Here is a 115,755-nt window from a genome sequence, read left to right on the forward strand (position 1 = left end):
CGGTTGAGCATCTGACTCCTGATCTTAGCTGAGGTCTTGATCTCAGGGCCGTGAATTCAGGCCCGCGTAAAAACGTGTGTTTGTGTGCGTGTGTGTGAGAGAACCAATGTGGGGAAAAAAGCAAAACCCTGGTCATAGGATTTTTCAAATTATTATTCGGTGAGAGTATGGCAGATTCAGAGCCTCTGGGCCGCTGCTTAGATTACTGGTCCTTTTGGGACCAGGCGTTCCACTGGAAGGGGCTGAGTACCTGCTCCTACAGCGGGGAACTAAGCCACGAGATGCCACGCTTGCCACCTGAAGAATTCTTTCAAGTCTGAATATCTGGGTAACACGGAGCAAGGCTGCACCTTGCTGTCCCATTTCTGACTTTAAGTTAAAAGTTCCGTTCGTAGGGCGCCTGGGTGGCTCATCGGTTAAGCGTCTGCCTTTGGCTCAGGTCAGGATCTGGGGGTCCTAGGAGAGCATGCTTCTCCCCCATCTCTGCTGATCTCCCGCTTGTGTTCTCACTCACTCTCTGACAAATAAAGAAAATCTTTTTTAAAAACTTCTGTTCTGCAAATCTCCATATAGCAACAGATACTGTAGAATTTATATCATGGGATCTTCTGAAAAGGAAGAGGAAAAAAAACAGTTCTTCGTAGAAAGGGGTTCGGTTTGTTCTGTTTTGTGTTTTGGTATCTTAAATGTCAATGATCACAAAAACTTCTGGCTTCTCTTCATTATAGACCTGCATTGCTGAGTAGGTTATTGCCTTGACTTCAGTTCCCTAAAGCAGGGGTTAGAGAAAAAAACAAGAAAGAAAAAGTGAACATCAAAATCAGAATCATTAACTCTAGAGACAACTGGCAGAAAGGCCAAATTTTTCCATTATTCTGAAAACTAAAAACCCACAGGAGACAAGTAGTTACTTGTGTAGCATTCTACACTCATCCGACAACAAAGCAACATGTGCCCAGGGGAAGCGAGCTGGCTGGACAGTGAAAGCTGCAGCTCCAACTTGGCTGTGTTTCCACCGGGCTCCTCGGGCTGTCTGACCTCCCCAGCACCCCGCTTTCAGTTTACCGAATGGCTTGAGTGGAGGAGCCCAAAGCTCTCCCACTGCCTGGCCCAGGGCTCCTCCTCAAGACCTGCTGCTTGCAGTGGCCCGGGCCCTAGGAACACAGACCCTTCTTTCCTCCCCCGCTGCCTACTCACTCTACATTGTGGGGTTCTTGCTCCCCATGTTTGATACATGACAATCCCCCCTCCCCTGCCCCGGTTCAGAACCACATGAGATGTCCTCTTAGTTCCTTCCTGTTCTAGAAAAGAAAATACAAGAATTCGGTGCAGTGCAAAATATATCAGGCAATAGGTGACTGGCATCCGCTGGCTCTGCAGCACAAAGGAAATCTGAAGATTTCACGGACAGATCTGAAAGGCACTGACCTGTGCTCTTCTTCCCTCTGCCATCATTACCTGGTGAGACCATAACCTAAACCCAATTCAACTTTCTGCCTCTGGCAGCACACACCGTGCTCACTGGTATCACCTGAAATCATGTCCACCGTCTACCATCTCTCGAGTCTATACTCACATGAGCTTTGCCTCCTGTTACAATGAACTGTCCGGCCCTGTTCCTATCAGAAGGCTGACCCTTAACCCTGGACGTTCTATCCTCTATCACTTTCCCAACTTAATGTCTTTGCTCTAAACTTACTCTCTCCCTCTCCAGCATGATCAATTTGCCCCAAGTTCCTAGATCACTTCCACGGAGCCTAAACTGGTGTTATAAAACCTCCTTGCTGAAACAAGACGAAACAAAAAAACTTTTCCCTTCCCTACCACATTCCCCTCTGGCTATTACTGTTCTAGCCATATGTTCCCCTTTTCTCAAACTCTGTCTCAATATACGGCCTCCACTTCCCTATCTCTCATTCATTCGCTCTCTGACCCACACATCTTTCCACTGATTTGTAAATCCAATCGTCAAGCCTCAGCCCACTCAGTCTCTGAGCAATCTCAAGGGCATTAGATATCTGGCTTTGGGGCTCCCCTCTTCTTTGGCTCCCTCTTATGAGGCTCTCCTCCTTTCCTTTTTGGCTCCATCTTTTCCAAAGTTAGTGCCCCAGAGCTCAGTCTTCTCTATACTCTCTCTCTTATCTACACCTCCCTCCTTGGTAATCTTATCTAGTCCTATGGCTATAAATATGATGGCTTCCAGACTGAGATTTCCAGATCTACCTATCTCCTGAACAAGTCAGCCTACAGACAAGTGCCTATTATGTGACATCTCCATTTAGATATCTAATATACACCTCAAACACAGTATGTTCAAAAGAAAGTTCCACTGTGTCTTGTGTATTATAATTCACATAGCCCCTCTCTTGGTTTCTCTTCTTTAAGGCTTCTCTCCCAAGGTTCCCTCACCAGGCTTCGTTTCATTATGTTGTGCTTGAAGAAATGGTACTGCAGCTCCTAGAAGCAGCCAGGAGTCCTCAGTCACCCTCATCTAATTTAGGCCTCCTTGGCCTCAACACAGGAGTCAGCAAAGTACAAATCATGGGCTAAATCCAGCCTGATACCTGGTTTCGTACAGCCCCCCACACTAAGAATTTTTTTTTTTTTGAAGTACTTATTATTTGACAGAGAGAGACACAGTGAGAGAGGGAACACAAGCAAGGCAAGGGGGAGAGGGAGAAGCAGGGTTCCTGCTCAGCAGAGAGCCCAATGCGGGGCTCGATCCCAGGACTCTGGGATCGTGACAGGAGCCAAAGGCAGAAGCTTAACAACTGGGCCACCGAGGCACCCCAAGAATGGCTTTTACATTTCTAAATGGCTGGGGGGGAGCCCACAAGAGAATATCTCATGATATTTGAAAATGATATGAAATTCAGATTTCAGCATCCATGACGTTTATTGGACTACAACCGCGGTCGTTCATGTCTGTGTTGTCCGTGACGGCCGCAGTGGTACAACAGGGGAGCTGAATACTGCTCTTCTAGCACTCTTGTTTCACGAAGCTTCAAACATGATTCAGCCCTTTACAGAAAGCACGTATGCGCCTGCTCCTAGTCCTCCGCACACATTGGATTGGGAGAGAGTAAAGCCATACTGGGGGGCAAATACAGAATGTGGAGATGCATGGAAAGTAGAAGGCGAGAACATCCAGTCCCACACCTTCACTAAAGGGAGAGACACCGATGTTTGAAAAGGCAAAGGGACTTTGAAGTCTCACAAAAGTCTGGAACAAATCTGACCCCAGAACTCAAGCACTGACTCCTAATCTACCAAGTCGGATGTGTGAAGTCCCGGTGTTTAGACATAATAGGGTCAGAGACGTCTGAGGAAAACTTACGACTTTACACCAATTTATTTATTAGAACTTACTGAGGTTTACCATCATATACTGACTTTATGGTAAGGAAGTATAAAATGTTTTTAATGGTTGGATTTAAAAACATACCTGAGGGGCACCTGGGTGGCTCAGTGGGTTAAAACCTCTGCCTTCAGCTCAGGTCATGATCCCAGGGTCCTGGGATCAAGCCCCACATCGGGCTCTCTCCTCAGTGGGGAGCCTGCTTCCCCCCACCCCTCTCTGCCTGCCTCTCTGACTACTTGTGATCTCTGTCTGTCAAATAAATAAATAAATGTTTAAAAAATAAATAAATAAATAAATAAAATAAAAACATACCTGAGGGTGCTTGGACAATGAAAATTCTTCTCCCCACCTTGAGAAGGAAAATTAAAACATGATTAAGACTTCTAAGATTTAATATTTATTTATCCTTTACATACTTGAACATAAATCTTATAAATGTGGTTAAGATATGAGAAAGCCATAAGAGCTGGGAGGAGTGGGCGCCTGGGTGGCTCAGTGGGTTAAGCCGCTGCCTTCAGCTCGGGTCATGATCTCAGGGTCCTGGGATCGAGTCCCGCATCGGGCTCTCTGCTCAGCAGGGAGCCTGCTTCTCTCTCTCTCTCTCTCTCTCTGCCTGCCTCTCCATCTACTTGTGATCTCTCTCTGTCAAATAAATAAATAAAATCTTTAAAAAAAAAAAAAAGAGCTGGGAGGAGTAAGGAAGCTACAAATTTCAGTTTGATTGCCAGTAAACAGAGCTGCTGAGGGGGATATGTGCTACAGCTATTTCAACAAGGTTGATGGTTGCCTTAAAAAAAAAAGTGTGGGGGCACCTGGGTGGCTCAGTCATTAAGCATCTGCCTTTGGCTTAGGTCATGATCCAAGGGTCCTGGGATGGAGCCCTGCACTGGGCTCCCTGCTTGTTGGGAAGCCTGCTTCTCCCGCTCCCATTTCCTCTGTTTGTGTTCCCTCTCTCACTGTGCTTCTCTCTATCAAATAAATAAAATCTTTAAAAAAAAAAAGAAGAAAGAAAAGGAGGGGAAATAATAAAGACCTCATTTTACAAAACACATCAAATTCGACATAAATTGGAAAAACAGACTTTATGTAGAAATAACCCAAAAGATATCCTTAAGTGACTGAAGAGATTTGGGAAACACCAAGTCCAATCAAAGAGATCTAATCAAGTGTTTACAATCTCTGGAAGGAAAAGTATAATTTGTTAATAGAAGGAACCACTTTGAACAGAGTCCAGGTGTGAAGATCTACGAGAAGGAAGCATCAGTGCTTCATGTCACCAAGCCAGGCTTCACACACACACAAAAAAAATTTTTTTAAAGATTTTATTTATTTATTTGACAGACAGAGATCACAAACAGGCAGAAGCAGGCAGAGAGAGAGGAGGAAGCAGGCTCCCTGCTGAGCAGAGAGACCGATGCAGGGCTCAACCCAGGACGCTGGGATCATGACCTGAGCTGAAGGCAGAGGCTTTAACCCACTGAGCCACCCAGGCGCCCCCACACAGAAAATTTTTATGCTAAAAATCAATAAATTGGGAATCAGGTTCGAGAACCAGTATCAACTTTGTTCTGTCAAATTTCTGGTCCTCCAAAGTTGAGGACCAAAGCCCTTGCTCCTAGGGCTCACACAGCTTAACCTACAGAGCTCCACTGGGATGAGACTGGACCTCTGATTTTGTATTTGTCTTCCTGCCTACTAGGTTCAGTGAAGAATTTTAACAACCTTCATGACTTGCTACTGAAAAGATCTGCATATATGTGTTGCCAAAGTGAGCACAAAAAGATTTTCAAAACATACCCAATTGACCGTAATTTGAAATTTCTTTGATCGATGTGAAGTACTTTCACTTCCTAAAGAGGAAAAAAAATTAATTTAAAAAAATGTTCATAACAGACCATCTACTAAAACATATCTAATAATTGTCAAAACACTATGCTGTACACCTGAAACTAATATAATATTGTATACCAATTATACTTTATGAAAATATGTCTAGGTTATCCCTTTTCCTAGAAAATAACAGTATATGACGTCTCTGAAGCAAAGAAAACTAAAGTGTTAACTAAAGTAGAACAAATGAAATATATTTCAAGGAAATAAGGGTTTTTTTCTTAAATATTTGAGGGAAATATTCTTGAAAAAATGTACAATCCAAAAACATGAATCAAGAAATTTCTCTGTAAAATAGAATAGGATGATACAGGATTTCAATCATTCTCAGCCCATTTGTAAGTAATACTGTAGGTTCTTGACCTCTGTAGGACAAGTGACCAGTCAGAAGAGGGTACGTAGTGGGGCTGGGAAGGGACAGAATGGAGGGGTGTGGAAGCAGGGAGGGCCCTGTGTGTTAGGTTAACAATGATGTTGGAGAGGGTTCCCTCTTTGAGGTGGATGGCAACAAGCAATCTCCATTTGGCTTTTTCCTTTGTCATGTTACGAAAAGCTGAGAACAATTTTTAAATTTAGGCCAACATGGCACAGCTACTGAATTTCACATGGGACAAAGGAACATACGGATGGACATAAATATAGTTCAAACTTGGGAGACATAAAAAGTGTAGGTGAAGATAGCAGGTCATTCTTATTGCATAATCCTGGTTACTGATAAGTATACGGTAACAAATCTAAAAATTAGAAAATGCATATACATAAGCAAAGTCAGGTTAACCAATAAGTCCCTATTTTCTGCAAATCAATATCATCTTATACATCTGTATGGCTTGGTTTTGCATCACGTGTTCTATTCTCAATCATTTTTCTTTTAAAATCTGAATTAAGAACCCATTTGCTCAGTAAAAAAGAAAAACCCTTGCTTACCCGGGGTATGAAGAATTCGTCAGCACTGAACTTATAAAGCCACTCATCCAAAAAGTGAAATAGTAGGGATTCTAAGTCATCTCCTATAGGATCAAGAAGGATCATGATAGTATGACATTTAATAATTCTAGTCTCTAAAAACTTGCTTGAATTTAGAAGTGCAAGGAATTTCTTAGGCTAGCTGAAAGAGGAAGAACAGGCTCACAATTAATTTTATTGTTCTTATTGTGAAAATGTACTGAAGTTATATAGAACACTGCACATTTGCATGACAATTTCTTCCCTGGAAATAACTGGTTACCTTGGGTTTCTACTTGTACTGTCTGCAGGGGCTCCACAGTCCCAGTATCTGTCATGTAACCGAACATGGCCATTGCACATTGTTCAAATGCTTCCTCCAGAGTATCTCCCCACGCATGTAACCTAAAGAAATACATTCATGCCCTGTGTAATAAAATCTACAGCAAGAGAGAAAACTTGACAGCAAGGTCAAAATAAAATCAGCATGATAAGTACAAATCCAAAGGCCTCAATCAATCTAATGGCACGGAAACTGGGTTCTTTTAAACTATCTTTTTCATGTTGTAAAGGAACCAAAATAGGAAGAGAGAATTAAAACTAGGGACATCAAGATTAAAACGTCAGCCTTCCTATTTAAGAACACGATTTCAAAGGCATAAATTGCAGGTGTACTCACTGGACATCTGCTGTATGATCCAAATCTGAGGGAGAGAGGGAAAAACACATATGTCATTAAACTTGACTTGCAAATCACAAGAAGCTCTAGCTCGTTATTAAGAACATTATCTTTCGGGGCACCTGGGTGACTCAGTTGGTTGGGTGGCTGCTTTCAGCTCAGGTCATAAACCCAGGGTCCTGGGATGGAGCCCCTGTGTTGGGCTCCCCGCTTAGTGGGGAGCCTGCTTCTCCCCCTCCTTTTGCCCCTCCCCCAGCCCCACTCATTTTCTCTCCCTCTCACATAAATAAAATTAAATTACATTTAAAAATTGTCCTTCAAAGGCAAGAAAATGTGGGGCAGGGATGCCTGGGTGGCTCAGTCAGTGAAGCATCTGCCTTCGGCTCAGGTTCCTGGGATTGAGTCCCGCACTGGGCCTCCTTAACCGGAGAGCCTGCTTCTCCCTCTGCCTCCTGCTCCCCCTACCTGTGTTCGCTCTCTCTCTACTAAATAAACAAAATCTTTGAAACAAATCACTTAAAGAAAATGCGGCACAAACCTCACCTTTTGCTATCCATTCACATAGGAAAGTTAATTGCTTTGTTAAAGGCTACTTTTTCAAAAGTCAAGATTTGTATATAAATGACAATTTCTAGAAGGGAGCAGGGCCAGGAGCTTCTAGGTGATCTAAAGTGTCTAATACATTAGTATATCTCAATAATGCCATTTCCTGACATTAGTTACTTTTCCTCAACAAAACAAATCAGTATCTTTTTAAAATATCTGCTCTGTGAAAGATCAAAATTCTAGGAACTACATCATCATCAAAGATATAAAATTCCAGATTTCTCTGTCTCACCTTTTCATGAACAGCTAATCAAATCCTATACAAAATAGGTTTGTCTCTTTGAAATAAGAGCCAAGGGGACACCTGGGTGGCTCAGTCGGCTCAAGTCATGATCCCAGCGTTGTGGGATTGAGTCCCACATCCGGCTCCTTGCTCAGCAGGGAGCCTGCTTCTCTCTCCACCTCTGCCTGCCACTCTACCTGCTTGTGCATATTCTCTCTCTGACAAATAAATAAATAAATGAAATCTTAAAAAAAAAATAAAATAAAGAGCCAAGTTTTTTATTCGTTAGTTTCTTTCATTTAAAGAACTCCTCAATGATACTGCTGGCTAATAAAGCAGTTTCAGAAAGTAAACTCTATGTTTATGAGCTTTTTCCTGATATCCCCACAGGAATACCCAACCGCTCCTATCACAAACTCCCATTGGATCTGCTCTCTCAACATTTGGCAGTCTATTCTTCACTGGTATCATGACTTTAATCAGTTCTTCCCACTTAACGATAATAGAATATTCAGGCTAGAAGGAGAGGTGATAAACAAGTTAAAAAAAAATGACAGGTATTAACCCTATAGAAATGAACGCCTGTGTCCAGAATGCTCCCAGCAACTTATTCCCCCAAAATAAACACCAAAAATCCTCCAAGAGAAGAACAGATAAACGAAGGCACAAGGCAGTACTGCTCAGTGATAAAACAGTGCAAGCTACAGACTCATGCATTAACATGAATCTCTAAAACGTTAAATGAAAACTGCAGGGGCCCCTGGGTGGCTCAGTGGGTTAAGCCTCTGCCTTTGGCTCAGGACATGATCCCAGGGTCCTAGGATCGAGCCCTACATTGCGCTCTCTCCTCAGTGGGGAGCCTGCTTCCTCCTCTCTCTCTGCCTGCCTCTCTGCCAGCTTGTGATCTTTGTCTGTCAAATAAATAAATAAAAATCTTTAAAAAGAAAGAAAAGTGCACAACTCTCAGCACCTAATACCTCTATCCAAAAACCCTGCGCCAAGAGTGGTCAAATTTGAGCACAAGTGGGTTTCTAACAGCATAAGTAAGCCTTGTTCTAGAATCACTCTGGCCAGAGCACGTTAGATGACCTGCTGGAGAAAGCGCTACACAGCCAGAATTTACTGTTTGTTCCAGCCAAAACCTGACAATAGGCTCTTCACCTTCCTTTCTTACAGCATTTACTAAAAAGGGCTTACAACAGTGAATATTTATCTCTACAACTCAGCAGGGTCTTTCTTCAGGACTCCACAGCCATTCTTTTAAAAATGCAATCATCGGGAAGGACTCCCAGTCCCCGTGGGAGGATAGAATTGAACTTTGGTAACTGCTTGCTACCAAATACTGCAGGCCTAACTGAATTTACAGCCTAACGTTTTGGAATTTTTCATTTCTCTGACTCTACTGAGCTCCGGCTCTCCCCCTTCTACATTTGCCCTTTAAAAGATCCCATCACCTCTGTGCAATTCGGAATGGAGCTTAGCTCTTTCTCCTACTGTAGTTACTGAATAAAACCCCATCCACCACTTTAATGTCCAGCTGAGTTTATTTCTGATACTGAGTGAAGCCGCTAGGCATAAAAGAATCCACACCATGGGGATCCACTTGCGTGGAACTCTTAAAACAGGCAAAATTAAGTTCTGGTGATAGAAATCCAAACTGTCTGCTCAAAGTAAGGATGTGGGGGCTTATAGGAAAAAAGTAAAAGGGAATTTTCTAGGGTGATGGAAATGTTCTATAGCCTGACTGGAGTTTGGTTACAATCCAATGTATAACATACTGGAATGTTAAATGCATATACATGTCTATTTGCAAAACTTTTTAAAAACATTTTTAATGAACCTCTAGACCCATTGTGGGGTTTGAACTTACAACTCTGAGATCAAGAGAGGCATGCTCTTTGGACTGAGCCAGCCAAGGGCCTCTGCTTATCAAAACCTACTGGACTTTACGCTTAAGATCCAAGCCCTTTTACTATATTTATGTAAACCTTAATTAAAAAAATATAACAACAACAATTGGGATGCCTGGGTACCTCAGTCAGTTAAGCGCCTGCCTTCCGCTCAGGTCATGATAATACCAGAAATTTTAACTGAAAAACTTTCAAATATTTATTCATTTAAAAATAATGCACCTTGGGGCGCCTGGGTGGCTCAGTGGGTTAAGCCGCTGCCTTCGGCTCAGGTCATGATCCCAGGGTCCTGGGATCGAGCCCCGCATCGGGCTCTCTGCACAGCGGGGAGCCTGCTTCCCTTCCTCTCTCTGCCTGCCTCTCTGCCTACTTGTGATCTCTGCCTGTCAAATAAATAAATAAAATCTTTAAAAAAAAAAAAAATGCACCTGACTGGCTTAGTAAGTAGAACATGCAATTCTTTTTTTTTTTTTTTTTAATTTATTCATTTGACAGACAGAGATCACAGGTAGGCAGAGAGGAAGGCAGAGAGAGAGGAGGAAGCAGGCTCCCCACGGAAGAGAGAGCCTGACACAGGGCTCGATCTCAAGATCCTGGGATCATGACCTGAGCCGAAGGCAGAGGTTTTAACCCACTGAGCCACCCAGGCGCCCCAGTAGAACATGCAATTCTTGTAAGCTTTTATAAGTTTGAACTCCATGCTGGGGATAGAGATTACTTACAAATAAGACTTTTTAAAAATAAAACTATTTTATATTGCATATCATTATGAAAAATAACCATATTTCCCCCAAATTTTACTGAGAAGATTGCCACTGTTTCTGCAAGTATTTTTAATATCTGACTTCAGTGTATTGATTTAGTTGAAGTACATACATAAAATGAACCTAGGGTGATGGAAATGTCCTATAGCCTGACTGGAGTTTGGTTACAATCCAATGTATAACATACTCCAGTGATAAATACATGTACGTATCTATTTGTGTAAAGGCAGGGGTGTCTTAACAGCTCTTCAAAAAAACTAGCTATAGTTTTCCTTGATGTTACACCAAAACTAGAAACATGTTAGTTTTTTATTTCTTTTAATTTTTTCTAAAGATTTATTTATTTGAGAGAGAGAGAGAAAGAGAGCGAGTGCACGGTGGGGAGGGAGAGAGTCTTAAGCAGATGTCATACTGAGTTCACAGCCCCACTCAGCGCTTTATCTCACAACCTTGAGAGCACAACCTGAGCCAAAACCAAGAGTTAGACACTTAACCAACTGTGCCACCCAAGTGCCCTTGAAATATGCTGGTTTTTAAAAGGTTAGTTGCAATGTGGATTTTGAGCTGTGACAATGAACTTTTTGTGTTCTGTAACTTGCTCTGTAACATTAAAATCCATTGCTCTACCTTGTGCCTAGAATGGCTCTAATTTGTGCCTGACTATGTAACATCAAAGCACTGGTCCTCTGAAAAATACCAGTTCAGGGCACCTGGGTGGCTCAGTTGGTTAAGCGGGTAAGCAGCTGCCTTCAGCTCAGGTCATTATCCCAGGGTCCCCAGATGGAGTCCTGCATTGGGCTCCCTGCTCGCCAGGGAGTCCGCTTCTCCCTCTCTCTCTACCCCTCCCCCCAGCTCGTTCTCTCTCTCTCTCTCCCCTCCACGGTCTCTCAAATAAATAAAATCTTTTTTTTTATAAACATATAATATATTTTTATCCCCAGGGGTACAGGTCTGTGAATCGCCAGGTTTACACATTTCACAGCACTCACCATAGCACATACCCTCCCCAATGTCCATAATCTTTTTTTTTTAAGATTTTATTTATTCAGGGACGCCTGGGTGGCTCAGTTGGTTAAGCAGCTGCCTTCGGCTCAGGTCATGATCCCAGCGTCCTGGGATCGAGTCCCACATCGGGCTCCTTGCTCTGCAGGGAGCCTGCTTCTCCCTCTGCCTCTGCCTGCCATTCTGTCTGCCTGTGCTCGCTCTCTCTCTCTCATAAATAAATATAATCTTAAAAAAAAAAAAAAAAAAAAAAAGATTTTATTTATTCATTAGAGAGAGGGAGAGGGAATGCGTACTGTGAGAGGCAGAGGGAGAGGGAAAAGCAGACTCCCCACTGAGATGGGAGCCTGATGTGGGCCTCAATCCCAGGCCTTGGAGATCATTACCTGAGCTGAATACAGATGCTCAACCACCTGAGCCATCCAGGCGCCCCTCAAATAAATAAAATCTTTAAAAAAAAAACAAAAAAACAAGGGCGCCTGGGTGGCTCAGTTGGTTGAGCAGCTGCCTTCAGCTCAGGTCATGATCCTGGACTTCTAGGATCGAGTCCCACATCAGGCTCCCAGCTCCTTGGGGAGTCTGCTTCGCCCTCTGACCTTCTCCTCTCTCATGCTCTCTCTCACTCATTCTCCCTCAAATAAATAAATAAAATCTTAAAAAAAAACAAACAAACAAAAACAAGTTCAGCGCGCCTGTGTGGCTCAGTTGTTAAGCACCTGCCTTCAGCTCAGGTCATGGTCTCAGGGTCCTGGGCACTGGGGTCCTTGCTCAGCGGGAAGCCTGCTTCTCCCTCTCCCACTCCCCCTGCTTGTGTTCCCTCTTTTGCAGTCTCTCTCTCTCTGTCAAATAAATAAATAAAATCTTAAAAAAAAAAACCCAGTTCATTGATTTGTACAGATAATGTTGATATATTTAATTATACAGAATGATATTACATATACATATATATTTGTAAATATAACCACCAATCTCATCAGAAAGATCTTTAATTACTGAGAAACTATCAAGCTCATGACGGTAGATCAAGCTTTCCAAAATCTGAATTTCACTCAAAACCTTGAATTTTGGGTGCCTGGGTAGCTCAGTTGGTTAAGCGACTACCTTCGGCTCAGGTCATGATCCGGGAGTCCTGGGATCAGGTCCCCCATCAGGCTCCCTGCTCCATGGGGAGTCTGCTTCTCCCTCTGACCTTCTCCCCCCTCACGCTCTCTCTCAAATAAATAAATAAAATCTTAAAAAAAAAAACTTGAATTTTATCATTGCCAACAAATATTGTGTTATTTTATGACAGCACTTTATTTAAAGAAATTATCTGCCAAATACCCCTGTCTGAGCAACAATACTGTATCTTTCAGTCATTCATTCTTTGGAGAGAGAAACAACAACAAAAGCAACAGGTGTTTCCTGAAAAACAAAAACGCACACAAAAACCCAGCTCACAACTCAATTATGCAGGTTCTTTTCCTCAAGGTAATCGTCAATATTTGACAACCAGCAGAAATACTTTATGCATAATTTTCATTTTGTTTCACAGAGTATTAAAAAGACATGTACTCAGTGGTCAAGATTTAACAGAATTGACAGTCCTTACTCATTCAAAGACATCTTTAAGTCAAAATGACTTTTTCTTTTAGTTTTAAGTACACGGTGGTAAGGAATAAAGTGTCTTCCAGCACAGTTTAGTGCGGCGGCTTCAGCCTGTGCTCAAGGGACAGTTTTCCCCCTTCCAAGGTTTCTGCACCATCAGCACAAACAGCAACACAGTAAAAGAGCAACTATCTCAGTATTATTATGAAAGCAGTTTTGACATCACAGATTCTCTGAAAGGGTCTTGGAAACCCCGGGGGTGCAAGGACCACACTTGGAGAACTGAAAACTATGGAAGAGAACAGGAAATAAATTTAACTTGGACCGAGAGGTTCAAGGTAAAAATTCCTAAAGGAGAGGCGCCTGGGTGGCTCAGTGGATTAAAGCCTCTGCCTTCAGCTCCAGCCATGATCCCAGGGTCCTGGGATAGAGCCCCACACTGGGCTCTCTCTGCTCAGCAGCGAGCCTGCTTCCCCCCCTCTCACTCTGCCTGCCTCTCTGCCTACTTGTGATCTCTCTCTGTCAAATAAATAAATAAAATCTTAAAAAAAAAAAAAAAAGAATTCCTAAAGGAAATAAGACCTAACAGTGTAAGAGCCAAGAGACTAAGGGTGATCTGAATCTGTTTGCTCATTCTTTTATTCCCCATTTCTGCTCAGTGCCCAATACACAACAGGTGTTCAATCATATTGCTGAATGAATACATGAGATGACAACTATGCTGGGTCTAAAAGGAAAAACAGAGCTACAGGAGAAGCATGTGGGGAGGTCTGGGGGCTGTCTGTGGAAAGAAATGAAACTGGGAGATAACACAGACTAATCTCACATTACATCAGTTCAAAGGCTATACAAAATACTGGCAAGTGGAATCCACTATGACCAAGTGGGATTTATTCCTGGAATGCCAAGATTCAATTATTAGGAAACAGATTAATGGAACTCATATAAATATATGATCCTCTCCATAGATATAATCATGAAACATACCATAAAAATATTAACAGGATTTTTGAGCAAAAGGTTTTTTTGCTGTTCAACAAATGAAAAAGTTTAAACTATCTTTCTTTCTTCTCTCATTCTTTTTTTTTAAGGTTTTATTTATTTATTTATTTGACAGAGAGAGAGATCACAAGCCGGCAGAGAGAGAGAGAGAGAGAGAGAGAGGGAGAAGCTGGCTCCCCGCCAAGCAGAGAGCCTGAAGTGGGACTCGATCCCAGGACCCTGAGATCATGACTGGAGCCAAAGGCAGAGGCTTAACCCACTGAGCCACCCAGGCGCCCCAACTGCTCTCATTTTTAATTGCTGCATTTACTGAATGTTTTTGTGGTATAATAAAAATATATATTTGGTCTTTGTCCCTGGCTTCTGGCAAGCTCCTAAAATCCTTGGCTTTTCCTTAATGATAGGAGTGTCTTGGTATTCATTAATTGTCCCCCTCTGTCCACAGCTGAGTCTACGTTATTGAGGTTACTGAGGCTAGGGCTCCTACATAGCCTTAGCATGGTGCAGTAACGAGGAGGATGAAACACATGATTAAAGAGTGGGAACTTTCAGCCCCACCCCCTCACCACGAATGGCTTGTCTGGCCTGTGGAGGGTGGAATAGGAGTCTGAGCTATAGACTCTTAAAAGAGATTTGGAGAACAGCCATTGGTGAACTCAGCAAGGTGCTAAAAGGATGACATGCCCAGAGGGCATATGGAAGCTCCAAGCCCCTCTCTGCAGACCTTGCCCAGTGCGTGGCCGTGGCCGCCATTTGACTGCCAAGTAAAGCATTTACCTGAGTTCATGAATTGTTGCAGCAAATTACTGAACCTGAGCCCAAAGAGGGGCAGAAGGGACGTGTGGGAACATCAGAAATTGCAACTGGCTAGGCACAGGGTAGGTGTCTGTGGGTGCAGTCCTATGGAACTGAGCCCGTAACCAGTGGGGTCTGTGCTAATTCTGGGAAGTTAGTGTCAGAACTTAACTGAACTGATGGACACCTAGTCGGTGTCAGAGAATTGGAAAACCACCTGATGTGGAAAAACCATTTCATGTCAGAAGTGGTGGGGGTGGAGGGCTCAGTTGGTTAAGTGCCCATCCGATTCTTGATTTCAACTCAGGTCATGATGTCAGGGTTGTGGGACTGAGCCCCGAGTCACGCTCTGTGCTCAGTGCAGAGTCTGCTCCAGATTCCCTCTCCCTTTCCCTCTGCCTATCCCCTAATTAGTAAAAACTTAAAAAAAAAAAAAAAAAGGTGTCAGAGGAAAGAAAACAGTTTTATAATGCATGTATTATGGTAATACAGTACAGCATATAAAATTCAAAGTGTGCAATGAAAAAAATTAGGAGATGATTGCCCAAGGGTATCAACTGAAAATTATACTAACTATAAGGTAATAAAAAGGCAGTATAAAAAATTAACTATACAACTCAATAGCTCTTTCATAATTATAATCAATAACAGGACAGACAGAGATGATATCATGAAGAAAGGATCATTTATATTTACATTAGAAACAAAAAAGATGTGGGGTGCCTGGCTGGCTCTGTTGGTAGAGCATGCAATCTTGATCCCAGGGTCATGAGTTTGAGTCCACATTGGGCATACAGATTACTCAAAAAAAAAAAAAAAAGAAAGAAAGAAAGAAAAAGATGAAATACCTAAAAATAACCTCAGGATACATAAAATAAGATTTGAATACCCTATTTCTGGAAAAAAGCTAATATAAATATTAAAGTTTTAATTCTCCCTAAATTCATAATTAATATGAATGAAAAAAATACCAACAGTAATTTTTAATCTGTGGGTTTTTTTTTTAAGTTTTTATTTAACTAATCTCTACACCCAATGCAGGGCCTAGCATGGAGCCTACTTAAAAAATAATAATAAATAATAGAAAAGGAGGTAAAAGGATGCCATTCTGTCATAAAGATTACTTTGAGCAGAAGAATAATGAGAGAAGATACAAGAAAAACTCTCTGCCTTTCCCACTATATGCCTAAAACATAAATTTGTAAAGGTGCTCCTCATCACCTATCAGCAAGGGAAGAAATTAATCATCAGAGAAAATTCTAGACCCTTATCCACCCAGAGTCAGCACCAGAGGAATCTACATAATAAAGTTTCCTAACTATCCCTCATCTTCCATTAGTTCCCCCATATATTTATATTCCCGCAATTGGCTGCCCCACAATTACAAAGTGCTTTTCCGTTGTCTTGTCATTTCTCTACAAAATTACTGTTCCTGTCAAGGTGCTATGTAAGTTCAAGTTCTTCATTGCTAAAGCTGAGTGATGTATACATGGACGTCATTGTACTATCCCCTTAATTTTGTATATATTTATATATAGCTCGTGTTTTATCTACATACAGAAAAAAAAGCAAGATTGGCAAGTAGGGCAGGGGGCACCTGAGTGGTTCAGTCAGTAAAGGATCCCGTCTTATTTTCGGCTCATGTCATGATCTCAGGGCATGAGATGTGAGATCAAGCCCCATGTTGGGCTCTGTACTGGGTGTGGAGCCTGCTGAAGGTCTTAGATTCTCAGCTTCTGCCCCTCCCCCATGGTGTCTCTCTCAAAAAAAAAAATTAAAAGATGGCAGGAAAGAGGCAAATAGTGAGGGGAGAGTGTCCTACAAGATACTAAAAGATAGAATAAAGCCTCAATAATTAAAAGTACAGTACTGGCACATAAAAAGAAAAACAGAACAAAGGAATAGAACAGTTAGGTCCAGCTACAGACCTAAATATAAGTAGGGGAATTCTGTATATAATAAAGATGACCCATTCCAATCACAGGAGAAAAGACAGACTCTGAAGAAACAAAGTCAGAACATCTGGTAAGTCATCTGGAAAACAATTAAACCAGATACTTAATTTCTACCTTACTCTAATTCTGGTATATTCAAGTTTAAAATGTTAAAAAAATTCCTAGAAACAAGAATAATCTATAACTATCAGCAAAAATATGGTTCTCACAAATATGAGCAAGAAAAAACCAATACAAAGGAAGACATACTGGGCGTGCCTGGCTAACTCAGTCAATAGAGCGTGTGACTCTTGATCTCTGGGCTGTGAGTCTGAGCTCCACGTAGGGTATGTTGAGAGAGAGAGACAGAAAGAAATGCATACTGTATAATTCCATTTATATAATGTACAAAAACAGGCAAAGCTAATCTATGATGTTAAAAGTCAGGCCAATGGGGGCAGGGGCCTCCAGACTGGCTCAGCTGGTGGAGGGTGAAAGTCTTGATCTAGGAGTTGTGAGTTCAAGTCCCACGTTGGGTGTAGAAATTACTTAAAAATAAAATCTTAGGGGCACCTGGGTGACTCAGTGCGTTAATCCTCTGCCTTCGGCTTGGGTCATGATCCCGGGGTCCTGGGATCGAGCACTGTATCGGGCTCTCTGCTCAGAGGGGAGCTGCTTCCCCCTCTCTCTCTGCCTGCCTCTCTGCCTACTTGTGACCTCTCTCTCTCTGTGTCAAATAAATAAATAAAATCTTTAAAAAATTAAAAAAAAAAAACTTAAAAAAAAAAGTCAGGCTAATGGGAATAGGGAGAAGGTGGTGATTGGAAAGGAGCATGAGATGGGCTGCTGGGATGTTACAATTTTTTTTTTAAGATTTTATTTATTTCTTTGACAGAGGGAGACACAGCGAGAGAAAGAACACAAGCAGGGTGAGCGGGAAAGGGAGAAGCAGGCCTCTTGCCAAGCAGAGAGCCCAATGCAGCGTTCTATCCTAGGACCCTGGGATCATGACCTGAACTAAAGGCAGACGCTTAAGGACTGAGCCACCCAGGCGCCCCTGCTATAATAATGTTTATCCATCTGGTCACTAACTATTGTCGTTGAGTTCAAGCCCCACACTGGGTGTAGAGCTTACTTTAAAAAAAAGAAAAAAAAAAAAAGGTTCTCATTTCCAAATGTGCTAGGAGAAAACACAGGAGATTATTTTACATTTTCAGGAGGGGCAAAGCCTTCCTAAGTATGACTTCCCACAAGCCATAAAAAGAGCTAATAAATTTCACTACATAAAAATAAATTTCTACAGTGTTAAAAAACACACACACACACACAACAAAAATAACCCAATAGAAAAAATGGTAAGAATATGAACATATGCATCCCAGAAGGGGACATACAAATACCTCCACACATATAGAAGTATGTTCAACCTCACTTATAATTAAAAACAAACAAACAAACAAACAAAAAGCGCTGCGGCGCCTGGATAGCTCAGTGGGTTGAGCCTCTTGACTTCGGCTGAGGCCATGATCTTAGGGTCCTTGGATGGAGCCCTGCATCAGGCTCTCTGCTCAGTGGGGAGCCTGCTTCCCCCTCTCTCTCTGCCTGCCTCTCTGCCTACTTGTGATCTCTCTCCCTGTCAAATAAATAAATAAAATCTTTTTTAAAAATGCAACTAACATGACAAGATATTTAAATTGGAACAGACCAAAAAGTATGGTTATGCAGTAAATGGGTAGAAGTGTGATGAAAGAGGCATGCTCTTACAATGCCAGTGAGAGTATAAATTGGCATAACCTCACTGGAGATCAATTTAACAAAAACCGTTAAAATTAAAAATGTACATATCCTTTGATAAAGCAGTAACTTCTGGAAGTTTACAGATATACTTGCACATGTGCAAACAACAGATGCACAAGCATATTCCCTGCCTCATTGTTTCTAACAATGAAAGACTAGATAGAAATAACATAAAGGTCTATCAACTGGAAATTAAGTAAATGCTGTAACAGCTTTGCCTGTATACATAAAGAAATTGGTAAGGACTGTTGACATTGACATGTAGAGTTAAGACTAGATGGCTGGGGATCAGGGCTGAAAGAAAGACACACTGCATACCTGTTATACTCTTTGCATCAGATACAAGACTTATTAAAAGTAATTTTTAAATACTGTTTTCAAGGGGCGCCTAGGTGGCTAAGTTGTTTAGTCGCTGCTTTTAGCTCAGGTAATGGGATGGAGCCCCCAGTAGGGCTCCCTACTCAGTGGGAAGTACGCTTCTCCATTTCCCTCTGCCCACCCCCTTCCCGCTCACGCAAGCGCTCGCTCTCTCTCTCTCTAATAAATAAAATCTTTAAAGAAACTATTTTTAAGAGAAAAATGAGCTAGGGAGATATGTGGGTTCAGAACCCAGTATGCCATGGTAACTAAACTCTACAGAGGCACTGGGGTGGCTCAGTCGGTTAAGCCTCTACCTTCGGTTCAAGTCATGATCTCAGGGTCCTATGATCTAGTCCCGCATCAGGCTTCCTGCTCTTTGGAAGCCTGCTTCTCCCTCTCCCTCTCCCTCTCCCACTCCCTGCTTGTGTTCCCTCTATCACCATCTCTGTCAAATAATAAATAGAATCTTTATTAAAATAAAATAGGACAGAAAAATAAAAGTCATATTTGTGCTCCCCAAACCATAGCAACCTTTAGGGAGGATAGCTAAACTTTTATATAGAAGATCAGAATCTGCACTATAGGGGTGCCTGGGTGGCTCACCGGGTTAAGCCTCTGCCTTCGGCTCAGGTCATGGTCTCAGGGTCCTGGAATCGATCCTCACTTCAGGCTCTCTGCTCAGCAGGGAGCCAGCTTCCTCCTCTCTGCCTGCCTTCTGCCTACTTGTGATCTCTCTCTGTGTGTCAGATAAATAAATTAAATCTTAAAAAAAAAGGAATCTGCACTATGCTTTCAAGTTTATTATCTCATTTACTCCTCAGATGAAGGAACTAAGGTGCAAAGAGAGGTTATGTATTTGCCTTAAATTACTAAGCTGTTCATGGCAAAAACAGATCTTTTTGCTAAAAACACAATCCAGGTAAAACACCAAGTTGTAAGTTTCCTACTCAACTTTCTAAGTCCTCCAACGTGAACCACACTCTCATCACCCTACAGCTGGAGATACCTACCGGCGACAACCCGGCAAACGCTTGAAAATACTGTTGTCTTTAGAACGAATACGCTGGTAAAATTCCCGCAAGGTAATGTGACTAGGTAAATGTGGAAAGAGTTCAAGAGACTGTAAATGTGGCAGCCCAGGTTCATCCCCCCGACAAGGACCTACAATACAGGGCGAAACGGCATCAAGCCTAAAGCACCTTATGAGGTAAAACGGATGCCTAGGCCGGAAGACCTGAGCAAGGAGACAGGGGATGACAGAAGTGAGCCACCTACTCACACTCGTACTTCCGAATGACTGGGGGATATTTGGCCTTGATCGCCTTCTGCTCTTCAGTCAAATTGTAATCTCGAATATCTTCCTCTTCCTGCGCCATAATTGCAGCACTGGACACTCTACTTCCGCCCTTCATTAGCCGGACTTCGGCCCTAATTTATAACTTCCGCCCTAGACTACGCCCCCCCCTTGGCACGCCCCCTTAAAGGACCAGGACTCCATTCTCTCAGATGTACTTTATACCCTAAGACTTCTATCCTACGGCCCGCCACTGGGAGCACATCTTTAATAGGCTTAGGCCCTATTTTCTGTGTTTGCTTCATCCGTCCTAAGAACTAAGGAAAAAGAAATTGGAAGACCTGGAAGTATGGAGAGACTTGAACTAGACACCCTGTTTCTGAGTGTTTAGAAGCCTTTTCTTTCCGCCTTACTCCCTGGGTTAACTAGACTCAAAAGCATTCTATATTTCTCATCTGAGTACTTTGACAGTATCTGGAGATGAAAAGCCTTTAAGAAAATGGCTGCCCCCTGGAGAGTGCGGACTAAACCTGTCACGTGACCCGGCGGTCGCACTCCCACCGGCTCCGCGCGCGCGCAATCGAAGGAAGTCGGCTCCCGGCCGTGGGGGGGCAGGGGAGGGGCGCCCGCCTCAGATCCGCAGAAAGCGATTCTGCGTGTCTGGATAGGCTGCGAACGCGGCTTCCCCGCCCACTCTACCATTCGGGACGCTCCGATTGGCCAGTGTTGGCGCGAAGGTGCGCGAGTCAGCCCTCACGCAGGGGCAGCAGGAAACAATAGAGGCCGCGCGCGCAGAGCTAGCGCCCGTAGCCTCCCCGCCCCTCCCGCAACGCTCGACCCCGGGATCCCCCAGGCTTGCCTACCCGCCATGGCCGACAAGGAAGGTGAGGGTGCTGGGGCCGCCCCAGGAGGGCGGGGGGTGCCGGGCTGGCGCCGCGGCCTCGACAGGGCCTAGCAGTGACTACAAGCCCGACTCTTGAGTGCTGTCCCCACCATCGAAGGCGTGAGGAGAAATCGCCCCGCGGGGCGGGCTAACGGCGCGCCAGTTTCTCCGGCGCGGAGGCCGGTCCCCGCGGCGTGGAGCTGGGGCGGGGGGTGGGGGGAGCCCGGGCCCGGCCGATGTTTGGTATCTCTCCGCGCTCCCTGTGGGTCTGCCCGCCTCTCCCGGTTCTGCCTGAGCCGTTCGCTACCCCAGGGGCCGGGGAGGCCCGCGCCGGTTCCGTAGACTCGGCGGGAACGGGAGCGTGCTCATGAGGCCCGGCGCCGTCGCGCGAACGGCTAACGGAGTGACGGGCCTGGCTAACCCGAGAGAGTAGTTGCGGGCCCGCTCGGGTGGAGAGCGGTGTGGGTACCTCCGCCGCGAGGAGAATTCCACATACCTCCTCCATTTCAGAATCTGGACTCGAGCAGTGCCGGTAGCTTTGGAAGTGTTGACTCGGTTTCCCTTTGTGTTCGCTAACTTAATTTGTTTTTAACTTTTAGCAGCCTTTGATGACGCAGTAGAAGAACGTGTGATCAACGAAGAGTACAAAATATGGAAGAAGAACACCCCTTTTCTTTACGATTTGGTGATGACCCATGCCCTGGAGTGGCCTAGCCTAACTGCGCAGTGGCTTCCAGATGTAACCAGGTGATGTGAACCTTTTGAACGTTATCTTGTTGTGTCCTCCTCGGTGTAGATTTCTCACGTTGATTTTCCCTGTTTTCCTCCAGTCACCCAAAGAGAGCACGTGACCAGTTGGTGACCTTTTTTCCTAGCCCAAAAAATAAAACAAAAATGTAAAAATAGTTTTGCAATGTACCTGATAAGAGAAAACTTGTTTTCTTTTCCTGATAACGAATTGAATAGTCTGTTGTAACTACAGTTGACGAAATAATGTAAAATGTGTCAGCTTTCAAGAAAATGCTGTGATGAGTTCAGCTTTTTCAGCAACACATTGGAACCTAGAGGTGGTAGCTGGTTAGTATAAAGATTTATGTGACATGGTACCTGCCTTCAGGGAGCACAGGCATAGTTGAAGAGGCTGATACAAGCTAATAGTTACAGTGACATGTGCCAAGAGCAGTTTTACAGAGATACTTAGGGTGTTTAGAACTAACACTTGAGGGGTGCCTAGGTGGCTCAGTGGTTTGAGCCTCTGCCTTCTGCTCAGGTCATGATCCCAGGGACCTGGGATGGACCCCCCGCCCCCGGCCCGGCATTGCTCAGCCGGGGACCTCTTCCCCCTCTCTCTCTGCCTCTCTGCCTACGTGTGATCTGTCAAATAAATAAATAAAATCTTAAAAAACAACTAACACCTGAAGGTGGGATGGTTTTTACATAAGGGAATTATGCGTAGTGCGAGATTAATCACTTGTAGGATAGGTCTTACACATGAAAAGCTTACCTCTAACAAGATAAAATAGTACTTACTTTACCCCATTTATTTAGGGTTTGCTAGGTACCACATGTCACGGTGTGCAAATTTAGATAGACACCTTCCCTGCCTTGACTTTTTGTGTGTATAGTATGGTACGTACCACCCCCCTTTAGTTTAGGAAATATGGTTGAGGATCCCCAGTGGATGCCTGAATCTGTGGATAGTGCTGAACTCTATATTGTGTTGCTTTTTTCCCATATATACATAGCTGCGATAAAGCCTCACTTATAAATTAGACACATAAGAGGGTAATAGTAAAACAGTGATTATAGTAACATAGCATAATAAAAGCTATCTGATTGTGGTCTCTTGCTGTCAGAATCTCTCACTGTGTACTCAACCTTGTGATGTTGTTGAGAAAAATCCCTGTGTGATGAAATGAAGTGAGGTGAATGACATGGGCTTAGTGATGAAGTATTAGGCGGCTACTGACCTGATGATAAGTCAGAAGGAAAATCATCTACTTCCGGAGGGATTGTGGTTGACCATGGGTAACTGAAACCACGGGTGGGGGGGCTGCTGTATTACAGTAAAAAATAATTATCCTAAGAGTGGCACAGATAAAATGATCAAGTGATCAGGGGAAGGAAAAATCCCCTCAACTTAGGGTATCATGAAAGACTTCCAGGAGGAAGTGACAATGCAGAGATGAAGGTGAATTTAAATAATACGTGATTTTATCAAGACCAGTGTACCTGTTGGGATAATGAGTTTTCTTTTATAAAATTGCCTCACCATTCAGAATAGCATTTTAAAAATGGTATTACAGGGGCACCTGGGTGGCTCAGTGGGTTAAAGCCTCTGCCTTCAGCTCAGGTCATGGTCTCAGGGTCCTAGGATCGACCCCTGCATTGGGCTCTCTGCTCAGCAGGGAGCCTGCTTCTCCCTCTCTCTCTGCCTGCCTCTCTGCCTACTTGTGATCTCTGTCAAATAAAATCTTTTTTAAAAAATGGTATTATAAAAAAAAATGGTATTATATGCTAAATAACCAAATTTCTTCAGAATTCAAGATCTTGCAGAATGTGGCTATGTTTCAGCTCAACAAGTAATAGAAATTTCATGCAAATTTTACTAATAACTCAGAGGTTACTACCTTCACAGTGGCATTAAAAAATGAGGAAGTCTGCCCTAATGATGTTTACAAAACTCCTAATAAATGCCCAGAAGTATAGAGTTGAAAGCTTTGTCATTCATGACCAGGAGTTCCCATGTTCAGCTGATCGATCAGAATCGATCAGGGTGCCTTGGTGGCATGTTGGTTAATCATCCAACTCTTGGTTTCTGCTCAAGGTGTAATCTATAGAGCCCCACCTTGGGCTCTGCATGGAAGTCTCTTTTCTCTTCCCCTCTACCCCTCCCCCCCCAGGCCCATTAAATTCTCAATCCACTCCATACATATATGTGTGTGTGTGTGTATATATATATATATATATATATATATAAAATTTTTTTTTTAAAGAATTACTTGAGTTCAGATTAAGTGGAGTCATTGCTTTAAGAAGTTCTCAGTGATAGTCAAACCATTTAGGAACTGGTGGCAGAGGACTTGTTGAAAAACAGTTGAATGGTGATTCCATAGTCATGAGCTGTATCATGAGCCACCCCAGACCTACTAAATCATCCTGGAGCCATATTTTTAAAAACCTTCCTATATAATGCAGTAATTAGCTCAACTTGGAAAGCAGTGAATGAGACTAAATTCCCCAGGGTTGAAATCTGTGTTATCTTAGTAGTTTCTACTTTAGCAGACGTAGGTAAATAAACCTTTTTGCAATGTTTGACATTGGTCCAAACACCCAGTCTTTATCTTCCTTTTTTTGTATTCTACACATATAACAATGCTGATTTTTTTTTTAAACATTTTATTTATTTATTTGAGAGAGAGAGAGAGACAGTGAGAGAGAGCATGAGCAAGGAGAAGGTCAGAGGGAGAAGCAGACTCCCCGTGGAGCTGGGAGCCTGATGTGGGACTTGATCCCGGGACTCCAGGATCATGACCCGAGCCGAAGGCAGTCGCTTAACCAACTGAGCCACCCAGGCGCCCAACAATGCTGATTTTTTTTTTTAAGATTTTATTTATTTATTTTGAGTGAGAATGGGGGGAGGCAGAATCTTCAAGCAGCCTCCTGCTGAGCACAGAACCCCACGCAGGGCTCAGTCCCACAAGCCATGAGATCATGACCTGAGCTGAAATCACGAGTTGGTCTCTTAACTGACTGAGCCACCCAGGCATCCCAACAGTACTAATTTTCTTTTTAAGATGAGGATTACTTAGAAGCAATTACGTAGTGTCAGCTGTTTGATTTTTTGTGTCTGTTAGCGTCGTCATGGCAGGGGGTGGCAGTGGTGGTAGTTATTCATACCCTTTTTTAAAAAAATAAAATTGTAGTTCCGTAATGCTCTTCTGCCCTCGCTTCCTGTGGTTCCTTTACCCTAAATTCAGGCATTCCCAGTTTTGTGTTGACAGCTCTCTTTCTTCTTCTTCTTTTTTTTTTTTTTTTAAGATTTTCTTTATTCATTTGAGAGGGAAAGACAGAGCACAAGCAGAGGGACAGGCAGAAGGAGAGGGAGAAGCAGGCTCCCAGCTGAGCAGGGAGCCTGCCGTGGGGTTTCATCCAGGACTCTGGGATCATGACCCTAGCAGAAGGCAGACACTCAACCATCTGAACCACCCAGGCACCCCTTTGCTCTGTTTTCTCTATGTAGGATATAGATATATATTGCCTCTGTGCAGAGGAATTCCTATTGGCTATCTCTAGACCCAGCTTCTGAGCTTTTCTTAATTTTCAGCTGCCTGCTGGTGTCTTCTCTGGAGTATCTTTCTGTCTTCCCCAGCATCACATGTTCCAAACTGAGTATATTCTTCCCATAGAGTCCCAGTCCAGCTTTCTTCTCTTTTTCCTATTTCTCTTTATCAGAGTTGACTTTGGTTTGACATTCCTAGATTTTTCTCTTTTTTTTTTACTTGACAGTTCATTTATAAGCCCCAATGGATTCTGTGTGGTAATATCTTTCTTTTCTAGACCAGAGATTCTCAAACTTGAACATGCATCATAATCAGCTAAAGGAATTACAAGATAGATCATTGTACCCAGCATCTCAAGTTCTTAATTTAGTAGGTCTGGAGTGGATCGAGATTTTAATTTGCCTTTCTAGCTGACTTCCTAGATGATGCTGATGTTATTGGTCCTGATGCCACACTTGAAGAACCTCTGCTTTACACTGTTAGATTAATTCCTCTGTGGTAATTCAGATCAGTAAGATCTTTAAAAAAAAAAAAAGTCAGAAATGTAGCTTTTTTTTTTTTTTTTAAAGATTGATTTATTTGACAGAGTGAGCACAAGCAGGGAGAAGGAGAAACAGGGAGCTGGATGCAGGGCTCAATCCCAGGATCCCAGGATCATGACCTGAGCCAAAAGCAGATGCTTAACCAACTGAGCCACACTGGCGCCCCAGAATTGTGGCTCTTAGTTTTTCTTCCCCAAACCTGGTTGTAATAGTGCCTTTTGCGTACGTGTATATCACTGACTTCATTGTTTCTCTTAGTATTACAAATTTGAATAGTGACCATGTATTGCTGTTACAGACCAGAAGGGAAAGACTTCAGCATTCATCGACTTGTCCTGGGAACACACACGTCCGATGAACAGAACCATCTTGTGATAGCCAGTGTGCAGCTCCCTAACGATGATGCTCAGTTTGATGCTTCACACTACGACAGTGAGAAAGGAGGTAGGAATCTTCAGATTGAAAGAAGGAATGATGTATGGGTTATATCTTTTTTTATCTTTGAATTCCCATGGAAAGGGTATAAAGTTTGATTTTAGAAATAAGATAATGAGCTGTGGAAAGCCTGAGTTTGCAATACAGATATTAGATATTAGAAGACATACTTAATGCACACTCGGTTCTGTCTTTTCTAGAAACCTTCCTCTACTAGATTGGGGGGAGTGTTCTAGAATTGAAAGAAGCCAAAATCTGCTATTAATTCTTTTATTTTTTTTTTTAAGTTACATTTCTGTAATCTCTACACTCAGCATGGGGCTCAAACTCAACCCTGAGATCAAGAGTCATAGGCTCTTCTGACTGAGCCAGCCAGTCTTGCCTTTATTGTGTTTTTTTTTAATTATTATTATTTTTAAATCCCAGCTTTACTGAGATATAATTGACGTATAACATTGTATAAGTTTAAGGTGTATAAGGTATTGACTCATATATTGCAAATTATTACCATCATGGGTTTTTTTGTTTAAGATTTTCCTGGGGCTTGAACTCACAACCCCAAGATCAAGAGTCACATTCTCTACCAACTGAGCCAGCCAGATGCCCCCAAAGTCCACCATTTATTGCTATGCATGCATGGATGCATGTGTGCATTCTCAGCATGGGAGGTAATTGCCCCTAAGGTGAAGAAAATTGGTTCTTGGAAAGGGGGATGCATGCAAATAATTTTAATTCTTTAAATGTATAAAGCACAGATATATATGGTATACATAAATATATGGGATATCTGTGGTATTAAAATTTCATCAGGAGTGTCAGAAAAGAATGTCTTTTTTGTTTGTTTGTTTTAAAGATTTCATTTACTTACTTGGCAGAGCGAGATCATAAGCAGGCAGAGAGGCAGGCAGAGAGATGGGGGAAACAGGCTCCCCACCGAGCAGAGAGCCCGATGTGGGGCTCGATCCCAGGACCCTGAGATCATGACCTGAGCCCCCCAGTGCCCCCAGAAAAGATGTCTTACAAGGTTTGGGGGGTGGGGGGTGTTGAGAAACACTGGCTTAAATTACCCTTTCCATTTTGAAGTGGTAGAAATGACTTAACCATGGTACTTGATATATATATAAAAATTAAGTGAGCCATTTAATTATATTTTATATGAGGAGATCGTCTAAGGGTTTAGCTATTCATGAAATACTTAACTCTCTCTCTTTTAATAGAGGTGGAAATGGATGAGTTACGTTTGTTGTTGTTCTTAAACTCAAATTATTACCCAGAGATAAAAGACACACTCTCATTGAGATATGTGATCTAAAAAATTGATGTTTAATGTTTCTTGAAATTCTCTTCATTAGCAGAATCCATTCTTTTATCTAAGTTCTTTGAGCTCCAGTTACTTGCCAGGATTGTTATGTACAGTTGGTCTTTTGATCACTGCATATTTGCCTTAGGGTGTTACAGAATGCAGAGTAATAAGTTTTGTTTTGTTTAAGATTTTATTTATTTATTTATTTGACAGGTAGAGATCACAAGTAAGCAGAGGCAGGCAGAGTGGGGTTGGTGGGGGAAGCAGGCTCCCCACTGAGCAGAGAACCCGATGTGGGACTCGATCCCAGGACCCCGAGATCATGACCTGAGCCGAAGGCAGCGGCCGAACCCACTGAGCCACCCAAGCGCCCCAGAGTAATAAGTTCTTAAGATAAAGGTCCACAGATACGGTTTTGTGTCACTGACCCAGCTGTGCGTGATACAATTACTGGGAAGTTACTCTCTGGGTAGACATTAGTATTGGGGTCGGGGCGGGTGGTGGACACTGAACTTAAAGAGTCTAAGGAGTTGGGCTTAAGGTCCTGTTATGCCACTCACTAGCTCTGTGGTTTTGGATAAATCATTTAGCCTCTCTGAGCATCAACTTCCTTTCTATTAAATGAAGATAAATTGTTTTTAAATAGTATTTTAGGGGGCGCCTGGGTGACTCAGTGGGTTAAGCCTCTGCCTTTGGTTCGGGTCATGATTTCAGGGTCCTGGGATCGAGCCCCGCATAGGGCTCTCTGCTCAGCGGGGAGCCTGCTTCCCTCTCTCTCTGCCTAGCTCTCTGCCTACTTGTGGTCTCTCTCTCTGTGTCAAATAAATAAATAAAATCTTTAGTTAATAAATAAATAAAATTTTTGGTGACAATGCAAATACTTTGGTAATGTAATAATTTTTTTTAAGAAATCAAAGCAAATAGGAAACTGGATCCTGGCCACTGCCATAATCCTATCCTCTACATATAGATCACTGTTAAATTGATTGTTTTCTGAATGATTTATCTGTCCCATTTATTGGCTCAGTCATTCAACATATATGTTGAGTACTTACTATACCTCAGGCTTTTTTCTTGGTTCTAAGAATGCAGCATAGAATATGCTTTTCTGGCCAATGTGTCTTGGACATCTTTTTGTTTAAGATGTATCTCCTTTTGATGGTTGTGTACTATGTCATAGTTAACCATCCCTTACTTGATATTTAAGTGGCTTCCAATTTTCTGGCTTGAAAATCAGTTCTTGTACCATATGTCTTGCATATTTTTGCTATAGAGTTATTTTCTAAGTGGACTGCTGATCAGAGGGCAAGAACATTTTCAGGTAAAATTAATACTGCTAAGTTGCCCTTCGAGAAGGATTCCCAGTCCCACCAATAGCAGATGTATTTATGTATGTTTTGTGTGTTTATCTTTATGCCTTCGCCAGCATTGGATTTACTTGTCCCAACTTTCCTCTGATACCCTTCAGATTTTGTGTCGTTCTTGGAAACACCTTTATTATTCCAAGATTTTAAAGTATTTACCTGTTGTTTTCTGGTGCTTATTTATGTTTTGGCCATTAAAACTGTAATATTTCTAAAATTTGTTTTGACATTGGGTATGGAGTAGGAATCCAAACATTTTTTCTTTTTTTTTTTTTAAGATTTTATTTGTTTATTTGACAGAGATCACAAGTAGGCAGGCAGGCAGAGAGAGAGAGAGAAGAGGAAGCAGGCTCCCTGCTAAGCAGAGATCCCGTTTCGGGGCTCGATTCCAGGACCCTGGGATCATGACTTGAGCCGAAGGCAGAGGCTTTAACCCCCTGAGCTACCCAGGTGCCCCCAAGCATTTTTTCTAAGTGGTTAACAATTTTTTTAAAATACCATTTGCTGGGAGCACCTCGGTAGCTCAGTCGGTTAAGTTTAATTCAGACTCTTGTGTGTTTTTTTAAGATTTTATTTATTTATTTGACAGATCACAAGTGGGCAGAGGGGGAGGCAGCCTCCTTGCCGAGCAGAGAGTCCAATCGAGGCTCGATCCCAGGACTCTGGGATCATGATCTGAGCTGAAGGCGGAGGCTTTAACCCACTGAGCCACCCAGGCGCCCTTAATTCAGACTCTTGATCAACTCAGGTCTTGATGTCAGGGTGGTGAGTTCAAGCCCTGTGATACGCTCCATGCTATACGTGGAGGCTACTTTTTAAAAAGATGCCATTTGCTGGCAAGTAGTTTCTTCACTGGTTGTTGAGGTGGCATTTTTTTTTAACATACGTGCTTTTTCTGGTAACGGTTTTTTGAACAGCATCAAAGCAACTTTTGCTTTATCCCCCTTAATTAATATAGAGGAACAATTAAAAATACTGGTAATGATGGGTGATACATTTGTAAAACTCTATAAATTCCTCTGTTTAATCCTCATAGGGAACTCTGTAGTTGTTTTGTAACTTGCCCTAAGGTTACACAGCTTATCTCCCTCCCTCTCTCTCCTCTTCCTTTTACTCCCCTTCCTTTCCCCCCACGCCCCCATCTTCAGATCACTGGATATGTTTGGTGCTTTAAAGGGGGGGAGGCATACTCTCTTCTGTATGGTCTTAACAATGGTGGAAGCAGATAATACCTAATGTCTGTTGGGTGATTATTAGGTAGATAAGCTTACTAGTAGTCTGTCTTGTTCTCAGATGAAATATCCTGGGCTCTCAAATTGAACTATTGTAATAAGTTACCATCCACTTGACCGCATTTGGTTTTAGGTAATAGATGGCAGACATCTTCAAAAGATCAGTGAACTTTCAAAGTGAAAACTGAAAACTGGCTTCGTCCTGTTTTGACATTTAAAAGAATTTGTGCGGGGTGCCTGGGTGGCTCAGTGGGTTAAAGCCTCTGCCTCTGGCTCAGGTCATGATCCTGGGGTCCTGGGATCTCTCGCATCTCTGCACAGCGGGGAGCCTGCTTCCCCCCTCTCTCTCTGCCTGCCTCTCCGCCTACTTGTGATCTCTATGTGTCAAATAAATAAAATTAATTTAAAAAAGAATTTGTGCGTTTATATTGGGTCATCCTGGCAATAGTCGCATTTTAAGCCCATGTAAAATAGAGTAGATGTAAAATTTTACTTACGACTATTACCAAGATCTTTCAATATCAACAAGTTTATTTTTAGCAGCTTATTTGGAGAATTTTTTTTAAGATCTCTTTTTAGTGTTTTATCTGAATTGTATAAAATAAACATTAAATCATGATGAGGTAATTGAATATTTGTTGTTAGAGTTTACTCTTTTTAGTAAAAAGGTGTTTATGGACTCAGTGGCTTACAGGTAGAAATCAATGCTGGTTACCTCGTTTGTGGGGGAGGGGTAGATACTAGTTGGGAAGGACATGATAGTACTTTCTGGGAAGCTGGAGATCTTGGTGCTGGTTTTCCTGGTATATACATTTGTAAAAATTTGTCAAGCTACGCCCTATAGTTCATAGTGTTTTATATGGAGAGACATAAACAAAATAGGAATACAACTGGACCTTGATGGTCATTTAATTCATTGTACATGGATAGCTCAGTCTTTCTTTCCTACTTGAGATTTGGCCTTTTGTTTATCAGCTTCAGCTTGGGAGCCCCTAATTATATTTTAGATAGATAAATCCTCATCTTTGTAAAAACTCAATTGTGAATCCTCTAAGCTGACTTATTACTGTGTTTTGTTTTGTCTTGTTTTTTTAAGATTTTATGTATTTATTTGACAGATCACAAGTAGGCAGAGAGGCAGGCAGAGAGAGAGGAGAAAGTAGGTTCCCTGTAAGCAGAGAGCCCAATGTGGGGCTCGATCCCAGGACCCTGGGATCATGACCTGAGCCGAAGGCAGAGGTCTTAACCCACTGAGCCACCCAGGCGCCCCTATTACTGTGTTTTAACCACAGTTAAGGAGACCCTCTGTTTAGTATGTATCCAATACCAAAATACCAGGCCCGCTGCCAGCTTTTGCTCTTCCCTTGTTACTGGGATCTCTTTAATGGCAGTTAGGCTTTTTTGTCATAGTCATCTGTAGTTACAGTTTATCTCTGTGTTTGGACTGAAAGTTCCTTGCAGTCACTTATCTTATCATGCCCTCTTTTTTTTTTTTTCTTTTTTTAATTTATTTTAGATTTTATTTACTTATTTGAGAGAGACAGTGAGAGAGAACATGAGAGAGGAGAAGGTCAGAGGGAGAAGCAGACTCCCCGTGGAGCTGGGAGCCTGATGGGGGTCTCGATCCTGGAACTCCAGGATCATGACCTGAGCCATGACCTGCTTAACCAACTGAGCCACCCAGGCGCCTATGCCTTCTTTTTTTACATTGTAGATACTCGTGGTCTAGAGTTCTGGGGTTTTGGGTTTTGTTTTGTTTTTTTAATATATTTTTTAAAGATTTTATTTATTTATTTGACAGAGATCACAAGTAGGCGGAGAGGCAGACAGAGGGGATGGGGGAGGGGGGAGTAGGCCCCCTGCTGAGCAGAGAGCCAGATTTGCGGGGGAGGGGGCAGGACCGTGGGATCATGACCTGAGCTGAAGCAGAGGCTTAACCCACTGAGCCACCCAGGCGCCCCTAATACAGCTTTGCACTGGTTTTCTTTTTTTCTTTTTTTTTTTCTTTTATTTTCTTTTTTTTTTTTTAAAGATTTTATTTATTTGACAGAGATCACAAGCAGGCAGAGAGAGAGAGAGGGAAGCAGGCTGTCTGTGTTTGGACTGAAAGTTCCTTGCAATCATGTATCTTATCATGAGTTCTCTCCTTTTTTTTTCTTTTTGTTTTTTGTTTTTTTTTTTTAGATTTTATTTATTTATTTGAGAGAGGGACAGTGAGAGAGAGCATAAGAGGAGAAGGCAGAGAGCTTTCTGAGCAGAAAGCCTGATGCGGGGCTCCATCCCATGACCCTGAGGTCATGACCTGAGCGGAAGGCAGAGGCTTAACCCACTGAGCCACCCAGGCGCCCTGCTAGAGTTCTGGGGGTTTAATGTGAGCTTTTTTTTCTCCTTCAGAGTCTATTCTCCGCTTTTGTTTTTAGATTTTTTAGTCTGTGTGAAACATTTGCATTTCAACCATTAAAAGTTATTTAGTGGAAATTGAAAGTTATCTAGTCTGCCAGCCATATTATCTGTTTATGTCCTTGCTTTTTTAAAAAAATATTTTATTTATTTATTTATTTGACAGAGATTACAAGTAGGCAGAAAGGCAGGCGGGGCGGGGGTGGGGGGAGCAGACTCCCTGCCGAACAGAGACATGTGGGGCTTCATCCACCCCGGGATCATGACCTGAGCCGAAGACAGAGGCTTAACCCACTGAGCCACCCAGGCGCCCCATGTCCTTGCTTCTTTGGTTTGTTTTGGTTTTGTGGGCTTTTTGTCTTTTTTGTTTGTTTTTGTCCTTGCTTTTTAAAAGATTTTTGTCCTTCAAAGTATAACACTTACATATCGGTGCTATTGACAGTGTTTTCATTTATAAGTTACTGTCACAACTTAGCTTTATGGAGAAGGTGTTTGAGACTCAGAAATTGAAGGCCTTCCCCAAATGACCAAGCTCTGGCAGTCAGTTAGGCCAAGGTCTGACTCTTTCTTAGATATCTTATCATGCTGCCTTCTGTAATTCTTTCGACTAATCATTAACAACCTTTGTTTATATGTTGCTGTGCCAGGATTTACATAATCACAAATTATATTGTTATACATTTTATAATGGCACTTGGGAAAACGAAGTGCATACAGTAGCCAAAGGTGAATAAAAAATATTTTTATCTAGTCCTTGCCTGCCTGGTTTATTTCAGCCAAGGATTGTAGTTGGCATGTATAAGTGGGTGGGGGAGGTGGTAAAGGAAAATGGAACTAGCTAATTGTGGCTCTGTTTTTCCTCACTGGACTAAGAGAAATGGTATAGGGAAAAGATAATGGTGTGATGGTATTTCAGGAAGGTCATTCTAAACTATAGCTTCAAATAAATGGTGTATAAAGGGGACTCTTTAGTACCTGGTATACTGTGTACTTTAATATTTGTTAAAATAGTAACTTAAAGAGCACGTGGGTGGAGTAGACTGTTGAGCATTAAAGGGCCTATGGGTGGAGTAGACTATTGAGCCTCTGAGTCTTGATTTAGGCACAAGTTGTGGTCCTAGGATCTGGCCCCATGTCAGGCTCTGCACTCAGTGCAGAGTCTGCTTAGGATTCTCTCTCTCCTCTCCTCCTGCTCATTCTCACATGCGCATGCTCTCTCACTTTCTCTTTCAAATCTTAAATAGTAACTTGGGTTTTACTTATTCAGCACTTTTTTGGTACTTAGATTTGAAAATTGCTTATTGAGAATCTCCTTTTGAAGTGGAATTGGTAGTGTTCCCTGCTTTTTAGATAGTATTCATATTTTTTAGCTAGGAATCAGGAGAATGAAAATTTTCACTAGGTTCAGTTGTAGTCCTGTCACTAGGAATGGTAATGTAGGTATGCCAGATTTCTATTTTTCTTGGTAAAATTTGGGGGGATACTGTCTTCCCTTCTATGCAGGGTTGTAATAATCAAATGAAATAAGACGTATGAAAGCACTGTATACTGTTAACAAATGTCTAGATTATTTCTAGTATTTACCAGTTTGCTGATAAAAAGCTTGCCTGTGTCATAATTTGAGTGACAGAGTAGCTCTTGCTTTGTCCTCATTTGCAATTTCTTATATATTTACAGAATTTGGAGGTTTTGGCTCAGTTAGTGGAAAAATTGAAATAGAAATCAAGATCAACCATGAAGGAGAAGTAAACCGGGCACGTTATATGCCCCAGAACCCTTGCATCATTGCAACAAAGACTCCATCCAGTGATGTTCTTGTTTTTGACTACACAAAACATCCTTCCAAACCAGGTACCTGCTGCCTTCAGTTCAGATACAGATAATGAGTCACTATGGGAATACACTTTTCCACTCAAACTGAGTGTAATTGCTTGTTAAATGTATATTCTAACATCTTGTGATGAATACTGGTATGTGTTGATATTCTTCTTTTGCGTTCTTACCTAGGTGGAAAAAAAATGCTTTTTTACACAGAACAGAATCATGGTGCATTTTAAGTGTTAACAATTTGATCATAATGTGTCTCTATTGCTGTACATATGAAGAGCTTCATACCTCTTCCATCAAAATTCCATTATGCTTTGTAGACCCAAAGAGGCAGTAGACTCTGGATAGTCTTGATATGTGTGTTAATTTGCAGACCCTTCTGGAGAGTGCAACCCAGACTTGCGTCTCCGTGGACATCAGAAGGAAGGCTATGGACTTTCTTGGAACCCAAATCTCAGTGGGCACTTACTTAGTGCTTCAGACGACCACGTGCGTATCCTCATTTTGAAGCAGATCTGGGCTAGTTATCAGTTGGTTTCTTTTCTGGGGTATGTGGGGAAGTGAGAATCTTCCATTTATATAATAGTTAATTTTACATTTAAGACCATCTGCCTCTGGGACATCAGTGCTGTTCCAAAGGAAGGAAAAGTTGTGGATGCGAAGACCATCTTTACAGGGCATACAGCAGTAGTAGAAGATGTTTCCTGGCATCTGCTCCATGAGTCTCTGTTTGGGTCAGTTGCTGATGATCAAAAACTTATGATGTGAGTAGAATCCATGTTTGAGTTTTTTCCTTGTTGTCTAAGTTTTATGTTACCCATTTTAAGCTTTTTTTCCCGTTTTTTCTTTTTTATTAAAGCTGGGATACTCGTTCAAATAATACTTCCAAACCAAGCCACTCAGTTGATGCTCACACTGCTGAAGTGAACTGCCTATCTTTCAATCCTTACAGTGAGTTCATTCTGGCCACAGGATCAGCCGACAAGGTCAGTTTGGTTCGTTTTAAGAGAAAAAAAAAATTTCTTTTGCTTCCTTTGAGTAAACGAGATCTTTCAGTTGTGGGTTTTCTTTTCATAAAAACTACTGATTGCTCTTGCTTTCCTTTTTGTATATAGACTGTTGCCTTGTGGGATCTGAGAAATCTGAAACTTAAGTTGCATTCCTTTGAATCACATAAGGATGAAATATTCCAGGTAAGAGAAACTAATGCTACATTTGTTTATTTTAAGGAAAACCTGGATGTGTGAGTAGGCACACTTGTGCTTTATCCCATTATTACCAGTAATAGAACTCTATGGATCTATGATCCTCTCTGTAGGAAATGTGATTGTTAATTCTATACTTCCTCAGACTGGTCATTGGTGACTTACACTCTTGAGGTATTAAGAAAATCAGTGCTCAATAATTCATGTTCCTGACATTGTATCTTGCCTTATTTCCAGAACTTGCCATGTCTGTTGATTTTGCAGTTGAAGCCTAAAGTACTAGCTCCATGTTTTCTGCCTCATCAGTTTAAGCTCCTTTCTTAACACGCAAAAAGCTCTCTGACTCAATTCAAGAAATGTGGCACTATGTTCACCACTTATTGCCAACACACTGTGAGGAATAGGTTATATATAGTCTTTGCTATTAAAGAGCTTACAGTTTTATAGCAAGGGTAGGCCCATTTAGATTCACCGTAACAGAAGGTTGGTAAGCATTAGAACTTAAGGGTGGGGCACTGGGTGCTTTAGTCAGTTATGGGTCTGCCTTTGATTCAGGTCATGATTCTGGGGTCCTGGGGTTTAACCCCACATTGTTCTCTTTACTCGGTGAGAAGCCTGCTGCTCCCTCTGCGTCTCCCCACAGCTTGTGCTCACTCTTTCTCAAGTAAATAAATAAAATCTTTAAAATGGGGAGAGCGGGCGTCTGGGTGGCCCAGTGGATTAAGTGGCCTTCAGCTCAGGTCATGATCCTAGGGTCCTGTTGCCAAGTCCCACATTGGACTGCCTACTCAGCAGGGAGCCTGCTTCTCCCTCCGGCTGCTCCTCCCCCTGCTTGTGCACTCTATACTCTCTCTCTCTCTCAAATAAGTAAATAAATCTTTAAAAAAAAAAAAAGTGTGGTCAAAGTTAATTTTGGTGTGTGAAAGTGGCCTCTGATTTAGGCTCTAGGTGAGCCATACTCCTCTGCACTTTGTCTCACTTAACCTTATTTTCTACTCTTGGCTTGCTCCAGTGAGCATTTTTGTCTTTATCCTCTTTGTCCTTGTTTGTAGTGGTGTTCCTGCCTGGAGAGTATCTAAATTCTTCCCTAAGTATTGGTGACTAATGCCCTTTTATCTATACCATGAAGCTAGGACTTTCTTATCAGACAGTGTAACAGTATGTGATTGTTGTATGTGTGGTAGCTAACTTTAATAAAATCATCATCGTAAGGAGTCAGTTTTTTATCAGTTTGGGTTTTTTTTGTTTTGTTTTAGTTTTTAATCAGTTTTATATGTAATACTGAACTCATGATAAGTATTGAGAAAATAGATACTGTATGTATGTGTTCCGTACTTTAGTTCTAAGGTCAGAGTTGGATCACATTTGGCCAGAAGCCAGAATTAGTAAGAGTAGATTAAGATCAGAGCTTCAAAAATATAAAATGAGGGGCACCTGCCTGATTTAGTCAGTAGAACACGTGACTTTTGATCTCAGAGTCATGAGTCCCATCCCCCAGTTGGTGTGGAGTTTATTTATTTAAAAGTTAAAAATCTTAATATGAAATATTTTACTTTAAAAATCTTGGGCACCTGGGTGGCTCAGTTGGTAAGTGTCTGCCTTCCGCTCAGGTCGTGATCTCAGGGTCCTGGGATTGAGCCCAGCATCAGACTCCTTGCTCAACGGGAAGCCTGCTTCTCCCTCTCCCACTCCCATGCTTGTGTTCCCTCTCTTGCTGTCTGGCTTCTCTGTCAAAAAAATGAATAAAATACTTTTAAAATTAAATTAAAGGGGTGCCTGGGTGGCTCAGTTGTTAGCCGTCTGCCTTCTGCTCAGGTCATGATCCCAGAGTCCTGGGATCGGGCCCCACGTAGGGCTCCCTGCTTGGCAGGAGGCATGCTTCTCCCTCTCTCACTCCCCCTGCTTAGGTTCCTCTCTTGCTGTGTCTCTCTCTGTCAAATAAATAAGTCTTGAAATTTTTTTAAATTAAAAATTTTTACCACACACACACACAAATAGAAATAGAACAAAAGGTTTAGTGATAGGTTATCTTCATAAAAGAAACCATCTTCTCTACCTGTCAGGTTTTTTGTTGTTGTTGTTAAGCTTTTATTTCCTTATTTGTCCGAGCACAAGCAGGGGGATCAGCAGGCAGAGGGAGAAGCAGGTCCCTGCTAAGCAAGGAGCTGATGTGGGAATCAATCCCAGGACCCCAGGATCATGACCTGAGCCAAAGGCAGATGCTCAACCAGCTGAGCCACCCAGGCACCCTTTTTGGGTTTTTTTGTTTGTTTTTTTGTTGTTTTTGTGTTTTATTTTTTAAAAAATCTCTACAGCCAAACTGGGGCTTGAACTTTAAAACCCTTGAGATCAAAAGTTGCATGATCCACCAACAGAGCCAGCTAGGCACCCCCTCTAGCTGTCAGTTTTAATTATAATGTCTAAAATACTTTGATTTCTTTTTTATGAAATTTTTAAATTGTTAAGTATAATTTAGGTATTTTCCCCTCAGTTTTCTTTCTTTTTTTTTTTCCTTAGGATTTGATTTATTTATTTGAGAGACAGAGAGCAAGTGATTGAGAGAGAGTGTGTGTGCTGGGGCAAGAGGGAGAAGCAGGCACCCCGCTGAGCAGGGAGCCCGATGTGGGACTTTATCCCAGAACCTTGGCATCATGACCTAAGCCAAAGGCAGATGCTTAACCAACTAAGCCACCCAGACACCCCGACCCTCAGTTTTCTAAGTTACAGTTTTTCTGTTTCCTTCATTTTTACTGTAGGTTCAGTGGTCGCCTCACAATGAGACCATTTTGGCTTCCAGTGGTACTGATCGCAGACTGAATGTTTGGGATTTAAGGTAAGTCTTGTATTGGTTACTCTTAGTGGAGATATTTTCTTTATTTATACTTTTCTAAAGTAGTTACTTGGGACAAATCTGTTTGAACTTCTTTTGTTTTGTTTTAACTTTTTTAAAATCTTTTTGTGCTAGTAAAATTGGAGAGGAACAATCCCCGGAAGATGCAGAAGATGGGCCACCAGAATTGTTGGTATGTTCTGCACATTGAGTAATATTGAGATACTCTGTTACTTACTGCTCTCTGTCTGCTTTTCATATCTTTGTTTTCCTCCCTCTTCAGTTTATTCATGGTGGTCACACTGCCAAGATCTCTGATTTCTCCTGGAATCCCAATGAACCTTGGGTGATTTGTTCTGTATCAGAAGACAATATCATGCAAGTGTGGCAAATGGTAAGTGTTATCATTTATTCGGGGGACATGAGGTCAGTGAGATGGAGTATCACTTCATATTTACAGACTTCATAAATGGCATCTCTGGTTAGTTTACTCCCAAGTATGACTTTAGCACTTGCTGCACATTATCATTTTCACATGCCTGCTCATTACCTTTATCTGCTTATCCCACTGGTGTCTCAAACTCAAGAAGACCAGACTTCTCTCCCCTTCTTCTTTTTCCCATTTTCTCCTATTTTCCTTTTTTATATATGGCTCCAGTGTCATCATCCCCCAGCTCAACCAACTTGAAGACTCAAGAGTTCTTTTTTTTTTTTTTCTTTTTTTTTAATTTATTTGACAGAGATCACAGAGGTAGGCAGAGAGAGGAGGAAGCAGGCTCCCTGCCGAGCAGAGAGCCCGATGCGGGGCTCGATCCCAGTACCCTGGGATCATGACCTGAGCTGAAGGCAGAGGCTTTAACCCACCCAGGCGCCCCTCAGGAGTTCTTGATTATCTATTTACCTCTAGTTCTCATTTACTTTCCAGATTTTGCATTGTCTGTCTGCATTGTTTCTTGTATCTGTACTCATCTTACAGATAAACACTTAGTGCCCAGCTTTCCTGTTTCTACTTCACACCCCGAGTTTTTGGTCAGGTTCTCATTACTACTTGCTAAACTATTGCAATAGCCGCCTTGCTGGCCTCCTCCTTGCTGGCCTCCTCCTTTCCCCACTACTAGCAGTTGAATCTTTGGGAATGGTCATTCCTTTGAAGTGACTTGTGGCTTTGAACATGCCTCGTACAGTTTCTACCACAATGGTACAGCATCAGATACTGCCATTTCTCTGTGAAATATTACTAGATTCTAAAAACTTCCTGTTCTTTATACCCCAAATGGGAAATGATTACCCTTTTTTGAATTTCCAAAGTGCTTGGAATTTAATAAAGATAACTGTAATGTCTAACATAGAGCAATATAGGAAACACTTGCTTTCTGGAGGTGGATGGTGGTTGATAGTTGCACACAGGGTGAATGGACTTAATGCCCTGTACACTTAAAAATGGTTAAGATGGCAATTTGATATGTATTTTTGTACCACAGTTTTTTTTTTTTTAATTGCATAACTTGAATGATGGTAGCCTGATTAATGAAAAGATTTGGGAAAAAGTTTTTGTTGTTTTAGGATAGATCTAGAGGCAGGGATAATCTCCAGAAGAAAGTTTTTGGCTCAACATGAGGAAAAGTATTTTAATAATCAGAACTTCTTTGGGATGCATGGGTGGCTCAGTTGATTGAGCTGTTGCCTTCGACTCAGCGGGGAGCCTGCTTCTTCCTCTCCCTCAGCTGTTCCCTCTGCTTGTATGTGCATGCGTGCTCTCTCTGTCAAATTTTTAAAAATCTTTGAAACAACTTCCTTAAAGAATAGCACTATTAATCAAAGTTAAAGAAATAAAATGAAAAAGAAATGAGTTTTTGTGGCCTATGAGATTAACAAATTATATGGTATATCCAGACTTCTTTATAAGATATTCATGACATAAAGTACAAAAAAAAGCAGAGTATAGAACAGTGGCATGTTATAATTCCTTATATTAAAAATTATTGTAGCTTGGAGTGCCTGGACAGCTCAGTTGGTTAAGCAGCTGCCTTCAGCTCAGCTCATGATCCCAAGGTCCTGGGATCAAGCCCCACATCAGCCTCCCTGCTCCATGGAAAGTCTGCTTCTCCCTCTGCCCCCTTTAACCCTGCTCATCCTCATTTGCTCACACACACACGTGCTCTCCTCCCCACCCCCATCCTCTCAAATAAATAAATAAAATCTTTTTTTAAAAAATTAAATAAAATTATTATAGCTAGTCTTGAATTTAATTATATGTAATGTTTAGAAGCTTGTTTGCAGGGCGCCTGGGTGGCTCACTAGGTTGAGTGACTGCCTTCAGCTCAGGTCATGATTCTGGAGTCCCAGGATCAGGTCCCACATCGGGCTCCCTGCTTGGCAGAGTCAGCTTCTCCCTCTGACCTTCCCCCACCTTGTGCTCTCTCTGATTCTTTCAAATAAATAAATAATTTTTTTTTTTTTTTAAGGGCGTTTAAAAAAAGAAGCAGCTTGTTTGCCTTAATGTGGTTGGTATATTTAGGGAGTTTTTGGATAATCTTCTTTATACCTTTCAATATTATAATTTGTAATAGTAAATGTGTATTACATGTGTAAACAGAAAATCTACCTCATCTTTTTCCTTGTAATATACCCACGTATAATTAATATAAAAAGTTCAGAGTTCTGACAGGAAGGTGAAATGTGCTGCCTTGAGTAGCCTGTCATTTAAAGATATTTTAGTAGTTGCCATGGGAATGTAGTAGATCGAACTACATCATCTTCAGGCCAGGTTGTTCTTTACTCAGTTTTTTTAGAATGGTGGTAAAAGAAAAAATAAAAAAGAACTATAAAACAAGTAACTATTTGGTCTTTGTCCAAGTTCCTAAAACCCTTGGGGTTGTCTGAGTGATAGAAGTCTCTGTTGCTGTTTATAAGGAGCCCCTTTTGGCCACACCTGAGTTTAGGCTAAGGAGGTAACTTAGGGCCCCTGGAAAGCCTCGGGATGGGGCTGGTCTCCTGAAAGACCAAACAGGTGATTGGAGAACTTTACAGTCCCTCCTACCCACAGGCAGAGGGGATTAAGTTGTGTAAAACTCTTGAAAAGGCTCTGTGTAACCTCTGTATGCGATGAGCTTCTGGGCCGTTGGGTATATTGACGGCTACCCAGAGAAGACCTAGAAGCTTTGTATGTTCCCTTCTCACCTCACCCTGTGCTTCACTGCCAAGTTGGCTCTTCCTGAGTTGTAAGGGGTGTAGTAAACTGGTAATAGTAAGTAAAGCATGTTCAGGATTCCATGAGTCATTGCAGCGAATCATCAACCCTAAGGGGGCGAGGAGTGGGGGGTGGGTCGGCGTGTGGGAACACCTGAGTTGATAACCAAGTTGCGCAGAAGTGCATGGGTAGTCTGAGCACTCTGGGCTTGACGCTGGCCTCTGAAGCGAGGATCATAGTCTTGCGGGACTAGCCCCTTAACCTATGGGGTCTAACACTACTTTCACGTGCAGTTAGTGTCAGGATTGAATTGAATTGTTGGACAGCCAATCGGGTCAAAAAGACACTACACATTTGTCATCAGAAAACATCACACAATTGTATACTTTCCTATTCCTGCAGTCAGATCACAGGCTCTTTAAAGATAAGACTATCCCATCCTTTGCAGCACGTAGCCTAGTGATTTGTGCATAGTAGATACTAAGTAAGAACAGTAAACTGCGCAAATGAAAGTGTTTTCTCTATTTAAGATTATGCCTTTGGATGCAAGGTTTTCATCAAGTAATAGAAGTACAGTTTATGCTAGAGCAGTTTTCTTTTAAAAATATTTATAAATTGATTTTGAAACCCATGGTTTGGGGGGCTCTTAATGAAGACTTTCTAATTTTTTTTTTAACCATAATCACAGAATTATACAACCATCATCACAGTAATTCACCCCTCAGAAAAACGCCCTACCCATTAAGCATCATTCCCCATTTTCCTCCAGTGTTCCCAGCATTAGGCAACCCCCAGGCTACTTTATGGATTTGTCTGTTTTGGACACTTAGTATAAATTAAATAATGCAAGCTGTGACTAGCTTTTTTTCATTGCCAGGTAACATTTTTATTTATTCATTGGTCATTTGATGGACATTTGTGTTGTTTTTACGTTCTGACTCTTGTCAGTAATATCCAGTAGAAGGACTCCTGAAGGTTGAGTATCAGGACAAACAGTTACCATACTTCAGTTTTGTGGGAATGTCCTAATCTAGTTGGCCTGTGGGCCAGCTGCCTGTTTTTATTGGAACACAGCCACCCATACCCATTCATTTTCAGATGGTCCCTGGCTGCCTTCATGCAGCAGCTGCAGAGTTGAATAGTTGCTACAGAGACTGGCTCACAGTCTCTCTCCCTGGCCACCTCTGTTTTTGAAACATTAACTTCAAGAAGGATCCTTCATGTTTACTAAATAACCTTTTCTTGTTTTTGGGCAGGCAGAGAACATTTACAATGATGAAGATCCTGAAGGAAGCGTGGATCCAGAAGGACAAGGGTCCTAGATATGTCTGCACTTCTTGTGATTTTAGACTCCCCTTTTTTTCCCCTCTCAACCCTGAGATTGATTTAACACTGGTTTTGAGACACAGACTTTGTTTGGCTATCCCTCTATGATAGGTACCATCAACGATGTTACTAGCCCAAACAGAGGGTGTTTTCTAAATATTAACTGGGGGACTTGATTCAGTAAAGCCACAGACTTATATTTAAATTTTCTTCAGGAATTTTCTAGTAACAAAGGTCTAAAGTAGCCACAGAAAGGGGAATATTGGGTGTGGTTATTTTTCTTCTTAGGCTATATATCCCCAAGTTTTACAGACTCCTTTTAAGTAAAGGCTAAAGTGAGGAAGGATAGAGCCAAGTGAGGTAGGTGTCTGAGCCATGAAGTATAAATACCACAAGATGTCATTTTTATTCAGGAAATGGGGGAGATTCAAGTCATATAAATTCCTATTCTGAAGTTTTCACACCTGACTTTCCAGGATGCACATTTCCCTATGTAGACCAGTCTCCTCTCAGTTTCTTCAGTTAAGTCAAAACTATGTGTTCCTCTTTCCCCATATATTTTTGCTTGTTAGTGTATTTCTTGAGCTGTTTTCATATTTCTTTCCTTTCTGTGAAATGGTTTTTTTAAAAAACTTGGGACCACCAAGTTGTAAAGATGTATGTTTTTACCTGACAGTCATACCACAGGTAGACTGTCCAGTTGAGTTGAGAAGAGTGAATTGATAGCTTGTATTTGTTTTTAAAATTAAATTAATCCTGGATAAGAGTTGCTTTTTTTTTTTTTTTTTTTTTTTTAGGAGTTAGTCCTTGACCACTAGTTTGGTACCATCTCTATTTTGGGTGACCTGTTTCACCAGCAGGCCTGTTACTCTCCATGACTAACTGTGTAAGTGCTTATAATGGAATAAATTGCTTTTCTACGTAACCCCATGCCGATGGGTTTTTTTTTTTGGTATATAACATTCATCAAACACCAGTCTGGCTTCTCGAAGAGTTGTTCAGAGGACTGTTTTACTGTATATGATCTTTGACTATCAAAAGCAGAATTAAATATAACAAACCCAGAGCGATAGAAGAGCTTCACTCCTTCCCAGGGAAAGTGCAAGGCATAAAACACTGAGCCAGAGGTACACGGATTAGTCTTTGACAACATAACATCTTTTTGAAGTCTGTCCCTAGAGAACTACATGGACTTCTAAGACTGTCAAAGGCAATGTGGCAGAGAGCATTTAAGGCAGACTTTAAATTTGAAAAAGGTGTTTGATTGAACCTTTTCCCATAGAGAGGTTGAATCTCCCCAGTATGTTTTTCACTGGGGCCTGTATTTAGAAGTTAGAAATAATAGACTCTTGAAAGCCTTTATCACCAAGTGCCATAACCAGATAAAATGCCTGGCTCTTTGCCAGTCACTCAGTTTAAAAGAATACATCACTGACTGAAAATCATTTTCATGAGCACAGTCTTTGGGAAAATCTCAGTACCCTTAAACCTTTCAGTTCAAATCTAGATTGGTTTCTTTTTTCCAAGTCAATAGTTCTTTTAGAGTGTAGTGAAAATTATCTTGACACAGGAGTAAACTGTATGAGTCCACACGGACTTAAACTTTGTAGAAGAATTCATTTTAAAGTCTAACACTCATGGCACAAAGGAATTCAAATTGTAAACCCATTATCATGAAAATCGGCTGCCTTTTTTGACCCTTCCTCCAAAAAAAGGTTTTTGTTTTGGGTCAACACAAGGCAAGATACATTCTTCACAACACTAAAGTGTGTCTGTCTGTACATCCATCCTTTACTCTGTGCACGTGGGAGTTGCTGCCAGAGGACAGAAGGCTCATTTTTCCATTCCTGCATGCACAGAGATTGGTACCAGCAGCCTATGAACTAGACTCCACTTAAATCCTGACTGATGGCATTCTGCCTCCAGCCAGCCTTCAACTCTTTAAACAGGTCAGCCAGTGTTTGTAACTTTCCCAGGGTGAACTGCTTGCCAAGTCCTTGGCACTCCCTTCTCTGGAAAAAAGTATGTCCAAAGGGTACTTAGTTATCCTTTGCTAAAAAGTTTTTTGCTGTTGTTTCTGGGTTACAGATTCGGCCATACGTTTCTAAACAGCCCCTGTAAAATTGAGAAAAGAAAAAAATAAGTTCATACTTGGGTCAACTTGAAATAATACAGTGTAAAGTTCATGACAATGAACTTCTGAAGTTTAGTTAGTGCTAAGTTGGGGAGAGATTGCTGGAGTGTAATTTACATAGGATTAGGGATGCATTTCTCTGTGCCAAATGCCTATTTGGGTGCCTCTTATTTGCAGAACTGAATGAATGGTAACCTGTGTGGTGGTGATGGGAGGGCCTAGCTAGAGATTTTCTCTGCCCAGGTTAACCTTACATGGGTATTAGAGTAACTGGGATTCTGTAGTTTCGTTTCTTAAGAGGAGTTGTTGCCCTTTCCCTGTTGTACTTTTAATCTGATCCGCACAAAGGTGTTTGACGTATCACTTTCCTCAATTACAAGGTTCTCTAATCTCCCAAACAATAAGCATAATCAGTCATGCCTGGATAAAACACGGTAAAAGAAAATGCTAGTAAGTTAGGAAAAGTATTGGTTAATAATTGTTATTTGTGAGTTTTGTACCCAAGACAAAAGATTAACTGGGAAATTAAGAATAAAATTTATGGGCATCTGTCTAGTCTACAACTTGGCCCAGACCTTTTTTCCTTAGTTTCTTTATCCGAGAGAATCTAGGACTTTATACAGAATATAAGAACATTAGTATTTAAAGAAATTAATGGATAGGTATATTGCTTGTTTCCTATATTAAGCAGTAATCCTGTCCCACAGGCTATGAACAACACCCACTTGAGCCTTTTTTATGACTTCCAGATTAATTTAGCCTTTTGGCCTCCTTTGTCATAGTCTGAATTAGGTAGCATAACTGTCTTCTCGGCTATTCTAAGGAAGCTATTTATGAATAGCAGATGGGGTAGGATAGGCCAAGGAAAGTAAGAATGCATAGAGCCCGGATGTGTCATCGTGTTACCGAATTCCTGGCAATAATTAGAGCATATTTTGAGTCCTGCTAGAAACTGAAACGTTCCAAGTGACCCCTGAATGCTTAAACCAGGCAATGTGGAGGTATGTGTTATTCCTACCTGACTTGTCATTTGACACACTCTAAGTTTTCTTAAGCCATTAGTATTGTTAGGAGCAACAACAGTGCAGACACCACTCTTGGACCCTCAAGGATCACCTTGGGACTGAGTCTCCGTTCCACCTGCCTGAGAAGTGGGAGCGTTAGCCTGTCCCAGGCTCTTGGGTAGCATAGCCCTTTAAAAAAAGAGATCCGTTTTCCATCTGTCATGGGTGAGCACAATTCGAATATTGTCCCAAGCTGTTGTTCTGCTTTTCCCTGTTCAGTGAAATTTCCCCTGAGCAACACCTGCCCTCCCCACCATCCCCTTTGCCAGCGTCAGTTAAGAGCAGGGCGCCAGCAAGAACTGACTTATAGGTGGAGAGCTCTCCGGCGAGGCTGATCCGCAGCTGCTCCAGCTCTTTGTTCTTCTGCTGCTGGAGTTGCAGGCCGCTCCTCAACTGCCTCTGTCGCTCTTCCATTTCCTCCAGCTGTTCCTGCAGCGGGAAGGCCAAGAACGTCTCTAATGAACAGAACAGTAAAACAACGAACACTGTCAGTTACAGTTGATAAAGCACTTTGTTACACATGGTTTAACCTTCACACCAGTGCTGAGGTTGAGAAACAAGTTCAAAGAGGCGTTTGGACAGAGCCATCCTGTTTTTGCCGATGAGGACCTGACAGGAGTCTCGTCTGTACCTGCAGAGGACTGTTTAATAGAATCCTGCAGAGGGTGGGTGGGTGCTCAGAGGATTTTTGTTTGTTTTGCAGTGTTAAGTGTGGGGGAGGATTTTGGTCCTCTCATCGGTGTGCTGAGAGTTTTATGGACCTCTGGCTCTGTGCAGGTTTGTTTCTGTTAGGATAATCCTTTTTTATATCATCCTGCGACTTAAAACAATTTAACTTAAACCAAGTCTTTGGGCCCCCAGCTGGCTCAGTCTGTGGAACATGTGATTCTTGATCTTGGGGTTCTAAGTTCGAGCCCCGTGTTGGGCATGGAGCTTACTTTAAAAAGACAAAAATAAATCAATTCTTTGTAAGCAATTATTAACTAATTCCAGAAGAGTTCAACTACTAGAAGTCCAGTCGTTCACAGGAAAACAGTAAATACAAGTTTCGTATTTGAACCTCCTTCAACTCCAAGATAGCGCTACCTGGTACTTAACTGTAACATCCTATGCAAATAGGGGCTTTATTAGGATGTTGGCTGTCATAATTGTTAATTTCCTATATCCTGTACTCATTACACTAAAAGACTGAATTCATTCCAAAGTGCTAAGTTGGAAGATGAAGAAGCAATGCCCTGGAGGCCCTCAGGAGCCTTAAGATAACTGTTTCCCATTATGCCAAACCCAGACAGGATATGTTCTATAAACTGTCTTTGCCTCGAATTAATGCCTGAGGAGTGAGGTAAGGAAGATGTCAGCAAGTCTGTCTCTGGCATAGTTGCTAGCTGGCGTGGATCCTTGGGAAGCATGAGGGAGACGGGAAGGGAAGGTTGAAGTCAGAACGTCTATTTTAAAGGGGTAATGACTTCACCTCAGATTTTGAAGAATAAGAAGATAGGAATCCAGTTTGGGTACATGCTGTTACTAGAAGGATCTAAATAATTGGTTCTCTGAGCCATCTTTGGTGGGCCTGTAGCACAGCAATCTGTGGCGTTTGATACTCGCTGAATCCCGACTTCCACCACCCTTATCGAAAGGCCTTTTTTTAGTGCCTTAGCCATACTCTGGCACCACACAGAGATGCAGCCGTACAATCTAAGCTGTCCTCTGAAGGGAAGCATCTGCATACCTCTGTGCCCCAATTTCCCAAGCCTCCCTGAGATCACCAGCAAACCTGTATTTTGGCGAGGCGTTAAAGTACACGCTTGGGAAGGCAATCTGTACCATGAGTGATAAATTGACAGGAACGATGTCACAGAAGGAAGTAAATATTGCTATAGTGACTGGCATTAAAGACATCCAGTCTCAATGCTGTGTAACACCAACTAGATTCGCTTTCCAAAAACTGCTTTATCATCTCAGTCTTTCAAAGGCTTTCCACCTCATTAGTCTGGCATTCAGACCCCCTCTGGTTTGACCCCTACCTCTAACTGGAACAAATGTTATTCTTCCATACAAACTCTTTGCTCTATCCTGCACTGTGTTGGTATGGATGCCACTACGGGCCTCATGTGGCTCTCGAGTACTAGAAATAGGGTCTGTCACCTAGACAGCATCTGCTGTGTTGTCACTATCTTTTTTATTCATGTCTAACTCCCAGTCCGATTGTAGGTTTCTGTCTTAACACCCTACCCACAATGCTTGATGTGAAATATGTAGACAGTAGACATTCCATAGTTCAGCATAAGTGACCTCCCAATTTCAGCTAAAAATCTCGACAACATTCTCAGCAAGTTCCTCGTACCACCTACTACACCAGTCACCAAATCCTACCCAAATATTTTACTTCACGTATCTTACATTATCTCTCCCTCATGAGTGGTCTTTCCAGGCTCTTTAATTCATCGCACACACTGTTTTTAAGAGCATGTACGTACGTATGTGCCAGGCACCGTTGCAAGGGCTTCACAAACATTACCTAGCTCATCCACTGCACCAGCCCTGTGCTGTGTATTATTACTAATCCCGGTACACATGTGAGGGACTGCAGTCACAGGTTAAGTAATTTGTCCAAAGTTTCCCAGTTAGAAGTGGTAGAGCCAGGGGTGCCTGGCTGGCTCAGTGGGAAGAGCCGCTCAAGTGGCTCTTGATCTCAGGGTCATGAGTTTGAGCCCCATGTTGGGTATAGAAATTAGTGAAACAAAACTTTAAAAAAGAAGTGGTAGAGCCAGGATTTGCCACTGGCTTAGAGCTCATGCTCTACAGCTCACTTTGCTGCCATCCTATCTAATGGCTCATCAGTGGTCCTCAAACTTCTCCCTGAAATCCCAGGAGGAGGCCATATTGAAGTGCCCTTGCCACAGAAAGTGGCTCCTTGCTTTTACCTTTCCATGTAAGATTATGTTTGGGGAAAAGGGTCTGTGGCTTTGGAGAAAACCTTTTTTTGAAAACCACTGACTGAATACATACAAAACCCTTTACAGTCTGGTCCCAGTCCACCTCTCCAGCCACATCTGTCTACTGCTTACATAAGATTCAACTACACTGAGCTCACTTCCCTTAACAATGTCTTTTTGTCTTTCCACGCTTTTGTGTAAGCTGTTCCTCTGCCTGGAATGCCTTTCCCTTGTCTACCCAATGAATGTATTCAAGGCTCAGCTCAAACACCTTGTGAAGTTGAATGTGAACTTGAGCTAGATTGCACAAGGTCAGAATCCTCCTTCCATCATTTCCTAGCCATATAACCCTAAACAAATGACTTAATTTCTCTGTCTCATCTCTCCTCATTTTTCTGGTGACCAATGACTAATTCATACCTATGTCACAGACAGGTGAGGAGTAAATGAATTAATACATGTAAAGAAATAAAAATACATGCCAGCTATTGTTAATCATGAAATTTCCCCTGTGCTTCCCCCAGGCAGGGGTAATTATATCTACTTCACTGGTACAATGCCTTGTTCCTACAACTATCACAGTGTTATTAGATTGAAGAATATTAATTTCATTGATTCTAAGGCTTTCACATTTTAACATCTCAGGTCAGGGTGCATCTTAAAATCAAGTGTCTTAGGGGCGCCTGGGTGGCCTAGTTGGTAAGTTAAGCATCTGCCTTCAGCTCAGGTCGTGATCTCAGGGTCCTGGGATCAGGTCCCACATGGGGCTCCCTGCTCAGTGGGAAGCCTGCTTCTCTTCCCTTTGCCCCCTGCCCACACTCTTCCTCCTGCTCTCTCTCTCTCTCAAATAAGTAAAATCTTGAAAATCAAGTGTCTTAGATTTTATGAAATGTATTCATTTTATCCAGTATCCTTCCTGGACTATAAATACTGACTATAAACTATATATCCCCGCCCCCATTTCTCATCTCCTCTCTTCTGCCAGTACCTAGCTCACTGCCTGCCACATGGTAAGTAGGCACTAGGAAAGTATTTGTTGAATGAACAGATAATGGCGATGAAAGAGGCAGAGTTTACAACCACAAGAGTGAAGGGTACCCTTGAAAAGTAGTCCAGTGCCGTAAGTGACCTTTGGCAGTCCAGGATGCCATTTCAGAAAGAAGAATTTGCTCACTTAGACCTTGATTCCCACTTTATGGTACAGCAGTAGGAGACATTTCATCAAGAGTGTTTTTCATAAAATGATTTTTGGGAAGCTGCACTGACCATCAGATCTGAAACAAACCCAGTTCAGAGATGAAAATCACCGTAGGAGGGTGGGGGAGGGTGGGAAATTGTACAACCCTCATTTTGTGTCAGAAAACTCCCCCAGAGGGGGCGCCTGGGTGGCTCAGTCGGTTGGGTTGGGTGCCTGATTCTTGGTTTTGGCTCAGGTGATGATCTCAGGGTCGCGAGATCGAACCCCGAGTCTGGCTCTGCACTCAGCACAGAGCCTGTTTGTCCCTCTCCCTCTGCTCCTCTCCCTGCTCATACACTCTCTCCCAAATCTTTAAAAAACAAAAAAGCACCCCCAGAGGATTCCGTGTTGGTGGCACCACTGTCCCAGTTGGCCTTGCCTGAGGTCTCAACACCCCCGGTGACTTCTCACCTCTACCTTCTTTAGTCGGTGGCCACATTTATCCTGCATTTGTTCTTGAATCCCTCCCCTTCCTCGTATTCCCACTACCATTTTTTCCTCTTACCTATCATAGCTTCCTCATTAGTCCCCTAGCTTCTAGGTCTTCGGCCCATTTTTGCACACTGCCACCAGTACTTTTTCTAAAAGCAGAGAGGCAGTCTTGTTACTCCCTTAAATCAAATACCTTTACTGATATAGCCGTCTGCTGAAGGAAATCCACATTCCCTACTCTGGATTTCAGACCACCCAACCTGCCTTTGCAGTTCAAATCACCTTTCAGGTTTTTTGGTTGTTTTTTTTTTTTAAGATTTTATTTATTTATTAGAGAGAGGGGGAGACACACACACACATATATATATATATGTACATGAGTGGGAGGAGGGGCAGAGGGAGAAGCAGACTCCCCACTGAGCAAGGAGCCTGACAGGGAGCTCAATCCCAGGACTGCAGAATCATGACCTGAGCCACTGTGGCACCCCAGCTTTCAGTTTTTCACCTCTCACATGGAGCCAAGTCACTATATATTTTGCATATCTTGTTTTAAATATATCAAAATTACTTTCACCTATTTCTTACTGTTTCAATGTGGCTACTAGAAAGTTTAAAATTCTGTATGTGTCTTGCCTACTTCTTTTGGACAGCACTGGTCTAGATCTTGCCTAAACTTCAATACCCAACTCAAATAACACCTGTTCTTCTATGAAGTGTTCTGTGACTTAACCGATGACTAAAATAATTTCATTATCCTATAACACTCTTATCTTCACCTCTCTTAAATCCCACATGCTACTTTCTCCCCCTGGGTTACAAATATTAATGTCTGTGTGAGTACAAGCTGTTAAGGATAGTATTTATTAAAAAATAAATAAATAAAACTCTTTCACTAGATTGTGAACCAATAAAAAAGCAGTGGGGGAGAGGATTGAGGGTCGTACACCATATATTCACTATTAGGACCAAAAACCCCATTGTTGTCATAATACAAGCTACAGAAAGCGTGACAACATCTTGAATGAAGTGAATGCAGCCATTTTCAACAGAGGATCTGTTCCTTGTAGGATGTATCAGAATCTCTGGAGGGACGTAAGCTTTTTAAGTTTATCAAACAAAGGAATGTGTGTTTCAAAAGATGAAAATACTGCTCTGAGGGGCTTTCAGAGTGGTCAGTGATGCTTACATCAGCATTAAACTGATGTGTCCTCTGAGCTGGAGTGGCAGAAATAAGTAAACCATACTCCCTTCTGAAAGCTCACAGTCTGTGGGAGAGACAGACAAAATTGTGTTTTCAACTTAGTGTTTATATCCCACTCTGTCTATAAAGAGATTGGGGGCGCCTGGGTGGCTCAGTCGGTTAGGCGTCTGCGTTCAGCTCAGGTCATGATCCCAGAGTGCTGGGATGGAGTCCCACATCTGGTCAGTAGAGAGCCTACTTCTCCCTCTGCCTGCAGCTCCCTCTGCTTGTGCGTGCTCTCTCTCTCAGTCTCTCTGACAAGCAAATAAGTAAAATCTTAAAAAAAAAAAAAAAAAACTGATTCAGACTTAATCAGAAGTAACTCAAATGCAAGTGAAATGGTGACAACACCCAAAAAAGAAAATGAGGAATAGAGCTTTACAGATTTCATCCCAGTTGTGTGTGTTTTTAAGAAATCTCTATACCGGGGCACCTGGGTGGCTCAGTGGGTTAAAGCCTCTGCCTTTGGCTCCGGTCATGATTCCAGGGTCCTGGGGTCCTGGGATCCCGCATCGGGCTCTCTGCTCTGTGGGGAGCCTGCTTCCTCCTCTCTCTGCCTAGCTGTGATGTCTGTCTGCAAATAAATAAATAAAATCTTAAAAAAAAAAATCTCTATACCCAGTGTAGGGCTCAAACTCACAACCTTGAGATGGAGAGTCGTGTGCCCTACCAAACAGAGCCCGCCAAGTGTCCCTCATCCCAGTTTTACAAGTGGGAAGCTTCAGGCAGAGTTGGGACAGGTAGGACCCGAGGGGGGAGTACAGAGGGAGGGAGAGAAGGAACATCCCGCCTAGCCTCTGCCCCTCCTGCTCTCTCTACCCAAGCCCGATTCCGTTAGGCGGGAAGTGCACTGGAATATCAGGGTCAGACAGACCAGCGCACTGAGCCTGTCTCATCTTTGAAAGCGCCAATACTTGACTCGGAAAATTAACGAGAGGACTGAGTGTCGGGGTGCTGCACGCACTAGGGGTGCAGACAGCTTCCAGCCCCTAGCCCGGGCCTGCCTCAGCGCAGTGAAGACTGGATGGAGCAGGGAAGGGAGCGGCCACCCGGGGGAGGAAGCCGTACATCCCCCTGCGGGAGAGGCGCCTGCAAGGCCACTGATCGGGTCATCGGTTCCCGCCCCGGGCTAACGAGCTGCACTTCTCGGGGTGCCCGGGGGGCCTACCCGGTATTGCTGCACCTCCTCGTCCCGCTTCTGCCTCACGAGCGTGATCTGGTCCTCCAGGTTCCTGTTCTGCAGCTGCAGCTGCCGGGCCTCTGCCTGCAGGGGTCTCAGGGCCTCCTTCATCTCCTGGATCTCCGCCTGGGTCTTCTGCAGGGCTTTGGCCGCCGCCTCCTTCCTCTCCAGGAGGCGCAGCAGCTGAGGCTCGTACTCCTCCTCCAGGCCCTGGCGGCTCTCCGCCATGAGGTTCTCAAACTGGGCGGAGAGCCGCCGGCTCTCCTGCAGAAAGTGCCCGTCGCTCTGGCTTGGCGGCACTTCCAGCTGTTGCCGCAACTGCTCCTTCTGCTTCTGGTAGGCCTCGCGGAGCCCGGCCAGTTCCTCGGAGAGCTGGGCTGCCCGGGCGGTCAGCGCCTCCCGCAGCTCGGCGAACTGGGCCACGTCCTGCCGGCGGCACTCCAGCTGGTACTGGTAGGCCACACACTCCTTGGTCACCTTGAAGAGCCTCTGCTTGACCAGCCTGATCTCCTCCCTCAGCCCGTCCCTCTCCAGCTCGGCTTGGGCGTGCCGCTTGTAGGCCGCCTGGATGTCCTCATGGACCCGCTGCACCTCCTGCAGGGCCGGTTCCCGGAGCAACACCAGCTCGTGGATGAGCTGGTCCCGCTCCTCTTCCAGCTGGGCCACGGCTTGCACGCACTGCTGGAAACGCTGCTCCAGCAGTTCCAGGTCCTCTATGCTCAGGCTCTCGGTGCTGGGACTCAGCCCGGCGCTGAGGCCCTCCTCAGGGCTGGGTTTCTCCTCACTCGTGACCGTCTCTCCCCCATCACCGGTCTGCTCCGGGCTTGCGCTCTTTTCCGGCTTCTCGAGTTCTTCCACACAGAGGATCTCCTCTGGCTTCACAGGCTCGTCTACATGCGGGGCCTCACCTGGCTGCCTGGTCTCCTCAATGTACAGGGTTTCCTCAGGCTGCTCCGTCTCTTCCACACACAGTATCTCGTCTAGCTCATCCAGGTCACCTGTGTCCCCCAGGTAGAGAATGTCCTCTAAGTTTAAGGTCCCCTTCAAAGACAGAGTCACTTCTGGGTCCAGAGTCCCGGCCTCATGGGGGGATTCCAAGCTCTCCTCTTCAAGAGGAGAAGTGGCTTCTGCGCTTGTCTCCCTGCAAGAGAAATGACTTAAAGTGAGAGGACAGCCACCATCCTAGGATGGTTGGCAACGGCAACCATTAGGGTTATATCCATATCCGGTTCCCACATCTCAGAGAGCACTTGTCTGCTCCCTCCCATCAGTCTGTCCCCCTCCACGCATAGCTCAGGTCCCCCGACAACACCCCTGTGATGTCAGTGTTTAGACCTTCAAGGCCAAGAAACTCACACCTGAGCCACCACTATTTGTTCCACTGTCATAAGAAAATTCTAGTGCTGAAGTAAAACCTTCTCTGCGATTTTTTTTTTAATTTATTTTAGGGGCGCCTGGCTGGTTTAGTCGGTTAAGCATGACCTGCCTTCAGCTCAGGTCATGATCCCAGGGTCCTGGGATTAAGCCCCCTTGTCAGGCTCCCTGCTCCCTCTGCCTGCTGCTCCCCCTGCTTGTACTCTCTGTCAAATAAATGGTCTTTAGGGAAAAAAAAAAAAAGATTTATTTGTTTTAGAGAGATAGTGAGGATGGTGGGAGGGACAGAAGGAGGAGAGAGAAACTCAAGCAGACTCCATGCAGAGCCCAGAGCCCAACTCAGGCTCGATCTCACAACCCTGAAGTCACACCCAAAGCAGAAACCAAGAGTCAAACATTTAACCAACTGCACCACCCAGGAAATGCTTGTCTGCAATTTTTACCTAGGCTTGATTCCTCTTTCTAGAATCAGACAAACCCACCTCCTTTCCCGTGTAAGTTCTTTAGACACCTAAAGAAAACGAACATCTTTTGATTATTCCATGCATGCCAAAATGTCCAGTGCCCTCCTCATTTGGGTCACTTCCTTTTGACTAGGCTCCAAATTGTCGCTGTCCCTTGGGGATGGGTTTTGGAAACAGCACCCGGGTGTGTTCTGAGCAGTAAATCTCTGGACACTATACTCCTATTGCTAAAGGCCAGTATAGAACAGCTCTATCATATCGTTGGCAAATACTGAGTTTGACTAAAAGCCTTAAGAAGTCTTCACACACACACACACACACACACACACACACACACACACACACACAAGATTTTTCCACACCAAGTGCCTTTAAATCACTCTCTTGTTCCTGTAAAACTTCATTCATCTTCTTGGGGCATCAGGGTGGCTCAGTCGGTTAGGCATCTGACTCTTCATTTTGGCTCAAGTCATGATCTCAGGATGGTGGAATTGAGCCCCACCCCCGTCCGGCTCTTCTCTGGGCATGGAGCCTGCTTGAGATTGTCTCTCTCTCTCCCTCTGCCCCTTCTAACCTCCCCTGCACCCCCCCCACTCCCACGCACTCCAAAACAAAACACAACAAAATGAAACAAAATTTCATCTTGTTAGGATTGGCCGCTCCTCTGGTCTGTCAAAGATTCTTTTTTTTTTTTTTTTTTAGATTTTATTTATTTATTTATTTATTTATTTATTTATTTTTAAAGATTTTATTTATTTATTTATTTGACAGAGAGAGATCACAAGCAGGCAGAGAGGCAGGCAGAGAGAGAGGCCGAGAGAGGCAGAGAGAGAGGCAGAGAGAGAGGAGGAAGCAGGCTCCCTGCTGAGCAGAGAGCCCGATGTGGGGCTCGATCCCAGGACTTCGAGATCATGACCTGAGCCGAAGGCAGCGGCTCAACCCACTGAGCCACCCAGGCGCCCCTATTTATTTATTTTACAGACACAGCGAGAGAGGGAACATAAGCACGGGGAGTGGGAGAGGGAGAAGCAGTCTCCCTGACAAGCAGGGAGCCTCATGTGGGGCTCGATCCCAGGACCTTGGGATCATGACCTAGGGTGGAAGGCAGTCGCCCAACAACTGAGCCACCCAGGCGCCCCCGTCAAAGACTCTTGAATTCAGATTCTGTGATTCTGGCTGAGAAGCTCCTTAACCCAGCTGTCGGCTCCCTGCTAGCTTAACCAGTGCCTCTTACGGAAGAGCCTCCTGTTTCTTTGGCCTTCAGATGGCTTTGGTCCTTCCTGTTTCAACTGCATTTTACCTACCTTGGATCTCTAAGCAATTTTTTGAAAATATAAAATACCATGGAAATAACAACAATAAATGACACTTATGAAGGTCTTACATGTGCCAGGCTGTGTTCTGAATGGTTTATGTTTATCAACTCAGTTAATCCTCATAACATTTGTATGAGGTAATTGTATTTATTTTCCCCATTTTACAGATCGGGAAAATGAAGTTTAAAGAGATTAAGTAGTTTGCTCAAGGGAACTCAGATACCCCATGGGCACCAGTTAGAAGACAGTCTAAATCTGAGTATCGTTTTCAAGAAAGCTACCTTAGCTATAATGTATAAATGAAAAGCCCCTGTATCAAATAATTTCTCTGTCTTGGGGCGCCTGGGTGGCTCAGTGGGTTAAAGCCTCTGCCTTCGGCTCAGGTCATGATCCCAGAGTCCTGGGATGGAGCCCTGCATCGGGCTCTCTGCTCAGCAGGGAGCCTACTTCCTCCCTTCTCTCTTTCTGCCTACTTGTGATCTTGTCAAATAAATAAAATCTTTAAAAAAATAATAATAATAATTTCTCTGTCTTGAAAAAGCCTACTTGTGGGGTGTCTAAGTGGCTCAGTCAGTTAAGCATCTGCCTTTGGCTCAGGTCACGATCCTGAGGTCCTGGGATCAAGTCCCAAATTGGGCTCCTTACTCAACAGGGAGCCTGCTTCTCCCTCTGCCTACTGCTCCCCCTGCTTGTGCGTGCTCTCTCTTTCTGACAAATAAATACTAAAATCTTTAAAGATTACTTAAAAATAAAATCTTAAAATAAAAGACAAGCCTACTTATGTCCAGGTTTTAAGCTCTATATCTTAGCTCCAAGTTCCCACTACAGATTATTTTTATTCTAAGAGTTGATCTATTTATTTTGAGAGAGAGAGAGAGCATGGGCAAGTAGGGAGAGGAACAGAGGCAGAGGGAGAGAGAGAGTCTCAAGCAGAATCCACGCTGAGCACAGAGACCGACGCGGGGCTCGATCTCACAACCATGAGATCATGACCTGAGCTGAAATCAAGAGTCAGATGCTTAACCGACTACACCACCCAGGCGCCCCCAGATTTCTTCTAAATCGTTGTGTATTCTGTCCTCCTCTCTAGCACCCCAGGAATCCTTGTCTTCCCATTCTGTGTCTCATGGTGGTCCTTGGGAAACCACCAGTGTGGCTTCACCAGGCCCCCGATGTCACTGGCCTCCCAGAACCCAACACCTGCACTGAAACCTAAAGCTTGGAGACAGCCCCAAGCGTCACCTGGTTTGTCCCAGGGTGTTGTTTAGATCTCTTCACCTGGTGTCATCTGGTATCTCAAGCTACCCAGCTCCCCGGGCTCGCTAACCCCGTGTTCTCCAGCGCAGAGAAGCGCAGCCTCATACAGCAGGTGGGTGAGGCAAAGAATCCTTAAGCAGGGCGCCTGGGTGGCTCAGTGAGTTAATAAGCCTCTGCCTTCGGCTCAGGTCATGATCTCAGGGTTCTGGGATCGAGTCCCGCATCGGGCTCTCTGCTCAGCAGGGAGCCCGCTTCCCCCTCTCTCTCTGCCTGTCTCTCTGCCTGCTTGTGATCTCTCTCTCTCTGTCAAATAAATAAATAGAATCTTAAAAAAAAAAAAAAGAATCCTTAAGCAGCTCTTTCCCTCCCTCACAGAGCCAACTCGCTGAGAACTAACTGATCTCAGAAAGTCTCCAGTCTCTGTCCCCTCCTCATCCCCTTGCCAGGGCCCTACTGCAAGTCATCCCCTCGCATGCCGGCACTCCCATGCCCACCTTCCAACGGGCTTTCTTCCTTCTCACGCCAATCCATTCTCTACAGCGCCACAGCTTGCTCGAACATAGCCTTGCCGCCCCACTTCACGCACACACAACCCACTGCCCAGCATCGATTCAGAGCCCTTGACGATGTGGCCCCCACATACCTTCACAGCCTCAACTCACTCCACTCCCCACGACCCACCCCGTGCTTGACAATCCAGAATATGCTCTAACACTTTCACACCTCCTACTCCCAGCCCACTGTGTCTAACGGATCCAGCTGAGAAAATACAGCGCGTCGTACATCATCTGATTAGCGAACAGTCCTGCGCTACCGGGAAAGGTAGCGCTCCTAGGTGCCCGGAATGCTGCACCTGCTCAGCCAGCCAGCCCCCCTCCGATCCTCAGAAGAGCCCCCACTTTCCTAGCAGACGGCCCCCCGCACGCTCCTGCTGAGTGATCTCCCCTGGAATGATGGGACGGCGCTCAAGGCAGGATTCCAAGTCTTTCACACAAATAGTCATGTATGTGATGCTCATCTTTTACCTCCATTTTGCACATGAGGAAACCGAAGCCCCAAGCAAAGAACTCACTCGAAGTTCCACCACTTGTGAGCGAGTGGCGGAGCCTGGAAAAGATGGCATCCAGCTCCAAGGCTGGACGGAGCTCCCGTTGACCCCTCTGTACCCAGAACAGGCAAGATTCTAAAACAGGCGCAACAGGGGCACCTGGGTGGCTCAGTCCTTAAGCATCTGCTTTGGCTCAGGTCATGATCCCAGGATCCTGGGACTGAGCCACGCATCTGGCTCCCCGCTCAGCAAGAAGCCTACTTCTCCTTCTCCCACTTTCCCTGCTTGTGTTCCCTCTCTCGCTGTGTCTCTCTGTCAAATAAATAAATAAAATATTTAAAACAAAACAAAACAAAACAGGTGCAACAGCTACAGCAGGTCTAATGGAGCTTACCGATCAAAATAGACTTATTTACCTGCTCGTATGTGTCTACTCGTCCTTGGAGCCCTGCTCAAACTGCGTCTCTCCTGCGAAGTATTTCGCAGACAAGCCATTATCCCATTCTCAAGGCTCTCTGTGTGCAGCTCATCTTTGCACCTAATGCTCTGTGTTATAGCAGTGAGTGTGGCGTGTCCCCTGAGAGTCTATTTCCTAAGGACAAGTAGTATTCATTCCCTGTGGACCCCAGGGTGGGGCTCTGTAGAGGGAAGGCAGGCAGAAGCCTGCTGGGATCCAAAGAGGAAACTTGCCCAAGGTCAAGTGGCCTGGCCAGACATGGAACCCCGTCCCCCTGACTCCTAGGCAGCACTGTTACCCCATGCACTGTGGTTGCCTCCCTCACCACCCCCACCCCAGCGCCTGGCCGCTGCTAGACGCTGCCCTCACTCAGCTAGCTGCCTCTCTCTAAGGAGCTGGGGAAAAGGAGAGAGTATGGGCAGAGGCTTAAGGCCTGAGGAGCCCACTCAGCTGGGACCCTTGACCTCAGGCTTCCTTAGACCCCAAGCAGCCTGCCCCTGCCAGCCCCTGCGGGTCCTAGAGAACTCCAAAGGCTCCCAGCTCTGCATCAGTGCCGTGGCCAGGAGTGTCTGTGGCACAGTGCGGGCAGGAGTTGGCGTGTATCTGCCTGTGTGTGAACCTGAATGTGTACACGGCAATACAGGTGATTGTATGGGTAAAACCACACTCCGGTGGGTGCTGTGTGGGACACTGAAGGAGGGCACGGCGTGTGTATTTGGACCTCTACCTTCTCAGGGCTATAGTCGGACCTGGGGCAGAAATCCTCCATATTGGCCCCAAATCCCTGAGCCACAGGCCCTTTCCCCCTGAGCAGTGGTTATGGGGCAGTGTGGATGACTGGGGGAAGGCCTCCCCTCCAGGGCCCCCAGGCCGCTGCCAGGACCCCCCTACTGGTCTGGGAGGGGCGACCCTCCCCACCCCGACCTCACCCCCATCCCAGGCCTCAAACAGGAGAGAGGGAGCCGCCAGAACAGACTCCTAACTCCCAGCTGGCAGCCGCCCAGCCTTGCACCAAGTCCCTTCCACACAGCGAATTCAGCAACCGGAGGCCTCCGTCTCCAGTTGCATTTGGGGTGAGGTATCAAGGAAAGCGGGGAGCGAGCGTCCTCGGCCAGTCTGGCCCAGTGGCATTTGATGGTTGATGCCCACCAGTCCGAAAGGGTTTCTTCTCACCCAGCCCCGGGAGGAGGAGTGGGCACTATAAAAAGCCACGGACAAACGGAGGTGCGGGGACCCCGGGCCTCCCCGGTCTCCCCTCGGCCGGTGGCTCCGCCCGATGCCAGGGCCACACCCCGGCTGGCCCACCACCCCCAGCCAGGACAGAAGGTGCTAGCGGGGGGGTGGGGGGCTCATCCAGCGCCCCCTCCCCACGGGACGGCCACGCGGGCCCTGCACTGTCCTACCTCGCGGCCTGGGCTGCGCCGTCCCCGCCGTGCCGGGGCTCCGGGCTTGCCATGGCTGCGCGACCCCGAGCTGGGCGACCGCGTTATTAATAGCCCGCCCCGCGGGCCGCTTGCTCCGCGCCCGCGCCCGCCGCACTGGCAGCTGCCGCCGACACCGGATCCCGCCCGCCCCGGGCCGGGCGCGCCCACTTGGCCCCAGCTCCCCGCCCGCGGGAGGAGCGTGCAGGCCGTGCGGCCTGGGGCGGGGGCGGGGGCAGGGGTGGGGGGTGGCCGATCGGCGTCTCCCAAACCGGCCGGCCCCGAGATCTTCCCGAACCTTCTTTCTCTCACCCTTTCTTTCCAAGAGTCCAGTTGCGGGGGCGGGGGGTAGGGTGGCTCTGCGGGCCCCGGAGAGCACTTCCCCCGCCCGGCCGGCGGGGGCAGGGCTCGGGACCTGGGGGACTGAGAGGCACCCAGCACTCCAGCGCGCTCAGGTCGGCGCCCTGCGATCCCCACCCGCGCGGGTGGGGGTGTGTATGGGGGGAGAGGCCGGAGCGCCCTGTCCCCCGCAGCTGTCTTAAGGGCTGGGGGGGCGGGGTCACGGCCACACCCCGTGCGTTTGGGGACAGTCGGAAGCCTGTTGCCGGAGTTAGGGAAGGGCTATGGGTTTAAGCCTATAAGGTCGAGTCCAGATTTAACACCGAGGGCCACCCCCATGCTGCGAGATTTCCTGGAGTCTCTCCTCCTGCGCCACCTGTCACCCCGACCCAGCCCCGCTTTTGTCCCCTCCAAGGCATGCCCCCTCCCCCAAGGCCTTAGCCCATTAGAGTCAGGGTCAAATTTCAACACTGATGTCTTTCTCCCTAAGCCAGAAGCTGCCGGCCCCATCCCAGACCTGGGCCTCGGGCATTCTCCTTCTGATGCCTTTTTCCACTTAACCCCTCTGTCTGGGGAGGTCTTTGACTCAATCACAGAAGAATGCTCTCTCTCCGCACTGTAGAGAGCGAGGGGCTGGATGTGTGTTTAATCAGAGAGGCCTTGAGTACCGGAGGGGGGTAGGGGAGAGGTGGAGGGGAGGGAGTGGGGTGATGGGAGGCAGTGGTGCCGCTGTGTTGAGCTTATGTGGGTTGTGTGTTGCGATCAGTGTGCCCACTGGAGGCTGTGTGAACACTACATGGGGGTGTGTGTGTGTGTGTGTGTGTGTAGGGGGAGAATGTGAGACTGCATGCCTGTGTGTAACTCTGGGACAACGGGGGTGGGGGTACTGTCTGTGTGTGGTTGTGTGCTTGTATAATCTGGGGGCTAGAGAGTGGTTATTATGTGTGGTGATGGGTGGTTGTGGACTATGTATGGGCCTGCGCGCGCATAACCGTGTGCCTGTGAGGGACCAGGGCTCCCGCCTGTGATACGGTAGTGGGTGCTCACAAGCCCACACCTGGAGTGTCCTCTGTGACTGGGGTCTGCACACGGCAGCATCAGTCAGTGTGTCTGAGTATGCCGCCTGGGGCTGTGTATTTATATCTCTCTGTTTAATGCTGGGGCTGGGAGATTAACACCCAGTGTAGCCAAGTACACCCTTGTAAGGCATGCAGGAGAAAAAGCTGGGTTTTAAGGAGGCGGCTGGTCATTTTCTGACTTACCCCTAAAATATTCCAGGGGAGGAGGTTGGCAAAGCCTCAGCTGCTGGTCATTTGACAGCTGCTGCCAGTCAGAGAGCTGCTAAGGGAGAAAGGGCAAGCCTGCCAGCAGCACTGTTTGCTGTGGATGCTAGGCAACAGGAGGCAAGGGTGGCATTGAGAAGGGCTATCCCTTCCCCTTCCACCCCCCAGCCCAGGAGCTGGCCACTGGGCCGTCCCCAAAACCAATCTCTCACCCTCTTTGACCTCCCCTGAGGCCTCCTTTAAGCTGCAACTCGGAATCTCCCAGGGTCCCAAAAGCGCTTGTGCCTCCACACCTTAGTTTTCGCTCTTCCCTCTGCCTGGAATACCCTTTCCAGCATTTCGCATCCCAGTTGCTACCCTTTCTGGGTCTCAGCTGACATGGCATCTCCTCAGAAAACCTTTCCCTCATGTCCCCTACCCCGGGCATTAATGTCCATCCATGTACTGTTTATTTTCGGGACAGCACTTATCACGGTCTGCGGTCACACGGTTGGTCTTCCATTCCCTCCTAGTCTGCTGTCCCCACTAGAATGAGGCCCTGTGAGAGCAGGGACTTGGTGTGTCTTGTTCACTGCTGTGTCCCCAGCACCCTGCACAGGGCCTGGCACATAATTGGATCTCAGATAGATAAATAAATAACTAAATAAGTAAGTAAGTAAGTAAATAAAGGTTATTGAATGAATGAGAGAAAGAAGAACGGTCCTAACTAGACCAATCGTCACAACATCTGAGGCCCACTTTGCGCCAAGCCTGCCCTGCTTGCCACCACCACCACAGAGCCCCCGTGTACTTGGGGAAATAGGTATTCACATGTGCTCAGATCGTGTCTACCGAGGCAGAGCGAGGTGGGTGAGGACACGACTCTGTTCCCTTGGCAAACAGTGGCCCTCGGCCTATGAGAGGCCCACGTTGGGTGATTAGCCCTATTTGGCCCAGGCTGCTGTTTGCAAAGAGCTCGCAGTGTAGAGGAGGCAAGAACTGTTGTCGGGGAGACAATTGCTTGCAGAGAATAATGCTCAGTCAGGAGCTGAGCGATGTAGACAGTGCGAACTGGGGAAGCCAGGGATGGGAGAGATGAACTCCAGGATAGGGACACCCTCACAGACAAGGGAACCTGGACCCGGAAGGAGGCGGAAGGGTGAGGTGTTCGTCCTAAGGCCAGCATAGCCACTCTGTCTCTCGGGCGCCTCCACAAAGCCACGTCCAGAAGAGCAGAGCAGGCCCTGGGCTGGCTGTTCTTTGCCGGACCTCCACTCTCCATGCTTCTCTACTCTGCTGCCCGAGCTGAGGCTAACCCCCGCCGAGAGTCTCATCTGGGCCCCTTGCCTTATAGTTTCCGATAGGGTCTGGCCAATAGAAGACCCTGACAGGAGATCAGCGTGAAGGAGCAGAGTTAGACTGAGTTATTTCTACCACCCGCCTCCCCCTGTGATGCTGGCAGTTACTAGGTTCCTCCACGGAAAGCCATAGCCCTTGTAGGACGCCTGCACCCATGGGTCCAACTCCCTCCAGGTTCATTAACAAGGTTCCCTACCTACCCTGGCCGTTCAGGTCCCTGGGGCCATGATTCCATTCCACTGTTGTGAGCCCCAGGGTGCTTCACTGCTCCTGCCACACCTCTGTGAATAGTTCCTTCATTAAACTGTCTCCTGGATCATGCTTTGTGTTCCCTCTTTCCTGCTGAGATCCCTAAGGTTAAGAACTAAACCAAGGGGTGGGGGTGCCTGGGTGGCTCAGTCATTAAGCGTCTGCCTTCGGCTCAGGTCATGATCCCAGAGACCAGGCTCCCTACTCAGCGGGGAGCTTGCTTCTCCCTCTCCCACTGCCCCTGCTTGTGTTCCAGCTCTCACTGTCTCTGTGAAATAAATAAATAGAATCTTAAAAAAAAAAAAAAAAAAAAAGAACTAAACCATGGGAAAATGAGCCCTTGGCAGAGAATTCAGGAAGAACTTTTTTCTAAATTGACACCAAAATCAAAATTGGAAAAGTTGTGAACTGATCGAAATCCCATCCTTGATGAACAGCACCCTCCTGGCCACCACTCCGGGCAGGAACCCAACCCAAGAGGTTCCTCTTAGCTCCCCTTACTCAAGCTTCTGCCTGTAGTTACCTTGGCCAAGAGAAGGGGGCAGGGAGGGGGCTGAGCAGGGAGGAATGCCAGGGATGACTGGCAGAGGTATGATTTTGGAAGTAGAGAGGGCTGCACAGCGAGGGGAGCCTCAGGAGCAGCCTCTGTCTTATTCCAGAGCATTCCCTGTGAGACCTTGGGAAGCCAACCTCCCGGATCCTCAGTTCCCTGTCCATGAAGTGGGCAATTAACACCCTCTTCACAGGATTGTTGTGAAAAGCAATCAAATGTGAGGTTCAGCACATGAGTGACTTGAGTGAACTTGCTCCAAACGCTGAGGGTAGCACATTCCTCATTATTACTGGTGCAGGTAGAGGCCATTCTGCTGCGTTTCTGTGTGCCAAGAGCTCCCATCTAGAGGCGGAAGGAGGATAGGAAGAGCCCGCTGCTTCGAGGGAGCCAGGGTACAAATCCAAGCTAAAACTCCCTCTGCAATTAGTCACCTTGTGACCTTAGGGAGGGCACTCTACCTCATTGTTCTCAGTAAAATCAGATGACACTTTTAACCTCCTAGGTTTGTTGTGAGGATGAACTGGGAACATAGAAAGCATTGTCAAGTACCTGATGCATTCTAAAAGATAATTTATTTATTTATCTATCTATTTATTTATTTATGAATGAGAGGGAGCCAGCACACAAGCAGGGGGAGCAGCAGGCTCCCCACCGATCAGGGAGCCCGATGTGGGACTAGATCCCAGGACCCTGAGACCATGACCTGAGCCACCCAGGCGTCCCCGAGGCTTATCTTATAGTCTAGTGAGTGTCCGGTGGCCTTTTCCTCCTCACACCTACCCAGGAGGGACCCAGGCATGGTGCAGACTTGGGTTCAAATCCAGTTCTGCATGGCTGGGCTGTTTTAACTTCTCTGAAACTCAGCTTCCACCGCTGGGAAATGAGGATGAGTGGGTGTCCCACGAGAAAATGCAGAGGGAATGCCCAGCACCTTGCCCAGTATACAAGAGTGGTTTAATAAATGTTCTCTTTATTTCCTCCTCCCTCCCTGCCTGCCATGGCTGCTGTCTGGGGGTTTTGGGCCCGCAGAGGTGCTAAGCGCCCGCGGAGGACCCAGCGTTGGGCGGGCGGGTTCTTGAGGCAATTCCGACAGATGCCTCCAGGGGGCGCCACCACACAGACCCCGCTCCTGGGGGTGGCTGTTCCCACGGTCGCCGCGCGGGGCCGCTTGGGCCCGGAGTTCTGGGGGAGGAAGGCACACGGGCGGCAGGGACGTCTGAACCCCAGCTGGACCAACGATGTCTTCGGCATCACAGTCATAATTAGTAATAAACAGTAATAATAGTTATAGCATCAGATCCACCGGGAGCCAGCAGTGACCAACTCAAGAGGCGTGTTCGCTTGCTGGAGGCTGTGGGACTCAAGGGAAGCAGCCAGGTTTAGACTCAGACCAGGGTCCAATCCACTCCAGCCCGCTCACTCTCACGCTGCGCTCTGCAACCTTGGCCCTCTCTGAATCCGCTTCCTCAGCTTTAAAAGGGAAAGTATGACAATATAGTTCTTGCAACAAGTGAGCTTCTGGAGAGCTCACTGAGAGCGACTTGGGAAAGTGTACTTACTGTAATCCTTACCTCTACCCTGTGAGAGAGCTGTTGTCACATCCCCCTTCCTGACAGAGAATTCACTGGGGGCTTTTGCCAGGCTCTCCTGGCCTCCCTGGCGCTCGCTCTCTCTCCCCCAACACAGCCCAGAAGCCCCTCTAGGAGCTCATCTCTCAACCCACCACCCAGGAGCCTCTCCTGTCCTCGATGGAGTTGCTCCATCACCTTCAGACCCCCAGACTCCTGGGGACACTGTCCTTCGGTCCCCAGGTGCAGGCTCTGACCAGAAAACTCCAAACTCTTCCCACTACACCCAACCCCACCCCTCACGTTGAAGCTAGGACCTGCCTCTTGCCTGCCTATCTCTTCTAAAACCCCTGCAGTTACCTCTTCCAAAAAAAACTGTCCTCAGCTCTCTCTCCCCAGGTCGGTAGCCTTCGCATATGCTGTTCCCTCTACCTGCACACCCTTTCCCTGACCTAAAGCCTGTTACTCAGGGCACAGCTTAAATATCCCATCTTCTAGGACATCCCCTTCCCCTACGTTCCTGCGGCCTCCTGTACTTCCTCTAAACAGGTCACAGCATAAAGGGAATTTCTTGTTTAAGGGCTTCATCCAGCCCCATTACACAGTGGTGCCCTGAAAGCAGGAGCCACACCCTACTGAGGGCTCCGTGGTGTCACAGGGCCCAGCCCAGTGACTGGCACAAAGTGCACGCTCAGTAAACGCGTGTCCTGTGAATGAGCGACAGACCCAGCCTGCTCCGCTCCCAGAGCCGCCTCAGCAGCCTCGGCCCTGGGGCATATGCACAGTCACAGAAACAGAAGCACACACTCAGAGGCACGTCACACACAGGGTCACACGCACACACAGTCGCAGAGACTCACATGCAAAAGGCTGAATTCATCCCTTGCTCATTTCTGCTTCTGTGTGTTTATGGACCTTTGTGTCCTAGGTATGCATTTACTCTCTTCTTTTGTGACTCGAGGTCCCTGAGAACAGTGTTGTGTTTCCTTATCTGCCCGGTCGCCCCTCAGGGGCTGGCCAACTGTTCCCATCAGCCTGGGAATGCCAAGAGAAGTGTTATATCCCCCCAACTAGTTTGGGGGGCTGGGCCGGGGACTCTCTTCCCCACCAGCCTCAGCGCTCTTGGAATAGTCTCCCATATCAGACTCAGAATCCTTGGGGCAAGGCCTTTATCTCCCCCACTAACTGGCCTTGGGGATCCAAGGTCAGAATGGGTCTGACTAAGCTGGGTACTCCAGGGGCAAGGCTGAGCTGGATTTCCCCATCAGACTGATGGCTCCCCAGGGTCTGGCTGTCTCTCCCTGACCCCTCTCTACCCCTGCCACCTGCCCACCAGCCAGGCCCTCCTCCCACCAGGGCTGGGTGGGGCTGCCAGGACTCTGGGAGCAGCAGGAAACCTAAGAGCAGCCCACACTACCAGAAACTCAAGTGCAGAATCCCCCTGGAAGCAGCAGAATCAGAGAGGCTCCAGCAAGGGGTGAGCTGGCTTGGGGCTTTTTTTTCCTTAATTCCCTTGCCAATCCAATCTTGGGAGACCACCACCCCATTTATAGCTGAGTGAGCCAAGGCTCAGGCAGCAAGGGACTTGCCCTGAGTCACAGAGCTGGGAAGGAGCAGAGCTGGGCTTCACCCTGCACAGGCCACCTCCTACCCTGGTCCGGGAACACTGAGGGATAAATGTGCCAAGGAGCAGGGACTGTGCGTGCGTGCATGTGTCACATGTCCAGGTCTCTGGCTTGGCCCTATGGTGCCTTTGTACCAGAGGATGGGAGTGCCTGCTGGGGAGATCGGGAACACTGAGGACTGGCAGGTCTGACAGGCAGACAGCCTGCGCAGGCACAATGAAGGCCTGGAGCCCAGTCTTCCAGGTTCCCGGTTCCCAGCAGGAGCATCCCCTCCCCACGAGGCTCCTGGCACTCCAGTCCTGAGTTCAAGTCCCATTCACCATCGGACCCCCTCTGTGGGCCTCACTTTCCCCGTCTGAGAACAAGGCAGAGACCCGATGAGGTCAGCGCTTGGGATTTCCGCTCCTTTAAGCCTTCCCGGGCCAGGGCTCCACCAGCCCGCAGGTGAGCACCTTGTTGCCACATCAGCAAGGGCGCGCCCCGCCCCTTACCCTTACCCCTCCCCCAGCCCCGGAGGGAGGCCCCAGAGGCCCCAGAGGACAGTGGGAAGTGGGTGGGAAGAGAGGGCTGAGCCTGCCGGTTGCAGACTGGGGGCATGGCCGCAGGGGTGGGTGGAGAGGCTGTGTGTGTGCGTACCTGACTGTACAGGTGTGTGTGTATCCGTGAGGTTGTCCGAATGTTCCAGCGTACACAGGAATGGGTATGGCGATAAGTGCATGCCTTTGACTGTGAGGATGTACTCAAGTGTGCAAGCTGGTGTGCAGGAATGTGTCTTTGTGTCTGTCTGGGTGGGTGGCCTTGGCTGGGCAAGAGTGTGTGTATGGTTGTGTCTGAGTGTGTTCCTTTTGGTATCTGTGTGAATGCACCTGAGGGTACAAGTGTGTGCGTTTGCCCTTGTTTCTATGGATGTCGTGTACACAAGCATGTGTGACTGTGTCGGAATGTGTGCCTTTGTGTGTGAGTATACTTGAGTGTAAAATGCGTGAGGCTGCATTCACGGATGTCTCTGAGTGTGTCTTTGTGTCTATGACTGTGGATGTCCCTGAGTGTACAGGAGCGTGGGAAGGTGTCTGTGTTTCCAGAGTGCCTTTGTGTGACCACTTGGACAAGTGTGTGTGTCGCTAGCAGAGTCTGCTCAGAGTAGGTGTGAGCCTTGGAGAACCTCCATGGGGCAGACCCCACCAGCTGAGGGAGGACCCATGGAGGCAGAAAGCCTGCCCCAGCCTTCAGAACAGTCACTTCCTGGTGACTCACCTCCCTGCTGTCTCTATCCCCTCCAGCCTCCTGCCTTAAAGGGCAGTCCTCCTCTTCCCCAGTTTGCCCTCCTCCCACCCAAGGGGAGACTCAGTCCTTTCTTTCAGTCAGCCTTCTGTGACCAGAGGAGGGGGACCAAACCCCAGCAATGCATGTTCTATGGAACGTCACTTGACAGGCTCAAAGTACGGCAGTGACCTGCTGGAGGTCACACAGTGGGCACATATGTTTAATCCGTGACTCCTAAAGCTCAGGGTAGGACCCCTGGGCTCCTCCAGCCCCATGAATGGATGGCCCCAGCCCAGGGCCCGAGACCTGGCAAGGAGAAAGAGAACTGACGTTCAGGGAACCCTCCAGCCACTTGCTTGGAGCTTCCCATGATGTCATTTTAAAGGAGTTTTTTAAATTAATGTATTTATTTTAGAAAGAGAGCACAAGCAGGGGGCGGGGGGGCAGAGGGAGAGATAGAGAGAATCTCAAGCAAACTCAGAGCTGAGTGTGGAGCCTGGCACGGGGCTCGATCTCACGACCCTGAGATCACCACCTGAGCCAAAACCAAGAGTCAGACCCTAAACCGACCGCGCCACCCAGATGCCCCTCATGCTGTCATTTTTTTTTTAAAGATTTTATTTATTTATTTCACAGAGAGAGATCACAAGTAGGCAGAGAGGCAGGCAGAGAGAGAGAGAGAGAGAGGGAAGCAGTCTCCCTGCTGAGCAGAGAGCCCGATGCGGGACTCGATCCCAGGACCCTGAGATCATGACCTGAGCCGAAGGCAGCGGCTTAACCCACTGAGCCACCCAGGCACCCTCATGCTGTCATTTTATTCACTCCTGTCTTGCTCAGGGAGGTGAGGCAGCTTGTCCAGGGTCCCACAGTCAGGAAGCAGCTGAGGCAGGATTTGAACCCAAGTCTCTTTAGCTCTAGAGCGCATGTTACTAGGGACAGGGTTGGAGTAGGGGGTGACTGGCCACTAGTCCTCAAATGAAAGGTAGATGATGAGATATGGGTAGAAATGAGGAAAGGTGACTTGAGACAGTTCCCTAGCAGCAACACAGCAAGAGCTGAGGTGACACAGTCTCATGTGAGCCCCAAAGACAGCCTGATAGGACTTCCTGTTCTAACCAGAGTCCGGCTCCCTGCCTTGGGCCCCTTCCTCTGGCCTGAGGCACTGGGTTGACAGAAAATGTGACTAAGTAGGCCCAGGCTTGAGTGGTCTCCCCACTGGCTGGTCACAAGTGTTTGAAATTCCACAATGCCATTAACCCCCAGAGGCTCCTCTTATATTATTATTTTTTATTTAAATTTTTAACAAAGATATTATTTATTTATTTGACAGAGCGAGAGAGTGCACAAGCAGGGACAGAAGGAGAGGCAAAAGCAGCCTCCCTGCTGAGCAGGGAGCCTGATGTGGGGCTCAATCCCAGGACCCAGGATCATGACCTGAGCCCAAGACAGACGCTTAACTGACTGAGCCACCCAGGCGCCCCTGGAGCCTCCTCTTTTAAATCAGATCCCCACCTGGGCTCCTGAGAAGGTGGCTAGAGCCCCCAACCCAGCCTGAGGGAGTCTGGTTGGAGCCAGGGTTCCCAGATGGATGGAAGTCCTGGGTGCCCTTCTGGAGTAGGGATGGAAGCAGTGAAAATGGGACGAGGGTCCAGAGGGAGCATGAAGGGTGGGACCCCAGGGGGAGACTGCAGCCGCCTCTTGTCATCCGCCATCTCATATCATTCTCCCAGGAGCCTCTGAGGCAGTGGGCATCACTCCCATGGCTGATGGGGGGCTATGTGCTTGAATCTCATCTCTGGACTCAAGTCCAGGGCTCTTGCTACCATATGTGGCTCCCTCTGTATCTCACGGCTCGCTTGGCTGGGAGGAGGCCAGAAAGGCAGGGATGTGAGAGACCATGTTTCTTTGGCTCCGAAGTCTAGGGCTCTTGCTACCATATCTCACGGTATCTCTCGGCTGGCTTGGCTAGGAGGAGGCCAGAAAGGCAGGGATGTAAGAGACAATGTTTCTTTGGCTCCTCTGGAGGACAAGCCCCAGAGAAAGCTGATGCAGGTGCTTGAGGTGCCAGACTTGTGGTCAAGCTGTGTGGGGAAGTGAGGAAGACAGGGACGACGACACCCCTCATCTCCAGGCCTCACAGTGGCCCCATGGGTGGTCAGGAAGCAGAACAGCTCCAGTGACCCAGACTTCCGGTCTTTGCCCTGGCGGCAGGTGTCTGACGCTCCCACATCTGACTCTGCTGGTCTGGTCGCAGAGGCTGTGTCATTCTGGGCTTCCATTGCTGCTGTTACTGCCGTCCTCCCTGCCCCGTATCATTGCCTGCTTCGCTTCTGGTGAAATGATCCCACTCACAGCTTTCTCTGGGGGGCTCCCTTCCTCCCTGAATCAGTGAATCTGATTCCTGAAGGGCAGTTTCAGCCAGACCACTTCAGGTGGTCAGCTGAGTGAGGGCCAGGCCCACCTCTGGTCCACTTGGTGGCAGCGTATTTAGGTCACTCCGTTCAGAGTCTGGTGACCTAAGAAACCCTTAGAAAGGACTATGGGCAAGGCAGTCCCTTAGAGCATCAACAACTCCCTTAAACCCAGACCCGGGGTTCAGCTGCTTCCATGAAGCTGGGGATAGCGTCTTTTCATTTCTTTCCCCCTATTGTCCAACATGGGGCTGGCAGAGGTGAGTTGCCGTGACTCTGTTGATGGTCAAGTGAATGAAGTCAGTCCGGGGGCTGTGGGGCTCTGTGGAAAGCTGTGGCTGTGCAGGGGGGTGGGTGGTGTGGGGGTGGGGTGGGGCTGGGAATCCTGCATCCTCGTCCAGGGTACTTCAGAGTCATCTTTACTTACAGAATCCGTCAATCTCCCTGCTTCTATGGCTGTGGGCTTGGGTCTCTCTCACACGGGTCTGCTCCTCTGTGTCCCCCGAGACATCTAGCATACCTGCTGATCTCCCGTGCCCCTCCAGACTCAGGGGTGTGAGCACACAGCCTCTCTCTGCCCACAGGTCTGACTGTATCCCTGACCCTGGAACTCAAAGCCTGTCTCCCTTGCTCCTCGCTGCCCGGGTGTCCTTCTGTTTCCGGTCTCCATGGGTGGCCCTGCCTGACCCTGTCCTGGCCTGAGGGGCGGGGTGGGGGAATGGGAAGGGCGTGCACAGTGCAGCTGTTGTTCAGGGGATCAGGGAGGGACCAATGCCACTCTTGTGTTCCAGCCCTTGCCTTGGTCTTGGCTAGTGGGTTTGGTGGGGGTGGGGGGAGAGTGGGGCACGGAGCTGCCTCTCTGCCTGCAGCATTGTCTCAACATCCATTCCACCGGCAGAGCAGGCCCAGAGCCACCATGGAAGCTGACCAAGAAGGCCCCTAGCTGGGCTCTCCTTCCAGGCTATTACTGATCCCTTTGCCTCCAGTTCTCCACCTCATGACCAGTGCCCTGGGCCATGGTGAAGACAGGATGTGGATGGTATGGCTGTGGCCAGAGATGGGGTGAACACAATTCTGGTTCCAGCGCTACAGTTTCAGATGTCCTATCTGGGAACTGGAGGTTTACAAACAAGCTTTAGATTAGGGAGATAGGAAGTCAGCCAGCTGGTGGGGTTCAGTGAGGGGGTGGGGCTCAGCGAAGGGTGGGGCTCAGTGAGAAGATTGGGGTTCAGTGAGAGGACAGTTTCAGTGAAGGCATGAAGTAAAAGAAATGGGTAGATAGGCTCTAGGGACATGAACTCAATGATTCCTTCCTAACTCACCTCAGGTACCTGAGCCTATCCTGGGGTCTGTAGTCAGCATGACTGTGAGGGACATGGTTGAACATCCTGGTGTCAGGCACTCCTCCCAACAGTTGGAGGGAAACTGGAGACCTGTGTTTGCTGAGAAAGGACTCAGAAGGACTCAGGCAACAGTACAGTCCTGAGCGGTGAGGACTTTAGGGGCTAGGAAGCCAGGCTGGGAATAAGCCCCCTCTGCAGGCTAGGTCTGGTCTGGGGCCATGGAGGTCGAGGGAGACTTACCTGGCAGCTTCCTCCTACCTCTGGAGTCCTGTAGGCTGGACGAAACTTCCAGCAAGGCATTTGGAATCCTGGGATGGCCCTATCCAGGGATGTGGAGGAGCGCCCCTCTTGCCCCTCAGGTTACAGTCTTTGGCAAGCTTCCAGAATTGGGAGGGAGAGAAAAGGATCGGCATTGGGATGACGGGGCAGATTCCTGAGACTTCTCTTCAGTAAACTCTCTCCCTTCCTCCCCCTCTCTAGCACACTCCTCATCACTGAGTCCCCATATCTTTTATAGAGGCCCCCTCCCCCATGACTGAGCCCATTCCTCTCCCTAGAGAGTCTCTAGCTCTTTCTGGGTCTCTGTTCCCTTACTGAGTTCAGGTCCCCCTCACACAGCTGTCCTACCAGAACTAAAGCCCCAGGAAGCCTGAGGCAAGGCTCAATCCCAGGACTCTGGGATCATAACCTGAGCGGAAGGCAGACACTTAACGACTGAGCCACCCAGGCGCCCAAAAGCCAGTTTTATTTATTTATTATTTTTTGTATATATTCTTTTTTTTTTTTTTAAATACTTATTTGTTTAACAGCGAGAGAGCGTGCGAGCTCACAAGCAGGCAGAGTAGTAGGTAGAGGGAGAGGACGGAGAAGCAGACTCTACGCTGAACTGGGAGTCTGATGTGGGGGGTTCTATCCCAGGACTCTGGGATCATGACCTGAGCTGAAGGCAACCGCTTAACCAACTGAGCCACCCAGGCGCCCCCTAAAGCCAATTTTAAATCTTTCACTGGGCTGTTTTAGGCCCTGTCCTTTCTCAAGAGCCAGGAGGGCTGGATTGACCCTGGGCCCATCCACTCAGGCCCTGTTGTTTCAAAAAACCAAAGTGGCAGCTATTGGTAATGCCTTCGTTTGCTTAGAACATTTATTTATTTTTTATTTTTTTAAAGATTTTATTTATTTATTTGACAGAGAGAGATCACAAGTAGGCAGAGAAGCAGGTGGGGGGGGCTGGGGTGGGCAGGGAGAAGCAGGTCCCCTGCTGACTGGAGATTCTGTTGCGGGGCTCCATCCCAGGACCCTGGGACCATGACCTGAGCTGAAAGGCAGAGGCTCAACCCACTGAGCCACCCAGGCACCCCTGCTTAGAACATTTAATATTCAAATATCTGAGCCCGGACTGGTGAGGAATGGCTGCTGGTGTGCATACTATTTGCATGCTTCCTTTTAAGTGAGGAAAAATGCAAATTATCCTCCCTCTCCAGCCTGCCCCATCTGGAATCTGACTTGAGGAGAGTCCTAGTTGCGCCCTACAGAGAAGGTTCAACCAGGCAGAATGTTCAGTGGGAGCTATTCGGGTACTAGACCTTGGAAGTTTGCTGAGGACAGGCCTGTGGTGGGAGAAGAGGAACAGATTTTGTCCCCAGTTCCCCAGAGGAAGCCAGGATCTAGAATAGGAAGTAGAATGAAAAGAGGAAATGGGGGCGCCTGGGTGGCTCAGTGGATTAAGCTTCTGCCTTCAGCTCAGGTCATGATCTCAGGGTCCTGGGATCAAGCCCCGCCTCAGGCTCTCTGCTCAGCAGGGAGCCTGCTTCCCTTTCTCTCTCTGCCTGCCTCTCTGCCTACTTGTGATCTCTGCCTATCAAATAAATAAATAAAATCTTAAAAAAAAAAAAAGTCCTTCTGGGTGGAATTCCAGGTGATTTTTATTGATAACTTTGTGCTTTTCTACATTTCCCAAATTCTCTTTGAGCATGAATTCATTCTGTAACCAGAAATCCCTCAATAACAATACTAGCTTTTTCTTTTCTTTCTTTTTTTTTTTTGGTAAACACTATATGGTATCTGTTTTAGGTGTTATCTACAATATTTTATTTATTTATTTGACAGAGACACAGAGAGAGTGGGAACACAAGCAGCAGGAGTGGGAGGAGAGGCAGGCTTCCTGCCCAGCAGGGAGCCCAATTCGGGGCTTGATCCCAGGACCCTGAGATCATGACCTGAGCTGAAGGCAGACACTTAATGACTGTCACCCAGGCGCCCCTGCTTTAGTCATTATCTAAATTTCAACCCTGACATGGGGCACCTGGCTGACTCAGTTAGTGTAACATGTGACTCTTGATCTCAGAGTTATGAGTTCGAGCCCCATGTTGGGTGCAGAGATGACGTACAAATACAATCTTTAAAATGAATAAATAGGGCACCTGGGTGGCTCAGTCGTTAAGTGTCTGCCTTCAGCTCAGGTCATGATCCCAGGGTCCTGGGATCAAGGCCCACATCGGACTCCCTGCTCTGTGGGAAGCCTGCTTCTCCTTCTCCCACTCCCCCTGCTTGTGTTCCCTCTCTCACTGTGTCTCTCTATATCAAGTAAATAAATAAAAAATCTTTAAAAATCAATCCTGACAACCACCCTGGGAGGGAGGTAATATTATTGTTGTTATTCCCATTTTATCTTATTTTTTAATTTTTAAATTTAAATTTAATTTATTTATTTGACAGAGAGAGATCACAAGTAGGCAGGGAGAAAGGCAGAGAGAGAGAGGGGGAAGCAGGCGCTCCACTGAGCAGAGAGCCCGATGCTGGCTGGATCCCAGGACCCTGAAATCATGACCTGAGCCGAAGGTAGAAGCTTAACCTACTGAACCACCCAGGCGCCCCTTATCTTATTTAAAAAAAAAAAAAAATTATGTATTTATTTGAGAGAGAGCAAGCAGGAGCGGGGTTGGGTGAGTGAGCAGAGGGAGAGGAAGAAGCAGGCTCTGCACTGAGCAGAGAGCCCAACATCATGACCTGAGCACAAGGCAGACACTTAACTGACTGAGCCACCCAGGTGCCCCATGTTATTCCCATCTTAAAGAGGAAGAACAAAAGACATAGGGAAGTCCAAAAATTTGCCCCAAGGTTACACAGCGAGTGGCACAGCTGTGACTCTAGCCACATTAAATACAATCAAATCAATTAAAAGTTAATATCAGGGATGGTCTGGGTCTATGGAAGAATGCTGATGGGGCTGCTCTTCTGATAATAGAAGTGGAAAGCCCCATTTGGAAGGGGGAAGTGACCTGCCCAAGGTCACATTGCATGTGCCCGAAAGAGCAGCCTGCGCCCCAAAGAAAGCTTCTGAGCAGCTAGGACAAGAGCAGAGGCCTGGCACGATCCCCTTGCCTGCCCCCAGGACCTGGACACCTCTCTGCTCAGGACAATGGGAACACTATGCCTGGGCAGAGCGCAGAATGGCGGGAGCTAAGTCTCCCGCTGTTCCTCTCAGCATTGCAGAGCGAGGAGAGGATGAAAGACACGGAGGAATGAGGTAGGCGTTGCTCAGAGCTGAGCCAACAACAACAGGGCCAGACAGAGCTGGGCGCAGGGGAGAAAGGAGGGTCTTCCCTCCACTGGGACTTCGGGAATGGCCCATTTTATTTATTTATTTTTAAGGGGTTTTTTGTTTGGTTTTTAGTAACTTCTATACCCAACCTGGGGCTCAAACTCACAACCCCAAGATCAAGAGTTGGACGTTCCTCCAACTGAGCCAGTCAGGTGCCCCTAGGAAAAGGGCCATTTTATTTATTATTATTATTTTTTTTTTTAGACAAGAGGTTTTTTGTGTTGTTGGGTTTTTTTAAAGATTTTTATTTATTTATTTGACAGAGAGAGATCACAAGTAGGCAGAGACGCAGGCGCTGGGGCGGGGCAGGGCAGGAGCAGGCTCCCCACTGAGCAGAGAGCCAGACGTGGGGGCTCAATTCCAGGACCCTGAGATCACGACCTGAGCCGAAGGCAGAGGCTTAACCACTGAGCCACGCAGGCACCCCTGGAAAGGGCCATTTTAGCAGGAGCGTGGGCCAACGCCTGCCCCAGGCTAGATTTTGTAGTGATCACCCGCTGGTATGCTGGAGCCCCGGGCCTCTTTTTTCCCACTGTCTCCAAACCCCACCGCCTTCTTTGTGCCCAGAGCATGGGAGGGGGACACCAGTGGACCGTCTCTCCAAATCTGTGTGGCCTCGCTCAAGCCACTCTGTGTCCAAGTTGTCTCACCTGTGAGATAGAGGTGACCAACCCTGCTTTTCAGGGCTGTTCTGAGCCTGAAAGCTGGTTAGAAAAGCAAAGCCGCCCCCCTCCCCCGAGTGGGTGAAGCAGCCCAGCAAATTCTGGTCGTTAATAAAGCTGGGACTCTCCTTTCCTAGCCGGCCCCTCCCAGCAGACAATGCGTGGACTGGCCAGGAGAACTTGTGGGGGAGGAGCCTCTTCCTTCCTAACCCTTCCAGCTGGGTATCAAGATCTGAGACCAGATGTGTGGCTCAGTGACTCAGCCTTTTCCTGCCTGGAAACTCCTCCCTGCCTGCCTCACCAGGCTAGGCCAGGGAGGGTGAGACAGCAGATTGGAGGTGGGGGTGTCTGGTCCTGAGCAAACTCAGGGGAGCCATGGGGTGGGGAGCAGAGTGGGAGAGGGAGAGGGTAGGAGGAATGAGGGTAAGATCGCTTGGCCTGCAAAGTGGGGATGGAGAGGAGGAGGAGGGACAAGGTCCAGGCTGTCGAGGAAGAGACTGAGAGTGTCCTTGTGTTGAATGGCTGGCTCAGCCTTAAGTGCTCACCTGCCCGCCCTGTCCTCCTCCCCACCCCCACCCCCCGCCGCTTGCATCCCTTCCCCAATATTTCCAAGCCACTCCAACCTATTTGCTCTGCTCTCCTAAGTCCTCCTACCCATAAGAGGACTCCTATGGGAGCTCCCGTCTTTCTCGGTTCTCTCTTCCTCTTTCCAGCCAACCAACTCCACTTCCTCACCTCCCACTCAGCAGGTTCCTTTACTGACTCCTCCATGCTCGTACAACCAGCAGTCTGGAAGGTGGACTCTTAGCTGGCGCACCTTGCCCCCAACCCAGCTTGATCTCTCAGAGTCAGTAGGTCTTGCTGATCGGACCCTTCTTGGACCTCTTTTCTTGTCCTGAAACATCCCCTTGCTGGTTTCCCTTCTATCTCTTGGACAGTTCCCTCTCTCCTCTGGGCTTCCTACTCCCACCCCTGTAAACACATGTGTTTATAAGCTCAATCCTTTCTAGTCTACTGTATAGAGAACTGATAAAATGCATGGACTTTGGCATCATATGGACCTGGCCTTTACTAGCTGTGTGACTTTGGATAAAATTATTTAATTCCCTGAGTTTTGGCTTCATCAAATGGGTTGGTATTACCTACGTCTTGGGGATCAAATGGGATAATGTCCACGATGCATTCAGCCCTGGGTCTGGCACACAGCAAGTATCAGTTAGTTGTTGTTGTTGTTGTTTTGAAGTTTTATTTATTTAAGTCATCTCTACACCCAAAGCGAGCCTCAAACTCATGACCCTGAGATCAAGAGTTGCATGCTCTATCCACTGAGCCAGCCAGGCGCCCCTCAGTTACTGTTTTGTTTGTTTGTTTGTTTTTAAGATTTTACTTATTTATTTGACAGACAGAGATCACAAGTAGGCAGAAAGGCAGGCAGAGAGAGAAGGGAAGCAGGCCCCCTGCTGCGATGCGGGGCTTGATCCCAGGACCCTGAGATCATGACCTGAGCCACCCAGGTGCCGCTCAGTTACTGTTAATATCCTTTCTTTCTGCCAGTTTTCATTCCCACCCCACTCCCAGCTCCCACCTACTGGGCATCTTAGGCTCCAAATGGCCAAAAGCAAAATCTCATCCTTTCCTTTTCCTTCCCAAACACCAGGTTCTCTCTCTTTTCCTTTTAAGATTTTATTTATTTATTTATTTATTTGACAGCGAGAGACACAGCCAGAGAGGGAACACAAGCAGGGGGAGTGGGAAGGGGAGGACAGGCTACCCACGGAGCAGGGAGCATGATGTGGGCTTGATCCCAGGACCCCGGGATCATGACCTGAGCCAAAGGCAGACGCTTGACCACTGAGCCACCCAGGTGACCCCAGGTTGTCTTCTTAATATTCCTATTTTTGTCCATGCTCCACCATCTTCCCCCAGGCCCAGCCCCCCAGGATGCCGTTCCATTCATTCAAGTGCTTACTGAGACAGCAGAGTTAGGTGCAATGAAGAGACTTGAAAAATCATTGTCTTTGCCCTTCAGGAGCTCACAGTCTGGTGAGGGAGACAGACAAGCAATTAACTATAATGAGATAATTGCTCTATTAGAGGTTTGTATGGAGGAAGCCAATCCAGGAAGCCTTCCTAGAGAAGGTAGCATTTGAGTTGTCACTTATAGGCTGAATAGGAGCTTGAAAAGTGGACAAATCAGAAAGAGCAGAGGAATCATTTCCGGGCAACCGTGCGGCCCTGTGGGTTAGGAGAGGGCAGGCCCTTAGAGCCAGAAGCTCACATTTGTCATTTAGAGCTCCCTTGGGGCAGCACGGAGCCCCGCTGGAAGGGGGCAGAAGTGGAAGAGGCAGAGAGACCCTACAGGAGGATTAGGGTTCAAAAGTTGCCCTGCACACAGGCTGTGCAACCTTGAGAAAATCACCTGACCTCACTGAGCTTCCATCCCTCATCTGTCAAATGGAGACAATAACAGGCACCCAAGGGGGTGTTGGGGAGGGCAGAGTGAGCTAATGGAAGGGGAAGTGCTGCACAGACGCAGGCTGTTGTTATTGTAGAAAATCTGCCAGGCAGGCTGTCTTCCAGCCGCAGCCCCACCTCAAAAATGGCCTCCTTGTGTCTCCTCTGAGCCAGGCCCACATCCTCCCAGCTGGGGGTGGGGCATAGGACACCGGGAACTCGTGCACACACCTGACTCCGGATCCTGGCTCTCTGGCTGTGTGATCTGGGACCAGCCTCTTTCCCCTCTGATCCTCGTCTCTCCGGCAGCAAAAATTGGGCTGAGAACCCAAGCTGCAGGTCTGTGGGGAAAATTCTGTGCCACCTGGCAGGTGATCAGTAACAGTAAACAGTTCCCTATCCCCTGCTCTCTGGTCCCCTTCTCCAGGCGGGACCTGGCACCAGGCTGAGAAGAGTGGGAAACAGTAAATATTTAATAATACTCAGAGCTCCTGACTGAAGGGACGTGTGGAGGAGCCAGAGGACACCTACTCCCCCAGCACGGTCTCTGCCGATGTCCCTGGGCTGTAGATGCCCCTGCCAGATCCTGAGGGAACTCTTGCCTTCAGTGACTTGCTGGGGAATCCTAGTTAGCAGGGGCCCTACCAGAGTCTCCCCGTCATCCTTGTCATCCTCCTCTCTTCTATCCTCTCTTATTCTGCCACCCGGGGGACAGCAAATGGTTGGGCACCCCCTTTAGCAACCATTCACTGAGCCCTTCCCTGCTGTGCCAAGCCTGTGCAGCGACCCGAGATTCAGAGATGAACACGTTTGCCCTAACGGGATTGTATATGCCTTGTTCAAAGACTGACTTGTAAGAAAATCGGACTGCAAGGCAGGGACTTCACCTCTCTGGGCCTCTAGTTAACCATCTGTAATATGGGGACAATAGTTCTTAAGTGTCTAGGGCTGCTGTAATGATGCAGGGAGATGATTATGTAAATGCACCTTTAGGGCAAGTCCTGCAAGTTAATTGGTCTATCAGTGGTGATGATTTTAAGTTTTTTTTTGTTTTGTTTTGTTTTGTTTATTTTTGTAAAGCATGCTTCCTGCCAAGCAGTGAGCCTGATGCAGGGCTCAGGGCTCAATCCCAGGACCCTGGGATCATGACCTGGGCCGAAGTCAGACGCTTAACAACTGTGCCACCCAGGCGCCCCTGATTTTAAGTTTTGCGGGGATGTCTGCTGGACAGACTCTGGAGTGAGAGCAGGGGTGGTGGTGGGGACTGGAGGCAGGGGGGGAATTCTGCATGGGGAAGTTGGGGAAGGTTCAACAAGAGGAGAATGTGAGCCATCCCGAGGAGGAGAAGTACTTTGCCAAATGGAAAAATGGGGAGAGGCTGGTTGGGGCTGGGGAGTGAAGGGTTCTTCATGTCTAAGAGGCTGGGTTTCATGCTGGAGACTACAGGAAGGGATTTAAGCATCGGAAGGACAAGATCCAGATATAGCCTTAGGAAAGGTTCCCCAGGGACCTGTGGTGAAGGGATTGAGGGGGAGAGAGGGGTCAGGAGCCTGACAGATGCGGGTTGTGATAGTCTGGGTGTTGGAGCTGTGTGTGGATCGCTGAGTCACCTGCGTGGTCCTCACCTGGGGTCAATGATTCAAAGGTTCCTGTCCCAGGAAAATACATCTGTTCCTTAACAGAAATTTACAGGGACAACGCCTGTAGCCAGAGGAGCCGGACGAGAGACCCAGAGCAATCCAGCAGAGAGCCTGTTGGGGCCCCTCCCCCCACCACCCCGCCCCGCCCCTGGGCCTGGGCCTCCCCTTTGTGAATCTGTCTGTGAACGCGTGGTTGTCCACGGGCTGAGGCAGCAGAAAGAGCATTTTGGAGTGAACCAGAGCTAACTCTAACTCCTGATTCTGCCGCTGAGTTAGCTGTATGATCTTGATCAAATGTCTTAACCTTTCTGAGCTGGTTCTGTGGAAAACATTCAGACTTGTAGTATCTTTACATGCTTGTATGTAAACTCATAGAAAATGTATATACTGCCCACCAGCCTGAAGAATGGGTGGTCTGGGGAACGTGGGTGAAGAGGTACTTTCCTTTTCTTTTTTTTATTAAAAGATTTTATTTATTTATTTGACAGAGAGAGATAGCGAGAGAGGGAACACAAGCAGGGGGAGTGGGAGAAAGAGAACCAGGCTTCCCACCGAGGAGGGAGCCCTGCATGGGTCTCTATCCCACGACCCTAGGATCCTGACCCGAGCTGAAGGCAGACACTTAACAACTGAACCACCCAGGTGCCCCTGAAGAGCTCCTTTCACATTTTATCTTATGTCTTATTTCCTCCTGCCTTGTTTGGGTGGTCTAGAGGCATCCGCATTCTATGTTATCCCGTCTGTAAGGAGCCGGATACTGCTTCCAACTTCAGAGTGTCAGAAGGATTTTTAAAGGATCCTACAGTTAAAACTGTGCAGAACTGACCTCACAGGTACCAGCTCCCTTCTCTTCCGGGTGTCTGGATCTGTGTTAGGTATTTTCCTGTCTGCATTTCTGCATGTAACTGTTTCTCTTTTTGTGTCTGTATTTGGGTAATAATACCTTCTGGCCTTCTGGCTATCTCTCTTCGGTTTATATGTCCCTGAGTATCTGTGTGTGTTTTTGTGTCGGGAGATGTCTGTGTATGATGGTCTGTGCATCTGGGAACTTGTCATTTGTGTGTCTGTATATGTGAGTGTGAATCAGCGTGTCTCTGTGTGTTTGGGTGTGTTAGTCGTGTGTGTATGTGCATGATACATCTGTGTATGAGTTTGTGTTTCCATATGTTCCCGTATCTGTGTGCGTTTAGTTGTCAGTCGGCTGTGTGCCTGAGTGTTTGTGGGTATCTGGATATGTCGACATGTAGTTTGTGTTTTAGTGTCTGTGTCCATATCACTGGGTATGCCTGGGTGAACGAGTGTGCATGTGGGTGTGTCAGCCTGTGTTTGTATAGGCCTCTGTGTGGATTGTGGGAGGTTTCTCTGACAATCCACATCCGACTGCATCCCTCTGATCATGGGCGGGGAGCTCTGCCCACAGATCTTGACCCTACTCCCAGCTACTTGAAGGCCCCAAGTATGGGTGTTTCCCTCCTAGCCCTGCCCTTGGGCACAGGGCCCGGCTTGCTGCCCAGGACTGGTGGAGTGGGTATCTGCAAACACCTTGAGGGCCCCACATGGCAGCCCCCCAACATGAAGCCTTATCAGCCGGCCGGCTGGGCTGCTCATCCCCCTGTTCTGGGGGTGAGAACTGAGAACTGAACCCTTCTCCTTGAAAGCAGCGAGCCCTGTGGATCTTGGGTCAGGAAATCCCTGCCCTTTTGGCCTAGGTCAGTGTCCATCTGGTCGGGTTTTTTGTGTTTGTCACAGGCAGCCGGACAGTTGGGAAACAAAGCATGTCTCCATGGCAACCCGCCTCTGCTTTCGAACTTGGGCAGGTCAGTGGTTTTGTGGACCCTTCTTCATGCCCAGGGCCAGGATGGGGGTAGGCGGCGAGGATGACTAACGAAATTTCCGCTTATGTGCACTGCACCCCCATCACACACCCTAACACACTCAAATACCTCCACATACTCACTACTTTCCGGGATGTTCAGATGGGGAAATTGGAGCCCAGAAAGGGCAAGGGTCTCACCCCAGGACACCCAGCAAGTTAGTGGCAGGACTGAGATGAGAATCAGGTTAGGCTAACTTTTGACGGGTCATTATGGGCTGGTTGGATAACTGCTTTCCGGGCAGACCTCAGAACAAAGCTTCTCCTGACATTTCTACTGAGTGGTTAAAATTCTTATCATTCCCCCTCACTTGTCTATGGATTCAGTATTTTCTAATTACCTATTAAACTGCCAGAAACAAAGGGAATGCTGGCTCTCTCAGTTAAAACCCAAACCATCACTTATAACTGGGGTTTCAAATTTTTCGTCCATCATGGTGTTGTCACTGTTCCCACTGATTTACTTTGTGGTGAGTAAAAGTTATAAGTTGATGTATAAACTAAATTTATATGTAGAAAACATGGCTCTTATCCATTTTATCTCTCAGACAAAAGGCAGGTGGTTTTTGTTTGAGGGGAAAAATAAAATTCTGCTACTAAAAGAAAAAGGTCAGCGGGCACCTGGGTGGTTCAGTTGGTTGGGCGGCTGCCTTTGGCTCAGGTTATGACCCTGGAGTCTCGGGATCGAGTCCCACATCGGGCTCCCTGCTCAGCAGGGAGTCTGCTTCTCCCTCTGACTTCTCCCCTCTCATGGTCTCGTTCTCTCAAATGAATAAATAAAATGTTTTAAAAAAAGAAAAGAAAAAGGTCAAAAGCCACTTTTCTACACTGGGTACAGCTAAGAGAGGAACAATCAGATCACAGAATAACAGTCCGTCTGGGAGCGAGGAGCACAGAGCTGGTGCTCAGGAGATGTTTGTTGAAAGACGGAAGGGAATCAGAACTTGTTCAGCGCTGGAGCCGGGACAGTGGCAAGAACTACTTCTCCTTTCTCTCTTGTGCCCCTGCTCCCGCCTCTCCTCTTCCCTTTCCCGTCTCTCTCTGTCTCTCTCCCCTGCGCTCCTCAGCCTCCCAGGAACTGGCACCAGCTTGGAGCTGGGAGCCCACCAGGGTCCGACTCATTCCCGGCACCCACCACAAGCCCGTTGGGTGCTTTTTCACCTCTCAACCCAGCAGGGAAAATGGGTGCAAGTAGGCTCAGCACCCGATTCTTGGAGGTGCTGGGAAAATCATAAGCCCTCAGCAGATGTTGTTTGACATATTAAACTGCTACTTCATGGGGCGCCTTGGTGGCTCAGTGGGTTAAGCCTCTGCCTTCCACTCGGGTCAGGATCTCAGGGTCCTAGGATCCAGCATTGGGCTCTCTGCTCAGCAGGGAGCCTGCTTCCCCTTCTCTCTCTGCCAGCCTCTCTGCCTATTTGTGATCTCTCTCTCTCTGTCAAACAAATAAATAAATAATAAAATCTTAAAAAAAAAACCCCAAAACCCCCACAAAACCCTGCTGCCTCAGATGCCAGCAGCCAGAACAGGGGACCAAGGAATCACCACAGTGTGGAAGAGACCTGCACACCTCTCCCCACCCCTACCCCTACATTAGGGAGGAGAGGGGAGGAAGGCATCATGCCAGGGCCCTCCTTCTATCTTATCCTCCCACTGAAAAGGATCAAAGCAGATTCTTAGTTCATTCTGAAATAGGAACCCCTTTGGGAATCTGGCTAAAGCTATGGAACTTTCCCCAGAAAAATGCATACAAGTGCATTCAAAGTTAAGCAGAACATTTGGAAAAGTATTTTCTTTTTCCAGGGTCTTCACTTCTATCCTTGAATGCAGCTTGCCTCCCGTAGGGAGGCTTGACATAAAGCAAGTGCTCAGTTAGGAAACACATACACCCACAAACACACACGTGAACACAAGCCAGTTTTAAAGTCCACCTCTGCCCAGAGATGGACTTTAACTGTGTGACTGCTAGCAAAGTCACTCTTCCTCTTCTTAGGCTGTCTTATCCATGGAATAGGGATACTATTTAAAAAAAATTTTTTTTACAGGATTTAAAAAAAAATTATTTATTTATTTGGGAGAGAAAGAGAGAGAAAGAAGGACCCTGATGCAGGACTTGATCCCAGGACCCTGAGATCATGACCTGAACCAAAGCCAGACACTCAACCGACTGAGCCACCAGGCACCCCAGAATAGAACACTGTTAATCACTCCATATCTCAGCTTTGCAGAACTGCTCCCTCTTCGCACTATAGTTTCTGCCTCTCCAATTAATCTAAGAACTGAGGGGAGTCATGGGTGCTCCTACCCTTGGCTGTGTGATTTACAGGCTCTTTTTCTTCCTGGTGTTCCCTGTAAAATGAGGGAGGCTCAGCCACACCTTGGCCTGGCTGCCCAGTTTGGAGTTTGTGAGAAGACCAGGCCCAGTAGAGGACAAAGCTGGAGCTCGTGGGAGGCAGGTCTCCCTGGGAGTGGGAGGTGGGGGGAGGGGAGTCTTGGGTGGGTATAGGGGCAACATCAAGGTGGCCCTGGGGTTTCCAGAAACAGAGGGGGCAAAGCTGGAGGGTCTGGGGGCTGCTGCCCCAAGCCTGGTTGTTGCTGGTCTCTCCTTACAGCTGCAGCTTCCTGCCTGGTCAGGTGACAGCCTCGTTCCAGGATGGACTTTGGGCCCTGCTGACATGGGCTGCTGAAAACTCTGTTTCCTTAGCTGCCCACAGGGCCAGCAAAAAAAGGTAGCTGAGATGAGTAGTCATGAATCTAGAGGGCAGGGTTTCAGGCTAGGCCTTCCCAGGCTAGCCCTCTCTGGGTGTCTCTGAAGTACATGTGTCCATTAGGCCAGTGGACAAGAGGGAAAGCTGGGGCTCCTGGTCTCAGAGTGGCCTGGGTTGGAGTTGGGAGGTGAGAATGTCTGGCTGTTGGGAGTTAGAAGAAGGGAAAATAACCCTGACCTCTCCCCACTCCCCTCCTTCCCCACTTCCAAATCAGGAGACCCAATCTCTGAGCTGACTCCTGGGGGTTGTGGGGATTTTCTTTTCAATTTTTTAAAAAAGATAGTATTTTAAAGTAATCTCTATATCTAATGTGGGGCTCCAACACACAACCCTGAGAACAAGAGTTGCATCCTCTACTGACCAAGCCAGTCAGGTGCCCCTCAATTTTTTTTTTTTTAATTAAGTAAACTAAATGCCCAGTGTGGGCTTGAAGTTAGGACCCTGATGGGATTGAGCCCCTCATTGGGCTCTCTGCTCAGCAATGAGCCTGCTTCCCCATCCTCTCTCTCTACTGCCTCTCTGCCTACTTGTAATCTCTGTCAAATAAATAAATAAAAATCTAAAAAAAAAAAAAAAGGAAGTTAGGACCCTGAGATCAAGAGCTGCATGCTCTACCAATGAGCCATCCAGGAATTCCTGGGTGGGGGATTGTGGTTTGAGAGGAATTTTTGCTAAGGAATTATATGAACCACTGGCTGGGCCAACTTCATAGGCCCAATCACCCCTGGTCCTGATTTCAGAAAGGTCCCACACTTGGTTGAATGCTCTGCTGTTGCCTTCTTGAAATTTTTTTAAAGTAAGCTCTAGGCCCAACATGGGCCTCAAACTCATGACCCTGAGATTGAGTCTCATGCTTCACCTATTGAGCCCGCTAGATGCCCTGCCTTCTTGAAAATTTTAATAACCTTGGAGCCCCTGGGTGGCTCAGTCGTTAAGCATCTGCCTCCAGCTCAGGTCATGATCCCAGGGTCCTGGGACGGAGCACTGCATTGCATCGGGCTTCCTGCTTGGCAGGAGGCCTGCTTCTCTCTCCCCCACTCCCCCTATTTGTGTTCCTTCTCTTGCAGTGTCTCTCTGTCAGATAAATAAATAAAATCTTAAAAAAAAAAAAAGAAAATTTTAGTAATCTTATTTATTTGAGAGAGAGAGAAAGAGAGAGAAAGAGAGCTAGAGTGGGGGAGGGAGGGACAGAGGGAGAGGGAGAAACAGATGCCCCACTGAGCAGGGAGCCCTAAGAGGCCTGATTCTAGGACCCCTCAGATCATGACCTGAGCTGAAAGCAGATGTTTAACTGACTGAGCCACCCAGGTGCCCAAAAATTTTAGTAATTTTTGAACAAAAGGTCCTGCGTTTTCATTTTGGACCAGGCCCTGCAAATTGTGGGAAGGAGATGCTGAAAGGGTTGGTGGGGGGACAAGACTGACTTATATCCCTCTCCTGATCACCCCTTCCAAAAGCCAGAGTATGTTTGCCTTCCTCTCTCCTCCCCACCTAGTGCTTCCGGACTATCCAACAGGCCAAGTTCCTGCATGGCGCTCTTTCTCTGTGTTTCAGCCTTGCCTGTAACACTTCTCCTTTGATACTTGCCAAGTGAGGGAGAGGAAGGGTCCTTAAGGCCAGTGCTGGGCTGGGCAGAGAGAACACAAGGACAGGGCCCACTGTGGTCCCTGTGCCTGGCCCAATGCCTGGTCCAGAAGAGGTACTTTGGGATGTGGGCTAGACCTGAATGAATGATGATTAGATGGGGAAACTGAGGCCCAGCAAGGATAATGATCTGCTGCAAATCCCCCCGGGGTTTGTCAAAGCTGAGCCCCTGAGGACACATAGCGGGCTAAGGCAGGTCAGGGAAGCTAAACTCTGCAGTGCACTTATTTTCAGTGATACAGTGAGTGCTGTCTACACTATGTCAGGGCCGCCTGGCCCGGGTACCCCAGACAAATGTGTCTCTGCCCTTGTTTAGACCAGGAGCCAGGAGAAAGTGATGTGTCCAGAGTCAGGTTGGATGGACGAAGGCAAACTCTAACTGGTGGGGTAGCACAGTGCCCTTCTTGGGACCCCTGAGCCCACGGCTGTGCCCTAAGGCAATTTCTAGTCCTATGGACCAGGCTGAGACAAGATCTAGATTGCTGGTCTTGGCTCTTCTGCTGCTGACCACCTCTGTGTTCTTGGCAATCAGTGACCTCTCCTGGCTTCAGTCTCCCTTCTGTGTTATGGAGGTAACACTCCCTGCGCTGATTCCCTCATGGCTTGGTGTGGGATCTGATGTTTTAAAAGTGCTTGGTCAGCTATGATAAAGAGCCAGAGGCCTGGAAGAAATGAGCACAGCATTTTCATGATTCCTAAAGGCTTTCTTCCCTACGACCATACTTAGTCACACTTCTTACCCAAAGAGGATCTCAAAGCCCCTTAGAAGCTATGAGTTTATCATGCCCAAGATCAGCCCTAATCTGCGTTGAGCATCTCAGTGGGGAATCCAGGCCCAAGCAGGGGTGCCCTGGGGCCTGACAGCAAAGTCCAAGGGCAAACTGAGGCACGACTCTCCTCATTTCCCCTCACTAAGGGGTAGGGAGAGAGCGCAGGAAGCATGGAGCCCAACTCCACATTGAGGGTTGACACTGGGGAAGCTGCGATGAATTGGAGATTAGGAGAGGTCTGCCCAGTCACCAGACTGGATAGGAAGGCCCACTGTGGGTCACAGGTCTCAGGTGCGTCTGCAGCCTCAGTCTCCAGAGCAAACTCCAATGCCGTCTGAGTCCTGGAAAGAATTCTCAGAACTCCCATATTCCAAGAGAAGAACCCCAGGTATTCCCAGGCTGAACTCAGGATACCTGGCTGTCCTGGGGTCCGAGCCCAGCATTCCTCCCCACGCCTCCCCGTACCTTCTCCCGAGAGGCCAACTCCCCTTTCGCGCCCCCGCCGGCCCCGAATCTCAGGCCCGCTCCTCCCGCCCCGCCCTGCGACCCCGCCCACTAGGTCCCCCGGCCGCCTCGCCACCCGCCCGACCTCGCCCTCCCCTGGCCCCCCGGAGCTCCCGGAGCTCCCGGAGCCGGACGGCGGGCAGGAGGCGGCGGGGAGGGCGGCAGGCGGCGCCGCCCCCGCCCCGCGGCCGCTCCCTCCCCGGCTGCAGGCCGGCCTCCGCGCCCCGCCCGCCGCCCGACCCGCCCCTCCCGCGCCGCTCCCGCCGCCCGGCCGCTCCCCGCGGGCTGCGCTTCCGCCGCCCAAACTTTTCGGCGGCGCGTTTCCCCGCGGCGGCCGCCTGCCCGCGCGCCCGAGCCGCGCATGGATGCCCGGCCGCAGGGGGCCTGACCCCCGCCGAGGTCCGCCCGCCGCGCCATGGCGGCCCGCGCGCCCCCCGCCGCACCTGCGGCCGAAGAGCCGGGGGGCCCGGGCGGTCCCCCGCGCAGGAAGAAGTCCCGCTCTGGCGCGTCCGGCCTCCGCCGCGCCTTCAGCTGGCTGCGGGGCAAGCGGCGCAAGAAGAAGGCGGCGGGGGCGGAGGGCGCCGAATCGGCCGCCCCCCGGGCCAAGAAGGCGGACGACAAGGCCAGGAGGGCCAAGGGTAAAGGCCGAGGTAAGGCGGCGGGGCACCTGTGCTGCGCGCCGGCGGCGCCGAGTGTGCGGCCGGGGTGGCTCTGCCGGGGGTCCGGGGCGTGTTGGAGGGGTGAACCCTTCGGCGCCGGGGCCGGAGGAGCGGAGAGCCGGGGGCTCAGTTCGAGCACTCCCATTCTGTGCCGCCTCCCCGCCTTTCCCAGACTCAGCCAGACCCCATTCTAGGGGGAAGGGACCCCTAGCTGGGACAGGAATCTCCGGGCTTGAGCAGGAAGTGCTGGCAGTCTGGCTCTTGGGACGGTGAGGCAATCCCCCCTCCCCCAGGCTCACCCAGGTTCTGCCCTCTGCTGAGTCAGGGGGTCAGAGACTTGGCTCTGGCCTGGGGCCCATGGGAGAGGCAAGTGGCCTTGCGTCTCTGGTGGGGATTCCTCTAGGTCCAGAAGGTCAACTGCGCTCTCAAAGTGTTTCAGACCCACAAAGGACCCAACGTGGGGCACAGCTTGCTTTAGGCTCTTAAGGTGTTGCTGTTAGCTTTTCCCACCTGGCCCCCCTCACCACTCCGGGGGGCCAGACTCAAACATCCACCTCCTGGGGTGGTGAGCTCACCGATGAGAACCACCATGCACCCCGCCCCTCCCCAATCACTCGTTCCCCAGCCCTGGTAGAAACAGGCCAGTGATGGAAGCATGCTTACAGATGGGGGAAACTGAGGCTCAAATTAATGGAGAGCCTGTACCTGAGCTGTGGTGGGATGGGTACTTAAAATACAACAGTCAGTTCCTTGCCTCTGGACTCTCTCTGGCCTGATGGGTGGGCAGCCTGAGGGGTAGGGAAGGGGTGGCTGATTTGGTGCATCCCTGCTGGGGTCACTTTCCTTTTGGGCACTTGCTTGGTTCTTTCCTCATTTCCCCCTCTGTTTCTAACTCCCGTTTGGGGGGTAGGGCGTGAGTCTGCAAGAGGGTGGAGCTCCCTTGGGGCTTGTCCCGCTCAAGTCTACCTTTCCTCTGGCTTGGGCTGCAGTGCCGAGGTGAGGAAATGGCGGTGTGTGCGGGCCCATCCCATTCCATGTTTACCCTCCCAGTGTCCTTTAACCACCTCCTCTGCAGGAGAATTAGAAGGAACGGTTGAGGGGTCAGGAAGAGAGTGAAAAGCCTCTTGTGTGATTGCATCCGGCCGGGCCTTCCTTTTGGATGAGGGCCTTTGGCCCAGGCACGCAAAAAGTCAGGGTGCTGGGGCAGGGATGACTGGGCCAAGCCCTGAGGGAGAGTTTGGATAAAGGGTGTTTCTCAGGGCTCTGCACTCCCAGCTCCATGCAGAGTCTCTCCTAAGGCTGTCCCACCGGGATTCAGTCAGAAGTCCTCCCCATCTCAAGAGGGCATGGGTCAGAATTGCAGCAGGATGGATTCTGGTTAGACGGGCAGGGTTGGAGACAGAAGGCCGGTGGTGTACCCCAGGGCAGTGGACCCTTTCCCCCTTGGAGACCAGCCTGGAGGTAGGGGCTGGAAAAGCTGACCCGGCATGTCCCTGCTCCAGCAGCCTGGGCTGGGGTCATTGGGCCCGTGGGTAGGCCTCCCTCTGCATCGTGTTAGGTATCTGGTAGCACTGGGCTTTCTGGGCAGCAGGTGGCCCGATTTGAGCCCACGTGCCTAGGAACCACCTCCCTGCCCCTGGCTGTTGTTTCTTCCGGTCTGGGGGTGGCCCCAGGTCTGACTAGAGGAAGTCCTGCTCCCTTTTGCTCCAGCCTCCTATTATTCCAATTGTTTCCTTTTCACCTGCCTGGCCCAACTTCTTTTCTGTTTATTAAGAGAAATAAATCCGATCTCTCTAATCTCCATTGGCAATGCTGGTCAGGAAGGGGAAACCCAAAGAAGGCTTAACTCTTTCTGGAGAAAATGTTCAAAATGGAGACTGGGGAAGATGGGAAGGAGGAATACACAGAAAGTTCCTGAGAGGTCAGGCGCCTTTACTGCGAAGCTCCTCCATTCCAGTCTCTCAGATGCAGGTCGTGGCTCCCCTAATCCGACTTCTCTACAGTAAGTTGGGAAAGCTGAGTTTGGAGTAGAATTTTGAGCCCTTGTCTTCCAGGACCGCCCTACACAGACTTAAAAAAGAAACGGGAGGAAATCTGACAGTTACTGATTATTCTGAATGTGCTGGGAGTGGGAGCCCTGTATCCATTAGCTCACTCAAGCCCATTTGCAGATGAAAAAATTGAGGTTCAGGGACAGTGAGTGCTTCTTTTGCCCAAACAGGGATTCGAACTCAAACCATCTTCCTCCAAAACTGGTCCCGTTTTCATGAAGAGGACATGCAGGTGGGACCCAGATCGGTAGGAAAGGTTGAAAGATCTTCTCATCCAACCCATTCTGCAGATTGCAGAAGGCCCAGAGAGAAGTGAGGGCAGCTGACAGAGTGGGAGGAGTCGGAGAGTCAGGCAAATAAGGGTTCACATCCTGGCTCAGTCACCAGCAAGTCCCGTGAGGTTGGGCAGCGGCCTCTCTTTGGGTACACTGATTCCATGCGTCTCAGGGAATGAGACCCTCTGGCTGGGCATTGCCTTGGTGGGTTCGTGACTCCCAAGATTTCTGTCTCCGCAAGATTCTCACAAGAGCGAATGTGGAAGTTAGAGGAATGTGAAGTCATCACGGAAATGAAGGGCTCGCTCTTACTGTCACCTTCCCCTGCGCTCTATGGACCTAGTCTGGAGGGAATGGGCTCAGAGGCTGACAGGACAACTATACCGCCCCTCCCAGATCCTGTGACGCCGGCAGATCGGGAGCCCCTCTAAGCCTCAGTTTCCTGATCTGTAAAATAAATCCTGGCTTTACAGGGGGTGTTTCAGGGGTCAAATGAGATAACTGAGATGCAAGTGCTTTGTGAACTGTGGAGAATGGTCTAGATGGGAGCAGGTTTCTGCGGCTGTGGTGCTGAGGACTTGGACATTAGCTGCTCCGTGTTTGGAAATCCACTCTTGGCTATACCTCAGATACCCATGGCCGTGATGGTGATGATTGAGGGGGAGTAGCCATGGAAGGTGGGCTCTTACCCTTGTCCAACAGAAGACTCAGGCATAAGAAAAGGCAAACAAATAAGAATCCATATTTTCCAGAAATATCACCTGGACTCCAGACAAGTATGTGGGGAGGAAGTGTTTCTGGGACAGACGCCAGGACTGGAGCCCAGTAGATAACTAGGGGAGACTGCCTGCAGGTGGTGAGCAGAGTGTAGAAGGAGGGAAGGGTGCTGGGTAATTTGATTTATTTATTAGAGAGAGAGAGAGAGAGCGGGAGCGTGGAAGGGAAGAGGGAGAGGAGAGGGAGAATCCAAGCAGGCACTGCCCCGAGGAGGGAGCCGGAGGCGGCACTTGAACCCACAACCCCAAGATCATGACCCAAGCCAAATCAAGAGTCAGGTGCTCAACCAACTGAGCCACCTAGGTGCCCCAGGTGCTGGCTAATTTGAAGAAGTAACATGAAGGCTGCCATGTGTCAGACCCTGGCTGGGCATTTTCACGAATGTTTTCCTTTGTCCTCACTACAACCTGGGAGGTGGGCAGTTATTACCATTTCTAGGTGAGAAAACAGGTTGAAAGTAAGTTGTTCAGGGTCTCTTGGCTTCATTTGTTTGAAAAAGCATGTTCTTTATTATGTCATGTCAGGCACCGTTCAGGGCAAGGTGAATACCCGGGACAGGACAGGCAAGGTCCCCACCTGCATGGCGATGATGTTCATGGTGTGGCTGTGACAGAGGGTCTCGGTCTGCCTCCCAAGGCCATGCTTTTGAAACCAAACAGTATGAGGCTAGGTATGTTTCTGACTCTGGAGAGCAGGGACCAGTAACCACTGTGGGAGTGCTTAGCTCTCCTGAAGGTTCCTCTTGGGCAGTGGGCAGTGGCTGGGGGGGGAGGGGTGTCAGAGTGCCGGTGGCTTCAGGACTGAAAGAATTGAGGTCCAGCAGGTTCAACCTGAATGACTCTGGCCACTCACTCAGGAGGCACTGTCCTTGGTGTGGGGTTGTGGAGAGAATCCTAAGTTTGAGCTCTGCCCCACGGTGGGCCACATGTACCCTGTCTTGACAAAGATGGGGTTTCATGGCCTCTGAGAGCCTTTCTGGTTCTAGAATTCTGGATTGAGAATGGGGTGGGGCCATAAGGGTGGGAGCTGTGCTCAGGAAAGGAGAGTCTGCCTTTTGGCCGGTCAGGGACAAGACACTGGGCCCCAGGGGCCTGGATGTTATGGTAGGATGGGCAGAGAGAATCCGTGTGAATGCCATCTCCCTCTGCTGAGGAAGGGGCCTGTGTAGTTCTTTTATTTTATTTTATTTTTTTAAAAGATTTTATTTATTTGATAGAGCACAAACTGGGGGAGCAGCAGGGAGAGGAAGCAGGCTCCCGCTGAGCAGAGAGCCCCCCGTAGGGCTCGATCCCAGGACCCTGGGATCATGACCTGAGCTTAAAGCAGCCAAGCTTAATGATTGAGCCACCCAGGCACCCAGCTCTTTTAATTTTAAATTTAATTTAAGTTTTTAAAAGATTGTATTTATTTATTTGAGACAGAGAGAGAGAACTAGCGGGGGAGGGGCAGAGGGAGAAGCAGACTCCCCACTCAGCAGGGAGCCCGATGCAGGGCTTCATTCCAGGACCCTGAGATCATGACCCGAGCCACAGGCAGGCAGACACTTAACCGACTGAGCCACCTAGGTGCCCCTCTTTAGCTCTTTTAAAACAAAGTGAGGACTCAAAGGCACTTTGGGTACTGGACACTTTGCCTGTCTAAGGGCAGCATAGTGTCTGCTTGCCTTTCTTCCTTCCTCTCCGTCCCTCCCTCCTTCCTTCCCTCCGTTCCTTCCTTCCTTCCTTCCTTTAGGGGATGGGGGGAGGGCAGAGGGAGAGAGAGAGACTCCTAAGCAGCCTCCATGCCCTGCACAGAGCCCACGGAGGGCTCCATCTCAGGACCCTGAGATCGTGCCATGAGCTGAAATCAAGAGTCAGATGTTTAACAGGCGGCACCACCCAGGCACCCCTCTGTTTGCTTTTCAATAAACACTCCATGTACTTCCACATTCCATGCCATCGCATGCACCATTTCCCTTACTTAGGGTGTGCTCCCCTTTGCTTTTCTATCCACTGAACCCTTATTCATCTCTCAAGTCCTGGCGCCAGCGTCATCATCTCTGGGAGAGCCCCCAGCGAAAGTACTCCCTCCACGCTAGAGCAGGGTGCTTAAGGGATTTGAAATTGGACGGTCTGTTTTTCTGGCCACCTTCTTGGGTAGGGCATCTCAGTGTCCTTAGCCTGGGGCCTGGACCAGTGTGATTGGGATAGGGCTACCTCTGCTGTGGGATACATCCAGTGGGAGTGTGATTTCCACAGAGGAATCTGTGTCCAGCTCCTCCAGGCCCCTGTGAGGGGGTCAGGGAGAGGGAGCCTCACTAATGTATTTCAACATACTAGTAAGTATTTAATTTTAGGTAATAAGTACCTACTATGTGCTACACATTGTCCTGGGGATGAATGAGAGCCAAGGTCCCAGTCCTCATGAACCTCACAATCTGGGGGAGGAGCCAGACACCAAACAGATAATTAAGGGTTAAGTAGTGTGACAAAGGAGGGAGCATAGTGATCCCAGGGGTGACATCAGGGATGGCTTCCCAGAGGAGGTGACACATGAACTAAAATGGAAGGGTGAGGGGAAGCTGGAGTTGAGGGATTTGCAGTGCTGGAGTCGGGCAAGGCTCCTGCAAGGGGCTGGGGCCACCTGGCTGGCTGGGTTCTGTGGTTACAGGAATAGCCATACCTCACTGTTCTGAACAGCCTGAGGGCAGGAGCTGGGTTGATGGTCCTTTCCCCCAACCATGCCCAGCACGGGGCCTGGTGCAGAGTAACTTTGGGTAATAGGTGGGTGATCCAACATGGGCCCCAGAGCATGGGCATCTGCTGATCCTAGATGCTCAGAGTCGATGGCCTGAGATGCCACAGGCTGCCTTCATGGCACATACAGATGGGCAGCTGAGGCCCAGAGGACAGAGTGTCTTGTTCAAGGTCATACAGCCAGCCAGCATCAGAGGTGGAGTAGGAGCCCTCACCTGCCAGGCTGACCTCAGCTTCCCTACTCCTTTGTTCAGACTTCAAATGGAAATTCCCATACCAGAGAGGTGCCTCTACTAGGAGGAGATGAGCAGGAACTGAGGCCAAGAAGGCCTCCATCCCCTCCCTTACCTCCAACACCTTCAGAGGCTCATTCCAACTGCTGCTCCCTTCCTCCTCATGGAGGCCTCAAATCCCCACCCATGGCACACAGCCCAGCTTTCTGGAAATCCCCTTCAGGCTAGGATGAGCCCTCCCCCTCCCCCGCCCCCAATTCTGTCCCTCTCCTGCCCCCGAAGCAGGGCTGCCAGCAAGGTTTGGTGAACTGGTGTGGCTAAATCCTGTGGCCAGAAAAATCTCCGCTCTTGTCAGAAGAGGGCAGAGGGAGTGCCTCCCCTTACCCAGCTGTCCCCCGGAAATCCCCCTGTCCCCAGCCCTCAAAGCTGTCTCAGCTGCTCCTGAGCTGTCACATGCTGATGAAAACGAATGAGAGGAGGCATTGTATATTGTTTGGGCCACGGTGAAGGTGCTGGGGTGGGGAGAGCAGGTATCCACACCTTCACCTTCTGTCCACATGTCTGCAGACCCGGCAGACCTCATGGCCACCTCCAGCCCCTTGGCCGACTTGGGGGAGAAGTAGGTGGCAGCAGCTTCCTGGGGCGGGAGCGTGAAATCACTGTCCCACTCTCCTACTGTTACACTCCACTGTCTCTCTGGTTTTGTGTCTCCTGCCCTTGGGGGCTGGTTCATCAAAGGTTGTCAGCTCTACTCACAGGGTGCCAGCCCTGTGATTGAGGGGGACAGAGACAGCTCAGCTTGCAAAGGGTTTAAGCCCCAAATCTTCTGGCAAAGTGCATAATTCCCAGGAGGCTGCTGCAGGTCAGGCCTCCTGTCTGCTTAGGACAGCCCTCTCCTCCAAGCTTCTGGCTGGGCCAGGTCTTCACCATCATCCAAGAAAGTCACGAGGCACTCAAGTCCAATGTTGTGGTTTTCAGGAGTTCTAGTCTTCCATACAAGCTCCCTTCTTCCCACGGTCCTACCCCGGGCTCTCTTACGCTCTTGGCTGGGGGCAGTACTCTTCCTCTAGGATCCTGAAGTCCACATAGCCTCTGTAGTGAAAGAACGTGAGAGAGACTGGGACTCTCCTGCCCGAGCCTCTTCACCTCTCCCAGAACGTAACCAATATCACCACCACCTCTGCCAGCAGGTGAGCCCCACTGTCTCTCCTTCCACCAGCTTCTTTTCAACACCACAGCGTGCCTGCTGTGTGCCCCACACTGTGCTATGCTTGGGCTTACTAAGCGGAGGGAGGCGATCACTGTTTTGAACTGGTTTTCTGATTGGAAAGGGAGAGACCAAAAGGTACTGCTGTCTTGACACAAGTGTTGGGATGGTGTTACACAGGGTGCCGGGGGGCTCTGGGGTGTGATCGGTTCTATCAGAGGGCGGCACTAGTGCCAGTGGGAGCACAGAGGGTTGAGCTGCAGGAGGAGGGGTGCAAGGAAGACTTCCTGGAGGAACAGACTGTCGAGCAGGGTATTGAGGCGGAATCTTCCAGGTAAAGGTGGAGGAGGAAGAAGCATGGAGGTGTATAGTGGGAGGTTGGGGTGGTGGTAAGAAGCAGGGGTGTGGTGGGAGATGAGGTTGAACTGGGGGCAGGGCAGTTGTTGCAAGGCCTCTTGCAAAGGCCGAGGCACCGGCTACCCTCCAGACATCCCTTGAAGCTCTTTGCATACCAGCCCAACTCATGCCAAGAGGTCTGGATGTTATCCTCGAGTGTGCTTTCTGCTCCTCTACACTACCTTTCCCCTTTATGGGCCCCCTCTGTAAACTAAGGGAATTGGGCTAGCAGACACTTCGAGGTCTCTTCCAGCTTTGATGCTAGGACCCTCTATTCGGTGCAGAGCAGGTGCCTGGTACACACCGTTTGGTACATGGTTTATGTTTGACAAATGTTTCTGGACCCAGACGGATGAATAAAATATATTCCCTCAGGGACTGCATTGTTGTTAACCTCACACTTAGCAAGGCATGGGCCTCAGGGAGGGTGGGGACCAGTTTTGACTCCCCCATTTTGCAGGTAGGGACGGTGTGCCCTGGAGCTACTGGGCACAAGAGGCAGCACAGTGTAGTGGAGGGGCTGGCCCAGGTGGCAGAAAGGATGAGCAACGAGGTTTAGAACTGAGGGCTCTAGACTCCCAGCCCGGCTACACCACCCTGCCCCTCTTTGGAGACAGGGCAGAGCAATGGTAAAGGAGAGTCACTTCCCAGGCTGCTGGGCTCTGGGCACAAGGGCACTTGTGAGGACATAGAGGTGAGGACAGCCTGGCAGCCTGGAAGGTTTCTGGAAGAGGTGAAGCCTGGCCTAGGTTTGAAAAACGAAAGACTTACACGGGGGGAGATGAGTGAGGGGCACACAGATGTGGGTGGCTTCACATACGTTTACCTACATACTCCATTACTTAACACTCGCAGACACAGCATGACAGAGCCAGTCACAATTACACAGGCAGATAGGCAAAAGCACACAACCAGACATTTGAAAACAGACTCCCTGTGGATATAGGCACACAGTCACACACACAGATGATCACACAGAGAGATCCAAACGTTCAGGGTCACAGATAACATATACACAGGTACACAACTACGCAGCCACATTCAAGCACACAATTACCAAGGCCCAGTTACCGGCACAGGCACAGATAAACTGGAAGGGTAGTAGCATGGGCAGGGGGTATTGGAGTCAGTCTGGGTCTGAGTCCTAGTTCTGCAGCTTACTGCTCTTTGACTTTGGGCGAGTCAGCTGTCTTCATGGAACCTCAATTTCCCCATCTGTAAAATGGGGATGATAAAAGTACCTACCTTATAGGATTGTTTTGTGGCATGAAAGTAGTCATCCCAACACCTGGCACATAGCGCTATATAAAAGGGCGCTGTTATTTTGAACACGATTACCACAGAAGTACAGTCAGATCGATACATTTGTACACAACAGGCACAGAGACAGGAGATACACACAGACGCGTGACACTCACGGGGTGGGGGCTGGTGGGCCCTAGCAGCAGCTGGGCTCCGGATCCTGCCTGTCGGGGGCCCTGCTCCGACTTCTCTGGGCTCCACTGCAGTCCTCAAGAGAGGCGGCCCCTGGGCTGGGAGAGCGGGCCACCCGCCTGCCCCACCTGGCCTTTTCCGAGCGCTCTGGGTGGAGCGGCTCAGCTGGTCTCCCGGGTCCTGGGAGGGGCGGAGCCTACGGGATGCGCGCCAGGCCCCGCCCCTCCGCCGTCCCCGCCCCCGGCCCGGCCATTGGCCGCAGAACCCGGAGGCGTGGCTGAGCTGGGGCTGGGGGCGCCTGCGGTGGCCGCCCGCGCGTCTCTCTGCCTCCCTCCCGGGGCTGCGGGCCCGGCGGCCGGGCTGGTTGGGCTGCGCTAGGGTTTCCGCGCCGGCTCCCGCGCCCGCCATGGGCAACTCACACCACAAGAGGAAGGCCCCCAGCGGCCCCCGGGCCCGCAGCTTCTGGCGGTTCGGGCGGTCGGCGAAGCGGCCGGCAGGTAGGGGCCGGGGGTGGGGGCGGGGCAGGCGGGGAGGAGGGTCTCCCTGCCGCAGCCGCCGCCACCGCTGCTGCCCCCTCCCGGGGCTTGGTGGGTGTGAGTGTGGGGGCCCGGGAATCCCCCGCACAGACCCCACCCCTCACATGCGCAAAAAAGCACACGTACATACGAATACCCACGGGCGGGCACGCGAACATGTTCACAATTTTCACAGCCACACACAACACCCACTCAAATGCACGGACATGCAGGCAGAATCACATACACATTCACACCCACCGCATCGCTGTAGGACGCACAGAACCTGAGACACAGGTACATATCCTTAGGTATACGGTTCATACTACCACGCGAATATACCCCTCGCGCAGATTCACACAATCGCACACACACACCAGTCATGTAGGTACAGTTCCCCAGCGGCTTAGGCACACACATGTACACACGGGTTCAGAACTGCACAGCCAACGAGACTCCCACACTCAGGCTCAAAGGCAGACCCTAAGGCGCTTGTACACATATACACACTCAACACTTGTTAGCCCCCAACAGGCTGAAAGTTTGCAGGAGGGAGGGGAGACAAAGGTGCAGGGGAGAAGCAAGAAAACAGGGGCTAGAGACTTCGGGCCGCCTCCATCTGGCGTGATCGGGAGTCGGACTGGTTCTCTGCGCTCCCTCCCCGCCCCCACCTGCGTTGCCGCTGCCTCTCGTCCCCCTTCCCCCCACCCGCGGTCACCGTGGTCGCTGCCGCATGTCCCCCCTTTCAGTGCAGCCACCGAGCTGGAACGCAGCCCTTCCCGGCGTGCTGCGGGATCCCTCCGCGGGTCACATTCCTGCCAAGTGGGGGGTGGGTGGAGGGGGAGAATGGAGAAAAGGCCTCCAACCCTAGCGCTGGGAAATAGGATTCCTGGTTTTCCCCAGCAGGTGCGACGGTTCAGGGTATCCCCCAGAGCCCCAAGGGGTGCTGGAGGAGGGGCTGTGGAGGGTGGCTAGTTCCCTTACCTTGTGAATCCAGAGATGGCGTGGGGGCATGGGGATAGATCTACCTCTTCCCCTGAGGAAGATAAGGGGTTCCCAACAGAGGCGGCTGTTCATTCTAGTCTTTGGGAGTGAAAGAATTCTGGAGAAAGTGGGGTGGGGTTGTTTTCTGCTGTGGTGAGGGAATCCACCCGTGTCTTCCTAGGGTGGCCCACATTCCTAGAGGTTCTGAAATGAGCCCGATGATCTCATCCCTCTACACAGGGGGTGACAGGAAGAACCTGGGCTGGGAATTAGGGGGTCTGGGTTTTCTGTGTGGCTCCGGTATGGGCTCTGGTGACCTTGAGTAAATTGCTTTCACTTCTCTGGAAGTGGCTTCCACAGAGGGGCCTGTCAATGGATTTGGGGGGGGGGTGTAGCTTAGGTGACTTCTGGTACCCTTACAGTTCTGTCTAGCCATGTTGTGGATAAAGAGACTGAGGTCTGGAGAAGGTGGGCTTGTGCAAGGCCATTTGCCAGTAGCGGTTTGAAGAATAATCATCATAAAGTAACAGCAGGAAAGGGTTAATTAAGTTCTGGTAGGCTCTCTGAGGGTTCCTCAGAAGGTGGATTGATGAGAGACTCCAGGACCTTCCAGTAGTCTCCCCGTCCTGACAATCCTAAAATCCTGGATGTGTCCACCTGTCCCTTCTTGGATTTGGCACCGAGGGGTGGGGCTGGGGTTCCGCCTGCTCTCCTGTGGTCACAACTAATCTGATGGTTTCCTGAGAACCAACTGTGGGTCAGGACTTGTGACGATTTGTGGTGGGAGAGAGAGAGATGAAGAGGCCTGTGTTTACAGTCTTTCCCACTAGCCCTTGTGCTTTTGGTTCCTGCTGAACTCAGGGACTAACCAGGCTTTAAGGTGGTCCTAAAAAACCAGAAAGCAATGTCAAGGCAACATAGAAGTAAGTGTGGGGGCTGGGGAATATCAAAAGGCTTTTGGGTTGGGGTTCTAGAAGACTGGGGAAATGGTCTTAATTTGGTCTGTGAAGTAACTACAGGGTTGGAATGAGTCCTGAATTATCGATTAAATGAGATGACCAGGAATGCCCTTCAGCTCTGGGAAATTGGTATTGGTCATGAGCAAAGGCATAGAGTTGAACCTGAGAGTGGGGGCTGGAGAGAAATGTAGTCGAGGCGCCTTCCTTTTCTTGGGAAGAGAAGGAGTTCCATTGTGAGTGCAAACTTCCATCCCTTTGGTCTTACTTGTGCGGAGGATTCCTAAGGCTTCCCCAGCCTGGGCCTCTGCTGTCGCATACCCAGGTATGGGACTGGGGTTTGAGTACTTATCCATTTGATTCATCTGTGAGAAGATGAGGGAAAGGATGCAAGGCCAGCAGAGAGGGCCGGAGTCTATAGGCCATAGGGAGCCAGTGAAGGTGTTTGAGCAAGGGAGGAGCCTACGAAAGTGGTGTGTTGGGAAGATGGTGCCAGAGTGGGGGCAGGTGCAGGCAGGACAGGTTGGGGGTGGAGTGGTGAGAGTGGAAGCTCCAGAGAGCAGTCTGGAGGCTATTGCAGTAATCCAGGGGAGAGGTGGTGGGGTGAGGGCTGGGGACAGAGTGGGGGCTGTGGGAGTGGAGAGGAGTGGCAGCTGGAGAGACACTGCGGAGGAGGTGGCAAAAGTGATAGGACCTGGGATTAATCAGGAATAAGACCCAGAGAAGGCTGTAAAGGCTCTGTGCTTGAGGCTGCTTGGTTCGGGGATGGTGACAGGAATAATAACTCAGAGCTAAAAATAAGGGCCTAGGCTGAACCCTTTACATTGGTTAATCCATTCGTCCCCCAATAGTCTTCCAAGCTAGAACCCATTATGGTCCCCATTTTACAGGTGAGGAACCTGGAGCTTAGAGAAGCGAAGTCACTTGCCCAAGGCCACTCAGCAAGGAGGTAGCTGAACGGAGATTCAAACAAAGCCTGTCAGATTCTGAAGCCTGTGCCCTTAATGAGTTTAGCAATAGATGGGTTTCTTATGATTGAGAGGCCTGCAGATCCCCTGGGCAGAGAAAGCCTGAGGTCCAGGGTTTTAGACTCCTTAGGGAGCACAAGTGAAGGAAGTGCTGTGGGAGAGGGGCAGGGGTTGAGGACGAGGCATTGAGGCCCCCCAAGGGCTTGGAGAGGGAGCAGGTGGGAAATGAGAGGAGAACTGAGATGTAAGGACCACTTGGTCCATTGGATCAGTGCCCTTGGATGAAAGGGAAGGGTAAGGGGGGACAGGGAGAGGCCTTCTCACTGCAGGAAAGATCCTGGAACCTGCTGGGATTGTTTGGCCTTGGATCTCAGGAATCTAACCCCACCCTCCCCTCCCCAGGCCCCCAGGTCCTGGGCAGTTTGGGGCATTGGTGGAAGATGTGAATTGGGAGCCCAGGGTACGTCCCCCAGCATACCACCCTCTTTTTCCCGACATTGTTCTGTGAGGTTTATACACATGCCCCCCTTCCCCCCACCCCCTGCCCTTACCCCTGTGGTCCCCCTTGCAGATGAGGCGATTGAGGGAATGGACTAAGTCACTGGTGGAGTCAGACCACCTGGAATTCTTTTCTTCCCTCCCCTCTGCCTCTGTACCTGGAGTGCCAGGGGCCTTTGGAAGGTCCCAAAGCTGGGAAAAATCCTGCTTCTCTTACCCCTCCATCCCCCCACCCCAGCGTCTCCCTTTCTCCTCCACTTTCCTAGAGGAGACTTGTGACCAACTATATGTCTGGACTTGATTGTGGAAACCCTGGGCTTCCAGACAAGGGGCTGGCCCAGCCCTTTCTGGTCTGAGGGATCTGAGATAAGGTGAACTTCCTTGCTGCCCCAGGCCCTGACCCAAAGTGGGGGACCACTACCCTCCTAGGGACAGAGCCCTGTATGCTGAGGGACCTTTAGAGATCAGCTCTCCAACCCTCCCATCTCACAGATGAAGACACTGAGGCTCGGGAAAGGGCACGGCCTGGCTCTGCATCGTGCTGCAGCTGAGGGGCAGGGAGGTCTCAAATCTGACTCCCAGGGCTATGGGGTCTCTGGTCTGGCCCTGCAATTCCTTTCCTTCTGGAACAGAAGGGTTACACCTGGGTCACTGACGAGCTGATAGGGAACTCTTGTTAAGTGTCCCTTATCAGAGCTTATCTTAATAATGGTCCTTAATGCCACTTGGGATTTGAGGAGAGCTCCGGAAGCAGGTGCAGCGGAGGCCTCCGGAGGCATGCGCAGCCCGTCGGAGCTGGGCTCACACACTTTGACTCTGTCAGTCACTGGCTGTGTGACCCTAGGTTAGTCACTCACCCTGAGTGCGTGCCTCTGGATGGCGAGGGGGATTTCGTGATACCATGTGTGTCTCAGTTAGTTAGCCCTTGATAAATGTGAGTTTGTTATCGTGTCGTGAGTGGAAAGGCAGAGGGGCCTGAGGGCAACCTTCACCCATCCCTCCACCCTGGGGAGGTGGAGGCTCCCTCTGAGCACCACACTTTGTGTTTGCCCTTGGTTGTGTGCCTTTGGCTTTCCCAGGCACCCGGTGAGGTGGGTGTGAGTCCTGCCGTTGAGGCCCAAAGAGGCTGATTCATTCGTGCAAGGCCTCTCTAATCCAGACCTCCTGACTCCCAGGCCTTTTTTCTCTTGACTTCATTGTGGCTGCCTCTCAAGCCATCTGTAAAATAGGGATAATCGTGCCTTGAAAGAACAAAGGAAAGGGCTCTTGGAAATTCAGACCGAAAGAGATTATGTCATTGTCAGGAGCAGATACTGACCCGGAAACTCGTTATGACATTTATTAATATTATTGTAGCTAATTCCTCCCCGCACTGCTGCTGGTTCCCCCAGGCGCCCGAGGCGTGGGATCCTCCTCTCCTTGTCAGGGCCACTCCCTGCCCCCCCATATTTACCTTAGAACCGGCCTGTCAGCTCTGCAGCTCTGCTGTAGGGCGGGGCTTCCCACTGAGGGAAGAAGGAGGGGGATTTCCCTTCTGTAGAGGTGGGGTGTAGAGGTCCCCTTCTTTGGGCAGGAACTCGGGTTGCAGCCCTCCTGATCCCGTAACTTCCTCAGACTTAGGACCATAAAAGCATTGGAGTGAGACCCAAGTTCAACTGTGGGTGCAGCCACTTCCTGTTTTGGTGACCTTGAGCAAGTCACTTTCCCTGGAGCCTCCTTGTACTCATTAAAAAGGGAAGTCATACATGGCTTTCAGGTTTCTTGTTGGATGTTCTGGGAGACTAAAGAGAAAGAAACCTTCACCTGAAGGTTTTTGTGATGTTCATGTCCCTTTGTCTTGTCTCTAAGAGAATAAAGTCTCCATGTGTTCTGGGTCCGCTCCTATTGGAAGGCCCTAGGTGTTCACTAGAACAGAGGGTTTGAGACTTAGTATCTCTGAACACTCTGAATCCTGGCTCCCAGGCTGGCCTGCCATCCACTGTGGTGGTCGGGGAGCAGGATCAGGCCCAGGCCCCGGCCCCGGGCCCTGGGCCCGGAGGGTTCCAGCTCCTGAGCAAGGCCACCTGGGCTGCTGTGCCCTCCCCCCTCATTCCTCTCTCCTGAGTCAGGCTAGCCTGGCTGTGGGCGCGCCACCACCCCCGCCCCTTGCTCTGGAATGGGGCAGGTTGAGGCCTCACCCCGTGGAGTATGTTGCCAAGACAGTGTGTACGCATGCGCACAAATGTGCACTTGGCCTTGGGGGTTGGGGGCTCCCTCCGCCTTTCCTCCCTGTCCCTGGGGCTCAGGAAAGCCCCAGAGTGGTGGGTACATGCACCTGCCTTTGTGTACACACCGCCACCTGGCTGGGCCCTGTGTGAGTCTGTAGCCCGCTCGTGTGTGAGGAGGACCTGGGTTCTGGTGGCCTGGGTATGCTTTATGGATGTGGTCCTGAGAGCACGCACCTGTGGGTGGGTGGCGGGGCGAGTGGGACATTTTGGAGGTCACTGCGCCCAGAACCTCTGCTGGTGGACTAGATCCGAGTTTCCGAACTTGGCCGGTGTGCTTCCTGGTGTGCCCTTCATGTGAGGGGCGTGGCCAAGAGCAAGGTGTCTTCTCTGATCCCGGAAGCTTCCTTCCTCAGGCAGGTGGAGGAGGAGGGGAGGCGGAGGCTGGTGGTGAGCTTCAGCCCTAGGCTGTACCTCTGGACTGTACCAGGGCAGAAGGTCCTGGAACAAGGACTCTAAGTGTGGCCTTGGGCGAGGTCCTTCCACTCTCTCAGCCCATTTCTTTGTGAGGAGCCTGCCTGCCACCTGAGGTTCAGGTTGCTGAGCCCCTCCCTAAGCAAGTTGCAGGTGTGCGGACCTGAGCCTTGCGTGGCTCTGAGAGACCTCAAGGTCTGTCTGGCCAAGCTGTGTGTGGGGGTTGGGGGGGGCTGTTGCTGGAGCAACCAGATGTTATCAAGTGTGAGAACCTTGGATCCTCTGGGAATTTGCAGCTGTGGCCCTGACTGCCAGCTGGGGAACTGGGACCTTGAGCTGCTGTTCCCATACATCCTGAGTGGAGCTCAGCCCTGAGTTCCCCTGGTTAGGGGGAAACTGAGGATGACTGTGCCCTGTGTGGTTAAAGGCATCAGTTTAGGAGCCAGCCAGAGCTGGGGAAGTCACCAAGCTCTCCGAGCCGCACCAGTCCAGGATCAGTTATGGAAGAGTATGTTTGAGAACCTGCCTTGAATGGCTGTTGTAAGATCTCTGAGGGCAGAGACTGTTTGCCTTCCCCCAGCCCCTGGCATTAATCACCCTGCAAGTGTGGGGCTACTGCTCTTTGTGTCTGAGCAGGACTAATAAGGGGCAGATGGGTCTGGCCTAAGAGAGGATCTAGGGGAGGATGTGGCCAAGAAATCTCGAATTTGTGGGGATGATAGGGTCCCCCTTCAGAGGGGAGATCAGGTTTGTAGCTGGACCAGAAGACAACATAGTTTTTGGGTTCAAGTTATCCTCAGGGCAAATGCCACCTTGCCCTTCTCAGCTTGCCCTTTCTGGCCTCCATTTCCTCATCTGTCAAATGGGGATAAAAGTGCCTACTTCTTAGGATTGTTGTTTGGATTTCAATGATTTGTGGCCTTACAGACTATCCAGCTGCACAGAAGTTTGCTCTCCAGAGAGCAAGGGCTCAGCCTCTGCTTGAGTGGTCTCTGAGGGGTGGGGCAGCAAATGGGGAAGGGGCAGCAGAGGGGTCTCGTTTGCGGTGGGGGAGCCACTGTGAATTCTTCGCCACTCAGGGAGAAAGGTGCTGTGAGAGTGCGGTGTCCTGAGGTGAGTTTGGGGACAGCGCTTTACAGACTGTCTCTGCCACAGCCTCAGCTCCTCTTTCTGGAGTTGCCCAAGGGGATCTCAGCGCTGTCATTACCCAGAGTAACCTTCCACGCCAGGGCCCCACTTGACCTGGGTCCTGCCATTCTCTCCCTTGCTCACCATATTTCCGCCCCTCTGGCCCCCGTTTTCTGTTCTGAGACACCTCCCCCCACCCCACTGCTGCCTCGAGGCCTTTCCACTTGCTGCTGTCTCTCTCCAGAAGGTTCTGTGCCCAGCACTTGCCCTGGCCGGGTCCTTTGCCTTCTGCAGGACTTGGTTCCAATGGCCTTTCCTTAGACTTTCCTTCATGCCCCCTAGAGGCACCCCCTTCCCTATCATAGCTCCTCAGTCTTAACTAATCTAAAATTGTGCTGTGGGTCTACCTCACTGATGTATTTGTCAAATGTTTATTGAACTCACGGAATGACAGGCCCTGATGTAGGTGTTCAGGTGAACAAGATAAAGTTCTCCATTCGATATAGCCTCCGTACTAGCTTAATAAATACTTGCTGATTGAATGAATGGGTGCAACAGTCTTATAAGGAGTTCATTGGTTTTGTTTCCATATGAAGTTATGACTTGTGTGTGATGGAGCTGAATTTGAACTTGGAGCTGACTTCCCTCCAGTTACCTCCTCCTACCCTCCTAGTTACCTCCTACTCATTTTTACTGCCCTTACCTATGACAGGGTTGTTTTTGTTTCATTTTGTTTGGTTTTGGCTAATTCTGTTCTCTCTCTGCCTGGTGATCCAACAGTCACCAAGTCACAGAGTGGGGCCAGTGGGAAGGATCCTGGGCTGAAGGTACTAGAGGAATACCATGAAGCCTGGCTCTGCTGTGTGACCTTGGAGAGTTCACAGCGCTTCTCTGGGCTGCTTCCCACAAGACCAAAGTGGGAAGAAATTCCTTGGGAAGGCATGGGTTTGAACATACACACAAGTTGTTCCCACCAAGCCACGGTGTTTCTGCTCTGGACGTCTCCCTGGCCTCCCCGTGTCCCTGTGTCCTGGGCTGGCTCCCACCCCTCCAGGGGGCTTTGCCAAAGGACTTGCCATCACAGGCAGTTCTGGGCTTCTGCCAGGCTGTTCCACCTCTGAGTTCCTTCCCCAGGGAATGACACTCACCAGCCAAGAGGACTTGGGGTTGGGCATCATGCCAAGTGTAGTCTAGTGGTTCTTCCACTGTCCATCTGGCAGCTGGGACCCCTGCCATGGCTTTGGCTCCTGACTGTTTAGAAAAGAACTTGGGGACGGCCTGCCCCCAGGGACCGAGTAGCTTCAGCCCTGCTAGTCATACTCTCCACCAGATCCAAGCGTCTTCAGACTCTGGGCCTCAGTTTCCCCGTCAGAATCTGGGATGGTACCTGCCTCTGCGCTCCGCTTGAGGGGCGGGGTCGGTGGGTGGGCGGGGTCCGTGGCGCAGGTGGGCGGAGGAGCAGGAGAGCAGCCCCTCCCCCTCCCCTGCCTGGAGTCAGCTCTGCAGCTGGGCGGGCGACTCGCACCGCTTGGTGCTGGGTTATGGTGAAGGCGGTGCCTGGTGTTTTGGGGAGGTCGGAATAGGGGACCGCCCTAGTGGCGCCCGCAGTCATGGTGGTGTTCCTGGGCCGCCGCCTCCCGGTGCTCCTCGGGCTCTTTAAGAAGAAGGGTGAGTGGGTGTGGCTGGGGAGGGGGAGAGGAGGGACCCCGACACCTCCATTTACTAGACCTTTCTGTAAAAAGCGGGATCAAGGCCGGGGAAGGGTAATGGGTGGGGGATGGGGAGCAGTAGTGAGGCCAGACTGCCCTGCCCTCCAATGTGCCTTTGTCCAGCGGCTTTTCCGCTGCCTTTGTCTGGTCCCTGCTTGCTTGGGTTTGGGAAGATGGATCCAGGTGTCTCTGACCTTGAAGCCTGCAGCCCTTGGTCGAGACTGCTTCCTCCAGGGGTACCCCCACTGTAGTGGGTGCATCCTAATGTTTCAGTTCTGAGAGACAGAGCACCCCCCTGTGACCCCAGGTCAGTCAGATGTGTGGGAGGATGGGATGTGGGAAGCAGAGTAGAGAGGAAAGTAGTGCTGCTGGAATTTGGGGCATGATCTTCAAAATGCTGTATAGAGGCGGAGGGCTGGGCGGTGGAGAAGTTTTTTGGGGGGGGGTATCTTCCTGCTTTCCGCTTCTAGGAACTGGGCTTTCAGGCCTGGATTAAGACACGGGGACCAGAGTTTATTGGACTTTTACGGTGAGGACAGAGGGACCTCACTTCGAGTGTGAGTCAGGAGTCCCCTCTGGGAATCTGGAGCTTAGTCCTGGCACTGACCCTAATTTGCTGGATGACCTTAGGCAAGGCCTTTCCTTTTCAGCCCTGTTTCCCCGACTTGTAAAATTCAGGAACTAGGCGAGACTCAGTGGGTTAGGTTGTCAGGAGACCTAGGAGTGCTGACCTTGGAGGACTCCCCACAGGTTCCCTGGGCAGGAGCTGGCTGTTGAAGAATGGGCTGAGGAGGTACGAACAGGCAGGTGTAGGAGCTGAAGACCATGATCGTGGGGTGTGGCCTTTTAAAGGGGTTGTTTTGTTCCTGCCCCTCTACAAGGTGCTGCCAAGGTCACATGATCCTCCCCGTGCTTTTGCTTATGATGTGGGTTCCATTTAAAGGGGGGGCTGGGGCTGCAGAGTGCTGACACAGCCCCTCATTCCCAGGATTAGATGACCAGCTTCCCCATGGGCGGGGCCTGTAATAGGATCCTTTGTAATGGATCCCCGGCTCCTGAGCACCAGGGGCGGGGCCTCCAGGAGGGGGGGTAATGCCTGGGGCTGTACTCCCAAGAGAGCCTGGGGCTGTTCTCCCAAGAGAGCCTGGGGCTGCCTTGTCTGGGGGTCCAGGGCCCCTGGGGCCACCTTCTCCCCTCCCCATCCTTCCACTAAGGGACAGCCACATGGGTGAGTAGGGGACACAGAGGCCATGTCTTGTTTTGTCCCTCCTCCCAGGACTTCCTGGGAATTCTGGTTAGGTTAGGACTGCTGTTAGCCCACAGCCCTTCCTAGTGTCCCACGGAGTCTTGGACCTGGGCCAGCGATGTGTTTTAAAGGGGTGGTTGGTTTTCCATAAAGTGGAGCTTGGGCTCTGGAGACAACAGAAATGTATTCGCTGTGGGCTGTGCGTATATTGGGGTGCTTTGTGTCGGGCCCTGAGTGGCATGTGGATACAGTTGTGTATTTGGGTACTGTTTGTATGTGTGCAGAATGGGGACTGTGGCTGTTGTGTGTATATGTGGGGGGCCCCCGTGTTTGATACTGGTTTCTGATGTGTTTATACTTGGGTGCTGTTTATTAGTGTACATCCTGAAGCCTGTGGTAATTCTGTGCTTGTATGGTGGGCTTGTGTGCCCCGAGTCAGACACAAGCACACTTGGGAAGAGTTTGTATATGAACATGGGGGCTGTGTATATTGCGTGTATAGCTTAGAAGTGTGAGTTGTGGTACAACTGGGGAAGTAGGCATTGTGGGTACTTCTGGGGGCTGTGTGTGGTCTTGGGACTGTGGGTGGGGCCCATACATCCCCATGACCCAGTTGCTCTCAAGCCTCACTTCTCTTCCTCCTCCATCCCAATAGGCTCTGCCAAGGCAGAGAGTGACAGACGTCTAAGTGGCGGGCCTGGCCAGGGGCCGGGCTCTGTAGTGGAGGAGCACCAGGACAATGTCTTCTTCCCCAGCGGGCGGCCGCCTCACCTAGAAGAGCTGCACACACAGGCCCAGGAGGGGCTCCGTTCTCTGCAGCAGCAAGGTAACCTTCCCCGTCCACGACCACTCTTGGCTCCCCTCCCAAGGTCAGGGGCCTAGCCCAACACACCTCTCTGGTGTCTTCCAGAAAAACAGAAACTGAATAAGGGCGGCTGGGACCATGGAGACACCCAGAGCATCCAGGTGAGCCCGGCCCCTAGCTCAGTCCTGACTCTGCTCTTCCCTCCCTGCTTCATCTCTGGCAAGTCTGGCTTTGAGTGCTTCTGGATCTCAGTTTCCTTGTATTGTGAAGGGGTAGACTAGGTGACCCCTAAGGGCTAGTCCAGCTGGTGTCTGCTTAGTGCTGGGTGAAGCCAGGGAAAATCAGAGTTCAGAGCTCCAAAGGGGAGCCCTGAAAAGGCAACAGCAGGAGACCTACATAGGCTTCTGGGGTGGTCTGAGGCCAGGGCCTCATCTCCTTCTTCCCCCAACAGTCTTCCCGGATGGGGCCGGACGAAGATAGCATCTCCTTCTGCAGCCAGACCACATCCTACACGGCTGAGAGCTCCACGGCAGAGGACGCACTCTCCATCCGCTCGGAGATGATCCAGCGCAAAGGTGTCTGCCCGCCAGTCAGGATTCTCGGATGGGCTGAGGGGTGTTGGGCACTGTCTGGGGTCCCAGCCCCTGTAGCTTTCCCCTTCTGCCTCCTACTCTAGCACCCCTCAAGGCTCTGTGAGTCAGTGAACTCAGGAAACACAGTATCCTGTGTTTCTTGGAGACTCATGATGTACACAGACTGCAAAGTGAGACACTCAGAAGTCAGGAAACCTGGGTTTAAGCCGGTGTTGCTTTTTCCCAGCTGGGTGACCTTGGGCCAACTCTCTACCACTCCGATCTTCATTTGATGTTCTATGAAACGAGGATCAGAGTACTTCTGTTGTCGGAGTGAATGCCAAGTGTTTAGCATGCTGACTAACACGTAATAATCGTTCGCTAAATGGAAATTATCCTCGGCCTCTAAAGCCTTCCAGAAGTCATGCAGAGAAGTGTGTAGCTTTGTTTAACCTCGCTTTGCCCACGCCTACTTGATTATGGAAATCTGTTTTTGCAGAGCTCTTGCTTCTTATTCTGCGAAAGCAGGCGCTCTGCAGAATGTGCCCTGAGACCTGCTCTAACGGTTTCTCTCCCTTGGACTGGCCCCTAGGCTCTACCTTCCGACCCCATGACTCATTTTCCAAATCCTCTGGGAAGTCGGGGCGGCGGCGCCGCGAGAGGCGGAGCACCGTGCTGGGACTGCCGCAGCATGTGCAGAAGGAACTCGGTGAGCCCCCAAGCAGGAGGGCGGCGGTGGGGATGGGGGGAGCCCCGGCAGTACCCTCTGCTAACTCCCGTGTCCTCCCTGTCCCTCCTAGGCCTGCGGCATGAGCGTGAGGCACCAGGTACCCCTCGGCCTCCTGGTCCTCGGGATGCGGTGCGCATCCCCACAGTGGACGGCCGCCCTGCGGGCCCAGCCTCGGGGACTGGGGCCCGGGTGTCTCTGCAGGTGCTGGAGGCACAGGCCGAGGCTGGCGCTGAGGCGGAGGCCATGCTGCAGCGCCACATTGACCGCATCTACCGGGATGACACCCTTGTTGGGCGGTCCACGGGGCCCCGGCCCCCACCGGTGACCCGGCCCATGTCCCTAGCGGTGCCCGGACTGACTGGAGGGGCAGGGCCGCCGGAGCCCCTGAGCCCAGCCATGTCTATCTCGCCCCAGGCCACCTACTTGTCAAAACTGATTCCGCACGCTGTCCTGCCACCTACTGTGGATGTGGTGGCCCTGGGCCGCTGCAGCCTGCGTACGCTGAGCCGCTGCAGTCTGCTGTCCGCCAGCCCAGCCTCCGTGCGCTCACTGGGCCGCTTCTCCTCCGCCTCCAGTCCGCGGCCCCGCAGCCGCCACCCATCCTCCTCCAGTGACACCTGGAGTCACTCTCAGTCCTCCGAGACCATCGTGTCTGATGGCTCCACCCTGTCCTCAAAGGGTGGCTCTGAGGGCCTGCCGGAGGGCTCTGTGGCTAGCAGTGGTGTGGCGCCCCCTCCCCAGGGGGGCAGTGGGCGGGGCTCTCCCAGCGGAGGCAGCACAGCCGAGGCCTCAGACACTGCCAGCATCCGCAGCAGTGGGCAGTTGTCCGGCCGGAGTGTGTCCCTACGTAAGCTGAAGCGGCCCCCCCCCACCTCCCCGCCGGACTTACTCGCTCCATCAGCGGGGCTCGGGAGCCCCCGATGGGCTCTTGGGGTTGCCGCCCAAGCCCGAACGGAAGCAGCAGCAGCCGCAGCTGCCCCGGCCGCCCACCACTGGTGGGTCAGAAGTGATGGGGGCAGCCCCCTGTCCCTCCAACTCAGCAGGCGCCTGGGTGCCCGGCTTGTCTCCGGGTGGCTCCCGGCGTCCCCCGTGCTCTCCAGAACGGACGCTCTCACCCTCCAGTGGGTACTCGAGCCAAAGTGGTACCCCTACCCTCCCTCCCAAGGGTCTCGCAGGGCCCCCTGCTTCCCCGGGCAAGGTCCAACCCCCTAAACCAGAGCGTGTCACTTCCCTTCGGTCTCCTGGGGCCTCTGTCTCCTCCTCTCTGACGTCTCTATGTTCCTCGTCCTCTGACCCGGTCCCCTCAGACCGTTCTGGTACACAGGTGTCGACCACCCTGGGGGATAGGTTTGCCATACCTCCTCACCCCAAGGTGCCTGCGCCCTTCTCCCCACCCCCTTCCAAGTCCAAGAGTCCTAACCTAGCGGCCCCTGCTCCGGTTACTCCTGCTGTGGTTCCTGGGCCCGTCTCTGCCACTGACGTGGGTCCCGAGCCTCTGCCAGCACCACAGACATCCCTGATGCCACCACAGGAGTCTCCCGTTGCCTCCAAAGACAAGTCACCCCCACCATCCCCGCCTCCATCCTACCATCCTCCCCCCCCACCCACTAAGAAGCCAGAGGTGGTGGAGGCCCCGCCTGCCCCAGAGATTGCAGAGGAGCCCCTCCAAGACCCCAGCTGGCCCCCACCCCCACCTCCTGCACCTGAGGAGCAGGACCTGTCCATGGCGGACTTCCCCCCGCCTGAGGAGGCCTTCTTCCCTGTGGCTGGCCCTGAGCCAGCAGGCCCTTCAGGCCTCGCAGAGCCCTTCGGATCCCTGGCTGCTTCATCCTTCTCGGTTACTGTCTCTTCCCAGAGCCAGCTCCTTGGTTCCCCAGAGCCACCACCTCCAGCTCCGCCAGCACCCCCTCCTCCTGGTTCTGTCCCAGGGCTTGTGGCCAAAGTCCCTCGGAAGGAACCAGCGGGCTGCGGCAAAGGCAGTGCAGCTCCCCGGGAGGATGCTGGTGCGCCCCTGGTCACCCCCTCACTCCTGCAGATGGTGCGGCTGCGCTCTGTGGGTGCTCCTGTGGGAACGGCAACCCCAGCAGCTGGGCCTTCTGCCCCCCAGAAGCCGCTACGAAGGGCCCTGTCGGGGCGGGCCAGCCCGGCGCCTGCCCCCTCCTCAGGGCTCCATGCTGCTGTCCGACTCAAGGCCTCCAGTCTGGCAGCCAGCAGGGACCCTGGGAGTGCCCAGCCGAATGGACCACCTGAGGCGGAGCCACGGTCTCCCCAGTCCCCTGCCTCTATGGCCAGCTTCATCTTCTCCAAGGGCACCAAGAAGCTGCAGCTGGAGCGGCCAGTGTCCCCCGAGGCCCAGGCTGACCTCCAGCGGAACCTGGTGGCTGAACTTCGGAACATCTCAGAGCAGCGGTCACCGCAAGCCCCAAAGAAGCCACCTAAAGCTCCCCCACCTGTGGCCCGCAAGCCCTCTGGGGGGGTCCCACCATCCACCTCCCCTACCTTTGCTCGGGCTGAGTCTCTTCCTGGCCCTCCCACCAATGGGATCCTTCATGCGGAGGACAGGACTAAGGGGGAGCCGGCGGAGAATGGAAGTGTTGTGCAGCTGGTGGGGCCCCAGGAGCAGAAGCTGGCCCCGCCTGGCTCAGGTACAGTGGACTGTGTGTGTGTGTGTGTGTGTGTGTGTGTGTATATGCGAGGGGGGGTCCCCATCACTGGTGATGGCAAAGAGGTGCCTCAAGTCCCACTACTAGGGATTTGTCACTGGATCTTTCAGATTTTTCTGGTCTCAGGCTGCCTGGGAATGGTAGGCTGTCACCCCTGTTCAATGGAGGGGGAGAGGAGGTGCCGTGGGCCATCCAGAACCGAGCTGGGAGGCCTCTGGCTGAGTGTTCCTTCCTTTTCTCGCCGCAGACCCACAGAAAGAGCTGGTCTGACCACCAGGCACCTCACTGGCACTGCTGACCCATCCCAGGAATACAATCTCAGGGACCTGAGCAGCTCCAAGGACAAGAGGATATGGCAGACACTTAACCTAGTAGAGAGGATGCCTGCAGCCTTAACCTTCACAGCCTTTGATATTTATGCAAGCCTGGTGTTGATCCCATCCTCCAAGTCGTCTGGCTCATGCCTTTTCCCCCTGAATGGATTCCCTTCTGGCCGCTTCTGCTGGTCTTGGCCTTAGCCTCATCTTGAAGGAGGTAGCTGGTGGGAGCGGGTGGCTGCGCCCCCTGCTGGCCATGAGGGCACACAGTTGGGAGCTGAGCAACTCACTTGAGTTTCTTTCCTCCCCGCCCCCCCATGTCCAAATCATGCACATACTGTAGTCCAGAATCAAAGCACTTTTGAAAAGCAGCTGCATGTCCATCTTCCAGGGCCCACGAAGCCGCATTCCGAGGGCCTGTTTACATGGTAGCAGCATCAGTCCCTGGTAGCCCCCCCCCATAGCTGGGACCAATCTGTGCCCTCCCTCCGATCCAGCGTGCTCATTTCTTAGTTCTTGGAGGTGGGCGAGTCATCACATCCCCACAGGTTTCGCCAGGCTGGAGGCAGGAGCGGGGCTGTGGAATTCCAAAGCACAAAAGGTGCAGCAGGGGTTAGCCCTCCTGTGCCTCAACTTACCACCAACCACCCTCCTTGCCTTCCCGTTCTGCCAGGTGCTCCACGCAGGGGATAAGAAGTGGCAGACCGCCAGGGCCCGAATGGGGGTGGGGGAGAAGAGCCAGCAGGGAGGTCCACAGGCCCTCTGTCTTCCGAGAGTGGGAGAACAGAATTGGGAGACATCTTGGGCAATGGTAATGCCAAGCATCCGCCCCTTGTTCCACGCAGTCATGTTGGGGCGGGCAGGCACAACACTTCCGAGGCAATGTGGCAAAGCTGTGTCCTTTCCAGCTGGGCAGGAAGTCCCGAGGAGGTGGGTGGAGGGTTGTGGCCCCCGGGGGAGCACTTGTTTGAGCCCAGACCTGGCCCTACAGATGACATTCTGGGACCTTTGTTTACTCTGCACGTGTTCTCTCTAGCTGCCTTTCAACACAGGTGGTTTCGCTGGGGGGAGCGGACGCTGAATGACAAGGCTGGGAAGCCAAAGGTGCATTCTATTCCAGACTCTTCCCTAGTCAATGAAGGGGAGGGGGTTCAGTGCTCCTAGGGAGCAGGCTGGGTGATTGCCCCCTAGCCGTCAGCCTCTGCTACTGATCTCTAGGAATTTTAATGACCTATTTCCAGACTGCCACCTCTCTAGGTAAACTGGCTTCCCCACTGGCCCTGGCGCCTCCCTCCATAGTCGTGTGGCACACCCCCACCGCCCCCCAAGGCCACCCCTTCTGTCCTGATCCTCTTTCCTCAACAGTGACTTGGGCTTGAGCCTGGCAAGGAACCTCACTTTTAGCTGCTGCTCTGGAGAGACTGAACTCCTCCAGAACAAGAGCTGGGAGCATAGGGGATGCGGTACCAGAGCCCAGGTTCCTCTGGCTCTCCCTCATTGCTGTTGTCTCGCTGTAGCTGTCACCCAACGCCTTGGGTGAGGGAGAGCAGCTGCTGGGTACCCGTTGCATCTGCCCACTGAGCTGGGGAACGAGGATAGTCAGTATGCACTGCTCCGCTCAGAGTTCCTGACCCAACCCCCTGGGAACCAAGACCAGGCCAAAGCCTCCATGAGAGCAGGCCCTGGTGGCAGCCCTGGAGCTGCTGGAGGTGGGAGGGAGCCCAGCTTCTGTGTTTTCTTGACCGGCTCCTGCCCCCTTCCCTCTCAACGTTACTTGAGCTCCTTATCCTCAGCTAGAATCT

General features: G+C 49.1%; 4 protein-coding genes across 13 annotated transcripts; 2 read left to right on the forward strand and 2 right to left on the reverse strand.

The window, feature by feature from the left end:
* Positions 1-507: 507 nt before the first annotated feature.
* On the reverse strand, positions 508-20,351 carry ZBTB8OS (zinc finger and BTB domain containing 8 opposite strand). Of its 6 annotated transcripts, none has more exons than XM_032877100.1 (7): positions 20,135-20,289; positions 6,876-6,900; positions 6,480-6,601; positions 6,179-6,261; positions 5,159-5,211; positions 3,674-3,710; positions 520-769 (listed from the first exon to the last, which is right to left on the reverse strand). In XM_032877100.1, the coding sequence occupies exons 1-7, from the start codon at positions 20,265-20,267 to the stop codon at positions 683-685; spliced, it is 540 nt and encodes a 179-aa protein (XP_032732991.1). In that variant the 5' UTR covers positions 20,268-20,289; the 3' UTR covers positions 520-682. The 6 variants fall into 6 exon arrangements, with proteins under 6 accessions (XP_032732996.1, XP_032732995.1, XP_032732991.1 ...); XM_032877103.1 differs by having other exon boundaries at positions 20,131-20,223; XM_032877101.1 differs by lacking the exon at positions 520-769 and adding an exon at positions 3,353-3,445 and having other exon boundaries at positions 20,135-20,291.
* Positions 20,352-20,849: 498 nt separating this feature from the next.
* On the forward strand, positions 20,850-43,899 carry RBBP4 (RB binding protein 4, chromatin remodeling factor). 2 transcript variants are annotated; one of them, XM_032877099.1, is made up of 12 exons: positions 20,850-21,033; positions 21,635-21,779; positions 26,156-26,301; positions 34,269-34,442; positions 34,792-34,907; positions 35,022-35,182; positions 35,278-35,404; positions 35,534-35,611; positions 38,380-38,456; positions 38,589-38,646; positions 38,737-38,847; positions 42,900-43,899. In XM_032877099.1, exons 1-12 carry the CDS (start codon positions 21,018-21,020, stop codon positions 42,963-42,965), a joined length of 1,275 nt encoding a protein of 424 aa, XP_032732990.1. In that variant the 5' UTR covers positions 20,850-21,017; the 3' UTR covers positions 42,966-43,899. The 2 variants fall into 2 exon arrangements, with proteins under 2 accessions (XP_032732990.1, XP_032732989.1); XM_032877098.1 differs by having other exon boundaries at positions 20,854-21,033; positions 21,632-21,779.
* Positions 43,900-43,966: 67 nt separating this feature from the next.
* Positions 43,967-60,641, reverse strand: SYNC (syncoilin, intermediate filament protein). 4 transcript variants are annotated; one of them, XM_032877090.1, is made up of 5 exons: positions 60,512-60,641; positions 53,181-54,333; positions 46,472-46,596; positions 46,220-46,296; positions 43,967-45,084 (listed from the first exon to the last, which is right to left on the reverse strand). In XM_032877090.1, exons 1-5 carry the CDS (start codon positions 60,562-60,564, stop codon positions 45,074-45,076), a joined length of 1,419 nt encoding a protein of 472 aa, XP_032732981.1. In that variant the 5' UTR covers positions 60,565-60,641; the 3' UTR covers positions 43,967-45,073. The 4 variants fall into 4 exon arrangements, 3 of the variants coding, with proteins under 3 accessions (XP_032732981.1, XP_032732982.1, XP_032732980.1); XM_032877091.1 differs by lacking the exon at positions 46,220-46,296; XR_004384976.1 differs by having other exon boundaries at positions 45,042-45,084; positions 46,220-46,596.
* A 28,158-nt stretch (positions 60,642-88,799) lies between these two features.
* Positions 88,800-115,259, forward strand: KIAA1522 (KIAA1522 ortholog). The gene is given in 8 exon segments (XM_032877106.1): positions 88,800-89,067; positions 109,522-109,692; positions 109,777-109,832; positions 110,123-110,246; positions 110,836-110,952; positions 111,044-111,834; positions 111,836-113,618; positions 113,884-115,259. Coding segments are annotated over 8 exon segments (3,300 nt in total). The 5' UTR covers positions 88,800-88,832; the 3' UTR covers positions 113,907-115,259.
* Positions 115,260-115,755: the final 496 nt, after the last annotated feature.

Source organism: Lontra canadensis, unplaced genomic scaffold (assembly GCF_010015895.1).
Source record: "Lontra canadensis isolate GAN:19392208 unplaced genomic scaffold, GSC_riverotter_1.0 scaffold60, whole genome shotgun sequence".
Taxonomy (NCBI): Eukaryota; Metazoa; Chordata; class Mammalia; order Carnivora; family Mustelidae; genus Lontra; species Lontra canadensis.

What these genes read in the sequence shown, in the direction of transcription:
- SYNC (XM_032877089.1), bottom strand. Translation starts at nt 60,564, where the DNA reads ATGGCAAGCCCGGAGCCCCGGCACGGCGGGGACGGCGCAGCCCAGGCC. An exon ending in GGCGCAGCCCAGGCCGCGAG is followed by an intron (nt 54,334 to 60,511) that starts GTAGGACAGTGC and finishes TTTCTCTTGCAG; the next exon opens with GGAGACAAGCGCAGAAGCCA. An exon ending in AGGAGGTGCAGCAATACCGG is followed by an intron (nt 46,597 to 53,180) that starts GTAGGCCCCCCG and finishes TTCCCGCTGCAG; the next exon opens with GAACAGCTGGAGGAAATGGA.
- ZBTB8OS (XM_032877100.1), bottom strand. Translation starts at nt 20,267, where the DNA reads ATGAAGGGCGGAAGTAGAGTGTCCAGTGCTGCAATTATGGCGCAGGAA. An exon ending in GATCATACAGCAGATGTCCA is followed by an intron (nt 6,602 to 6,875) that starts GTGAGTACACCT and finishes GTATTTCTTTAG; the next exon opens with GTTACATGCGTGGGGAGATA. An exon ending in AGTACAAGTAGAAACCCAAG is followed by an intron (nt 6,262 to 6,479) that starts GTAACCAGTTAT and finishes TTGATCCTATAG; the next exon opens with GAGATGACTTAGAATCCCTA.
- RBBP4 (XM_032877098.1), top strand. An exon ending in TTAGTGCTTCAGACGACCAC is followed by an intron (nt 34,908 to 35,021) that starts GTGCGTATCCTC and finishes TTTACATTTAAG; the next exon opens with ACCATCTGCCTCTGGGACAT. An exon ending in ATGGGCCACCAGAATTGTTG is followed by an intron (nt 38,647 to 38,736) that starts GTATGTTCTGCA and finishes CTCCCTCTTCAG; the next exon opens with TTTATTCATGGTGGTCACAC.